Source organism: Haemaphysalis longicornis, unplaced genomic scaffold (genome assembly GCF_048455015.1).
Source record: "Haemaphysalis longicornis isolate Haplotype H1 unplaced genomic scaffold, Haemaphysalis longicornis Haplotype H1 scaffold_7, whole genome shotgun sequence".
In the NCBI taxonomy this organism is placed as follows: Eukaryota; Metazoa; Arthropoda; class Arachnida; order Ixodida; family Ixodidae; genus Haemaphysalis; species Haemaphysalis longicornis.
Genome location: NW_027526422.1, coordinates 12,986,047 through 13,130,225, shown reverse-complemented (window position 1 = coordinate 13,130,225; position 144,179 = coordinate 12,986,047). Strand labels below are relative to the sequence as shown.

General features: G+C 48.2%; 2 protein-coding genes and 1 pseudogene across 2 annotated transcripts; 2 read left to right on the top strand and 1 right to left on the bottom strand.

Annotated features, from left to right (window-relative positions):
• Window positions 1-21,466: 21,466 nt before the first annotated feature.
• Window positions 21,467-29,198, top strand: LOC144145038 (uncharacterized; annotated as a pseudogene).
• Window positions 29,199-57,200: 28,002 nt separating this feature from the next.
• On the top strand, window positions 57,201-76,003 carry Beta-phers (phenylalanine--tRNA ligase beta subunit). The gene is made up of 15 exons (XM_077676057.1): window positions 57,201-57,388; window positions 57,676-57,731; window positions 57,977-58,074; window positions 58,145-58,201; window positions 61,154-61,342; window positions 61,933-62,083; window positions 63,706-63,814; window positions 65,644-65,776; window positions 66,549-66,600; window positions 66,820-66,881; window positions 68,235-68,529; window positions 70,481-70,573; window positions 73,061-73,178; window positions 74,472-74,627; window positions 75,572-76,003. The coding sequence occupies exons 1-15, from the start codon at window positions 57,331-57,333 to the stop codon at window positions 75,721-75,723; spliced, it is 1,779 nt and encodes a 592-aa protein (XP_077532183.1). The 5' UTR covers window positions 57,201-57,330; the 3' UTR covers window positions 75,724-76,003.
• A 16,987-nt stretch (window positions 76,004-92,990) lies between these two features.
• On the bottom strand, window positions 92,991-140,547 carry LOC144144546 (metabotropic glutamate receptor 2-like). Its single transcript, XM_077676056.1, has 12 exons — window positions 140,380-140,547; window positions 123,619-123,717; window positions 114,486-114,817; window positions 112,747-112,908; window positions 107,006-107,236; window positions 101,590-101,958; window positions 100,530-100,764; window positions 100,340-100,465; window positions 99,540-99,715; window positions 98,071-98,486; window positions 96,382-96,805; window positions 92,991-95,019 (listed from the first exon to the last, which is right to left on the bottom strand). The coding sequence occupies exons 2-12, from the start codon at window positions 123,686-123,688 to the stop codon at window positions 94,783-94,785; spliced, it is 2,778 nt and encodes a 925-aa protein (XP_077532182.1). The 5' UTR covers window positions 123,689-123,717; window positions 140,380-140,547; the 3' UTR covers window positions 92,991-94,782.
• Window positions 140,548-144,179: the final 3,632 nt, after the last annotated feature.

The following is a 144,179-nucleotide window of genomic DNA, read 5'->3' as shown; positions in this document are numbered from 1 at the left end:
CATTCTCTATGCATGCACAAAAAAAGTTGCTCTTGCATTTTATGAAACTTGTTTAATTACAAAACTTAAGAAAACACATCAGTACTGCAGGGAGCTATAAAACCTGGAGTCGAAAAATAAATGTTAGCTCATCCAGTGAGTCTAAGGGCAACAAAAAAGTGCTCATTTATTGCTTTGATGACTCTGCACCGACTGTTGGGCCGACCGGAAAGCATGTAACGTTAGAGAAGGGGGTGCACTAGATAGTGTCTACATTAGTAATATAATAGATCATGAATAAGGCTGCGCCATACCATATCTATTGCGGAAGCGAAAGCCTTTGGAGAGAGAGAGAGCGAAGCTTTTATTTGGCGTATTTATGAGCACGAATGGCTTCTCAGTTCGCAATTCGAATGCCGTCTTCGCAATGTTCTTCCCTGACTTGATGGGCCAGGTGTGTGCTGGCCAGCGCTGTTTCCCACTGCTCGAGGTTGGGGTTAGTAAAAGGGGTGGCAAGTCCGGGTTCTGACTACATTTCGAGACTATGCTGGATGAAGCCTTTAAATTTTATTTAGCTGTATGGTGAAATTTTTGTAAGGCTAACGTCCGGCGGTTCACGCTGGTCCTCTCCGAGATGTTATAGGTGGCGCAGGTTCTGTAAAGCTTGCAGCAAGATATAGCAGGCTGTTTAAATTATGCACTCAGTACTTGTGGTAATCCGTCCGTGTACCGATATGTGCGCGCTTTAAAGAACACAGGCAATTGATGGTGCAATAGAGGTAGGCATCCAAACATACCATACAACCGAGTTCCTCTCGTGGTTCATAAAAATGTGTCACTTAGTGGCGAACATGTCCTCGCCCTCTCTCGGGAAGAAAAAAGAAGCCAGGGGCGTCATTAGGCAATCCACGTAACACACTGCAATCAAAAAAGGTTGCCATTCTTGGTGTCCTATGCTGAAGGAAAAAAGCAATTTCGGATGCTTGATAGAACTACTCTGTACACTCATGCGGAAGGTAGTAGGCGCGTGAAGTTGCAGCATATGAGCCGTAACTCTGAAAACAAGCGTGACAAAGCCTCAAATGCCGTGAATGCGAGAAGCCACTTACTAACTGCCACAATTTTGTCATGTCATAGCGTTGAATAGAAACAAGTATATGATGGAGCTAGCTTTTTGCTACTAAAATCCCGCAGCCAACTGGCTACTTTAGCCGCTTCCGAAAAGGGGCGGGGCGCGTTAGCTATAAATGATTCTTATTATTCTCCAAAAAAAACTACCGCTTGCCTCTCGCAGCTCGTGCTGTTTTCTGAGTCCTTTCACCCCTTCTTCGTAGCTACTACCAGCGCTCGCGGACGAAGGACAAAGAACACAAGAACAAAAAGAGTGCTATTAGTAGCCATGAACTATTACCAACTCGCCATGTTCGCCATTCTGTCACCGCCTCTTCTACCATATCTGGCGAGGCAAGAGCGGAGAAGTGGCCAAGTTTTGTGGGGTACAATAAAATTTAAAAGCGCACTGCCGCCTGTCGTTCATGCTGATCCATTTTTGGGCGAATTTATTTCCTTTTGCGACTTTATTTCTTTTAGTTTAAGCAACCCAAACGGTTCTGAAGGAATTGCCTATCTACTCAAGCGACCCTTCCAGGCCCAGTGCAAAAGAGCTCACAACAGCCGGGAAGAAAGCTTTTTGCGTGTCTGTTGAATTCGAAGCTTCGCCCTGCACGAACGCTTCACTAACAAGTCCCGTGCGAATGAAAGCGAAAATTAGGAAAATCCTCCCCGTCTATTTGCATATGCGGGCAAGTGGGCGCCTATTAATTCCTTTCCCGAGTTCCTCTCGATTTCGCCTAGCTATACCACTTGCTGCTGCGCGTTGCGTGAATATCGACTGGGTACAGAAGCACCTCTGATAAATCCTCATAGTTAGTAGCCAGCCGAGCAGATGCGATTTGCCGAGATTAAAATGGCACGTCAACACATGCTGGCCAGAGTTAAGGTGGCACCAACGAAACGTGCGACCAGAGAGGTGCGGTGAGAGGGCTTGATTTCTCAAGCCCTTTTCTCAAGCCACCGTTACACTCAGCCGCCGCCACCTTCACTCCAATCCAATATATTCCCAGTCGCGGAGGATTCGAGTATCTACAATGAAGTTTGCCGTTCAGGAAATCCAATTTGCTCCCGTTCTCGACCCAGGTGCATCGCCGGCGGGTGTTTCGATGCGCGAGCGCGATATTCCCGAAATGCCGGCTTCCGAGTCTCTTTTCATACCTCTGTGGTTTTTCGTCCTGTTGATTTTGCCACGTCTTTAAAAATAATTGTAAGAAATATGTCACCAGCTTTTTATCTGCTTTTGTTTGGTTGACTGTACGCAAGACGCCTCTCGGAGCTCGAAAACACCTGCCACGTAAAACTTGTACAGTGTTAAGAAATCCTCCAAAAGTATTTCATTATTTTTGTCTCCTTCCCCAGGCATTTGATTCTAGACTCTGGGATTCTTTCGACTCCCTAGTTATTCAAATAGCACTCACATTTTGTGCATGCCCACATACACACGTTTGCGCTCTGAGTCAGAACTTCCACGCCTGTATTATATTGTCACGTGGCCAAAGATGACGCAGTTGTCTTCAAGGAAAACAAGTTAATTGGAGCGAACCTGTGCTCCCCTAACAACTCAAAGAATACAGGCGGCGAAGCAGCAGTCAACAAAGTGACGTGCGAAGGCGAGCGCCGGCGATTCGAATGCCGTGGCGTCTGCTCTGCAGGCTTTTTATCTTTCGGCGCGAGTGTTTCTGGAACCGTCGATTTACATCCAGAACATTGTAGATCAGAGAAGATTATTCTGGGCTAGTGACGTTAAGACGAAACAGTCTGCTTATCTGAATGAGATAGCCCGTGCGGCACAAAAATAAAGAATGGAAGACGCGCTTCGTTTGGAACGCAGATAACCGAGCCTTGCGTGGCCGGGCTGTAAAAACAAGCGATAAATAAACAAACCCATGGTTCGCGGCAATATACTGCATTGTGCTTTAGAGTGCGTGCAGTATATACGGTTTATCTGGTCAGGTTAGGAATGCCTGAAGTTGCATCAATCTAAGTTTCCCCAAGTAAAAGTATCGTCACGCGAGGGAAAAGAAATGCCTTTTGTTTTATCCTACAGGAGAGGCGGGAATAAGGGGACTTGCGCATTCCACAAGACTTACGTCGGCCCAAGAAGTTTGCTCGGAGCATCACGCGCTAACTAACGATTTCGCGAGTTAAAAAGGGTAATCTGGTTGCACAAAGTTGGCCGGTAAAAATTACATCTGGTTCATTCGCTAACAGTGTGTGAACAGGAGTGAATTTGAGATCAGCCTAGCACAAGGCCGCACATTATTTGTACGAGCAGTTGAAGTCTCATATCGACCTATTCGTTGAGTGAACGGTTTGCCAAGGAACACGCACGCACAAAGCATAACAAGAAACATTAAAAAAAAACTATCTTGAATACGTTTCATTTTACCGGCGGAGATGTTTAAGCTTGAGCTTGGCCCGGTGGTGTTAGAAAAAAAATTACCATGAAGAAAAACTGCGTTACCTGTAAAGGGTGCACGACGGTAGATGGGGTATTGTAACAGCGAAGCCGGCTTTCGCGCCTGCTCGAGTGTAAGCCCAAGGAGTGTATACGTATGCGCATGGCTCTTTACACTCTCCGCTTATTCAGCTCATAGCCGAGCTATCTAACATCTCGATGAACATGAGAGCTACTTTTGTTTTACTTTTGAACAGGTTTGTCTGGGTTCGTGCATGCGTGTGCAAGCAGGCAAGAACAAATTATTGCAATCACCTGCAACCTTCTAGTCCAGAAGTAAGATGAAAGAATGCTGCCTGTTAGTTCATGCAACGCACAGTGCCACCATATGCCGACGGCGCCTGCTCAAGCTTCACGGATTCACCTTAACCCATCTTTATACAGCCAATCTGCATTTGGGAGTAAATTGTGTGTTTTTACGGATTCCCCAATATATTGCAGGGCCATTTATTATTCAATAGGTTTTTGTTGACGACTATTTCTCGTACTTGGTGTGTGACGTGGTGAGACTAACTTCCGCGACTCGCTGACAGCCACAAAAACAACTACAGATTAGAACAGGCTAACGAATTGTTCATGGGATATAAAATAACGTTATTTTGTGGGTATAAAGCGACTGACAAGTGGCTACAACTAAAAAATGCAAGGGAAACCAACATGAGTTGAAGAAGTGAGTCGGAAATTATAGCCTCCTTCAGAGCACGGTAACATTTGAAATTTAAAAGGAAAAGGATGAGGATATCTCGTCGTCTCGCTCAAGTGGCTCCAGTCGGCCGATTCTGGTCAGTTTCGCGCACCGAATTAAAAACAAAATTCACGGCTACGCTGTACTGGCGCGAAGTTTCAGGCTGCTTTCTGATGCACGTCACTGGGCCTTCGGCACACACATCGAATACTGTGACGGAGCAAGGCGGCAATTTGTTGTCTGCCACCTAAAGCATGGCTTTCCATTTATGGCAGCAGCGTTCCGGTTTAACAAAATTGCAGTGAGTTATGAGCGTCCCTATCTCTCGAATCTCTCGATTAAGTATGATTCCCACCTCGCGGTTTCTTTAAAGGCGCCCATGACTCCAGACAAAGGGAGAAAGGGAGAAAGGCGGCGAAAATAACCAACTGCGTGCCATTCTCGTGCCTTTGCTCGCTTCATTTGCATCTCTGTGAAGCTGTCGTTGAGCGAACTCAGGGGTCTTCGCAAGGAATAACGCAATGTGTGCACGTGCAGCCGTCATGGTTCGCGAGCGCTCTATTTCTCGGCGTCGCTGGGCGCTGTCAGTTTGCCGCCCTGTGCCGTCAAAAACGGCGCGCCCATTATGGCTGAGAGCTTGCGGGCGGGAGGGCTCTCCTCGCGGCTCGCTGACCGGCCTGTATTGAAAGAGTTTGCAGACTCGAGCTCAGCCAAGCGTTCTCCATCGGCTTCGTTTTCCGCGTCTGGAATGCCAGTTTTTCATTTTATTTTAAAAGACGATAGTCTTTCTTGGGCTACTTCAACCCAGAAATTTTGCAACGGGAAAACTTGGGCGAGTTGGTGATGCATGTTGAACCACAGCGCAAACGACGAGACAAAGGACGATAGCAAGAGGACACACGAAGCGCTGACTTACAACTGGATTTTATTTTCTCCAACGGTGCCAAATATAAACGAAATTGAAGAAAACAAAACATGAAAAACACATGAAATAAACACATGAAAAAATCGGCATGATAAGGCATAGAACCAACCACAGAGTTAACCGTTATCACGTGCCGATAACGGTTAACAGTGTGATTGGTTCTATGCCTTGTCATGCCGGTTTTTTCGTGTGTTTATTTCATGTGTTTTTCATGTTTTGTTTTCTTCAATTTCGTTTATATTTGGCACCGTTGGAGAAAATAAAATCCAGTTGTAAGTCAGCGCTTCGTGTGTCCTCTTGCTATCGTCCTTTGTCTCGTCGCTTGCGCTGTGGTTCAACATTCAACCAGAAATTGCGGTCCGTCTGTCCGTCTGTCCGTCTGTCCGTCTGTCCGTCTGTCCGTCCGTCTGTCCGTCCGTCCGTCTGTCCATCCGTCCGCCCGTCTGTCTGTCTGTCTGTCTGTCCGTCTGTCTGTCTGTCTGTCTGTCTGTCTGTCTGTCTGTCTGTCCGTCTGTCCGTCGGTCCGTCTGTCCATCTGTCTGCCCGTCTGCCCGTCTGTCCGTCTGTCCGTCTGTCCGCCTGTCTGTCTGTCCGTCTGCCTGTCCGTCTGCCTGTCCGTCTGTCTGTCCGTCTGTCTGTCTGCCTGTCCGTCTGCCTGTCCGTCTGCCTGTCTGTCTGTCTGTCTGTCTGTCTGTCTGTCTGTCTGTCTGTCTGTCTGTCTGTCTGTCTGTCTGTCTGTGACTCGATTCAGCCACCCGGCCAAAGTGAAACGAAGTCTACGCGAAAGTCTTATACACTCACAGCGAAATCTAAACGTCTAAGTCCGGTTTATATGTTCATACTTGTCAACATTATTAAACAAGAACAAGACATCACGCAAGTATAAGACAGGAAATTAATACACAAGGGATACTTACAGCGTTACTGTATAAAAATTGACAGATGCTTGGTTTTTGCTGAATGAAATACTACATATACTGCAGAAAAAAAAAACACACTGTCGCCTGCTGTCGCCCGCGACATTATAGCTTCTGGCGACATTTTAAGAACTCAAGCGGCAACAGTTCCGAAAGGTTCCACTAGATAGGTTCCACGTTCTGCTTGGAACGCACGTAGACTAGGGCAACGCGGTTCTATAAACGTTGAAGTAGTGCACCTCGATATACGCGCGTCTCCGCCGTACTGCAGCGCTGGCATCGAGGCACCCGACTTGGAGCACTGGAACGCGGTAAATTTAAATTGACTTGGGCAAACATCTTGCGTGTTATCTTGGAAGGAACGAGACGGGAGAGTGACAGCATGGGAGGTGAGCGGGAATGAGAAGGGATGCATTTACTTCGCAAATGTCGACAAAAGATGTCCACATTTGCCAAGAAAGGAGCAGATACGCGGCCAATTTTTTTTCTCTCTCTCTTTTCGTTTCTAGGCTACACTCAAATAAACTCTCCCAGTACAACCATCCTGGTCTTGTTTAAGAATTTAAGAGTACTCCTTTTTTTTTCGTTTCTTAGGCTGCTACAACCACAAAAGTAAAACAAAAAGCCGCCTGTGGATTAGATAATAAAAATGGGGGAAAATAATAACAGGAGCAACACGAGCGGCCATTGTGTGCCCGGGCAACTAGTGGCAGACGCGTACGTTTACTTCGAAGTACGCTTATCTCGTTTTAGTGGCCTGGAAATTGGGGAGCCTTGAAAATCGGTACGGCCGTGCGGGCCGCAGTTGAGTGGACGGTGTGAAGCGTATGCGCATGAAGTTTGTGCGTGGGAGCGTCGGAGATAGCTCGTGGTACGACTGCTTGGGCTCCGCCGTTTCAACGCAGCACGGCTGACTGCCAGCACCAAGTGATCGACTCGCGAAAACACGGGTCTTTGCTTCTTGACCCCGTCACGGGCACAATAAAAGTTACTACTACTACTTCTACTACTCCGTGGCCCCCATGGAGACTGTGTGGGATCCTTCGGTGGATGTTGATCCATCAGTAACCTCCCGCATAAGTTTGCATGGTATATTTTTTCGGCTGCTCCTCAACCTTTCTTGGCAGCCGTATTACCGTAATTACCCGATTCTAACGCACCCCCGATTCTAACGCGCACCCTATTTTCCTTGCAAAAAAAAAAACGAAAAAACTTGCACTTCCGATTGTAACGCGCACGGAACATTGTGAGCAAGAAAAACGAATGCGAGATAAACGGGCGATTTATTTCTCGAAGTAATCTCACCCATCTCCCTCCTCGTCGCTCTCCGCTGACCACAACATCACGTCCTTGGTGCCGTCAAGCGCGTTCGCGATGCCACACTTCATAACGAACGTTCAACCAACCATGATAGATGGGATCGTGGCCCACGCCTCGCACGCCCATCCTGCGAACTTCTCCAGAGGCGCACGCTTCACCCGATCACTCGTTTTGAACGCGCGAGAGCCGCTGCTACCATTGCTGTTATCAAGTGCGCAAGTGGAACGATTTGCCGATTTGTGTGAACGCCGATAGAAAAGACTGGGCGTCTATGCTTCCCGCGTCCGAAAAATCGTTGCTAAAAGCTTTGGCGCCATGTTGAGATGGCGATGGGCGAGACGAAATTTCCGTTGTTTCGGCAGTTTCGGTTTCGTATCCGATTCTAACGCGCATGCGATTTTTCGACCTATTTTTCCGGAAAAAAGGTGCGCGTTAGAATCGGGTAATTACGGTATGCCTGTGCCACACGGCTGTTTCAAAGGCCTTCTGAAGGCCGTTGAACCAATTGTCTATCAAGTGCCCCATTGTAAATACATATGGCGCAGTTGTGAGGGAGAGTCCAATTGTCAATTAAAAGTTACCGCTCAGCACAGGTATTAATTTTCTTTGTGCCATTTGCGTGACCGTATAAGTTCGTCTTCTCGAAGGAAACCGAAGGCAATGGCTTTTCCACAAATGAACTGCGTAGGGAAGCAACACTTCCCGTCTCCTCTAGAAAAAATGCCTTTCGGAATTCTTTTATTTAGATCTTTTTCGAGGCGGGTGCCCCGACATCAGTACTTAAAGCTCGCCTGAATAAAGTTTACTCCCCCTCCTCGCCAGCGAGACAGGACAAATTCGCTTCAAAAGCCTATTACAGTCATTTGGTAATGCATTGAGGGGTTACAAGCGAGGGAACATTATCGGTGAAACAAGCCAGTCGGCTCGCACGCATAATTAATGAATGACAGAGGCGTGAAGATAAAAGACATTACGTAGTCAGAGGAATGAAAGCCAGCAGGTTTCGCTCTTGTCGTGGCGGAACGATTAATCACTGGGTGCGGGATCTGTAACGCGCTAGCCAAAAGCCCGCTCCATGTTCCTCTTATCTCGGAAGCACGGCGTAGAAGGTACGCGCCAATGCATTTTGCGTGACTGTGGGCAAAGGCATTGTTGCTGTATTAATGTTGTCTGAAGTCAACGATAGGCATTGTATAAAAAACGTGAATGAACATACACAGCTACACTTCCCGGGCCTCCACGCAGCGCAGCGATTGTCTCCTGTTTCGATCCCAATCGTTGCGACGATCGCTGCATTGGTGAACTGATCATGATTGAGAACATGGGCTGAAAATTTGAAAACAGTTCAATGCCGCAATATACTGCTCGTATGTCCGCCCCGGAAGCTACCAAACATTGCCCATATCGCGAATAGTGAAAAGAAGGTGCTAGTGTAAGCCTTGATAAGAAATGTGATGTGAACCAGCGAAAAGGCATTACGGGGACACCTAAGCCTCCTCTTTACATGTCGGAATGCTTGAGCATCACTTCTCGTTGAGTTGTGAAAGCATATGTTTGGGTGGGTATGTTGACCTCGCCGTCAACAAAAATATGTGAATGGTTTTTGTTTTTGTTTTTTGCTTTTGTTATTCTAGGTTGTGATAGAATGTTCAGATATGATCTGATAGTACGGTTTAACGCGTCGACGCAACGCAGGCGATGTGGAGGGCTCCGGATTAATTTTTAGCACCTGGGGGCCTTTAACGTGCGCCAAAATCTTGTACACACGGGCGTTTTTGCTTCTCGCCTCCATCAGAAAAGCGGCCGCCACGGCCGGGAATCGAACACGCGACCTCGTGCTCAGCAGCGCAACGCCCTAGCCACTGAGCCACCGCAGCTGGTGATAGATTGTTCAGCTGTGGTGTACTAGAACAGAGGAGCAAATGAGGAGGCAGACAAGTCTTCACTTCCTGTTGACCGGGTAAACGGGAATAGTGCTTAGGCCTCCGCCATCATACCTCCGCCGCCAAAAAAGTTTTGTTCCATTCTCGTTGTTAAATTCAGAGACAAGTCAACAGCGAGCAAGGTGGCGCATCATTTCCTTGTCAACGAAGCAGAAAAATGTAGACGCCCTTCACCCCCCCCCCCCCCCCCCCCTCTCTCTCTCTCTCTCTCTCCTCTCTCTCTCTCTCTCTCTCTCTCTCTCTCTCTCTCTCTCTCTCTCTCTCTCTCTCTCTCTCTCTCTCTCTCTCTCTCTCTCTCTCTCTCTCTCTCTCTCTCTCTCTCTCTCCTCTCTCCCCCCCCCCCTTCCCCACAGTGCGAAGTCGTTGTGGATCCGTTTGCCTGGTGGTAGGAAGTTCCCGCCGAGATTTTTTGCCTGCAACGTGAAAAATAAACTTGGACATACAAATAAAATGTGACAATTACGAGGAAAACGGAGCATTGTCGTAGAATAAAGATTTGCCCTGAATCGGAGCATGAAACCAGAAAAATGCTCAACAACATTGCCTGTCCATGCCACTTGCTTCTGTCCGAAACGGAAAACCACATTTTTTGGCTTGAGCCGCTACAAGCATGGTTCTCACAGCAACAATATTCTTCAGCTGTATTGGGTTACTACACGAGTGTGCCTGGAGAAATTAAAACAAAAAAATGCTTTTTATTTTCTGTGCGCACCAAGCTACATTAATTCTAACCAAGAAAGCTAGATTAGCTCTTAGAATTGTCAACTAATTGATCAGCATTCTTACGCCGATTCTATGTTTCACCAGCCACACGTTTCCTTAATGGCATTGAAGGAACACGTCAACGCGGACAGCGTCCTTTCATTCGTTTTTTTTTTTTTTTCAGAAAACAAAAATGACTGACGGTTACTGTACTGCCCAATGCAAAATTTGTGCGCACCACAAACTGCAGTCTTCTCGCTCACGGCGCATAGCTGCAGCGTCTCAAGAAGTTATCGCGTGATCAGTGAACGCACGGCGGCGCGCGCTGCTCTGCCTTTATCTCGCAGCACGTCACCGCCGCCGAGCACGTTATTGTCAATCGTGTTTCAGCCTCCCGCGCAAATGTCACGTGGTTCGGATGAGCCACGCAACGAAGAGCATGTCTCACTGCCTCCCCCACACACATTCGCCAAACATCGCCGACGACGGGCAAACATCGCCGAACATCACCAACATCACCAAACATCGCCGAACATCACCAAACATCGCCAAACATCGCCGACTGCCCTCCCACTCACAGTTTCGCCAGACTTTCCTTCACCGTTTTCTTTCTGTCTTCGCTCGCTCGGTTACGACGCCGACGCCGACGCCAAACCACAGCAGCTGCCGCCAAAGTGCTGCACACTAAAATTTGCCGCGTATCTGCTTGCTTCGCTGCAAAGGTCGTCGAAAGACGATGGTACAGACAGACAGACAGACAGACAGACAGACCAAAATTTGTCTCGCGTTTGCTTTACATGTGTTCACGCCTAGACTTGGCACTGCATGATTACTGGCATGGTCGCTGAAGAGTGGGAAACCGACGATTCGCGCGTCGCTCCCTTGGTGTGCGTCGTGTTGTCTCCTGGTGCACCTCGCCTCACGGTCCTTCGCTAGCCGCTCGGCACGTTACACGGACGTTTCCTGAGCACGCGTGAAATGACGGACTTCGGCACGCCGGCGTTTCGCCACCGCAATGTCCTCATCGTTTTTTTTTTGTTTTTTTTTTTGGGGGGGGGGTCAATTTTCATCGGCGATGGAGGAGGAGAGGGAAAAAGCCGTGCGAGCAGCTTGACAAGCCCTATCCCCCCTCCTGGCTACAGCGATTGGCATAGCACTGACAACAACAACAATAATAAAAAAATAAAACTAAACCAACTTTTCAATATGCAGTATACAAAATAACAAAAAAAATAGCAGTTAATATATTATACATAGTCATGCAAACAAAAGTCATGGGCACATGGAACAATAATAAGCACAAGAAATAAACAGTATACATAGCAATATTAATTTGACGTAGTGGTAAATCGTACCATGGCAACGTAATACAACTTCTATATACGCGCTAATTATCCATAAAGAAATACGAACGTATCGGATGTACAATGCAATAAAATTCTCACTCATACAAAGTAATGTAGGTCAGCATCCGAACAATAGCGTAGGAAAAAGACAACAATAGGTTAACAATAGGTCAAGACGCATCTCGCGATACAGGTGGCGGCAGCTGGCAGTGTTCCTGGAAAGCACACAGATGTGCGCACCCAGGGCCACTGCCAGATGGCGCCATGGTGGTGCATTTTTGCAGTGGCGGTATTTTTCATTTTCCGTCACGAAAATCAAGCACCTATGCATTTTTAATAAAGGAACACTGCAAATATCACCTATGTACTAATTTTCTGCCTCAGATATGCGTTATATTTTGTTTTTGTTCGATAATGTTGGTAAGTAAGAACATTGCCGCAAGATTTAGATGTTTAGAAATGGCTTTGCGTATATAAACGGCTCGCTCACCATCTACGTTAACTTTGGTCGGGGGGCTGAATCGAAGGACAGACAGACAGACAGACAGAAATTTCCGCGTCCAAGTCATCATCGTCATCACCAGCTATCTACACCCTTTGCAGGGCAAAGGCCTCTCCCATTTAATCTCCAATTATCCCGTTCCTGTGCTAACTGCGACCAATTTATCACAGCAAACTTCTTGATCTCATCTGCCCATATAACCTTCTGCCGTCCTCTGCCACGCTTGCCTTCTCTAGGCATCCACTTTGTTACCCTTAATGACCACCGGTTATCTCACCTTCGTATTACGTGCCCTGCCCACATCCATTTCTTCTTCTTAATTTCTACTATATCCCCCCCCCCCCCCCCCGTCTCCTTCCCGTCTTCAGCACTACTGATTGCGCAAAGCGGGAGTGGAGCTTGGAAAAAGAAGCCGCTGTTGAACGAAGGTAATCAACGGTCGGGTAACACAATTGCATTTTCAACGCCTCCTTGCGTGGTTGTAGTTTAAGCCGTATATGCCGAGAAATTAAGAAAAAAAAAGATAACAGGAACAAAGAGTACCAAAGCCACGTACTTTAGTAATCTAGCTCACGATCGCCCTCTTAGGTGCCGAAGGTTTGCAGCGCAGAACTGGCCGGCAGCTGTTCATCCATGCACCGGCAAAAAGGAGCAGTAGAAGCAGAAGAAAAGCCCGATGATAAAATGGGGCGCTCAGCAGGAGACCAGCCAGACGTGAATATCCGAATAAAAATGAAACAGGCGGTGATTCGTGGCAGCGCAAAAAGAGCTGTTATGATGCTGGTGCTGGTGCTGTTTCTTGCGCGTCAGCGGGACTCGGGGAGCGATGAAAATGGGTGCGGCTCAGTGCCCCTGCCTCGCATGTAGGCCACATGAGGCCTAACGTAACGCGTACGACCATTCTAAAGTTGGCCCTATAACAACATAGCTTCGAAAGGCTCGCAGTAGAACAGGTAATAAGAGCGTGCCATTCCTAAATTCAGGCTTTATAGATCGGATATTTTGGGTTAGAACCTAAGCGATTAACTTACCGGAGTAGTTCCACCAGCCGGTCTGTAATAATACTGGGCGTCTCAGCACCTATAGTGAAAACTGCCTAACCGACTAGCATTTCTGAGAATAGCACAACTCCGCACACTATACGCCTTCACTCCGTAGACCCCATCAAAGTAATGTCTACAGTGACTGCGTCCTATATTCACAACATCCGAACAGCGGTTCTACGAGAATGAACCGTTTGAACTAGAAGCACTTAATGCGAAGCAACACACCCAATCATTTTTTCCTGCATTTGTACATTCGTGTAAGTTGCAGAGGTAAAACAATCTTTCTTGTGTAAAAAAACATGGTGTTGAAGTTTGACTTGAGGAAAGGCGTTGTTCGGTAATAGCGGCTGCCGTTCGCACCCGCCTCACGCTTTTCCCAGCTCACTAAGACCCCCCCCCCCCCCAAAAAAAAAAAAAAAAAATCCACAACGACAAGAACCCTACCCAGGGATTTATACACCCCCCTCCGCCTCAACATCCCCCAACACTTCCCTAGGAGAACTTCGACACCCCCCAAAATCGAAATTCTGGATAGACCCCTGCAGCTCACACCGCGAGTCGCGACTGGTTGCGTTGAGTTACGTGAAATGACGGGAGGTTTCTGGAACAATAATTACAGCGTAGCTTATGTTGCGACCAGGATACGCGCCCTAAATTATGTTCGATCATTTCGCGTGTGCTACGCCGGAGTCCACGTAGTAACGCCTTGCTGAACGGTACTATAGGTTCATGCGAGAGCTCATACACAATCTGGTTTAAAGCTAAATTCACTTCAGGAAACAGGTCTCGTGGAAAAATGAACTCTCGGTTAAGTGCGAATATCTTAATGCGTAGATAATAGACGAATTTAAATACCTGTCACCGTCTTTATTTGTATGATTACTTTAAACAGCCTATGATGACCTCTATGCGCATACGAAATGTGCAGGGCGGTTGGTGCCAGCCAAATATTGGCCCGTGTCTCTTCAATGAGAAACTCACACATTCAACTACATGCCAGCAAATGTTGCCTGCGTTGGACCTCAGTTATTTGCTGCTTATACTTTTCTACCTGCCCGTTGGGAAACTACACGTAAATATGCGGCGAATCCCTGCACTCGAAACCAGTCCTTTCTGCATAGAAATGTGACGTCCTCATATTGGCATGATTTTCAGGAAGATTTTAATTTTAGATACACCAAAGTAATCCGAAAACACCTTTTGCATTTCGTTTTTATTACCTATAAACCTATACTCAAACAGCCTGGTTGCACAAAGAACCCATTTTCTCTCCTATTGGATAGCTTCTTCTATACTTGCATTAAAGAAGGATGTGTTTGCTCGTGCAAAAATAGAGAATTTAGAAGTTACAAAAACCATAGGAGACCTACCCCCCCAGCCTATAGAAAGTAAAAGATACGGTGCCCTGTTTAATTTTCTCCCATTCATGGCGACTTCTTCCCCTAATAGAGAACCCACGCCAAGGACGGAACGGCCTTCTCTGCCTCACGTCTGCGCAGACGGTCGTGGGGACTTTGTCTCGTATGGCTCGCGGGACCACAGCGCCTTATGCGAGCTTTCGAGCACAGCTTCATTTCCGTCTGCGGCTTGTTTGAGAAAACAAAGATTGCGCTGCCGTTATAGCTGCTCCAGTGACGCACGCTTCTTTTTGAGAGGCCGAAATCTAAATACCGTGACATGTAAGATGAAATAATGCAGCTGGCTTTGTTAGCTCATCGTTACGAGCTTCTATATCAAAGAATGTGTCGGTATCAAAAAAAGATGAGACGTTCTTTAAGACGAGAAATGTGAGTTCCATCAGTGGTTGCTATTGTTAGCGCTCGGGAACGTGCAGTGAATTTCGGCTCTTCAAACACGTAGCCAGAAGTATTATCATTCGAAAGTTAACGTTTAGGAAGAAAGTATGCTTTTTTATTGTAGATAACAGGGAAAAATTGGAGATATCTTAAGCATGCAGGATGAGGTGGGCTATTTAAAGAACAAAAATTACGGGTTGAATAAAAATCTTCGCCAGTTTCTTTTTCTATAGTTTCGCTTGATTGTGAAGGCTTCCAAAGCACAATGAGAGATAGAAATGCCGTAGATAATGACCCTGCTTAATCAAGCATTCTATAGAAAGACCAAGAAAGAAAAGAAATGTCTCGAGAGCGCTCAAAATTGCCTCTGCCGCAGTATCAGTGGGCGACAGCGGGTGACCTTATTTTCCCATCTATGCTACCGCATGTACGCAGGTTGAAGGGCACCCAAAAAGATTGAAATGCTCAAAACATCGGTAATAAAGAGTAAATTACAAGATACGCAAATAAGTAACAAACAGCGGCCGTAGGCTTCCTTGCAAACCCTGCAGGCTAGCAGCAGATTTCCGTTGCCTCGTAGCAACTCTACACCGTGGGTTGGTCGTCACGAGAGGATGCACGATTTTAAAAGGCGTTCCGGCGTTCCAACTGTTGCAATGTTATTTGAAGGGGCTAAGTAGCAATGTTAAAACTGCCATGCGCGCCTCATCGCCCCGGTGTTGTTTAAGAGCCCCTTCCCTCAATTTTCCCCCTGCTGGTTCATCTTAAAACCGTTTTTTGCAATGCGTGGCCGTCTCGTTTATCTGTCTTGGTTTCATATAGTGTTGCCCCTGATATTGCTTGCAGTAGACAAAAAAAGCAATGCGTTGATTTTCTAAGCACAAGTCCTCTTTACAGGCAGCTCTTGGACTTTTTTGCTGCAACTGGCCTATACGGCATTGTGTGGTGCTTGAAGCCGCTTGCCTCTCGCCACTTTGTTTTTATTTTTTTTTAATTACTTTGATGCCCTGGGGCAAAATGGCGCAATAAAAAAAAAGTCTTGTTTTACCGAAGCTGAGTGGCGAGAGCACAATAGAGTATTTTTTTAAAGACGACCTTTCTTTGGCATCGCTTTTTTGGATTAGACATTCAGGCGGACACAAGGAACACCGGCCTGATTAAAAAACTCAAGACAACCACAGAACAAGTCACTCAGATGCTACGCAGGGTGGCCAACAGACAGAGAGGACTGAAAGAGCAAGACACCACCAGATTGGTCCAGGCCTTCATACTCTCACGCATTACTTACACTGCACCGTACGTAATTCTGACCAAGAGTGAAGAGGAACAAATCGACGTCATCATACGCAAAGCCTACAAATAGGCACTAGGAATCCCCATCAGCGCTTCGACAGCTCTACTGCTAAAGTTAGGCCTCCACAACACCACATCCGAACTAATTGAAGGTCACCTCTCAAGCCACAAATTAAGGCTTGAACTGGCACCCGCTGGCAGAAAGCTCATGGGGGAACTTAAGTGGACCCCCCAGGGTCAGCTACAACCCAGAACTCTTGTGTCAAATACGAGGCAGTGCATACAAATCAGGCCAATCCCTCGGAACATGCATCCCAAACATCACGAAGGAAGACGACAGGCCAGGGCCAAAGCCCTAGATAAGACTTATGGCAGTGATGAGGGAACAGTGTATACAGACGCAGCAAGCTGCAAACAGAAGAGAGCAACCTCACCAGCGCAACCATTCCAAAAGCATCGTGTCAAGAGGCGGAAGAAGTGCACCCATAGCGCTGGCTATTACTCAAACCAAGGCAACTACAATCATCTCTGACTCACAGCAGGCTTGCAGAAGATACATTGCGGGAATGGTGACTCCAACAGCGCACCGCCTCCTGAGCGCAAACCCCCCAAACCGGAAGGTCATGATAGTATGGGCCCCGGCACACTCCTCTTTCGCGGGCAACGATTTCGCCCACGAGACGGCCTGCGCACTCGCCAACCAGGCCACGGAAGGAGATCCTGACCCCACCCCCGTTGTTTCCTATCGAGACATTACCCAGCACTACAGGCTCGAACGAAGGATCTATTCACCGCCACACCCCCAGTTAAGTAAACACCAAGGATCCACGCTTCGACTGCTACAAACCAACACGTTCCCTCATCCGGTTCGACTTCATAAGCAATACCCTAACCAGCATTCACCGCATTGCAAGTTCTGCGGAAAAACAGGCTCCCTGTATCGCATAATTTGGGAATGCAGTCAAAACCCAGACTTGCCACCCCCTTTTTCTAGCCCAAACCTCGAGCAGTGGGAGACTGCGTTGTCCAGCGCACACCTCGCCGACCAGGTCGATGGACACGGCAACCGCAATGAGGAGGCGGACCGGGCAGCGCACGCGCTCACCAGCCGCGGCGCTCCTGAGAGTCCAAGCCCCCGATTTGCGACGCAAGTGCCCGAAGAAACGGAGCCACTCACTGCATATAGAGACATTCTCGAGTGGTACCGCATCAATCGCCGAACTTTCCCACCACCACACCCTAACCTAACTAGACAAGAAGCAGTGATTTATAGACAATTACAGACTTGTTCATTAATGACTCCAGTGGTAGCCAAACACATCTGCCCAGAGGTGTATGTTAGTGATATGTGTACACTATGCAACAGAGAGAGAGCCACCCTGGCCCATATCCTATGGGATTGTGAAAATCACCCGCAGGAAGCCAGAAACACTACAATTCCGCCAAGATTCATGGACGCCATGAAGAATGGAAACTACGAAGACCAACTCCAGGCTGTCCAGCTGGCAATGGCTGGCCTCGAACGCCAACGGCCTGCAAGCGCCGCCTCCACGGAGGTTGTGTGAGCAGGCCTGGCTGGGGCTCAGCTATTGCGACGTACTAGCCGCGTCTTCACAGCAGGCTCTAATAAAGGTTGTTTCTCTCTCTCTCTCTCGCCGACCAGGTCATGCTGACGGAGAGGGCTGAACGTGCGAAGACAGCGTTTGGACTTCTGGACTGAGAAGCCACTCCCACGCATAAATACGCTAAATAAAATTTGCTCTCTCTCTCTCTCTCTCTCTCTCTCTCTCTCTCTCTTTCTCTCTCTCTTTCTTTGGCTACTTAAACCCAGAAATTTTGGTCTGTCTGTATGTATGTCTGTGTGTCTGTGACTCGATTCAGCCACCCGGCCAAAGTAAAACAACGCCTGCACAATAGTCTTATATAGTCACAGCTAAATCTACCCGTCTAGGTCCGGTGTAATGTTCATACTTCTCAAAATTTTTGAAGAAGAACAAGACATTACGCAAATATAAGACAACAAATTAATACAGAAATGACATTTGCAGTGTTCTTTTATAAAAAATCATACATGTTTGATTTTCGCGAAATTAAATACTTTATCAACTGCAGAAAAAAAAATTCACTCCGCCGTCGCCTGCTGTCGCCCGCGCCACTATAGCTTCTGGCGCCATTTTAAGAAATCAACCGGCAACAGTTACGAAAGGTCCCACTAGGTAGGTAACGCACGTGGAGTAGGGAAACGCGGTTCTATAAACGTTCAAGTAGGGTGCCTCGATTCACGCGCGTCTTCGCCGTACGGCAGCGTTGGCATCGAGACACCTGGCCTGGAGCAGTGGAACGCGGTAAATTTAAAATGATTTAAGGAAACCTTTGGCGTCTATACCTTGGGAGGAGCGCGACGCAAGGTGGAACAACATGAGAGGTAAGCGGGAAAGCGAAGGGATGCATTTACTTGGGAAAAGTGGATGAAGACTATCGTCTTTTGTCGACATTTGCAGCGAAAGGAGCAGATACGCGGCCATATTTTTCTCCCGGAACATAACTATTCATTCCGGTGCTTCAAACCTAGTTTTATTTTATTACGCAAGTACGCCCTTTGGCATAACATAAATGTATTGTAGCAGTCCCATCTCCACAATGAAGTCTAGGAGGGGCCGGTATTGGAGACCATGCGTCCAGCGGCGAAGATCAGGTGGTCGTCCTGGGTGGTACCCAGGAACGCTCATGTGACGAACTCGTGCTGCCTGGAGGCCCGAGCATGTCCCCAGGAAGTGGTCCAGGGTCGCTTCAGTGACAGGGGCTTTACAGAAGGGGCATGTTTCTGGAGGAACTTGACCCCGGCGAGACCTTTATAGCAGGGGTCAAAGCTGCGCCCACGCGGCGGGTTAAACCGCCAGGAAGGTCCGACCCACGCGGAGGGAGAAGGGCACGCGTGGAGTGCCGGAGAGACTCCTTGTGAATGATGAGGGTGTCACTCTGCGACAACTGGAGCTGGGGTAGCGGCCTAGCCACCCTCTGGGGATGACAGGCCACGTCAGCGTCAGTGTGGGCAGGTGTCGAACGTCGATTCCACAGAACTCGCACGGGGCACGGAAATGAGTTCACAATGCGCTGCACATCGCAGGTAGAGTCGAGCGACTTGGCGACGCATCGGAGTTCCCGGACTGCCTTTGTGGAGTCTGTGTACAGCTGAAGGCACGACGCCGGTTTATGTGTGGGCGAGGCTCTAATGAAGATAACCCATCCCGGATGGCGAGAAGTTCAGCCATGATTTAAGGAAGAGGTGCCTCGGTGACGTATGAGCAGGTCTGCTGCACTTCTGGATGAGTGGGGCACACAAGGCTGGTGTGTAGGAGATTTTGGGCCATTCCTGCGTGGACGTACACTTGCATTGCATCGGCTGTGCCATCCGACTCCGAGGGAAAAGGGTTGGGCTGCAGGGACTGATTATGAAAACGGCACATCCGGGTCAGTGGCCGGTTGTCTATGGATTGGCTTCGGCTCCTAGGGGGGAGGTCAGGGGATTTTTGTAATATAACAGGTTACTTGGAATCGAACTAGTGAGTCAATGCCGCAGCAACGGGAACTGTTTGAATTTTTAGGCGACGTGCCCTCCTCCGCTGTTCAACAAGCTCGTCAAGGGTGTTCAGCTGGCTCTCCGCTTGTAGCCTTGGAATAGGGGTCAGACGAGGCAGGCCTGTGATAACTCGCATAGCCTCTCGGTTTACAATTCCCAGTAGGTCCCAGTCCCTTCGTGTGGGCTGCTGAAACTGAGCTTGGTATATCAGCCGGGGTTGCAAGACAGATCGAACTAGGATGCGTGTCTTTTGGGAGATCCGTCGGAAGAGATGAAGCGCCTTGGAGGCTTTACCACGCACGCAGCGGATCCACGGAGCCGCGGACCCAGAGGCGTCTAGTTCAACTCCAAGCGCTCGCATTGACGATGTGGGATTGAGGGCATGACCATTTAAGGCCAAGGTGAGTGGCGCCTGGGAAAGACGACGTCGGCCCCACCTATTTGTGATCGACATGAAGGTCGTCTTTGCAGACGAAAGTGTCAAGCCGATCTTCGCACACCAATGCTCCGTTTTGACTAGGGCCGCCAGAAGGCCTGCCTTCTGTCTGTTCAAATCTGCATGTACTGACCAGACTGTAATTTCATCGGCGTAGATGAGAAAGAAAATGTCCGGAATGGTAGCTAACTGCCACGCGAAAGGAAGGAGTGCCACATTAAACGACACTGGGGCCAACACAGAGCCCTGAAGTACTCCCCGCTCTAAGGTGAAATGCCCTGCCCTTTCCTTGCCGATTCGTATAGAAAAGGTACGACTGTCGAGGAAAGACCACACCAAGTTGCAGACCATTACTGGGACTTTCAGCTGAGGTAAGATGGTAAGGATCGCTGAGTGACTGACATGGTCATAAGCCTTTAGGACATCCATGGTTAGGAGCTTTCGTATGCTGCGAGCCCTGCCACCGAAAAGTACCATGTTCGAAAAATGTTCCAGGCCATCTTCTGTACCGAGGTGTTGGCGGAAGCCTATCTGAGCTGGATGATACCACAGGTAGCACTCAAGCCACCAGGACATGCGAGTAGCGAGCATACGCTCCAGCAGCTTGCAGATAGTGCACATCAATGCAATCGGCCTAAGGTTACTCATGCGTTCCACTGGCTTGCCTGGTTTTTGTATCGGCACCACCTCCGCATGTTTCGAGGAAGCTGGGAGCTCCCCTGAGGCCCAGATGGCGTTGAGTGAGTCAAGCATCCACTGAAGAGCTTCATGGCTGATATCGTCTGGTCCAGGAGCTGTGCGCAACTTTGCCTGGTCGATGGCGGCCGCAAATTCCGCCATTGTAAAGGGCCCTTTTATGCCACCAATGTTCAGGAGGGAGGTAAAGGTGGCCGATGAATTGTGGTGGAGCCTGGTCGAACGCCGGGAAGAATGATTTGGCTAACTCTGGGGAAAATTGATTTGGCGTTTTCCCGGAGGCAACACACGCACTAGTGGCAGGGTCCGGTGGTCGTGCACCAGCTTCCATGCTGCGGAATGTCCGCCAGATGGAAGATGTCGTTGAGGACGGTCCAATGGATGCACACCAATCTAACCACCTTTGTCTAGAAAGGCGCTTCTCGTGGCGGCGGGCAGCGGCTGTGGCACGATTTAAAGAAGCTCGCAATTCTGGAGATCCTGGATCCCGGTTCACAGCCCGTTCACCTCGATGACGAGCTGTCCATAATCTAGCCCATAAGCTGCCCATAAACGTAGTTGCATTGCTGCGTGTATTATTTACGATGACGGTGATGACAACGGCGACGACGGTGGGGGTGTTATGATGATGACAATGACGCCGACGGTGGGGGTGGTATGATGACGATGGTGGTTGCGGTTATGGTATGATGATGATGATGATGATGATGATGGGTGGTGACGGTGGTAATGGTGCTGGTGACAATGGTTGTGGTGACGGGGGTGATGATGGAAGTGATGGTGGTGGTGGTGGTGGTGGCCGCGTTGGTGGCCCTATATACAGTATTCTGCAGTGCATGAAGCCACCTTCATCCCATCACTTTTCCGTGTTCAGTTTCTGTCATTATATACCTAAATGTCAACTTAAACAGTTAGCTTCCATTTCCTTCATGCCCTGTTATAAAATGCCGCAATAAAAAAATGCGGGGAGCTATATAAAAGTGGTGTATAATGGTTTTAAACAATTTGCCCCAATCGTAACCCCTCTTCTCTCTTTTTTTCATGAATGAGAGTGCGCATTGAGTATATTTCGTCACTTCGAGGCTACCGGCGCGCAAAAAAAGAAACTGTGTGGCTGGTGTTACTTAACAAGCCTATCCCGTTTGAGTTCATTGCATGTGAGCAGTCTTAAGTTTGTGTGTATGTGAGTGTTTTTCTTCATCATAGCGCGTACTTCGATTTCAAAAAGCAAAATTAGATAAGCAAAAAAAGGATTCTCTTTAACGAGAAAACCGCGAATCGCTTCTAGTACAAAATTACCCCTTGTTATGGGGGAAGTTCAGAGGTAGTATTAACCTAAAGATAATCTAAAAAGTCTGCATTGCCGCCTTTTCTCACGTCCCATCCCGCTGTTTTTGATGTACTGCGTTATTTCTGCGACCTTCCCCTTCAAATTATCAACGCGAAGGCCGGCCTATTTTTTTCCCCTGGAAACATTAATCGATACTTGACTGTTCTCATACCACGAAGTAACTCACGTTTTCTCACTCACTCATACCACGAAGTAACTCATGTTTTCTCACGTTTTCTCACTCAGCCATGGTAACTCACGTTACCACGGCTGTAAGCTTTTAGGTAACCGGTATTCTAGTAACCAAGTTTGATCAGAGCGGAATAAAACCCTAGCCAACAGTTCGCGTCACTGCAACCTAGCTAACCATGTCCTTACACGCTCAGCTTTCATTTACTCGGCCACCCCGAAGAGCTACGAAAGAGGTAGAAAAAGAAATCTTACTGATCCAGGAATTTAAAAAACACAGCTCAGAAAGAAGCGGCTAGTAGTTACCACAAAAAAGCTCGTTGCCTCTTAGACCACATCCCCCATTGAAACTTCACGCTGAAGCCTCGTTAACACCGGAAATTGGCTCCAGCAGGACTCGTTGCCATGATTAGTTGTTCCGTATCATGTTTTTGCTGCACAACACGCCTGTCTTGCGGCGGAGAATAACATTTTCGTTTGCTTCGTACTTTTTCTCAACAGCGACTACCACGTGTAACTTAAATTGCGCTTGAGGAAGCGCTGAGCTCTTTCTATGGGCGGTGGCTGCTCTAGAAAACTCCGCTGTGCCCTGCTGCACAGAGCTCTTAAGTCATTGCGCAAACAAGCCATGCGAAATAGAATTTGCGCCTCAGCCTCTTCCTATAAACACACGCCCTGCCAACCTTTCTAAATGGGCATAAGTGAACCAGCACAAACGAACAAACTCGGAAAGGCCATCTTAACGCCCGAACTGAAAAAATAATGAGTAAGCCAGGCGCTCCGTCAAACCATGGCGTGTTCACGGTTCGAAGGCGCGTAACAACGTACTTTCTGAAAGGACGAAGCTGAAGGGGCTAACGAAGCGAGAATTTTTAACAATAACAAACCAGACAAGAAGAGGAACACAAGTAGTGGGAAACAATGTTCTTCCCAAAAACACGGAGCGCTCTCGCGAACACGACTAGACGCAAGTTGCCTAGCAAACTATAGCCCTTTGAAGTGCGCCGCTTATGACTGCAAATTTCAAAAACGCTGCAGCCTCACTCGGAATGCCCTTATTGCAAAGAAAGCAGAACGCTGGATATCAGTAGGGTAAGCACAAAACTGGGGCTTTCTAAGGGAGGAGGAGCGAAGATACCGCACGCGAGTTTAAACAAAACTGCAAATTTGATCAAGTTGGAAGACGAGTTTTACGATGTCATGTGCCAGAAGATCCGGATGTCTAGATACTTTATTTTTGCTTACCAGCTTATAAGGGCGTGTATAAAGCAATAAAAAGAGTAATATTTTTATTTCTCGTTCTTTGCTCGTTCTTTATTCGGCAACAGATCTGTTAAAGATGTTTGGGGAACAAACAAAAAGCCTCAGGGGATCGGGCTTGACAACAGCCTGTGCCCTACGTCGGATGTTTGTTTATCGGTATTTGTTTATTAGTACTTGTTTTTGGTATTTGTATTGGTGTTTATTGATTTGTTTATTGGTATTGCAACGGTATTTTGGATATTAGCAAGGTTTTTTATCTGAATTACAAAAACACGATGCCCGAAAAAAGTTTTTGGCTGCTACGCACCAAACTTACACCTGCGCTACGAGGCGCGAAAGGGCGGCGAAAACCTACGGGTTAAGATCAGCAGCCGTAGTCGGAAATCGAACACGCCTCCCTGAACAGCATAGTTCAATGTCTTAGCCACTGAACGCCAGGATGGGTAGAAAAAAACCTTGGTTGATTTCTCTGTCATAGGAATCGGTAAAACACGAAAGTGAAATGTGCAGCAAAATGTGAAGCTGAGCGTGATTTGCGGGTTGGCGGCTGTCTTGTGGCGGTGCTTGGCGAGCGGCGACCTGCTGTCGGGTCGCTTCGGCAAAGGCGTACTGACTTCATTTCAGCGACGGAAATGACGTAGGTGAAATCTTTGTGTATCCGGGAATAAAACACTTTCTTGTTAAAAACCTTTACTTCTTTAATGGAGCGAATATCAAGTAACTCTTAGAGATCACGGGACACGTGCAGGGTATTTGTCTACAAGTTTTAGGTCTACCTCTCCGTCTCATTTTCTTCTTGTTTTCCTGTTTTGCTCTTTCACGCTTCAAGATTCTATCACTACCACTTTTCGTGAGGATTTAAACCTTAATTTTAGATGAAACTCGGTTAATTCATTTTGGCATAATTGTCACCGAAATCATTGGCATTTCTGGGCTTGCTATTGCTGTATGCTATTGCTATTAGCTATTCATATTTGACTTTCAAGTCGCTATTTTACTTTTAGAACAAGGAGAGGGGATAAAAGGGATGAATGGTGGATGGGAAGGGTGAGGGAAGTGAATGTACGTAGTTCACCAACGCAAATGTGTGACAGAGCCGGAAGATTGCCAGTAATACTCCCTAGCAGGGTGGCGAGTTGGGCGAGTTGATGTACTTGCATCTTGTGGAACAGCGCGAACTAACAGGCACAGCGCTTGTCCTGTTCACTTCTTTCTTATTTGTGTCCTTGTTAGGTCGCGCTGTTCCCCAAGATGCAAATACTCCCTAGCCCTGGCGATTTAAAATTAGTCCGGCCTACTTGTTCGTTCGTTCGTTTGTTGGTCCAGCCGCTTTCCCGCTGCACAGCGCCAATTTTTCCTTCAAACCGAAAATCGTGGATGGAGTGGAAAGGTGGTGAAAGGGACTCAAGGATGGAGGGGGAAGTGCATTTTGTTCGTCGACGCAAATCTGCCACACTACCACAGGATTTCCAAACGTCCTACATCGACCATCAGTGGATATGAAGTTTTTACTGTTTTTTTTTTTCTGTGCTCAAGGCACGTAAGTTTAGGCGTACCTGCCCTATTTGATGTCTTGACGACCCCTCTCGTTGCCAGGTGGATTATCCGGCACGATACCCAAGATACTGACAGGCATGTCGGTTTCGTTTAGGATATTTCGCTAAATCTGGTATAGTGGAAGCCTGTCCACTGAGAAGTCCCTGTACTCGGGACTTCTCGGCACCCTCGAAGACTCGGCACCCTCATTGGCCAGGGGCCTCGCAAGTGTAGCTACGTCACGACTGAAGCGGACGCGAATTGGACATTTCGGAAACGGACGCAACTCCTTTACGGTGACATCCACAGGGATATCCATTCAATAAAAGGTCTAGCGACCCGCTTCTGTTTAATACGGTATGTAGTGGACAGGGGGGGCCAGCGATTCCACTCTCGCTCCTTCGCTGCTTTATCTGCGTCTAGAACAAAACTTCAGCGATAAAAACAACAGATAAAACCGCCTGGGGCGATGGTCGAATTAACAAGGTGGTGGGCAATGCAGGGCACGGCGTTGTCCGCCGCTGGACCATGCCCGAGCAGACTTCCTGGCGTTGTATCAGCGGTCTTTGCTGCGTCCGCATGCTCTGAAACATTGAGGCTTGGAAGCTTCCAATGGCGGTGCCACCATTGTGCGGTCTCACTCTGTGTCGCGATTCCCGGCTTGCGTATTGACATATTCGCTAGAAGCGAGAGTATTTTGTTCGAATAGTTTCGAATCGAACAGAATACTTTGCTATCGCTAATGCAGAAATTGAGGTTTACGATGTCTGGAGTGAGCTGAATTGAGGGTAAGATAAAAAATAGGCAGAGCTAAAAGCTTCGTAAAAACCTTTTTATGACACGAAGCAACCGCAACAACAAGCAAAATGAGAAACGTTTTAGCTCAACTAATTCTTTTAAGGTAGGCTCTACACAAAGCTACAAGGATTGAGTATTAGTGGAGGTGTACAACCACTACTATCCTTACAATTACTATTATATTATAGTTTTGCGATAACGATCTTATTAAATATTGTTCTTTCCTTCCTATTTCGTGCTGCTGAGTTCAAAAGCACGGATTCGAACCCGGCCGCGTCGGCTGCTCTTCTGATTGAGGCGAAAAGCGAAAACGCCCGTGTGTAGAGGTTCCGGCGCACGTTAAGGATCCCCAGGTGGTCAAAATAAATCAGGAGCCCTCCGCCACGACGTGCATCACAGCCTGGGTGTAGCTTCGGCGCGTAAAATCCTACAATCACTCAATATTTCATTATATCACTGTTACAGTACTTATTTTGTTCCATAACTATTGCTATTGCTAATCTGACATACAATAGTTCTGGCACTTTCCCTGGGCAGCACAAAAAGGGGCCAGGATTTTAAAAACTTACGAGCACTCCCTCAAATAATACCTAACAGACATGGTGCCAGGATTCATCCTTTGCAACCCTTTGCGCGTGGGCCCAAGCCTTAGCACTGAAAATGCACGAGTCTTGCAATGTATTAAATGCAGAGCATTTCAGTAACTCACGATGTCACCCGCGTTGACGTCCGTAGTCCGCACCGTCGTTGTCCCTACTATATAAAAAAAAATACTATCCGGCGCCCGGTTTCGATCACTTGACCCTGCGGGTGGAACGCAATGTACATGTGCTCTACCCACTGGGCCACAAAGCCGACACGGAATGGGACACTACGAACGCGCCTTATATCGTTGACTCATTCAAATTACTGCTGACGAGCGCTCTCTCGTCAGAAGTTGCCACAAGTGCAACAACATTAGCGTAACGCAAACTACTTAACGTCGTGCGCCCCCGGGAATGCTCTGCATTTGATCGTGCCCCTCGCGAGGGGGATGTTTCACTGCGTCTTCTTTCGGTCGCGGGACCCGTGGCGCCATCTGGCGGAGGCGCGGCACAACTCGTAGCACTTTGAAAAGATGCGGCGCCAGCCAGCTGTTAGAGAGTGTTAAACCTGAGCCATTTTTTTTTAATACATTCGTCGCAAATGTTCACACGCGGCGCTCGCTCGCACGTTGCGCGAGTACGTCAGGATGGTACAACGCGAAATTCTGCCTAATATTTTGTTCCTGTCTTTCCAGGCGTAACATTTGAGGCCTAAACATTTGAATACGGAATCTGTCGAGGAAATGCGAGGAAATGTCGTAATTTGAATGCGGGTTTTGGTAAAAGCTTGAACTCGCAGGACAAAGCGTTCAGACCACTGCGTAACAAACGTCTCCAACATTCGCCGCGGTTACAGCAGCTCCGTATCAAGATGGAAGCTCTTGCATGACGTCGGGTGTCCTTGATGCAAAAGGAGGTATTACTTCAAAATTACTACGGAGGTCACCCATCATTTCATGGGAAAGCTTAACCCGGAGCCCTCCACTACGGCGCGCCTGATCACCTGTGTAGCGACGGCGAGTTAAACCCCACAATTACACAATTTCATAAGAAAACGCAGATCTCTGAAGCAGTTCACAGGCTTTATCCTCTCCGACCTTGTTTAATGTAGCGATGATCGGGCTTCCAGGGCGGCTGGACGAAATAACAAACCTGAATTACACCATATTTGCGGACGACTTGTCGCTGTGGGTGAACAGGGGTAGCGACGGCGAAATTGAAAGTACACTTCAGAAGGCCATAGATACAATAGAAAAATATCTTGAGCCGATCGGGTTGAAATGCTCGGCAGAAAAATCAGAGGCTCTTTTTCTACCATCTCCAAAGAGGAAAAGGAACAGTCCCCCTTCCAAGGGCTACGGCATTGCTTTACGAGTGAATGGAAATGCCATTCCGACCGTATACACACTATTAGAGTCTTGGGGCTGCGCATACAAACAAATGGCAAAAACACTGAAACTATCAGGAGACTTGAAGCGAGTACCAGCCAGACGTGCCGGTTACTTAAGCGCATTTCTAACAAGCATGTGGGGATGAGGGAGGCCAATCTCTTGAGATTGGTTCAGGCTTTCGTCATAAGTCGTGTAGTATTCGTTGCACCCTATCTCAAACTTTGTAAAACAGAGAAAGATAAAATTGAAATCATACTCAGGAAAGGGATCAAAACCGCACTAGGTCTTCCTCCGAACACCCCGACGGTAAAGCTTCTAAGACTAGGTGTATCAAACACTCTGGATGAGCTTGTAGAAGCCGCCACGGTGTCTCAGCATCAAAGACTTTTGAGAAGTAAAACTGGAAGGAACATCATGGAGTGCCTGGGATTCGAACCGTCTCAGTGTTCCAAGCAGACTGATATCGTACCTAGACCAACTAGGAATAGACTCATGATTATACCGCTGCCTAAAAACATGCACCCGGTATTTCACAAAGGCAGGCGAAAAATTAGGGTTAACGCCTTGCAGGCCAAATTTGAAGGGAGGTCTGATGTGCTATACACGGACGCTGCCGAATACGACAATAACAAAACCGCACACACAGCGGTAGTAGTTCGTGAGAGTGGAGACCCGGTCTCGTGCTGCACCGTCAAAAACACAAATGCAACCGAGGCAGAAGAAGTTGCTTGCTCTAGCAATAGCACAAACCGGTACAAGGGTGGTTGTTAGTGACTCCAAGGCAGCCATTAGGAATCATGATATGGGCAGGGTCTCTGCTGCAGCCGCCAAAATTCTCAGAGAAGGTCAAGTATCAGCAGATCAAATTTCACTGATATGGTTCCCGGCCCACCAGGGTCTGCGGGGGAACGAGAAGGCGCATGCGGCCGCCCGAAGCCTCACTTACCGGTCGATCGCAGCTGACTCACCGCCTCCACGCGAGGAACCCCTTCCTTCACGTGACGAACTAACGACATTCCAAGAAATAATTTCTCATTATAAGCTCGGTCGCAAGATCTATCCAGCGGCGGATAAACAGCTCAGCAAAAAAAAAGGAAGTTATGTGGAGGAAATTGCAAACCGGGGTGTTTCCGAACCCTCAGCTATACAGCAAATGGCATCCGGAAGTCTTTACTTCTAAGTGCACTCACTGCAATAACATTGCGGACCTAGCCCACATGGTCTGGACATGCCCTTTCTATAACGACCCGAACAGAAATGTGGAATCCTGGGAGATCTTATTACTCAACCATAAAGCAGAAGAGCAACGCAAAGTCATCGGTCTGGCCCTGACCGCCGCCGAATCCCAAGGGATTCCGGCCGACGGTTAGGGGGTGAATGGGTGTCTAGGCTAATGCCCTCTCCCTCGTCATTTTAGACGGGTGCAAATAAAAGTTAATTCTCTCTCTATCTCTCTCTCGAAGGTGCTGACAGGGTGTGCTTGTGGGTGACTACATTATCAGTGCGCGTTAGCCCAAAGCGAAGTGATAAGACCGCTCACCCTAGACCACCTTTTTCATCTTCCAGCTGCGTAACCAGCAAATGAATCTGCCGGATCACTGGCCGGGATAGTACAAGGAATCCATCGTACTAGCGAACATTAAGACAGGGACAAAGCTAAAGAGGATGCGAACCACACGCTGGGAGACGAACCACATGCGTTTTTATGATAACCCTTTTAAATAACATGTACTTCTTGGCGTTTTCTTTATTCTGTGGCATAAACTGAGTTGAAATCTAGCGTGTGGTTCGTCTCCTCTTTAGCCTTGTCCCTGTCTTAATGTTCGCTAGTACGACGAATTCCTTAGTCAGTAACCAACTATCCCAACATAGCTCTTTAGTTCACCTTTCCCCGTTCCATTCGGGTGCGTTAAGGAAATGCCTGAAACCACTGCTGAAGACAGCCGGCGTGTTCAGGCGGTGTTCAAAACTCCAAGTACAATATGGCTTGGGTTCAGTATTTTGTTGTTATTTATTTACTTCAGAGTGCCCTTGTCAGTTTTTTTTTTTTTGAACGCATACTTTCGGGTTTATGTAGGTGATACAAAAACGAGTTTCCCGCTTTTTCTTTTTCGACCAACATACATTCTAGTTTCAGCATTGTTGTCAACATAAAAGGACGCAAAATGACACGTATAAAATATGGCACTTCTGTTATAAAACTGCTACTGCATAAAGCTGTAACTGGAATCAAGAAACACGCACACACCTGCCAGTAAGGTATTGAGTGCACGCATCAACCGGACGTTTCACTTCGAATCAAGTCACCAATACTTTAACATGAATATACTATAACACGCATGGAAGCACTCACTCACTCACTCACTCAGACAAACACACACACGCGCACGCACACACGCACACGCACACACGCACGCACACAGACAGACAGACACACGCACGCACGCTCAGACACACAGGCATGTTCGTTTTTGTTTTTTTTTCACCCTACAGCTGTGCTGTAAACGGAGAAAATGGGCCTCCGTTCGATCTTTCATGGCCCTGAACATCCAGTGGCCCCATTTTTCGGGGGATTCCCACAAGCCGCCTCTCCCGTATGTGCCGTCTCCCCCGTACCTGCCCCCACCCTTCCAATCCATCCACACTTCAAATCTCTCTCTCTCTCTCCCTCTCTCTCTCTCTCTCTCTCTCTCGGCAGCGTCGGGAGATTGATTAGCTAGGCAGATGACTGCAGAGCACAACTGGGGGAAGTAGCCAAAGAATGTTAGTGGCATTAAAACCGCCTTGTCATGAGTCCTGACTTCCAAAAACACCGCATGACAAACAGGACAAGAAGAATAAAAACTTTATTTTATAAAATATGGGGGAGGGGGGTAATGTCACAGGACTGCCTCCCAATGACAAATTGGATTAGCGGAAAGCTTGGCCACCTTTGGGAGCGCTTGAGAGGCTTCCGCTACTTTAGTCGCTTCACAACTCGCTAGCTGTCGCCACTCTCCAGCAGTGGTTCCGCTGTTTCGTTTCGCGTAGGCTAGATAGCACTACCAGTGAAGCAAACACAGTTTGACTCGACGGCTCGACTTTTGAATGTGAAAATGTAAAGTGGGTGCAACACAGAACCACGAGAGTGCTAACACAGTAAAAAAGACACAAACAGGGGAACAGGTATTAGGTTGGCGCTGCATAAAAGATGTATATTTCGCACTGACATGAAACCAAACACTTTTTTACTAGAGAGATATATCGCCAGAATGGTAAAAAAAAAATAATTAACGGAAAATAACATTATGAAACAAGCGAAGACGTGATTGATCAGTGAAGCTGGTAATGTGGTGAGCGCTATGGCGCAATGGGGTTAGCAGAAGTGTTTTGAGGTTTCATGTCACTACGCTGCAGTGGTAAGGTGCTGTCGTGCGAGATCGGGGAGGCACTGCTGTGTAACACCGCATCGCGTCCAGACCATAAAGCCGGTCGTGGTCCAGACAGACCGAGCAGTCTTCGTTAACAGTATTCGTTCGAATGGCCCCTCACATTGGGTGTGAGCTACAGCGAGGCTGTTGTCACATCGACGAACGTCGTCAGGCGTCGGACGTCGTCCGCTTGGCTGAAGCGGGAAATGCGGCGGTGCCCAGCGCTCTCACATAGCGTTAATATGCAAAGCGCGTCAGCCTAAACAACAATCACCAGGCGCTATAAATCGAACATGACCTTCCTAGCGCTGCCCAAGGACGTCACTCTCGTGCCACTGTGTTCATGCCTGTGATTTTTTTTTTCTTTTTTCCGGCGGTTGAATCTCGCACTTCTGTATGCTCTATGCCAGTGCCAGCATTGCTGCTGGGCGCGACCATGTTTTACGAAGAAAGCGCCGCCAATAGATGTGCAAAAACAAAAGCAAGAGCTAAAACAAATTCCATGCGACTTCACTCAAGGTGGATGACCAGCGGAGCTGTTTGTGGGTTATTGGTGCCACAAACCACTCCGTTCAAACCACTCCGTCGCGTCGGGTAACATTCAGGGGTATTGTAGCGATACCGACGTCTTGCGTTTTCTGCCTCGCGGCATTGGGAGTCCCAATCCGATGGACATCGCGCGTACGCTTGGCTTCCGCGGCCCGATCATCATCGGTGGTCTCCTTGCGCCGCGTTCGCACCCATTTTCGGCTATAGTTTCTTAATGGTAGGCTTCATTGCGAAGCCCACAATGTGGAAAAGCCCTCTTACAAATACCAAACTTGCACCCATCCCCTTACTGTAAACTCCACTTCAAAACACAAATGTGTTGCTGGGAAGACATTTTAAAGGGGTCATGCAGACAAAACACACGTTTGATTCATTAGAGAGAGTGCTTCGTTATAATCATACTGACACCACATCTGACGTAAACTTTGCTCAAATAAGCTATATAATTACGACAAAAGGGAATGGCCCTGCGACTCACTAGCTCATTTCCCACACTAGAACATATGACGTCATATGCAGAGCCGTACGATTGGCTGGTGCCGGAAAAATCAAACGTAAGTTGTTAGGCAGGGCTTGTAAGCTTACATAACGAGCTATTTCCGTTTAAGTGTAAGGTATATTTATTTTATACCAGTAAGAATGGTGGGGTAAACAAAGGAAGCTACGAAAGTACAGTCTTTGTCAAAATTTTGTGGGCCAAGCCAGAAACGCGCAGGCTGAAAAAAATTCAATGTACAAGCTTACGTCCCGAGCGAGGCGGGAACTTTTTATGAAGAAAAGGTAGAGAAAACACCTTTCTTTCTTACTGCATTAAAATATTTTTCTTACATGTAAGGGTAAAGCCGATTCTTTGAATTCTTTGTGGTCGAGAAGGCTTAGTATTGGCCCACAAAATTTTGACAAAGGGTGTACATGTAAGCATAGAAGTACCAGTGCGTACTGCGTGCATTATGCTTGTGATAGCTGCACAGCAGTGCGGCACTTTGGGGTTTTCTCACATAACAGTGGCGATTGGCGTAAACGGCATTGTCTTACGGGACCCTGCTTGTCGAATACAGCCTTTGTTTCACGAAACGATTACTACCTACCGTAACAAAAAACAATCGTCATCATCATCGTCAACCTACTTAGGTCCACTCAACGTTTTTAGATTAGGTCAGTTGGCAAAGAGCGCGGCCTTCCAAGCACCGCGGCGCGGGCCGGTGCTGTCGCCGACCAGGCGGTGGCGCTGCGGTAGCGTTGAGATCGGTCTCGGCGCGTCGTCTGCTACTCCTTGCTTGGAAAGGCGCCGGCGGCGCCGGTGAACGACCACCGCACACCGTTAATGTTCTTCTTTGACATGCGAAATAAAAATTCGCTCTACTCTAACGCTTAAGTGACTGAGGGTTTGCAATTTTACCGACATTATAACGAGAAACAAGCTGTACTTAAGGAGAAAAAAAAAAAAAAGACAAGGCAAACACTGCACAGTCCGCTTGTCCTCGGCTGCTTCCCGTTCCATTTATTTATTTTTTCATTTATTTTTCCCCAGTACGGGATCCCTTATAGCTCAATAATGTTTAAAGCATACCCGAACACGTCTTACACTTCTGAAACTGCGGGAAAGCCTACAATAGTCAGCCGTCTACTTGGAATCAAGAAAAGACGCCTCGACATTTTTATTTATGCTGTGGAAGCAAATGCAGTAGGTACGTTTTCACAAGAACATATTTACAACCCCAACAAAACTGATCAAGTGAGCCGATTCAAGAACATATTTACAACCCCAACAAAACTGATCAAGTGAGCCGATTGGAAACCAAGTGCTGACGTGCGCGCTCACGTGCACGCGCTCAGCAAATTCTTGGTATTTTAACTGCGGACACGAAAAATTATGATTTGTTAAACAGCTTCGCTGTTAACAAAGAAAACTGAACCAATTATTAAACCAATGTTTTTTTTTTATTTCCCTGACAGGTATAAATGTGGTTTCTTAAAAGAAATAAACGTTTTTTCTCGGATGAGAATGTTTGTCGTACTGCTATTCTTTTTTGTTGGTTCGTAAATCTGATGGACTATCTGTTAGGGTCACAGACACTTTCATTTATCTTCTTGTAGTCCTGATATGCCGATATTTTAAAGCGTTAGCTTTCACTTATCTTCTTGTGGCCCTGCTTATGCCGATTTTTTAAAGCGTTTAGCCTGGTAGTTTTTCCGCTGAGCCATCGCTTATGCTGTCTTCTGCGTTGATTTTTCCTGCTCGTTTCTTTTTGCAATCTACAGATAGGCAACACTTCTCAGTTTCGACTAGTCAGATTAATTTATTTATAAGAGGTTTAACGCGCCGACGCTTCACAGGTGATGAGGCGTGCCGTAGTGGAAGGTTCCGGATTAATTTTGACCACGTAGGGGATCTTTAACATGCGCTGAAATCTCGAACGCACGGGTGTTTTCGCTTTCCGCCTCTATCAGAATAGCGGCCGCCGTGGCCGGGAATCGAACCCGAGTCCTTGCGCCCAGCAGCACGGCGCCTTAGCCACCGCGCCGGGTAAGGATCTGATCTGACAGCACCGTGAATATGTTGTGCCACACACACTGCATGCCCTTTCACGGCAGTTGTTGCGGATGAAACGTCTGGAAACAGGTAACATTTGTTCCAAGGGCTGATCTTTAAGGCAACAATGTAGCGAATAAATGTTGCTACATTCTCCTGCCTTGACAGCCGAGGGTGAATATTCCCATTTTTATCGCTGTAGCTACACGGCGGTACAAGTAAACCTCTTTAATTAACTTCATCCGACAAGTTTTGCCCGACTACTGCACCCTTCTCAATCAGCACAATTGCACCCAGAATGTTCGAGCTTGTAGAAGATAACCTGGCTAGACGAAGCCTTCACATTCTACGATTGAAATGTCGGACATTTGCTGAATTCCTGCATAACTGCGAACCACAACTCATGCAGTTCCCAACGTACGTGCTGACATCGGCGCTTTCTACACCACTCGCGCCACTTACGCCAGTTTCCTCGCGCAAAAGCCCATCATTTTGGCAGGACGCAACATAGGTGGGAACAACTGTCATCCATTTGGATGGTTTTCGGCATGACTTTGACGTCTTTGGTGGCGAAAGATGCTCAGGTATGTCAGGGAAAATACGGGGCGCCGCGCGGTCTCTCAGAGTCCACCTGCCTTACGGTATCGATCCTTACAGTTTGACCGTTCACGACGTGTTCGTAACAGTTGACGACGTCTGAAGGCTCACAATGAATGTCACAATCGTATGTTTATGGCGTAACCTTGAAGTTTTTCCGCGGAATCGCGATTTCCCACGCCTTCAATCCGTCAGGACCCTTGGGCGCTTTGAAGAAATGCCGCTGCACGGACTTGGCCGCTTCCGAAGCATACCACGAACGGCAGCCTGGCGCGCAGGACGTCAACAAACCGCACCGACACTTCAGAGATCCACTAAAATATGTATGCACGATGACAGCACAGAGCTAATACGTTAATACAGACGTGACGAGCAGGCGAGCGCCAACAGCACAGCGAAAACACATGGCCGGGGCGAGCCTCGCTCCTCAAACTAGATCTCAACGCAACGCCAGCGCCACCTGTCGGAATGGCGACAAAATGGTACCGCCTCTCGAGGCGCAATTTGCAAACTGACCTAATCTAAAAACGTTGGGTCCACTGCAGGACGAAGGCCTCTCCCATTAACCTCCAACCGCTCCTGTCCTTCGCTGCTCGAATCCAAAGTTTACCCGCCTAATTCTTTTTTATTTCGTCCCTCCATCGGATTAATGACCTCCCTCTTCTTCTAGACCCATCTCTTGGTATCACCCTAATTGTCCACCTGTTGTCGGTTCGTCTCACCACATGGCCAGCCCAAATCCATTTCTTTTCAAGTTCGTTTCAAGCCATGTCCATTTCAAGCCAAGTTCATTTCAAGCCAGGTGCAAATACGGCCAAAAACAAAGCAAGGGCTGAAAACGGTGCGGGGCGGCGTGGTGGCGCCACCTAGGAAAAATGACGGTAAACAAGGCTCTGCAGTCCGCTGCTGACCGAAAAATGCACTTAAATTTCGCTTAAGACCCTTCCTTGTTACGTCAAGGCAGACGTCACGAAACACGTGAATTCGCGGGAGAATCAAAATTTTAAGTTAAATTGCTCAATTTCTTAGTGAATGACGCATCACTTGCTGCCGGACAAGCGCTGGAGGACTATAAAATACCAAATCTTTCGAATAAAACAAATTTTTGTTTTCTCTGCATGACCCCTTTAAGGGATAATACACGCCATCTTATTCAAGGTATGAAGCGCCGGAAGCGCACAGGGGGCCGAATTGAGAAGGGGAGTTGACTTTCTGTACGAATATACAAAATCCTCATCTCTGCTTACCAACCCCCAGTATCACGTTTTACCTACGTCCACGACTTTGTTGTTTACTTTCTGCGTATTGCATGTTTTAAACCACAAGGCCCCTGAATGTCTTCCTCGGGTGGATTTCGATGCCTAATATCTTATTCTAGCAAAATGTCTCGAATAGTTTTTTTTTTCTTTTTTACATAACACATTTGTTTAAACGTTTCCGGCATATTTCCTTACAAAGCCCTTCAAAAACGTGAAAAACGTGCACCACCAGCCCACTTGCTTCCCGTTCAAACCCTTCGTTCTCAAACAACCTGTTCTACCTTCAAGAGGCAAAACTTAGATTTGTCGTAGAAATTTTCCTTTCTGGAATGTACTCTCGAAAGGAATTAATTCCCCGGGGTCCGTTAACGGAACTCTATCTTAACGCATATCGACTGTTTGTTCGACCGGCCCTGGTGGACGAACGTGCTTCCCATAAAAAGTGCTCGAGGCGGCCCGCGGTCCGGGCGTTGTAAATAGGAACAGAACGGAAGTCTGCTCTAAACGGCATTTCGGCTGCACCTGTGGAAAAGCACTGCTTCGTGCGTACACAGCCGCATCGGTGGCGCGGAACGACGCTGGCGAGAATTCTGCATGCCCTCAGCACCGAGCAGTTGTCATGCTCCAAAAAAAAAAAAAAAAAAAATATATATATATATATATATATATATATATATATATATATATATATATATATATATATATATATATATATATATATATATTCCGTCTACAGTTTGACATGACGTGTGTTCAGTCCTTACGGCGTTCGGAACGGAACCAGGGGGATGAAACTCTGCCGTTTTTCTGTCCCGTGACTGCAGCGATCCTAAAGTTTGGGGGCTGTACTACATGCGAGCATAAATGAACGTTGTTGTTGCATCTTATATTTAATACTAGGTTAATTATTAATTATGAAGTTTTTAATATGCAAGTAAAATTGAAAGTTGCAGTTCGAGATTGCGAAAATACGAGCGCCACCAGCAGTGGAAAACAGGAACCGCGCCTTTCGGCTTCGCACCGCTGAAAAGGGGCGTTTCTTGTCGCGCCCATAGGTACAGTCGGGGACTTAATTTTGCAGACCACGCGAGCGCGTGGCAAAAGGCACCGATGCGCGCTCTGGAGGCCCAGCGCCTGTTGTCGAGACCGGCGCGGCGCGCATGCGCGTCCTGTTTTACTCGCAGGCACGCCGATTTTCTCGCTCCCTGCAGCGGTGCTGCAATGGTCACTCAAGCAACGCATAGCGACGCCTTTGTAGCATTCCTTTCTTCCCGATGCCACATTTGGGGCCTAACGTGACGATTGCGAGGGCTTTCGCGCAAGTGCTCCTCGCGTCCTGATAAACACTTGCGCGGAATGTTTTCTTTGTTTGTTTTGTGCTTTATCGTGTGTAGACGATGAGACTAGCGGCTTGCGAACGGCGTCCCCGAATGAAGCGCGTACGAAGCACAGTCTCACGGTACCGCTCTACCGACGACTAAATGCCAGCTGTATGAATAGTGAACCTTTATTCACCTTGTTTATTTTGTAATTTGTCCACTGAACATATACTTCAGCTCGCTCTCCGCTGCCCATAAAGTAAGCGATTTGCAAGTTTGATAAAAGAAATTATTTCGGCGTTTTTGCTGCCTACTTCCTTACTTAAAAATGATAGAAATGCGTACCCATATAAATTGTCTGTTCGCTCTACCCGTCGCATTCGTAAAAATGGGTCCTCGGGTCCCATTGAATGCCGTAAAATTATTCGCTACTTTTGAGAAGCCGTTTTTCAAAGAGACATTTGCCGACTTACTAATAGGCCAAGAGGTGCTGTTAGGCGAGGAATGCATGCCTACGGGGATGAATTGCTCCAAGGCCGGAGCAATTCTTCAAGGTCGGCTTGCATTGATTGATTATGAGGTTTTAACGCGCGGATGCTACACAGACGATTAGGCGCACCGTAGTTGAAAGCTCCGGAATAAATTTGATTATCTGGGGATATGTAACATGCGCCGAAATCCCGAATACACTGAGGCTTTTTGCTTTTTGCCGCCATCTCAAAAGGGTCACCTTGCAGATGCCCAGCGGAGCGGAAAGACAAGGTCAACAACGAAACAGGAGCTGATTGTTTTTCAGTGGTTGAACATCCGTTCATTAGTGGCGTTTCTCGATGGGAACCCGAGGTGTTGTTTTGAATAATGCCGACGAGTAGAGCGAACAGAAAATTTATATGGGTACGCATTTCTATCTTTTTTAAGTAAGGAGGTAGGCAGCAAAAACACCGAAATAACTTCTTTTATCAAACTTGCAAATCGCCTACTTTATGGGCAGCGGACAGCGAGCTGAAATATATGTTCAGTGGACAAATTACCAAATAAACAAGGTGAATAAAGGTTTGCTATTCATTCAGCTGGCATTTCGTCGTCGGTAGAGCGGTACCGTGAGACTGTGCTTCGTACGCGCTTCATTCGGGGACACCGTTCGCAAGCCGCTAGTCTCATCGTCTATACACGATAAAGCACAAAGCAAACAAAGAAAACATTCCGCGCAAGTGTTTATCAGGACGCGCGGAGCACTTGCGCCAAAGCCCTCGCAATCGTCACGTCAGGCCCCAAATGTGCCATCTGGAAGAAAGGAATGCTACAAAGGCGTCGCTATGCGGTGATTGAGTAACCATTGCAGCACCGCTGCAGGAAGCGAGAAAATCGGCGTGCCTGCGAGTAAAACAGGACGCGCATGCGCGCCGCGCCGGTCTCGACAACAGGCGCTGGGCCTCCAGAGCGCGCATCGGTGGCTTTTGCCACGCGCTCGCGTGGTCTGCAAAATTAAGTCCCGGACTGTACATACGCTACGATCCACGGTGTTCCGAGGGCCGTTTTTACCACCGTAAAGTCTGTTTCATCGAAACAGACGCATGAATGGATTCGCGCCGTCATCACAGATCGTGCTGTACTGAGTGGTGTCAAAATTCTTCACGCCAGGCCGGCATAAACTTCTTTTGGATCCCGGCGGACGAAAGGTACGGTCTGCATGCTGCTTGTTTTGGTTTTCTACGCTTGCACGAGATAGCAGGATGCGGTTGCAGCAGTAGCTGTATAATTTAAGTGAACATGCACGTGCACTATCTATTTATTACATCCTGATTGTCTCCTTTGACTCTTGTCTGAAGCATGACATGCGCGGCAGAGCATCTGGTAATTAATCCAATCACAACATTAGCTACACACGTTTGTTTATACGTGCGTTATTGATTTAATGCGTTTAGATCGTGTGCTTTGCATTTAAGCGCAAGTGAATGCGCGGTATGCAGCAAAGTGTATATGAGGCAACATATACAATAACTAATGAAACAGTGTGAGCTTATCTGCACTATTTTTATTATCTTTTGATTGCCTGCGTTTAGTTTGTTTTCGTAGCATGCGTTGCTGTTATTATTATTAATATTATTGTGATTATTATAATTATTACCAATATTATTGTTATCGTTATTATTATCAGCATGTTTATGTCCACAGCTGGAGGAAGGCATCTCCCATACACTTATGGCTCAAAGGGTGGGTCCGCAGGTTCATATCGTGTTGTTAGCACTAGGTTAACTAAGTAGTGACTACATCAATTATTTTATTGCGTTTCAATTGTGTGTTCTGTGTGTTCTGCATTTTGTCGTCACGTGAATCAGCGGCACATAGCAGAATAAATTTGTAGCAATAACTATACAAAGTAAGCAATTACTTTATATGTTTATAATACAATCATAACTATAATTCCGCCACTTATAATTTATAATTTAACCTTCAGTTCCGTGCTGCAGTTTCAGCTTTAGCACAAGAACGATCGATGTATTCACAAGAACGCAGTTACAGCTATAAGCCGATAAATAATTAGACAGTGCAGGCTTAACCTTTGCTAGGAATTTATTAGAAGTTTTGACATAAGGTTTTTATAACCGGTTAAATTGCAGCGCCCGAGAAATACCTGATGAATACATATGGCGCCAAAGTATATATATATGCATGAATAATTGCTTAGCGATTCTGGTGTGGGATGGCTGCTTTTGTCTGCAGAATTGTATTTTGGATTAGGAGGAAAGGTGGGTCGTTGCCACCGAACATTATCAGCGTACAAATAGAAAAACGTATCTGCGTCTCTTAATAATAAAGGCTGTATTTAATTTAAAATTTGCCTTTACGATTGGTCACAAGTCGTCTTTGTAGGCAAAATCAATTTAAGAAAGAAAGATTCCTAATATATCAGATAACGTTTATTCCGAATACAGATGCCAGTTGAAAGCAGCCGTAAAGCTAGTATTCATGCTAACCCAAATATACACACGGGCTTGATGTTCCAGATCTCGCGTTTGGCTCCAGTGTGCGAGAAGGCAGAACCTGGCTCATTTACCACCTCGACAGATCTACAGCAGCTACCGGCTGTGTCCTGCCCATTTCACCACCAGAGACTACGAGGACCTTGGACAGAAAAGGCACTGGACAGATATGCACTGGCTGGATACCTAATTAACATGCGGCCATGTGCCATACACTTTGTTTGCGACTAAAAGGGTAAAATATCCAAGTTGTGTTTTTCCTGTATGAATGGTACATTTAGCAATAAAAATGAAAATACCTGTACTCTTTATCCTTGTCTAGATTGTGTCTACTAACAAACCAAAACAACGTCGTACTTAGAATAAGTGGTGCAAAAAGAAGTGGACGCGTCAAACTTCATCAATCAGAACAAAACAATTGCCCTTTCGATAATGTGGCGGGTTGCGCAACAGGAAAAATGTCGTGCGCTGGCCATCTGAATATCTTCCACTCGCTCAATTTACCTTCCATGTGCATCCCAATTGAATTAGGTGCTAATTTGCCCCCCCCCCCCCCGCTCGGTTTTTCAGTCCTCATCAAGATGGCGTTCCCCAGTGCATGTCTGCAACACGCCGCCATGTTTTTAGTACCGCCCCCGAACACCAGGGGTTTGTCCGGCGCTTCGATCGAATATCGCGTCCCATGCAAGGTATAGGAAGTTTCACTCCCCTGACGGAACAGTTAGCGTCGCTACAACCTCTCAAATTAAGGCTTATTAGCAATCCTATCAGGCAGCAGCGCATACGTCCTCTGGTGCCACTACGTTGCCGTCCCGGAAGCTTGCGCACCAAGAGGCAGCACCACAAAGGTTACCATGACAGCTTCGCCGCTGTATCGAAAGCTGGCGCCTATCAACACCAAGTCTAGGTGGTGTTGCGCCTATACCGCCAGTCACGAGGCTTTTAACGGCGACTAATGTCCCACTATAGTTGCGAACCAAGCATTGGGCTCACAAGCGTGTACCGTTCCGTTTGACATGATGTCCGAACTGAGGAAAAATTATGCGTAAGGCCAGTTTCTTCGCACGCATTTACTCGCCCCGCGGCTGTGCCACGGAACTCACCACTTCGACGATCCTCCGTGGGCGCGGCGAGGGCCATGATTGGGTGCTCCTAACGCATACCGGGCCACGAGATTGTCGTCACATTGCGAAGACTATACGGCACACGCAGACACACACGCGTGTGCGCAGCAAGAATGGTGCTCGCTGCAAAGAAAGGCGCAAGGAATATCCCCATTATCAACATCATTTGAGCGTTGCCGGAGCGCACAATACTCACCGACGGGAGAAGTCCGGGCACGACGCAGTACCCGCTCATAATGGCGGCGAAATAGCAAAGCTCCTGCGTTTTATCGCCAACCGCATGGCGTCCCGTGTTTGAACAAATGCTCGCTGCAAACTTGCGGCCAGCGGTTCCACTCTTCGACCACCGAATCAACGCAGCGACCGCCGAATCAACGGTGCGACGGGAAATGCCAGTCGCGGGTTTGCTCGCCGCCGGGCCATGACTGGGCAGAAATGCTGACGTTGCATCAGCAGCGTTCGCTGCGTCCGCACGCTTTGAGGCTTCGAAATCGCGGAGCCACCGTTGACCTATCTCACTCGGTGGCACGATTTTTTGCGCGCGTATGGACGTTATTAGCTGGAAGCGAAATACTCTTTTGTTTCAATAGTTTCGAATCGAACAGGATATTTTGATATCGCCAATACAAAAACTGAGATTTGCAGTGGCAGGAGTGAGCTTCAGCAACTGGTACGAGAAAAAAAATAGGCAGAGCTAAGAGCCTCGTAAAACTTTTTTCATGGCACAAAGCAACCACAGCAGCGAGCAAAATGAGAAAATAAAATCAACGAACCTTATGGTTTTGGGGTATACGTTCTACACTCACTACGAAAATTGAGTATTACTGGAGGTGTAAAACTCCTATTATTCTTACAGTTACTATTACAACGTATTTTGTGATAGCCTTCCTAATAAAGGTTGTTCCTACGGTTCCTACTAAATTTGTGCTGCTGAGTGCAAAACACCGGTTCGATCCCGGCCGTCAAAACGCCCGTGTGTAGCGATTTCAGCGTACGCTAAAGATACCCAGGAGCCGAAATCTCTAAAACGACGGGGCGTCGCTTTGAAACGACGGGGTAGCGCCATGCAAATGCATGTGTTCTGGGGTTGGGGCCGTCGCTTTGAGGAAGCTGTGCACTCAGTGTGAGCTGCAGAAAAGCACTGTGGCAAGGGCGCGAAGCGACAAGTGAAGCGATGGGGGGCAATGGGCGTCGCTTCGCGCCCTTGCCACAGTGCTTTTCTGCGGCTCATGCTGAGTGCACAGCTTCCTCAAAGCGACGGCCCCAACCCCAGAACACATGCACACTCTTAGCAAAAAAGCTCGTAAAGGGGTAGTAACGGCTGTATTTACTAACTCCTTACGGAGTTTACTAACCCCCGGAACGGTAGGTAGTTCCTGCCACTAAGTGTGGAACAGACCATGCACTTAGTAACTGCTGCTGGTTTGATACTAACATTCACTGAAGTAACAAATTCTATGAATTATTGAACATAATAATTACAGCTCTTTTTCCACACCAAATCCGATTAAAAAGTTTTTGCAAATCCACATGCTGTCTTGTATATGCTCACATTAAAATACATAATTCTAAAATTATCGCTACAATATTTGATTTTCATGACAAGAACACTGACTCTCTCAGGGGACTTTCCGCTGCTAGCTATAAAAGCAAGAAGATCAGATGTATTTCTAAGGTAACTAAGTAATACTCGCTCTCCTCGCGCGTCCCGCTGGTTGTCTTGCTCAATTCAGTTGTTGATTGTCCACGTGTGATATGTGCGTGATGAATGTGTCTGTCGCGCTTCGCACTCAGCAGATCGACATTGTTACGCGTAGCTTTTTACTAGATCATGCATGACCAGTTAGTAAAAACAACTAAGTACCTAGCAGTGGCGTAGCCAGGGTGGGGGAAGAGAAGGGAAGGGGGGGGGGGGCGTGCTGAGCACGCCCCCCCCCCCCCCTTCCCCAAAATTTTTCCGGCCGTCGCCGTGCTGCCTGTATGCCTGGTACGCCGCCTGTGAACAAAGCTGCATACTCTTCGAAAGTGCCACTAATGGCACTGTCCACGAAATGCTACGAAAATGCCACGAAAGTGCATGTCTGCCCTTCGCATGGGTGTTTACACAAAACCACGGCCGGGCTCGACTCTTTTTTCCGCGCTGCGGAAAGGGAGTCGGGTCCGGCCGTGACAAAACGAATCGCCTGAGGGGTGCGAACCGCTGAGGGATAATTTCGGAGGGGTGCAGCCCCAAAAGCTACGGCGCCTTCGGGTAAGCTCAGCGCAAGGGACGCCAAAGGCATGCGTTGGATCCCTTTGTGCGAGGCATGCGGCAAGACAGGGAATAAATGGCCGGCTGAGTCGTTCTCAGCAAAGGAGATTGACTCGGCCGGGGAAGCAAGGAGTGGTCCGCATTAACTCGCGGCGGAAAAAAAGAGGGAACGCCGGCCATTGATGGTTGAAGACTGGTACAATGCAGGCCCGAAAGGGAAAAGATGATCTTTGTATGTCAAGCAGAACGACGTGCAAGCGGCGGTGGCTGACCACGGCCGCTCCATCTCATAGAAAGGGGGAGATCAAGCGGCCGTGGGCACACATTCAATACTCCTGCAAGGTAACTTAAGAATGCGATGGGTGAAACGTTCAGTTTAGCTGGATGAATGCCGTGCGCGGGCAGAGGGCCTTTGCGAATGAGACACACACCAAGGTACGCCCCTCTTCCTCGTGTCAGCCCTTCATTCTTCCTTTTTCACGTTTCTGTCGAGCCCGGGAGAGTTTTGGTGGAGTGGGCTCAGATTGCGCGCACTGAGTGTTGTCCCCTTCCGACGGCGATGTTGCGACCGTCAATTTCACCCCCGCGATTGGGCAGCAGCGGGTCGACATAAAGGGCGCGCTGCGGCTCCCGGAGCCAGTCCCAGACTTTGCGGTCACCAGCCCTGCCACAGGCAGACGGCGTCGCGACAGTAACAACGATCAGATGGCCATATTCGACCTCTATCACAACTAAAGCCCCTCCGTTGCGTCCACGACCGCTTTTCCCTGGACGGCGGCTGCCCAAAGCAGTATATATTCAGGGGCCGGAGTCACAACGGCGATATCAAATTGTAAGTCATTTTATTCCAGTGACTAATCCTTACATGATCACTGATGTCTTTTGACGATGGAGGTTGCATTGTACGTTAAGTTGTGCGGTGCAGATCAATTATGCATTCCTTGATATCTAAATATTCACTTCCTAATATTTACACGATACCACAGTACCTTGTGTCTGAGAGCTAAAAAATGTCTATCTCGTTTATTTCGAATGCAGTATTAGCGTTTTAATTGGTTGTTGAAAGCGCCCACGGTGGAGCAGATAGGTGACTTTTAATGAGGGAAAACGTAAATTCAACTCCTATAAACGCCCAAATATTTTATTATGCACGACGTTGGAGATGATTACTCAGAGTGTATCGGGACAGCGTTAGTATCAGTACATGAAGAGTGAAAAATATATTTGTTCTGGCTGCAGTTTTAATAGTTTGCTTTTACTGGGACGAAACTCCATGTAAGGTAGCCGCTGTCGCATGGTGTGCCCTTTATCGGGACTTTTGTTACCGCGTTTCAAATCGATGCGTGCATCCACTGCTTCACCCAATTTTAAAACCATAGCAGCGTGCACAGCGCAAGTGAAGGACATTCGTACTGGTGGCGAAGAAACGAACGTGCCTTTCTGGTAGAATTTTCCTTTAACTCTTTCTGGCCTTCTTTAAAGTTCTGTGGGCACCGGAGTTTCGTTCTTTCAATGCTCAATCGGTCGCGCATGACAACAGAATTTCCTAATTAAATGAACGGGCCACATAAAACAGGCCCTCTCAAGAGCACCAGCACACCTCCGCCCGCCTCCTCCCCTCTACGCCCCCCCCCCCCCCCCCCCCACACACACACACACAACACATACGGGTGCGCGCTGATGTGATGCTTCCTGGATCCACAACTGCTGCGTATACATTCTAAAATGTTGAATGAAGGAGGACATTTTGAGCAATCGTCAGCATTTCTTAAGTAACCGAAAAAAATTACACCATCTTCCCGTGGGGAACCCTGATGAGGATGCGAAGCATCGGGGCGGTTCCGTGTGGTTCCATTGTGTTGCCGTTATGTTGAGTGATCTGGTTTTTACTAGCGCCAGAGGGAATTCCGCGTCCGGGTCCACACCGGTGTCAAAGGCACGCAAGTGCTGTTGTGTTACGGTGAGTAGGCGGTGGTTCTCGAGGCGCCGAAACTCATCCATCATGTTCTTGTCGATGTTGTCTCTGTGGTAGAATCGGTAGTCTCCGTCAGCTTTGGTGAGGTAAAGGTTGTTGACATTGGTGCACCGGCTAAGAGCAATGTTGATGATGATGATGATGATGTCCTCAAATTTTTTGGCACGTACCCACAAGGGGGGATTGGCCAGGGCTAAACCGGTTAAAAACGTGGGGACTTCAAAATACTTCCGGAAAGAGGCTGTAAAAGGAAACTTAGTTGTGAATGAAACCCGAATTACCCATTAATCAGCACCGCTTAGCAATTCAAACGACCTGAGGCAGAAAGAAAATTTTGAATGCAATTATATATATATCCCTTCTTGCAAACCCCAGCTTTGATGCGCCAATAGATAATATAAGTGTTATCGATAAAGCCAACCCCAACCGCTCAATCGGCTCCTTCAAAAACAGTTGTCTAGCTGTTGAGAAACGGCGACAGTCGAGGAAAAAATGTTCGATTGTTTCGGGGACCTGGCACCGCACACATAGTTCTGTAGGTGAAAGTTCTGATCTGAACAGATAGAAATTAAGCCTTGGAACCCTGCAGCGCAGCTCGGTGAAGGTCACCTCGCATTGCCGAGAGCCACAAAAATGAACATTCCACCCGTACTTTAAATGTTGGAACTCTTCAAATGATAAGAGTGAATCGGAACGGGTGGCGTCTAAATGCCAATATCGTCTTAGTCTCGCAGATGCAAATAGAGCCAGATTAGGAATTCCGAATTGAATGGGAGCTGTGACGGCGAGATTAGCTAATTGATCCGCTTGCTCGTTGCCCCTGATGTCCGTATGGCCAGGGACCCAAGACAAGCGTTTCCCTTCACGTGCCTGGGAACAAAAAATAATAGTGTGCGGTACAATGGAGAGTCCGAAGAGGAAGTTAACGCCGATATAACTGCCATCGAATCAGATAATATGATGATTTTTGATACATGCTGCGGTACGTTGCATAGAGCGAGAGCTATTGCTAAAAATTCGGCCATAAAAATGGGTGTGTAGTCCGGGATTCGCAGCGAATAACTCCAGTCTAAAGATTGTGAAAAAATACCAATTCTAGCTTTCTCGCCATTTTGAGATGCATCAGTATAAATCACAGACGAAGCAGGATACTTGGATAAATATTCATTTAAAAAAGCGGCTAATAGCGAGCGTGGTAGAAGTTTTGCAGCGGAAGGGAAGGGGTTTTGAAAGTAAAACTCAGTTTCTCGCTCGATTTGGATACCGGAATAACCTCATATAACCTAACAGAAATACAATCCAGGCATGATTGAACGAATAGAACTTGGGGGGAGATACGTTTAGGCCACGGAGATGTAAAAAATATACTCGGCTCACAAATAAATACAGGCTTGGCAGCCCCATAGGGGGTTTCGTACATGCGGAGGTAAGTTTGCACCGTCAGCAAGAGAAAACGGACCCTAAGTTCAGGAACGCGTGCCTCTAAGTACAGAACTCGGTTCGAAACGAACCGGGGAAGGCCAAGACAAAAATCGAAGCAATGTTGTTGTTGTTGTTGTTGTTGCGCCTTTAGGTATGGCACATACCCAATCAGGGGATCGGCCAATCAACAGAGGATGGTTAAAATGAATGGAATTCTTATCTAATCACGAGACGTTTAGGAAAGATAATTTAGACTGGTTGGAAAATTTTTTGAGAAAAAAGGGAAAAAAAATCCTGAAAAATCAAAGCGAGGGTGACCAATCGCAATCATGAAGAGAATCGTTTTGAATTTTCAATGTAGCGCAGGAGGGCAGAGCATACATCCCGGCGGCAGAACAATGTACACGCCCTCCTCTTCGCAGCTTTGTCTTTTCGTTCTTCTTCTTCGGCGGTTCCCCTACGGGAAGATGACGACGGTGGTTGAACGCGAACTTATCTCGTGATGGATTCTTTGGTTGGCCAATCCCTAGGGGCATCCTGCCACAATCAGCATCAGAGGCGCTGCGGACGGGGCTGGTTGAGCTGCAAGGCGCGTGGCGCTTCCCGCCACAGCTTTCCCACGGGAAATTCGGCATCCCGCTCTAAAGTTTTCAGTTCGTCGTTTCCGTTGACGTTCAGCTTCGCGTGCCTTCGTTGTATCAGTAGCTTCTTGACGTAGTTTGAATGAGTCAAGGACATAAGGCGCGTTCGTAGCACTTGCTCCTGTCCCGGATTTGTAGCGTAGTGGGAAGAGCACCACGTACCTCCCGTTGCGGCCAGAGAGTCGTGGGATCGAAACCGGGCGCCGCTAACTATTTCTCTTTTTTATAGTGTAGTATCACGGAGCTGGGGGTGTAAGGAGGAGAGTTGCGCATGCGCAGTGAGCGTGTGGACGGCGCCGCCATCAACGACGGAGGACCGGGCGAGCCTAAGAAATGCTCCGCATTTAATAACCGATGAATTATCATGGTAAACAACTTTGCAATTTTTAGCCAATCTGTAGCCTGAAACCATGCTTTAGTTTGAACATCACGGTCGCTGTCAACTAAGGAAATAGTTTAACTGTGTCATTACTGTCCGCTTCATGCTAAAGCATGGTAGTCTTTGGTCTTTCTGTATGCGGGGCCATGCCAATACGCATGTTTTCTTGGTGCACTCCGGGAAACAAAATGCTGATTGTTTCGGGCATCGCACCATGCCCGAGGGTCATGCTGGCTCTGCACAGCTGCCCAATCCTCCGTTTTCTGGTGGACCAAGGAGATTTCAAACATAATTTCCATTTCCCGCGTCTGCAACGAAAACTACAAAATTTCTGTGCGCCCTATACATTCCAGAGCCGCCCATGCTCATGAACTGCAAATACTTTTTTATCGTTTAGCTTTAAAACCGGCAGTGTGTACTCGGCTAAAAAATGGCAGCGCACGCGTCAGCTAAAAAAGTATGTCCTTTCATTAAAGCTTGTAACCAAAATGGTAGGACCGCATTATAACTCTTTCCTCAGATCTGGTCCTTTCCCGAAACTCATCACCCTTTTCTGTATCATATAGACTCTTACCTGAGAATGAGGCTACCAGAGCGAATCCCACGTCGACTTGAGACGCTCTACCATCGGTTGCGCCTCAACGCAGTTCTTAAGAACTCCTACCGGCATCACCTCGGTCAAACCACAAACCCTTATTGTGATAACTGTCGTTTGCCAGTGTCCGGCGTACAACCAGGAAAAGAACCACCTCCTCGCCAAGAAGAGCGAGTGCCTCATTGAAAGCTCTTCTTGGACCATGGTCATCTCCATAATCCCAGCGAAAAGCGTTAGATGCACTGTTTGATGATTTACACAACATCGGCATCGCAGAGACAATGTAGAACTATACATTATCATCCTGTGAGACCACCTGGACTTTTACGTGATCCACGGAACACTCCATGTTACCTTATTTTTTACCTCTTCCTTTTTCCCCTCCTTCGCCCAGTTTCCCTTAGGTCCTTTATTCCCCTCACCCCATCCCCGCAGAGCAGCATGTTGGCGAAAACATGCCTGCAGACCTCTCTGCTTTATTCTAATAAACAGCGCTCTCTCTCTCTTTCTCTCTCTCTCTGCTCTGATATGCCTCGACGACATAGCAGACTAAACGCCCGAGATACAAATTATTTAGTGCTGACCGGCGCGACGGAACACCTGACAGCGAGTGTTACCGATACTGCGGCGCTCCCTGCTGCATTTCAAAGTTCCCGGGCCAAACCTGGCCTTCTAGCTAGGGTGAAATTCGTAAATACAACCTGTTTATGCGTCGGAACTGAAGGAAGAAAAATTATTAGAGCAAGGAAGGGGGAAATTGGTTGTCAGCCTACTGTTGGGAAGGGTGAAGTGGGTAACTACGTCAAGGAAGCTCGCAACTAGGACAGGATATTAAACAAAAGGCAAAGGCTGCTGCACCCCGGGGATCCTTTCCCCCGGGGTGCTCCAGCCTCGCCCGATCGGGGCTGGCTGGAGCGCCCCACGGAAGTGACGTCACCTGTTTTTGTTATTATTTTTTGGATTTGGTCGTCGTTGTTGATCGCCGAAACTAGTACAAAGTACCATGCCGGCCGTGCAAAGCGGCCGTGCCGGCACTCATGTTTAGGTCGGCTGTGCTTTTCATTGTTTACGATGAAAAGCACGCGCTTTTTGTACGAGCCGTAAGCGCAGGCTGATAACTCTCCTCCTTGGTACATCGGCTGTCCTTCGGTACGTGTTGTATTATCTACGGTGCACCTGCGGGCAAGGCAAAACCACTCCGAGTGGAGGATTCAGAGGATTGTGTTGCAGGTTTAAATTCGCCGGCTTTTGTAACCGCACTTCTTTCTTTCTTTTTATTTTGGAAGGTGTGTGCGCACCCCATCACGCCATCAGGTTTGATCTGCTGTGGCTCAATAGGGAAGAATGGGTCTGTGTCCTCAAACGTGGGCACTGGCTGAAGACTCTGCCGGCAAAGGTCTAAATAGTGTTGCATGAAGGCTGCTTGCGCTCCCATTTAGATCATAGAATCTGTGGCTTTTGTGGGGAGAAGAATAGGCCGAAGGAATACCTTTGAAGGTCCTCATTTGACAAGAGTTCTCTTAAGTCTAGATTACTGGTGCCCAGTGCACTTGATCTTCCACTCTGGTGCACTGTAGTACGCGCCGCTGAACACCAGCGTTTTTGTCCGTATAGTTTTGGCGCAGCAGCCTGAAATGTTTTGAAACCTCACCATATTTTCTGTGCATAAAAAGACCAGCAGGTGCCTTATTTTGGGGAGTGAAATCAGCACAGCTGGGACAAAAGAGGCCTGAATTATATTAGATGTGACAAAAAGATGTTTGGAGTAAACGCGTGTTAATATGCCTCTTTTCGTCGTGCCTACAACTCTGTATATTTGGTCATGTTGTACCAACTTTTCCGAGCTTCCAAAGTTACAAGGTACACTGCAGTGCTACGTACTGATCACAATTAAAGTGTCAAAAAATTTGGCTTCTGGAACAAGCCCAACTTTGCCACCCTTGTTAGTGATGGCCTGGAAAGAATCACGCCGAAGCAGGAAGCACCGACCAATCCAGGAGATACACTGTACTTCATTTCACCAACTTCACACACCGTTGTAAAAATTGTGTTGGTAACTAATAAACAGCGAGAGCACAGCGCTGTACCACACGCTGGTAAGGGCAGCAAATGTAGCGCCAATATAGTCTCCCACATAAACTGTGCCCACAGCTCCTGTCAACACCAAATTGATAAAAGCGTTGTTGCACATAATTTGTATACAAACGCCATGTAAGTAGTGCGCATGTTGCTTCTGGTCATAGCAGCAGCTGTCCAACAGCCTTCCACTGCAAAGAACCGGCCAACCATGTGACGTTTGTTGTCCAAAAAGAAAGAAGCATACAGGCCTTCGTTTTCTGACAAGCAGACTGGATGCTCATCACGCTGAAGTTCCCCAGCAGTCAGAGCTGTGTGTGCGCATCCGTTCACGCGTATACGTGCTTCCACGTGCACCTGCAGCTGGCAGCACGTGGCAGCAAGGTTCCATTCTGCCAAGGTGCCGGTATAGCGCCGTAGTGAGAGGATTTGGCTGCTGCTCTGGCGAAATGAGTTCAAGTACACCAGTCCATACAGCGGTGGCCCCGCCGAGGCCACGTATATGTACTGTCAGTTTTCGCGTTTGATGTTACACCTTCGTCTTTAAAACTGGCGAAACTTGCACCAAGTGACGCAAGGCGAGCTGGAGGATTTCTTTTTAGATCCTCCTGAAGCACTGAATGACACACCACCACGTATTGCGAAATTTGTTTATTTACGTGTTCCGTCGTCGCTTCTCACTGTGGCAGTAGTAGTCATCGTCATATAAGGTCCCTAAAATTATCGTCATATCCATCTTCCGCATGCATGACTGGCTGACCCGGATTGCTTTGTCCGCATGCGTCGGCACGCGGTAGAACCGGCTTCGCGAGCTGGGCGTCTGCGAGGTGTCTTGTGCTCATCCTTGTGGCGCAGACGTACGTGACTGTTTTCCTGGTATTTTTCCGAGCACCACGGGCAAGCCAGGTTGATGCCGCACGCTCATCGCAAAACGCGTGCACACGTGCGGGGTAAACGGCGGGAGTAACTATGACATGATGTTTTCTTGATTGATTGATTGTAGGGTTTAACGCGCCGACGCAACGCAGGCGATGAGGCGCGCCGTAGTGGAGGGCTCCGGATTAATTTTGACCACCTGGGGATCTTTAACGTGCGCCGAAATCTCGTACACACGGGCGTTTTTGCTTTTCGCCTCCATCAGAAAAGCGGCCGCCGCGGCCGGGAATCGAACCCGCGACCTCGTGCTCAGCAGCGCAACGCCTTAGCCACGACATGATGTTTTCTGATGACGCCGCACACTTTACGGCCAGCAACGTATGGCGGCTGGTCGTAATTACTATTAATTTTATAATGGGCACAATAGCAGTACTGCCGTAAAAAAGAACTGCAGCTAAATTATAAATCCTAATTGTTGTATGCTAGTGACATGTTGCAAGAAAATCAGAAATGTAATAGTTATATCCCTTCGCTCACCAGCCGTACAAGTTGTACCTGCCCCATGAACATTCAAATGCTGATTAGTCTCAGGGCCAACACATGAGCCATACATGCTCAACTGTTCCCAAAAGGACTAAGCAGACACACAACCTCCAAGAAAACACATCCGGCATTGGGAAGAAACATTCAAAATTGGCTCACTTTATTTGACCAACAACCAGTACATTTTGCTTTTATAGCCCACAAAAGACCATCGCCAGCACTGCATTATGGCTGAAGAACTTTTCTGCAGTTGGCTTTGGCAACAAGCAAATGCACCATTATGAACTGGAAACACATATGACAAGCCACAGCTTTTACCAGCCCATTGGTTGCACTGGGTGTCAAGAGATAAAAAGGAAGAACCAGCAAAAATGCTTTAATGTATTTAATGTATGCACAATGATCAAACATTAATTCAGAGTGTAGAAAAACATCCCTTCCAGCATGTTCGGCTGATCAACCCATTTGTGACAGCCTTATCGAAGTGAAGGCAAGAACGAGTCCGTGGCAGGATTTCGATGTGGGCTTTAAGAACTGTAGGCTGTCTGCAGTCATAATTACTATTGTGTGCCAAACACCCTAGTACACTGAGTGCAGTGAACTTCAGCAATGAAAGTAGTCACAAGAAATTTTTACCGTATGGTGACCGTTGCGAATCCTAGTAAACCGTTACAAGCACCTGGCATGCTGGCAAGAGAGAGGTAGAGATAGTAAAAGATTTTTGAAAGGAGAAGAGGCCAGCCTGAGAAACTGAACTTGGGCCTGCTACTTAAATGCCACTGGGGCAAGGAAGGTACTGAATACTGAGGGTATGAGAAATGACAGTGAAATCAACCAATGAACTTTGTACACTTAAAGCATGTATGGGGCGCAGAAACAGACTAATCACTGCATAATTCGCATAACTTATTTACCGACCATAAAAAAAAAGTTCCCCAGTTTGTGAAATTTCACCACATAGACCCAAGAGTCCTGACAGGACAAGCAGCGATTTGACAGCTCGATCTTCTTCTTCGTGTCAGCCCACGTGCCAAAAATCTTTCGTTCAGACAGAGGGTAAGCATTCAAGCGTAGTAAGGCTGCTTCAAGGTCTTTTCACCCACTAGTATACCTTGGTCAAAAACTATGCAAATGATCAATTGTCCCTGTACAGCCTTACACAGAAGGCAGTCTGGGCTGTCCTCGCGTCCGATTATGTGCAGATACTTTCAGGTCAATGCTACTTTAAGCCGCAGCCTGTGTAACAAGGTTTCATTGACTTCTGTGAAGTTGAGGGGCATGAGCGAGCCAGAACCTTTGCTCGGAATCAGTCCTGGGGAGCTGTTCCTGTCAATTCTGTGGGTCAGACCAATGCAAGCAGCAGCTTGTGCACGGGCTCTGTAGAGTATTGCATTGCTATCTTGTCTTATGATGTGTGTAGCCAAAACAGTGTATATCCTTTAGCTGGCACAAGGCAGCATTTCCTTCACAGAAAATTAGTTCTATAATTGTAATTACACTAGCTAGTTTCTAATAATTTTTTCAAACAAAGAGCACGACTACAAAGTGTAACAAAGGGAAGGGACAGCAACGACTTCCAGCTAGTGCCTTGTCTGAAACGTACGACCCATATAAATACCATGCGCTTTATAACATCAACATAGCAAAAACAGAACGATGCCATGCTGCAACTTTTCTGCTACGACCCCCATGAGCACTGCCAGCTTTCATGTCCGCAACCTCGTTAAACTCGGTTTCCCCTTGAGAACATGATTTTAGTGCTAAAGATGACAGACACACTTTACTGGTGCTTGCATCTATCAATAAAACACCAGCAAACGTCCGTTAATTTGAAATGATACGGGGTAAACTTGGAAGCTGGCACAACTAGGTGGGATGGGAGTGGCAACAAAAATCTGTGCACAATACAGCCCTGTTGTGGCATTTTTCAGCACGGCGACAGTTGTCATACCGCCCTTGTTAACCTATATTCGAATCTCCTGATACTATGGAGAGACTTGTTGCATTGGTGGCACACTGGAATTACCACTGTGTTGAACCATGGAGCCTGCCAGTTGCCATTCGAGTATGCGAGTCTGCCGATGGAAACTTTTTCTGGCGACTGTTGCACTGCCCTGCAGTGCTTCATGAATTATTTCCTGCTGGCACAGCCATTCCATTCCACGCAGACAAACAAAATGCGCACAGGCCGCATGCAACAGGCATGTGTTTGTGTTGTTGTGTGGGAAGCAGGTTTGCCAACGGGTACCAGTCGGCTGCGGAGTAGCACCCAATGTATGCTTAGATGCAGATATACCTAGCGGGTCCACCTTGGTTCATTCCACAGAGGCAAAAGCAACGCTTTCTCATGTTTCTCTGATGGTGCTTTTCAATGGCCTCAACTTTGCATTGCATTAAACAACGAGACAGAGAAATATTTTATGGATTTGCGAGCAGAAGGATGTTAGGGCTTCCACCCCGTGAGAGCCGTTCTTAGTCCAAATGCACTGAAACCCACAAGCGCCGTCAAAGTCGCCCACCCCGGACTTTCACTACTGCCTTCACCATCGCTACAGTTACATCTAAATTTTTTTAATTATTAGTAACGATTAATTATTAACAGTGACTCTACATGGCTAGTCAGTGAGTGGAAGTGGTTTGGTTTGTTGGGTAAAAATCAGAACAGACTGCTTTCACTATATGTTGTGAAGTGGGCGTGACAGTGACCCTGGCTCGTCAGTGAGCAGAAGTGGTTTTGCCGGTTGGGTAAAAATCAAGCATGACTGCGTTGAGGGACAGACGAAGAGTGTGGAGCACGTCAGACATACTTTTAGCCTGTGCGATCAGTGTACGTGCTTTGTGCCATTGAGAAATTTAGCAGGTATATCCCGTGTATTGTTTTTTACAAGTTTGTCCGACATAAGCGTTAAATCATTCATTCCTTTTAAAAGCAACACGAAGCCAGCAGGTGAGAAAGAAAAAGGTATGCTAGTAATACTAAAGGAAATTCAGGCTATTAGCAATGGTTCAGAACGACATGCAAACAATCTTTGCTAGCATGCACAGTAGCTGACGAAATACTGCAGGGTAACAGTAGCACATGCACACGTGATTACAAAGAGGGTTATGGCATGTACAGGTAAGTGTGTAAATTTGATTTAGTGCTAATATGCTGCGTGCACACGTAAATAAAAATACCCTGCAAAAAAGATGAACAAGGCAACTGAGGTTAGAGCAAATAGAAACAACAACTACGCAGGGTCACCTAGATGGTATGCTTAGAATGTAGATATAACAGTTCAACACAGCACGTAGCATCTGTTATTGCTGAAGCCACTGACGCATCACCTAGCCTGTCATAAATGGGCACGATCACGTACGTTTGGCGACATCGTAAATTTTGGAGCACACGAACACAATATACACGGAAAATGCCACAGTAACCCACGACAGATATCCGGCGCATTTTTTGGCCACGCTTGTAACGACAGGGATCACGGCAAGTTGAAGCGAACGAACGAAAACTCGCTGTCACTGCGACGCACCATTGCTAGCTGATGGGGCTCTAGATTATTCACGTATACACTCCTGCAGCGACACGAATCTGGACACTTGCAAGTCGAGTACGGAGCAGTATCAAAGTATTTGCCTCGCGTTGTGATACCGACACAACACCGTGTATAACAATGACTGTGATGATAGCATCGATGACTGCGGCGCCAGCAGCTTCACACAAACAAACCTCTGGAAAACTATGACGCACCACACACATCGGTCACGTTTTGAAGGCAACACGGTGCTTCGTACTTCACTGCACATTTTGGGGCAACATTTGGTTCTGATACGTACGTATTTGATATGACAACATTGCGCTCTGCGCAAGCGCTGACCAGCACTTCGCGTTGCTGCCACGAATAGTCATCGGACTGTGAATTACACCTCATATGAAACGAAAACACAGCGCAGCACCGCACCACTCGTGAGCGACTCCGCACAACGCCGACGCTCGTACATTCTTGCTTGCCTCGGCACCGCGCGAAGCTGGAATATTTGAAACAGGCCAACAGAACAAATTCGGAACAGACGTACCACGGAACAGACAAGCCCGTACTAGAGTGAACTCTACCCGTACGTAGGCCAGTACGGGGCCAAAATTCGCTCTTCGATGGAATTCGGCCTCTTCTCCATGCCGCTCGTCCGTAGGTCATTCGTAAAACCCGTGGTAAATCTATAAAAAGTGCTTTGTTTACTCAACTTCTACGCGAGTGTCACATAACAAACTCGAGTTTCGCAGAGAAAAATATAATGCAAACATCTACAAAGCATGTCTATGACGTCACGGTGACTAGGTGATGTCATATTAAAAGACAATAAACTCAGGCAAAAAATAAATCTTGATACTGTAATATTAGTGTGTCACTGCCGAAAATATATGCAACACTATTGAAGTAATTGCAATTAAATGCAGTTACGCAATTTTTTTGTTGACGAACGTCACTTCCGTGGGGCGCAGCAGCCAACTTCGGGGGGAATCGGCTCGGAAGCCCCGGGTTGCAGCAGACGCAGCCTAAACAAAAAACAACCCAGCAAAGAAGCTCAATCCGGAAAACTATGCACTAGCCATACGCTTCCAATCCGATTCACAAATCACTGAAAGACACGACTACAGCGCCAGTTCGTGCTCTGGTGACATTAAAACATTTTTTGGTTTGTAAATTACAAGTTGTAAATTATTTTTTTAAACAAAATAAAGTTGTGTAGAGCAACATCTACCCTTCAGTTTTTACTTGATTCAAACAAAAAAAAGCTTCATGCCTACAAGTCGAATCCCTAGCACTATGTTCGAGCCAGTGGCAGGCAATCCGACATGTTGTCATAAGTCGTCGGCCACATCTGCAGCAGCGCGTGCTGCTTCTTTAAGTTGTTTCGGCTCGCGTGGTGTTCGTGAAGTGCGCTCTTTTACAAATACGCTGGCAAGGAAAGCAACACAATGCCAACAGTGAACGTAAAAGCATCTCTGCTGTTCGAAGTACTGGGGAGAACATACAGTGAGTGACATCGTCGGCTCTGATTTGTTGTAACACAAGCTGCCGGTTGTGACAGACTCGTTGTACTGGTTTGCGTCATACTTTTAAACGCTGCGAAATTAGCGATCGGTGTAAATATTTATTTACTTAGGAACAAAACAAGCCAACCCAAAATGCTTACTAGCTGAGCTGTTGTTACGTGCTTCATTCATTCGGCACCTTAGATTGTTTACGTTTGCATTCCCTTATGTCTGCGTACTTTTGATCGTAACTACTGAGAAACTTATTTCCTTCACTGCGGCATGCAGCCGAAGATGAGTTCGCGGACCTGTGTTTCGAGTACGGCTTGGAGCTGGACGAGGTGGTACGTAGCATCATGCATTTTTGCTCATGACAAATCGATTATATTTCGTGCTCAATCACACATGAAGACCGCTATTCTTGTGTAAACAGAACTTACTTGAGTTTGCTGGGTTTTTTTTTCTGCCTGTGTGTAACTTGATCTCTCATTTCGTTTATGTAAGGGAAAGTTCCGAAAAGAACAGTCTATGTCGTTTTATTGCTTGCCAGTAATGTGTGTGTGTGATTGTGTCCGGTATGTGCTTGCAGACCAGCGAAAAACAGATGCTTTCGAAAGAGCAAGGCAGTCAGAAAGCCGAGGGCGCATCTGAAGAAGTTATCTTTCGGGTTGACATCCCTGCAAACCGGTGAGTTTTCCCATTACCGCTCAGTCTTTTCCATCACTTACATGTGTTCTTTCTTTTGTTTCTCTTGAAGGTACGACCTACTGTGCCTTGAAGGGCTCGCGAGGGCGCTGCTCATTTTCAAGGGCAAGTAAGTACATGCACTGTTCTTTTGTATACAATGCGTCTTCAATGGTTTTTTTCTTCAGACTGCAAATGGTTCTGTGCAGCATTAGTACGTAATAACCTTCAAAAAATCTGTCCTGCCAGCAAGAAATGTATGGTCTGACAAGCATTAGCATTCTCTCGTCTGCTGTAAAAATTTTTGTTTCTTACTTAGGTAACAGAACAAAATTTTCTTCCTCTGTATTATAGTCATTGCAGGCTGACTTTTTAAGCCCTCAGTGCCCAATTGTGCAAAAACCGCAACGTTCTTGTCCTGTACAGAAAATGGCCACTGTTGTAATGAGTGAAAAACATTTAAATTCTAATCGGAATCGAACCAAGCTCTCCAGCAGGGGAGCCAAGTGCGTTACCACCTAAATCATGCCAGTGCTGAACAACTGTTATCCTAGCGTGTGCAGTTGTATAATTCACCATGGCACTTCTCTTAAAAACTGCCTTTCAGTTACTTTTTATTTCACCAAAATGAAAATGTCACGAACCTTGGGGAAGGCTGCCGTTTGGGAGAGTCGTCGAGCAGAAGGCGTTCAATCTGCTGTGTACATCTTCCTTATGTTGGGGTTTGTGAGGTGAATCCAACAGACTTCCTGGCTGCCTAGTCGCCTGCTGGAGCGGTCTTCAGTTTCAGTTCATTTCTTTTCATCACATAGATGAGGGTAGGCCCGTGAAAAAAGCGAATTGGGGTCACTTGAGGAGACCCGAGACCCCCTTTTACATGGCAGGCGGCGAGATTTTGAACACAAACTTTGGTACATCACATACAGTATTAAAGACACACACACACACGCAAAAAGAAACACTTTAGGAGAGAAAAAAAAAGTAGAAGTATTATTAAACATCAACATGCCTTCATTGAAACTTAGACATATTTAGAGGTGCGCTACATAAACGTACATTGTATAAAGAAAGGACACATGTCATAGCTCTGAGAAGAAAAAATACATTAAAAAAACAATAATAAAGTTCATCGGAGCCAGCGTACAGCTTTCACTTTCCAAATTTTACTCGAAAGGAAAAAAAAAGGGGAAAAAAAAGAAGAAAAACAATTGCAACCTACAGCAGGGCTTGGAGAGTCGCATGGATACTACTGTGTTTTATGCTAATTTTGTTCTCAAGTAGTTTATTACGTGTGTCAGGGACAGTATAACAAAGCATTTGCCGACCAAAACCGGTTCTACAAAAAGGAGTGTACCAGTAATCTTGGTTCCGAGTTTTATAAACTGAAATAGTTCTTTAAGGGGGGACACTGGTCTTAAAACAGTTTCTTTTAATTTTCAAGCAACCTTTGTGAAACTTGTCAGTCTTGCTGCTTTTCTCCCACTGATTTCAGATATGCCATTATTTTCTAGGTAGGTCAATTAGTTCCCAAGATAATTAGCACTAATTAGCCATTTTTAGTCAAGCAATAGACAAAACAGTGTTGGTCATAAAACTGTAATCTTTATATTTTCCAATACTATGAACCCTGGTGATTGCAATAACCGAAGCAGTTTTTTTGATGCATCGCTTGGAACTAATTTTACAGCTCGTTAAACTTTGGTGTTTGAAATGGACACTCAAAATGGCTCCTTGCCACTGGTGCTACCAAAGTTTAATGAGCTTTAAAATTAGTTCCAAGTGATGCATCAAAAAACTGCTTCGATTATTGCACTCACCAGGGTTCATAGTATTGGAAAATATAAAGATTACAGTTTTATGACCAACACTGTTTCGTCTATTGCTTGACTAAAAATGGCTAATTAGTGCTAATTATCTTGGGAACTAATTGACCTACTGAGAAAATAATGGCATATCTGAAATCAGTGGGAGAAAAGCAGCAAGACTGACAAGTTTCACAAAGTTCACTAGAAAATTAAAAGAGGCTGTTTTAAGACCAGTGTCCCCCCTTAAGACTCAAAAAGCTTTCATTTTTATTATATACAGCTCATGTTGCGCTTTTGTATCTGGCTATTGTAGGTACGGGCGGTGATAAAAAGCAACGGTATCTCCCTCCTTCACAAATTTTTTCACTGCACTCGTGCACCCATGCAACGCATGCGGAACAAATTAAAACTGAAATAGGGGTACTTACATGCTCTGGTCTAGCTCAAAAAGAAACGTTCAACAGTTTTCCCGCTGTTTAGCAATATTAATGAAAAAATTATTTGCCAGAGAACGTGTACCCTCGTGGTGGCAAGCAAGGCTGGACAAAAGATATAAAACGTGCATACTTGTGGACTCATTAGCCCTCCACCAAGGGGCATGACTACAGTACGGTACGACAACTTTATTGATAGTGCCTGCAGACGGCTTGTCGCCCTGGTCTTGTTAGGGTACTTCGCCGCGACGCAGCCTTGACGTCGTCTCGGTTGGTGTCGCCTCTACTTTGGCCGCGGCCCCGCTACTTCCTCGGGTCGACCACGCCTGCCCCTGGTCTGGAGCGGCAGTCTTCCCTCGGTGCGCTCGGCCGCACTCGAAAGGCAGCGACCCAGCAAACCCGAGGGGCATGACTGCAACAAAAAAGGGGGGGGGGGGGGGGGGGGGTGCTCAGAGTGGGAGGAAAAAAAGGGGTAGGACCACTTCACGAGGCCATAAGTAGCGTCACTGCAACAATTCACGGACTATTCGATATCAAGATACGGTAGTCGTGCTGTGAGTGGAGATGTTTCGATTTCTCTATGATACTTGGGACCAATGCTCATAAACTCAGCAGAAATGTGGGGAATCTGCACACTGCCACCCTTAAAGCACCCGTTGATCCTTTGAACTAGCAGAGCCAGTGCTCTCCTGTGTGCCACCCATGGCCATGCACTAATGTCCACTCTCCTGATCCGCTCTCCTGTATCACCCCCCCCCCACCCCCGCCCCCCCAAGAAGTCGGTCTAGATCCGCCACTGTTTATAAAGAAGTTATTTTACAAGACAACACGCTGTATGTGCAGGATTGAGCCTCCACGGTATCGAGCCCTGCAGCCCGCCGCTGATGGACTCCACACGCTTCGCGTCGATTCGAGCACGGCGTCAGTGCGGCCGTTTGCGGTGGCGGCCATCTTGCGCGATGTGACTTTCACCCAGGACCGGTACAACAGCTTCATTGACCTTCAGGACAAGCTGCACCAGAACATTGGCAGGTGAGTAGTACATTGCAAGGGTATTTTGCCTCTTTGTCGCAAGCACTGTTATATGGCGCTCTCCAGAAGTGGTGGCTATGAAGTGCAATGCATCAGGAGCATACAACGAAATAGCCATATCCCCCCCCCCATGATCACGAAGAAACATTGGGGCACTGGGAGCTGTGCTGGGCAAGAGGGCAGGGGTAACGTAAAAGTGGTATTGTCTGGTTGCAACTGGTCTCGTCTTACTTTCTTGGCTTGACCGTGAGGTCACAGGACCGACACATGGGGTGGGGAACATCAGTGTTTCTGTAGCTACAGTGGCCAGTCACGTTACCAGGGCTGAGTATTGGTCATCTCCTTATATTGTTACTAAGCCACACTTCACGATGTTCAGCCAGAACTGAATCCTGATTGATCCCGTCGGTGGGGTGGGGAAGTCAGTGTGGTTGGTGGTTGTTAGGAGGGCAGAACTGAGGCAGAAGGGACTGCTCACACTGTAGGTTTGATAGTGCTGTGTTGTCCGGTTCCCTTTCCCCCCTAATTGCAAGTGCTTTGAGTGGTGTTTGATGCACATTTATGTACTCCCCTCGTTTTTCTTTTCACAGGCGGCGTGCCCTTGTGTCCATAGGCACCCACGACCTGGACACTGTGCAGGGCCCCTTTGTGTACAGTGCGCGAGACCCCAAGGAGATCCGCTTTGTGCCTCTCAACGACACGGTCGAGCGCTCAGCCCACGAACTCATGGACCTGTACTCGGTGCGTTTCTGCCCCTCTTTCTCCCAGGGTGTAAGGCAAACAAGCAACAAATGATCCGCACATGCATTGCAATGCATCATTGAGGCTTGCTCCTTGTTAATTGGAGGTTCAGAAAGACGAATGGGGGCCTCACCCTACTTCTCGTGAGAGGCAATAGGGAGGGTTCTTTTTTTTCCCCTTTCTGCAATGGATACACTACAGCAAGACAGGGCCAATGCGTATGATGCTACACAAGCCCTGCAAGTTTAGGTAAAAATAAACGATGGCCACAGTGGCAGGTCATCCCAAGCTTTAGGTTGGTGAGAAGCAGAGCACGGAGCAGGAATCTCAATTGCATGTGGCACAGGAGGCAGTGGTAGAGAAGTAAAGCAGCATGGCACCCCATTGTCCTGGCTGGAGGCACGCATGATGATCGTTCACCTTGTAAGGGACAGTAATGTGTCATCTGGGGGAATGAAGAGTGCTTATTCGACTGCTTATTTGCACTTCTCACTTGCTGTTTACTTTGTGGATTGATTTTCGCTGCCTCTAGGAGGCAGTTGCCTTCAAGCTTCTCAGTGTAGTAGCTTCCTTGCAGTGGATTCTTTTTCTTTGTACATAAGGGACAAGTAAAACTTAATTGAATCAAATTGACCCCTCCCCTCAAGAGGAATGGTGGCATGTGCATTTTAGAAAGAAGTGCATGGGTTTGCTATGAGCTTCTAGGGCTTGAAGAAAGGAATTCTCTCTGGTGGAGTTTGTATGACTACAACGAGCCACATACCAAGCTTCTGGCATCGAGCTTTTGCAGGCAAAAGCCATGAAGCTTGCAAGTGAAGCTTGCACTGCCCTCCAACTTCAAAAAGCGAGAGGCTTGACCTTTCTGAAAAGTACCCTGCAACACTCTTTGTGCAGTGCAAGTAAACCTTCGCGACGTTTAGATTACACTGCCAGGAATACCTGAGCCAAATATTACACGTGCACGTGACGCGGTTAGCGAGCAAATTGCTGTGAAAGGCGCAGAAAAACCAACCGCGCTGTCTTCAACTTTCCTCGTTATGCACCCCCTAGCATGGCCTAAACGACTTCATTTTGGCCATGGCTGTCCTAGTGGCTGTCGCTGGTCAACTTCGCGACTTATTTCTCATTTCCTTTGACGATCTGCTGTCGTCAACGCTGTGTACCAACCTCTTCTATGCCTGAACCTGTATGCATAGTTTTGCTGTTTCTTTTGTGTTTTGAATGCGCGCGGAGTTTGAGTGATAAACTCAATACTCCCCTTTCAACGAGACCACTCGACAACAAACGTTTATTGCTTCGAAAACGCCCTACCACCCTGAGCGTGCACTTGCGAGCAGGCAGCCATGCCTGCTTTTTTGTGGCACCGGACCGACCGGAATTAGACCCCTCCACGTTGTCGAGAAAAGAGAGAAACTCCCCAGTTGTCCGCGGTCGAGTTGAGAGGGAACAATTATGCGAGATTTCTCATCGCGCGTAGTTTTGGTAATAGTGAACGGATTTTCATAATTCTTGAGGGAGGAGATTGCTGGGACAATAGACTTTCCCCCCAAAATACATTCCGAGTAGTCGAAGGTAAGTGTTGCAGGGTCCCTTTAAATGAGTGCCGCTGGGTTCCTTTGCAGAAGGACAGCCACCTAAGGCATTACCTCCACATCATCAAGGACAAGCCCGTGTACCCAGTCATTGAAGATGCCAATGGCACTGTGCTTTCTCTGCCCCCCATCATCAATGGTGAGGACGTTAGCACGAGAGGAATTTCCACCCTTCTTTTGAAGGCACCACAGTTCCTTTCACGTGTGGTCTCTCGTAAATAACATCACGTGCCTACAGTGCCAGCAAGAAAGTTAAAAGTTTAGAGTAATCTATGAACTTCTCCCAGGCTCCATGGCATGGGAATAAGGTGACAGACCACTATCGTTGCTGCAACTCTTCATCCTGTGTTTTTCACTAAAATTGCATTTTTACAGCTCAGTGCTTTTTGAAGCATCGCGATTCGCTCCCGAAATTTATGTCCATGTGTTGCAGAGACTAGCATGGAAAGAGCAAATACAGAGGTATAGCGTAAATTTTGCAGAGTTGGCCTTTGCATTTTAGGCAATCCCCCCTCTGCCTGACGTAGTTACTAAGCCCTTGGAAGTATGCAATATTTTGTTTTTCCTTTTGCACACCAAGTAATGATTTGTTTGAATCAAATTGAATCACATGAAAGCAAGTGCTATATTTTGGCAAATATATTGGGTAATGGTGGCCAATATTATAACTAAAATAGACAATTTCACATTTTAGAGTCATGAACTGGAACGAAAAAATCACGTCCAAGCTAAGAGCTTTGTAAAACCATTTGCCGACCGCTTTTTCGGACTCCGAAAACTCGAACTTGCTGGATATTTCGGACTTTCCCAAAAAGACCGCCAGTTGTCCCATAGAAGTTATGACTAACGGACTTTTCGAACTGCTCTTTTATTCCGACTATTTTTCGTTTCCCTTCAGGTCTGAAAAATCAGTTGGCTACTGTAAACCTTTAGCTCAGGGGTTGGTTTGGAGGCAGCTTCCATCTCTGAACTTAATTAAAAGCTCCCCCCTGGCACCTCAACTTCTTCAGTGATGGCAGCAACATTTCCTGTCAACCAAAATATCGGTGAGGTCAAGCTGCCCAATCTTTTGAACAAAGCAAGGTTGCATGTTGGCTTCATGGTCCCATCAATACCTCACAGGTACCTTAGAGGCATACTCATATACTTAAAGAATGTGCTATAAGGGCTTAGACATTGTTCCAGCGAGCATCCAATTACTTTGAGAGAATGAGAAACTGAGTGTGTAGGATTTTTTTATTGTACGTTTATTTACTTTTGATGTACTGGCAGTTGTGTACTTGCAGTGTATCTGATGCACCAAGGGGTGCACACCTCAAAATTCTGTTAAAGCGAAAGCTTTCTCGGTGGGACCGATGGCGTTCTGTCAAAAAACTAATGTGTTTCCCCATAGACCGGTGGGGGGCCCAAAAAGCTCTGATAAGATCTCTGGACCCATGGCGCTTGTGTGAAACCGCGCTTTCATTTTGTCACAATGGTTACTTGAAAATTGTGAAAAAGGAATGGTTGTAGGCATGACCATACACGCATCGATCATGAAGAAGGAGTACAGTAGTGTAACTTTATCTCATAAACCATGTATTGGTATACATTTAGATTAGTCGTAGATGTGTTTAGCAAGTGCGCAAAAAATCATCGCATGGATTTCTTTTTCGTTTGCAATTTTGGTCTTTTTGGATGCACTTTTAGCTTTCGCACTTCTCTCAGATTTCTTTGGCAACGGATGGTAAATTTTTTGTGAAAGTTAACTCTTCCTTTTTGTAACACGCCGCAGTGGCTCAGTGGCCAAGGCGTCATGCTGCTGAGCCCTAGGATGCGGGTTCGATTCCAGGTCAGAGTGGCCGCTATTCTGATCGCTTTCAGCAAAGGTGATTGCCTTCACAATGGGGGTTGTGATTTCGTAATGGAGGAATGTGCCAGACTGTGGGTAACTTTCTTAGCGACGACCCCTTCTTCTTCCTTTTGCAGGCAACCACTCAAAAATCACACTGTCCACGCGCAACGTCTTCATTGAGGTGACAGCCACGGACCTTCACAAGGCCAAAGTGGTTCTTGACACCCTGGTCACCATGTTCAGCAAGTACTGCAAGGAGCCCTACACGTGAGCACCCTCCCAGTTTTGCAGTGGCCGCTTTTGACACTGCCCATGTACCGCCGTGTTTGTTTGTTCATGGCTTGCAGAAATACCGAACCACCAAAATTTTCTTAGATTTCAATTGAGTGAGTGCGAGTTTTCCCAAAAACACATTTTACCGTTTCAAGGCTTTTTTTTTTTTTCCGGACTATTAAATTATAGGTGTTTAAGTTCTACTCACAAAGAGTACAAACTGCGCTCTTCTGGAACTTCTCTTATCTCAACTCAACATGCTCTGGCATAGACCTAGAAGGGTGGCACTTTAGTGAGGAAGAGAATTTCTGTGGCAGTCCTTTTCATTGAGCTTGCCACCCACGATACAAATGCAAGCCTTCCTGATCGTCTTGCCGTTTGTCTGGCATCGGACCTCTTCCCTCCCGCGCTTTCTCTTACTTTCCTGCAATCAGCATGGCAGATCCATCGTGTGAAAGCCCCAACCCGAGGTGCAGGCTGTGCACCGAAATTTGAAAAATTGGGATGTTGAGTGGCTGAGCCGCTTTTTATTCTTTTCTTACTAAAAATTTTAGTGCTTTCTTCGTATGGTAAAACTGCACTGTAGACTGAGTCAAGTAAAAAACAGTATCTGTGAAGTATTTGAAGTTTTCAGTTGTTGCACAGCTCTGCTCTGCTAACTGCAGTTGGTTCGAAAAATTGTTGTGTATGTTTTTTCACTTTGTCACAATGCCTGTGTGGCTTTTGTGGTGCCTCATCTTATTCATCTGCGTTTGTCTTCGCACAGGGCCGAGAAAGTCAAGGTGGTCATGCCCGATGGAACAGCAGCACTGTACCCTGTGAGTGTCCATTTAGTTTTGGGATGCTGCGTCACTGAGGCTGCATTGGTGGTCAGCACCTTGCATTCCCTGCGTACTTGGTCGCATGCAAGCCATTGTGAATCTGAGGCTGAACTAGCTGGCTGGCATACTTTCCGCATGTTGCCCTTGCCCTGTGTAGACCGGTCCCTCTGTGCTCATTTCGCTTCTTGGAACTAACCTGTCCCATGTTCCGTGCAGGAGCTCAAGTATTGGCAGCTGGACGTGGCCTCTAAGGACATCAATGAGTTGCTTGGACTGAGGTGAGTTTGAGGGGCTGTTGTGCCCAGCACTGGTAACAGGCCTTTGCAATTAGCAGCAAGAGGACCTCTGTGGGACTTGTGAAAAATGGCTTTGTTTGCATGAGTACAGCTGACACTGGAGGGGCTTGGTGGCTGATAATCATTGCCAATATTAGTTACGTTGCCATGTCAGCAGTACGTTACTTATTCTGAGGAACACAGGCACAATTAAAGTGCTCATATTTGGAAGAAGGCTACAGATGCAGCAGTGCTGTGGGCTGAGGAAGTATGCGTTGGGATAATATGGGAAAGACTTGCAGTTATTGCTCGGAGAGACATTTTCGTGAAAAACAAATGTTTGGAGGTTAAAATGACCCGTGGCCTCTCCTTTTTCAGTTCGGGACATGTTTAGGGTGTACGATAACTGGCATAGAAAGACACAAACAGTAGGGAGGCTAGGAGGAGAGCCAACCACAGGAAAAGCATGCAGACCACAGGGCAGGCTGTTCCGAATTCCGTGCAGGGGTCTTTTCTTCAGCAGTACAAAAACAATGTGTGTTGGTGGTGGCTGTAAGGTATTTTCCTGATTTCTCATGAGAACCCTGGTCAAAATGAGTTAGCAGTGCAGTGATTCCCCCTCTTCCTTCTCCAGCCTTTTTTTCTGTGTTCATCCACAAGAAGTTATGCCCATGTGTGTTTTTCTTTTTTTATGTTTTCAACCACACTTACCATCTAAATTTTGTCGAAATGAAAGTGAAGCTTTATATATATATATATATTTGGTTTCGTTCCACGCCACTTATCCCTCCCCAATGTCAGAGCTGTCGCAAATTCTAAAGCTGCGGTATTTCCCAGTATTCTTGTAGATATGGCAACAAGATCCTCTCTTTTGATTCTGATTCTGTGCTTGGCTGAAACTCGAGGTAACTTGCTGGGTAAAGCTGTGTGTAGACATGTCGAGCCCCCTTGTCGCCAACAGCTCAGGTGCTGGTAGAGCAATGTGTAACTGTCCCGTGTAGGCACTAAACATGGGACAACACCAAGGGTGGTGTCCCATGGAAAGACACAGCTGAGTGGGTAAAAAATTTTGCCTTGTGAACTTGCCTTGTGAAATTTGAAGTGTGAACTGCCGACGAGGAGAACAGAAAGCAAACAATGACACGAGGTGCTTCGTGTCGTCGTATTTCCCTTCTTCTTGTCGGTAGTTCTGCTTTCAAGAAGCAAAGTGGGACAATACTTCTGGGATACGTGAGGCTGATGTTGAGAGTTGCTATTCCAACGACCCTAAATGTTGACGGCAGATCCACGTGTGTGAGGAAGTCTTGCTGTAGTCCTCATCATGCCTCGCCGTCCCTTCCCCCATCTCCAACGCAGCCAGAGTGAGGCGGAGCTGTGTAGCCTGCTGGGCCGCATGGGCCTCAAGGCGGCAGGGGCGGAGGAAGGAACAGGCGGCCAGCTGCGAGTGGAGGTGCCCCCAACACGCCACGACGTCCTCCACGCGGCCGACGTGTACGAGGACGTGGCCGTCTCGTACGGCTACGACAACCTGCCCCGGGCAATGCCGCCCACCTGCACCCCGGGGCAGCAGCTGCCCATCAACAAGCTCACCGAGCAGCTGCGCTTCGAGATGGCCCACGCGGGCTTCACCGAGGCACTCACCTTTGCCCTGGTGAGCCAAAGGGGCCACGCTGGCGTCTTCCTCATTTGACAGTCACTGCTGCTGCAAAGGGTTGGTGGGTAGTGAGAGTGCGGTGCTTTGGCCACCACGATTGTGGCTATTCTGGAGGCAGGCAGAAACAGGAATGCAAGAGTTGACGCATGCTGCAGCAGTCCTCAACGGTGGGTGTGTAGAGTGTTGTGATACGTGCTCAAAAGGATGTGCCTGGGTGGACTGTGGTGTGGAGGATTCATCTGTTGACCTCGGGCAGACGTCCCGCAGAAAATTGTGGTTTGGCTGCTTGTATAGAGGTGGGCTGTGATGTAGATGCAACAGGGCTGAAGTAGTTACAATACTCCATTCCCTCCTATCGTCTTCCAGCAATCTTTTTTGTCAGCTTTGTTGTATGGGGTTAACAGAAACTGCTGATGTAACAATGAAAATTGTTACGGTACAGGGGAGAGTCCCTAAGCTCAAAAACTATTGAGGTTTGTGAGCTGCAGAGGAAGCTATATTTCTAACTGCCTAGCGACCCCCGCTTCATTTCTCACCTGGGCAGCACTGTTTGCTTGTCGCTCACTAAGTGGAACTGCTGGGGCATAGCAGAAACTTAATCGCATCGTTTGCAGTTGCATGGTCGCCAGCATTTGCAGGTGTAGTCTACCAGTCCATTTCTGCATAAGATGTTGTCGTGCTTGAAAAGCTGTCAACAGGGTAAATGAGTTAATTAAATGTGTAGGCAAAATAAAGCAACCGAAGTTTGCTGTGAAAGCTTCGCTGCATCGTGTATGGAAAAACGTATTAAGCATACCTTGCCAATATGGAAGGCAAAGGTTCAAGGACAGGAATATTGAAGGGGCAGTCTGCATTATTGGTGACACTTGGTTCGTGGAATGATTATCACTACTTAAAGCAGTGCACTCCAAATATTGGCTTTGTAAAGGCACGCAAACATTGAGGCCAAGCTCCTAGACAGAAAGGGAATTACAGTCTAATAAAAGCAACGTTGAAGGATAGTCTTAGTGCACTCAGTACAGTGTTCGTCAAGCATTGTTTTGTGTGCTGCTTTGACTAAAGGTATGATGTGAGCGGGCTGAGTCCAGTATGATTCTTTTATGATCAGCTTTGAGTTGGCGCTGTGATGCTAAATACAGCTATTCTTAGAGCGAAAGCTTTCTTAGTGGGGCTGATGGAATCCTGTCAAAAATCTAATGCATTTCCCTATAGACAGCTCGGTCGACCGAAAAGCTGTGATAAGATCTCTGGACACATAGCACGTGTGTGAAACCATTCTTCCATTGTGTCAAAACAGGTACGTGAAAATTGCAAAAAAAGGAATGGTTCTAGACAAGAAAATACACGCACCTATCATGAACAGAAGGAGTACATTAGAGTACCTTTATCTCATAAGCCACGTATCGGTATAATTTGGATCATTTGTAGATGCGATTACTATGTGCACGAAAAATCCTCGTGTGGGATCATTCTTAACTTCCTATTTGGGTCTTTGAAGATTTTACAATCAATTTGTCAATCAATTTGTTTCATTTTTGTCCATTTGTGAGACTAAAGCATGTAAACTTGTTTAATGCTTGTATTTGTAAACCTTTTGCCCGTATTTACCATACTTGTAGTAGCAGTTGTGGCTGTGTAAGTGTTGTTTTGATCATTGTTCTCGCGTACTCTTGAATAATTCCTGAAATTGTTCATGCCGGCTATGTGCGTTTGTTTGTGATCGGCGCCCGTCATTGCCGCGGGTGGCCAAGGAACCCTCAAGCAGTCGCAGAACGGCTTTTACCCTGGTCACCTTCCACTTTGGTGAAGACAAATAAATAAACAAATAAAAAGAATTGGGCGCACTTCCAACTTTGGACGCACTTTTGACACAGTTTTGATCTGAGAAAGCTTCCGCGCTTCTCTCAGCTTTCCTTAGGAAGAGATGGTGAATGTTTCTCTTCTGCAGTGCTCAGAGCAGGACATTGCAGAGAAGATCCGCAAACCTGAGGGCAGCAAGGTTGCTGTGCACATCTCTAACCCAAAGACGCTGGAATTTCAGGTTTGTGGACATTTGAGTATGTGGTCCTGTTTTAGTGCTCCGGAAGGTAGTTGCAACACAGCTGCAACGTTTACTTTAATTCCAAAGCAATTCTCTGGCAGGTGCTGCAAAATTATGGTTCTCACCACATGCAGAGTCTGAGCAAGTGCATTGTGAAGTCTACATTGTAGTAGCTGCACCGACCGGTGAAATGTTCTTTCAGTGCTTTCAATGCCGAAGCTGTGTTGGGGTAAAATGTATAGTTATTGTGTGATATTCATGCTTGAAGCGCGGACAGGCGATACACAAGAAGAGGACAACACGAGCACTTTCTAGCAACTGTTTATTCAATACAAAAACGCACACACATTTATACTCGATTGTTCATTCACAACACATGCGCAAAGAGCATGAAGATAACTTTTGTTATCATGCATTACCATCCCCCATGACCCTGAATAGTTGCATCCAAAAATCAAACTTCATTTTGCTGTAGTGTTACCGATGGCTGGGCGTCACACGCGCTCCTGCTTTCCGTATCTTGTAAGCTTCAACGATGAGGCGGCACATCTCATCTTTGTGCGCATATTCTGCCGTCGCACTCCTACAAGCTGGTTGGCACCCTTTGCAGGCTTTGCAGTGTAGTGCAAGATTCGAGTTCGGCGTTCCTTTCGTGGAATTCTCATGCTCGCGCAGTCTCACATTTAAAAGCAGCAACCGGTTTGGCCGATGTAACGCTTTCCGCAGTCCAACGGAATGTTGTACACAACACCTTTCTTGCACTCTACATACAGGTCCCGGTGCTTGACGATGCATTCTTCAGAATCTTCGCACTCTCCAGCTATTCTCCTAGCAACGCTTCCGCAGATTCTGCCAAGCTTGTTCCAAGCCATAAACACGTCGACGCAATAGTCCGCAGCGACCTTTTTTAGGCGATGCGAAATGTGTATGTAGGGCACCACCGCCATCTTCCTTGTACCCTCCTGCTCCTCCCTGCAGGGCAGCCCCTTTCTCGATCGCTTCAATTGCCCCAACAGTCGCTCTGAAATCGAACCAAGCAAAGTCGTAGGAAAAGCCGAGATATGAAAAGCCGTTGCTGAGTTTCGCTTCTAACCATTCAAAGTTGGTGAAACAAGGCTTAGCCATGTTGTGCCTACAGGCATCAATTAACAAGTCGTGTGTGCACATGATGCATGCAAGTTTCGAAGTGCAAGTCCGGAGGCTGACACAAGCGGGTTTTCCGACCCTCGGCTTATTATTTAAAGGTGTACTGACACAAAATTTTCGTGCTACGTTTTTTCGCTGCTATAGGTGCCTACCAGCCCACCAGTCATAGAACGGCACATTAGACGGTCGAGCGCAGCGTAAACATTCATTTACGGCGTCGCTTATTCGTGTCAGTTTCGGTTACAACAAAACGAACACCGAGCCGCCATGACAGGAAGTATCACGTTACGTCACCATTCATGCCGTACCGCTGCCGCTCTGGACGCGCACACGCGCCCGCCCAGACCAGCCAAGGTCTTCACCGTCCCCACACGCCTGGGCAGTAGGACGTCAGTCCCTAAAACATGACGTGTACACACGCCGGAACAGCGCGCCAACCACAGCCACCGCGTTGGCTTCGTCACGGGAGCCCCGACGTCGGCAGTTTGGGACAAGCATCAGATGATGTCGTGTCGGCCCGCTCCGGGCTTTCTCATGTGGGCGGAGATTAAAATGGGTTTAAAATATGTTACGCAGAACGGTTGCTGTTGAAACTTGCTGGGAGGAATCTCCTGATAAAAAGAAAGCATTTTACGTAGTTATCTCAGCTTTAAAATTTCATGTCAGTACTCCTTTAAGTGCTGTCTTTAATCATTCTGAAATAGCTAAAGGGGTAAGAAAGTTTTTGTAAAAATGGCTTGCCATTTGTGCACCCGAGAATATGTGGGGCCGTTATGTGACACACGGTGTCATACTTAGCAGTTTCATGTGAGAATTGTTGGGTGAAGTGGGCTGTAAAAGCTGTTACTTTGTCTTCTACTACGGTATTCACACAATTCTAATGCGCGCCTTTCTTTTGCTAAAAGCAGCTGACAAATTTGTGTGCGCATTGCAATTGGGCGCAAAACTAAAATCTGCTTCAAAGCATCCAATGGCATTGCCATGGGCACTAACTCCTTCCAAAATCCAGCTCAATCCAGTCCAAGACAATCCGTCAGAATCTTGGGAGTAAATTTTGGTATATGCATCCCTCAGTGGGCAAAACTTAGTCGGATGTTGCAAATCTTTATTTTTAAAATATTTTTGAGATTTCCATGAGTAAACATCTGTGCGTTACAGTCGGGGGCGCGTAAGAATCGTGCAAATACAGTACTCTTTGACCAGTCTCCCCACTATTTTTTATAATGAAAACACAAACTCGGAACAGGTGCGCATCATGCCCATTTTTCATGGTGGGAGCCCTGATGTTTTTACCATCCACGCATTGCTGCGACTTGACTCAAACTTGCCTCTGTTCTTCAGGTGGCCCGCACTACGTTACTACCAGGCCTCCTAAAGACTCTCAATGCTAACAAGAAGATGCCCCTGCCTTTGAAGCTGTTTGAGATCTCAGATGTTGTCTTCAAGGATGACAAGGATGGTATGCTTGCCTGCTCTGTTCTTGCTGGGCTCCCTGGCCTGTAATTGAAAGTGGGCTGCGAGCTTGCTTGGTTGGGCCGGGGATAATGATGAGGGAACATGCCATGTTGTGCAACTAGTGTGTACTGAGGGCTTGCTGTTTGCCCTTCTCTCGGGTCGACATGTCTTTGTTGGCAACACATGACTGTACTAAGTTCATTGTTTCTTCATCAAACCTTCTCACATCACGTTTTACTGTACGGCTTTCATTTAGTGATTTTGACTACGTATACAGCATGGTTGGTGTGGTTAAAGCCCAGAGCTGTCATTATTCATTATTCCACCAACGTTGGATCGTCTTGGGCTCCACGGCTTTGTCTCTAGTTGGCTTGATGCGTAACTTGCTATTACTTGCTCTTGACAGCTGCATTCTCATATTGAATAATACAATCAGCTGCTTTCAACAAGATTGCCTGTTCAGTTTCCACATACAGTAGCCGTATCTACTAAACATGGAAATACAGAAAAAGAACTGCATGAGGAAATTGCTCTATTGTGAAAAGGCACTTTATGGGCTGTATCACTTCATACCCATCAGCTAGTGGAAGTGTACGGTGTGCAGTGTACCATAACTTTGGTTATGTATTTATGTTTTGCCATAAATCTGGCCCAAACTACCTGTGAACAATGTGGAAGTGTATAAACTGTGTCATCAGTGGTAGTAATTTGGAAAGGTGTTGCTTTTAATATACTTAAACCTCATGCTCGATATTATGGAAGGCATGTAGGTGTGCTAGTGGACCACAAAAAAACTATGCAGCACAGAAAGCACGGATTAAAATTCCGTCGAAACCCCCCTAACCCCAGGTTACTGGCCAAGGGATGCTAGGCATTAAAATAAAATAATAATAATAAGCACTGTGGTCTCTTCTTTCTTTCTTTCTTTCTTTCTTTATTTATTTTTAGCCCCCCCCCTTCCCCATTTTGCCTCTGCATTGTTTTTCATTTCAAATCGAAAGCAAGCTTTCCAAGCCTGAAAATATGCAGAAGCACATGGCTGTTTGCTTAGAATTGTTCATAGTTCACATTTCGTTGGTGTCCTTTCTCACCCATGCTAATGCTGCCTTCTGCGGCCCCGTGTTATTGCAGCCTGGTGCACTTCAACACTGCAGAGTATTGGCTTGCACTCGCGACCTCTGGGCTGCATGCTGTGCCCAGGGTCCAGGAGAGCTGCGATTGCAGCCCAAGGGGCTCAGACACGCGTTTTCGTTTTCCCCCTTGCCTGTTCTCCCTCCCCTTCTCGTTGCCCTGGCAGAGATCGGAGCGGTGAACCAGCGCCACCTGTGTGCCCTGTACTGCGGCAAGACGACCGGCTTTGAGATCGTGCACGGCCTGCTCGACCGCTTCATGCAGCTGCTCAGCGTCTCCTTCGGGGACGGCCCCGACCAGTACCACCTGCGACCGGCCGACGGTCAGTCCCCCCTGTCGTTCAGTTTGCAAAGCATAATATAAGAGCGGGATGGCATGGCTGCTTGTTACCGTTACGTGCAAGTTTTGTTGGTTTTTGTCTCTTTTGAAAGCACTTTGGGTAAATGGGGTCAGCCATTTTGTGGCTGCAGAGCCTATTGCCTATTCCTCGTAAACTTTTGTGGAGAACAGGTGGTCAATTATCACTAAAGAAATACAGCCAAGCATGCTCGTAACAATCCCACCTGCAGTGAGCTCCTCGCTACTACAGATGAAGGCAAAATGACTGTCACAGCATGTTTTTGAGCACGACGAGTGCACTCAATATGAACTTCGGTTACTAATCAATACATATTAATGGCGATTCTGCAGAAGTCGTCTTTGCCCTGCGTACGAAGACAGTTTAGAGTAAGGTTCTTGTGTATCAGTGGGGTTTCTTTGTCCTCGTCTTGTTTTCTTAGTTGCATACAGTGTGCATGAGCCTTCTGTGCTGAACAAATCTCAGGACACAAATGAGTGGCGTGAAAGAATTACTTGCAGTCAGTGCAAGCCACAAACATTGTATAAAGAGCCAGTGGTTCAGCATATCATACTCGTACCATGCAGCAGAGCCACAAGCATGTGAAGTTAGTCCCAGATGGGGTAGGTTTGGAGGGGCCATTTACTGCATGTTTCCAAGGCAAAAGTGCAGTGCAAAATGGAGCACGAAGTCGTACAGAGGGCCTTGTTTGTTCCAATTCCTACCAGTGCATTTCGTTCAGGCAAGACACGTAGTTACCTTCATCATGCCAAGTTAGTTCTTGTCCATGCTAGATGCTTTTTGTGTTTCCTGCGTAATGACGTTTTGCTATGCATGTTGAGCAGCTGCGAAAAATGCTTATCAAAGTGCGCAATTTGTGTTTGTCGCTGAACCATTTGGCCTAATCATTGTGACAATTTGCCTTGCAGATGCTACCTTCTTCCCAGGCCGGTGTGCCGAGATTGTCGTGCGAGGCAAGCCCTTGGGCACGATTGGCGTGCTCCATCCTGAAGTCATAGCCGCCTTTGACCTCACGCTGCCTTGTTCTGTCGTGGAGATCAACATCGAGCCATTCGTTTAGCTGCATTTCTCGTGACGGCTGATTGACTTTTCGCTCTATGATGTGCGCACAATTAAGAATTCGCGCTTACTTAGTCCGGGGGATGGTGCTCTGCTGCTCTCATCCTGGACACTGCTTCGGTTCGACCACAACCGTGCGAGAGGGACATGGCCTCCATTTTTCACAAGGTCACTCGCTCATTCACCTCTTGGACAGAACAGCTGCACTCGGAGTAGGTGGGTTGTAAGGGACACTTAAATTAAAGAGAATGTGATGCACAATAAAGAAACTGAAGCTTGCAGTGGCTTACAGCATGTTTCTCTTTGCGGGGCTGCTGCGTTGGTTAGACAGCGTACACGGCCATTTACTCCATTGACTGCACGTTCAGAAGCAGATGTGGTGCACATGTCTGGCTGAAAAGGCATCCGCTGCGCCCCATCTTCCAGGTTTGTCACACAGAAGGGCATATGCTGAACATGTGAAATGTAAACGCTGTTATGTGAACCAGTAGACACACATATCTCAATTTTTTTACAGTTCTGCCAAATATTACATGCCTCAGTTGCAATAATTAAGCACAATTTTTTTATTTAAGTACGGTATATATGTGAATGCAATATTACTTGACTTCCATGAGCTGTAATCCTGGTTTTGCACATTCTGCTTCATACTTTTTTAAGCGCGTTGGATTTGTTGATGCACACTGACTCACAATGTTTATTTATTTGCCATTTGTACATCGCATGGCCGACGATACAAGCTGCATAGAAGCAGCTTGACAAGCCCGTCAGCCCTGTATGCTTCCTGCTAGTGCATACTGCTTTTGTATGTGTTGCATGTCTCCATTGTATTTTAGGTCTTACAGTAGCAAATTCAGCAATATTCCCGTAACACTGGGATTCTTCCATTTATGGTCTCGGACTCACCGCAAATAGTCTGCAGATAGTTTGAAGGTTAATGTATACATGGAAGGTTATTAGTATACATTGAAAATGAATGCAGAATCGCTGTTCAAGAAGCCCACAGTGAGTCCGAGACTCGTAACTAAAGAGCCCAAGTGTGGAATGGCACCTCCTCTATTTTCGCGTGCCTTTCAAATGAGGCGCAACTCCATTTACTTCCAATCCCTTTCCTGGCATGTTGCATGCTCTCTGTAAGCCACTGGCCTTAACCCAGGAGTTAAACTCAAAAAGAGAAGATCATGTTGTGACCCGCATCAGGTGGATCGGTCGCCAACGCCAATGATCGAGGCGATGATTTGATGAAACGATGGCTAGTGGTCAACGGCACGTGGCAAACAATGAGCTACTCCAAGCTAACGCAAAATGTACAATATGTACACTTTATTTACACTTCATATTTACCACTCTCAATGCTCATGACCACATAACAGAGCTTGGGCAAGGCCCGCGGCGAGCCCTGCTCGCCACGCTCTCCTATCTCCTCTCCTTCCAAAATCAAACTCCTCAGTTTTACCCCTAAAACCCTGCCCACAAAAGGGACGTCAATTTGAGAGTGAGGATGGCTCATTGATTAAACCACACTAGGCCACTGATTGGCCACCGTGACAAACAAAGCTAGGTCGGTTCAAAATACTCACATGACCTGCCTCTCTCACACTCGTACAGAAGCCTGGAGGTGTTCGGCAAAACACAAATGTAACAAGTGAAAATCAACCCACCAAACCTAGTGCCGGCCATCAATTGCCAGTTGGCTCGCCTTAATGTATTGTCCATACCATGCACGCTTACAATTGTGCTCCGCGCAGCCAAAATTCCTTTGCTTTGAAAACACGTCAAGCGCCTAACAAAGCCTGGTCTCCTATCCATTGACGCATCCCAGTCAACTAGTCGCCAGGGCCAGACGTGAAGTGAATGGAAACGTTGCCCAGTAGCTTTGAGCACGGTAACCGTCGTAGACAGAACGTCTGGTGCGCTCTTTCTACTTTCGACCCCTTGACTGACTTCCAGCTCCCGACCGGTTTGGCCATTCTCGTGGCGGTAACTGCTGTCGTTAAAATATCAATTGTCCCTCTCTGCCGGATTCCCAAATGAACTAAGGGAAATCCTACTTCAAAAGCCAACATCGCTTTTAACTATTTTGGGGTGACCCCAACGCATTTGTATAACTCCTCTCTGGGCACGCTCGTCGTGAACACAGCGCGACAAACAAAAAAGAAGCTACCACGGTTTCTCCTTGCACCCCTTGCGCCCAAGTCCGCTTGGCCAGTGTAAAAACAAACACAATACAGGTAAACATGCTATACCTAACGAACAATATCTAGTTGCTGGGTGATTTTAGTTAAGTGAGGTGCCCGACCTTAACACCATGCTTTTGGCGCATGAGTGTGACAGCAATCAAGGCAACATCGTGCACAAGCAACGTGGCAAAACATTTTTCGCAGACACGCAGCACTTTGAAGCATCTGATATTCACACACCTGCCACCTGTACTGCCACCAGTGCTGCCTGTAGCTCTTGAAAACTCCCATAATGCATTGCACATTGTCATGTCGGGCCACATTTTCTTGTAAGTGGCCCGTCTGGTGTCAAGCTGCAGGGCACCAACACTGGAAAGTTGACAAGTGGTACCCTGATTGGGTGCAACCTTGCCACATGGTTTCTGCACCTACAGCATTGACAAAGTGGCCCAGCAGATGCCTGCCACAGCTGATAACGAATCCTTTAGAGTGATGCTGCAGTGGCATCGGCTCAGTGAGTAGGTGCTTAGCATCGTGGTTCCCCAAGTGAAGGAGCTATGAAGCCTTGAAAATTATCGTTGTGCCCAACACTTCATTATAATTTTTTGTAAGTCTTTAAATGTTTTCAGTGCGTAGTCAACAAGAGCAGGGGTTTATCCAGAATTCGGGTTGTTGCGAGGGGGGCGGGGTGGTGTCGAAATTCTCCTGAAAGGGGTGTATAAATCCCTGGGTGGTGTAATCGCGGTTGTGGAATCTTTTCTTTTTTTTTTTTTTTTTGGGGGGGGGGTATAAATTTCTGAACAAGCGCACCCAGTACTTTGAATAGGAGGTCCGGAGCCCTCCACTACGGCGTGCCTCATCGCTTGTGCAGCATCGGCGCGTTAAACCTCACAATCAATTGAGCTACGAGGTGCGCCGTAGTGGAGGATTATCTCTATGAGTGGAGGGGTGTGGACTATTTTCGACCACTTGGGGATCTTTAATGGACGCCTAAATCTCGGCACAAGGGTGTTTTCGCTTTTCGCCCCCATCGAAGAGCAGCCACAACAGCCGGTATCGAACCCACGTCCTTGGGCACAGCAGCACAGCGCCACTGAGCCACCGCTGCGGGTCTCCGGTTTATGCAAGACTATTTAGCAAAAATAATTATACCAGAGTCCGTCAATTGACGGACTCTGATTATACTTATAATTATAGTTTTAATTTTTCGAACCAAGTGCAATTTCATAACAAATACTGTATCGCTTTTTATGCATATTATGTAGAGATATAATTTATTAGGTGCATTGAAGAAGCTTCTAGAAGCCTCTTGGTGCATCTATAGTGTTTGTAGGTGTAGGGCCTGTGCTTGTTCGACAGCAATTTTGAGCTCGCGGACGTAGAATTTAAGCTTTTGAGGAGAATGGTACAGTATTCCTTGAAATATGGCAATGTACAGGTCGAAAAGGCGGTGTAAACGCAAATACTTGGGAAGAAACTACCACATGAATTTGTGAGGAACTGGCATAAAGCACATCGGCGCAACTGTTTCCGTGAATGCCGCAAAACTAGACAATGTGGAACAGGGCTGGGATGTCAGCAAAATTTACCCCTCAAAAAGAGGGTCGCGGAAATCAAAATCATCCTTTCCTTTTCATTTCTCCCCTTCTGGCTGGGTCCTGTCCAGAATGCAAGATGCACTTCGCCATAACTGGACATATGTCTTTCGGATAACTCTATATGCGCAGTCTTTGCAATTTTTTTAACCAAGCCAAACACACCTTCCGCTGGTTGTAACTTCCTGTGCCCTGTTCCTGTCGTGTGTCCTGTTCCTGGGCGCTGTACATGAAGGATGGCAAAATACCAACTATTATAGACGCCAGTCTTGTGTCGATATAAACACCTGCTGTGGTTTTTTCCTTTACGTATATACGGTTACCTGCAGTTCGTGTGGCTTCGAATCTACCTTTCATTCTTCAAAAAAGACTAGAGCACATTGAGAAACGATTCCCGCCTTGTCCATTTTTATGCGAAAACTTGGCAAATGGCACAACACGGTGCTGTCACAATCTGCGAAGGCATATATATGAACACATGCCGCTACCTCCTTGGCATTCTGCATATTAGAAAACTAACACCTTCATAGCTTCCTTAGCTGGGCGAATGGTTGCCACAATATCTATCGCCAATGCTGTCATCGTGTCGAGAATAACGAGCGCAAAGCGTCAGTGAACAGGGCGTTGCACAAGCGCGGACGTTCGTCACCAAAAGGTTGCGTGTCATTGTTTTGACCGATATTGGCAAAGGCATGGACAAAGCACGAAAGAATCTTCGCCTCTTACAGGCTAATGTGCTCCCACACCTAACCAAAGCCAAACCCAAGTTCTATACTGCTTCTGCGAGGAGACGGGTACACTAAAGCCCTCCGTACTGCTCTAAACGTGGCCATGGACGCGATGGACGGGCAGGGTACACTCTTTATCACTCGCGTAGCCAACCCCCCGCTGCAGCCAATATAATATTTGGCGGCAGGACATGGGAAATGAACCATGGAAGATGCGAGTGATGTATTCACTCTATGTACACGATGCCGGCCATGAGGAAGTCCGCACAGCTTACTCTACTTCTCCGGAAGTGGGACCGCAGCTGCAATCTTCGTCTTCCTGTCACACATTCCCTTCGTCGAAAGCAACCGTCAGGTATATATAGGCCGTAGTAAGTGTACAGATGAGGGTACGATGCGCGATGAAAGGAAAAGTGGAGAAGTCCTCGCCGCCACAGATGAGGATGATGGTCGCGGTGAGCACTGGCCCCGGAACAGCTAGCTAAGTCCACCGACGGAGTGAATCAACATCCGAAGGCCTATAGAGACGCGCCGGATATCCCACTCCGACTCTGGAGATCCCAGCTGATTCTTCTTCGCGTTCTTCTCCGGAGGTTGGGCCCACGTGCTCCCTTGTTCTTCCAGTAACAATATATCCCATCCCTTGAGCAGTGGAACCAAGTGCTGTCCAGCTCCGACCTCGAATTCCAGCTTCGGCTGGGGAAGAGAGCCATTGCGGCGTGCAAGTCTCGAGGCGTCCTGTACCAAAGACCCCACCCCTCAGTATTGGTGATAATAAACGTCTTTATCTCTCTCACGGGGCTTACCTTTAAAGCGTGCTCCACCGCAAGCGCGCGTATGCTGCAGCGAAAATAGAAAAAGAGAGTTACCAGGAAGGGAAACTGCTGGAGCAGTGGCTGTTGTATGATGGTTATAAGAAGTTATGAGAATTTATGCTTGAGGATGAAGCTGAAATGCCGAGTAATAGCATCAGTACTAGTATGTCAATTCTGTTCCTCTTTTTAGTTCCCAAGACATTACAACTGCAGTCTCCGAGTTCTGCGAACGTTATGATGTCTCGGGAGCATAAGCTGTTGGTCCACCAAAAAAATTTCCCAAATGATACTATTGCAGTGCTTCAGGACGCTCTCAGGCGATCTTGAAATTAGCACCCAAGAATTTTCTGCGCCGTTTTAGTATGGCAGTTTAGTGGTTTCCACGCGTTTTGCAACGTCATTGTGAACACTTAACCTGTTTTTTTTTTTCGAACTCCTCGATGCTTCTACCTTCAAATTTTGCGCGGAGATAGCATTTTTATAGCCTAGTTATAGCATTTCTATAGGGACCGGGCAGCTGGACGGGTGGCGCCACCACTCGGCGCTCCCCTCGTAAGTGGAATGAGCCGGTGCATTGGACTACACAGCCCCCCGTTGTTTTTGTCGTGTTTGCTTCGGTGCTTTGTATGTTTTAGTGGCGTTGTGAGCAGACAGATGGAAGTCTAAACAGATGTGTTGGGTTCTTAGATGCAGTAATGACTACGTAAACTTGTCGGACGCGTCTAAAGTTGGGTATCGGCTGCAATGGCATGAGCGCTTTTTGCAGCGATCTGCGCTTGGCTCCACCCGTTCTGAGTACGAACAAAACTACTGTTGTTAGTATTATTTTCTTCTTAAATGCACTAACGGCTACGCAAGCTTATTGATGCTTGTAAGGTTGGGGAAGGGCTACATTGACACGAGCGCTCTTTTCAGCGCTCTGCGCTTGGCTCCGCGCGATCTTAGTAGGAATAAAACTGTTAGCAATATTATTATTCATTTCTACCTCTTTAAATTATCTTCACTGGTTTCAATGACTACGGTTTCTACGCCAGCCTTAGCGCTGGGATACCTCGATACGTGTGCTTTAAATAGAAAGGCACCTGCATACGAGATGGATTACCGTGTCGCCGTAGAAATGTTGCCATAGTTTACACTTTCTGTAACCGTGAGCTTTGTACCTTCGGTTTTGGTGAGCGACACTGTGACAGCATGGGAGCCTGAAAGCCGAAGTGGAAAACCCACGTTTCTGGTGGTCATTTTATCAAGAGCCAAAGTTATTCACCAACTCAACAGCCCAATTAAGCTAAAAACCATCCCTCCTCCCCTTACCGTTTTACCCCCTGCGTAGAATAAAGGCTGGCACCGATAGTTAAAATGTGGCAGTGTTAACCTCAGCCGGTGTTTTTTAATGCTTAAGTATTCTTTACAGAGTACCTAAAAAATCGTGTAATGCCTGGTGAAGACACCAAAAACGCGCGATTAGTTGCCTCAAATACGGGTGCATGAGCCCGAGTCCTCCACCACAGACACATTTCCGACACGCTGGAAAAAGTTTAGATTTGGAGAGGGGTGCACTGAAGTTCAAAATTAAACAGCAAAATCATCTAGCCCTCCGTGTAATGACTACGATGGTTGAACGCAAAGCTTGCTACGTGCGAAATCGAATGAAAAATGGTCAAAGTCTAAGACGCTGCGATCAAAAGACCAAACTGCGTGCTGGTCAAATTCGAAGCTCAACTAGTCAAAGTTTAACTCCAGAAGACAACCAAGGAAACCCACACGAGAAAGCGTTGCGATAAAGCATCGTCTTCGTTAGACAGAGGAGTGCATGATTTTTCAAGCGTAGGTGGCAGCTTGTGAACCGACCGCAGCATTCAGTTGTGAAGCTGAGACAGGTTTCGGGCGCCCTCCTGTCTCTCGTCCTTCAGCTATGCACGCAGGAATTGGTTTTTGAAAAACAATTTACCGACTAGCCAGCACTCATTGCAATTCTTGTAAAGCAATGCTTCTCCACGACAAGCAATAACGTTCTATTATCATGCGGTATTTATTCTATCAACGATTCCCATTTCTGTGAAATTAAACACGTTTCAGCCGTAGGTAATGAAGGTACGGAAGCGTCATCCGTCACAATTTCTGTTTTGAGGTAAATCTTCGAAGACACCCTCCAACTTTGTCTTTCGCTTGTGCACGACGTCGGCGCCGTTTCGTCATCAACTGCCAAAGGCCTTCGCCGCAGCATTCCTCGATCGGTTGCACACACCGGCTTTGTGGGAACATTTAGCGGGAATATACTCCTCGATTCGCGAAACTGCATGCAGGCATGAAAGAACTGCATGAAGCAACAAACTTTCACTTCCAGCTTGACTTCCAGCTTGGCGCATTGAGCGTCGTCTGCTATTTGTAAATACTGAGTATGGGCGTAAATAACACACATGGCATGCCTTGTAAACGTCACATCCACACTCAAGATTTACCGATCTGAAAAATGCACGTGGGGTTACGTTCGCTTTGCAAGCCGCACCGCAGAAAAACGACAGAAAGCCATGCACAACTACGCTGCGCTGACCGCCACCGGCATTCCACTGACGAGCGGTTCGCCACGGGCGGCGCTGTCGGCTGAAACGACGGTGGTGCCATACAACGGCCGCCCGGTCCCTATAGAGTGGTTATTTTAACTCCAATACTGGCGACGCAACTATACCTCATTATTTCGCAGTTACATAATATGCACTTTTGGTCTGTACGGGGCCGCATGTGACGCTGCATGTTGGCCTCTCTCTCTCTCTCTCTCTCTCTCTCTCTCTCTCTCTCTCTCTCTCTCTCTCTCCGCGGACTAGCAGAAAAGACGATAAGGACACCTACTCGTATTGCCGTCAAACCAGAACCTCGCTGTTGCATTGCGATTGTTTTATGACGTAAGTCCGATTTTCTTCGCCCAGGAGTGGATTTCTAAAAAAAGAACATGGACAAAGTAGACGAGGACCAGCGTTTGTCCTCGGCTTCTTTGTTTTGTGTTCTTTTTTTGGTGCCCTGAAGCTACAAATATGGAATAGCGACAAGCCCAAACTCAGGCCCCCTCTTCGAGTGGATTGCGTCGTCGGCACCTATAGGTTACATTCACTGGCGTGGCGCGCATGCCGGCAACCATGTGTGTCGTCTTAGAAATGGGGACGCGCGGCCACCATCATGGCGCACACACATCAGGCCGTCCCACCGAGATCAAAAGCATTACCTTGTGGAAAAACATGGGTTTATTCTTTCACTCTAAGCGACGCACCACAAGAGTTCCTCTCCGCGACGGAATGTGCCCTCAGCTCTCATGTGGCTCCGCTGCGCGTATTCGATTACGTAGCCAGCGAGTATTGCGTAGCGTTGTTTTCGCCGTCGGGCGCTCTCTGCGGCCCGTTGTCTACGCAGGCAGTCGCCCTGGATTTGGATGTCGCCATGCTGGCGTGGGCCGTCGAGTGCCAGCTCCCGCTCCCCAGTACCCGTCTGTCGGCCACACTCCATTCCAGCGAACTCCGAAGTGGAACCACCGCAGACTTCGCTCTTCGTCACAGCAAGCTCGCTCGCCTCCACGCTTCACCGTTCCCTTCGAGGCTTCTCGTTTCCCGGACGCAGCATGACGCCAGCCAGCAGTGTTCGGGGCGTGCTGTGTGAGACGGGATCAGATCAACCACAGTGGAACTACTCTTGTCTACTCGTTCCTCGCCTTTCTAATCTTTACTTTTCTCTATTCTATCCTAGCATCACCTCAAAGTGTCGCTGATATTATTCAAATCTGTTGACGCCACGGCCGAAACGGCGGATGCGAAGTGCTCGAGGACAAGTAAAGCGCTACCACATAATCTGAGTGCAATTAATAATATATCTGTTTACACCACTGCCGAGAATCGGGTTGAAACGCGGAAGACGATGCACGCTGGTGTTTTTTTTTCTGCGAGATGCGGGCACAAAGCGCATGCGCAGTGGCCACGGTCATGGCGGTTTTCAGTGTTGCCAAGCGAAGAAATCGCCCGCTAAACTTTTCAGTTAATACCACCTATTCGTTTTAGCTGTGGTATACCAGCAGGATATGCTGGCGCATGTCAAATTGCAGTGGTGTTCTTGAGATGGGCTACAAACTGTTCCGCGTGTCGTGATGTCCAGAGCTTTGCAAACGCTGGACGATCTTAATCAGGTAACAAACAACGACAAAGCTCGAGCGTTCTTGTGCCACCACCTAGGAGATCTTTTCTGCTGGTTTCGTTTACAGCAGCATTAAATGCTTCCGCCCCGGACATATGAAGCCTTCATGCCCATGCACTGCTGCAGAAGTGGCGGATACGACGACATCGCAGTTCACTTGTGAACTTTGCAAGACAAACGATCATCAGATTACCTCTCCACTGTGCCCCACCAAGCGGAAGGCTACAGAGCAGATGCGACAACGCCAGACCCAACAACTCGCTACTTCACGTCACCAACAGAATGTCACCACAATTGAAGTATCAAATCGTTACGCAGCGCTGTCGACCGACATTACAGAAGAACAATCGTATGAAATTGAGGAACCTGACCCACAATTCAAACCGACTTACAGTGAAGTCACTCGTAGTAAGAGTCGCCCTTCACGCACCCATATGGACGCGACCCTGACCGAAGAGGCTGAAACACTGGACGCGTTAGATCAACGCCTGGCAACACTGGAAGCTGAAATTCAGCGCATCCGGAGAAGACGTGCCATACTGTCTCAGCGACACAACCAGCAGCGCTTACCAACTCCACCTGCCCCACATTCGTCTTTCACGACTTCACCTGCCACACCACCGTCTTTCCCGGTGCACACGAGGGAGACGCCGATGACATCACAGCAGCTCCTGATGTTCGTGTCGAAGCAGCTACAGCATTTGGCTTCGGTGCTCGCGGCTCATCTCTCGCGATGACTAGCACCGCAGGGCCTACACATCTGTCTTGTGTTCTCCAGTGGAACTGTTGGGGCTTAACGGGTAAGCTCGGTGAACTGAAATACCACATGCGCATTGGCCAACTATCTGCATGGGCCCTCCAGCTACAAGAAACAAACTGCGCTCCGCAAATATCGGAGTTCAGTGTACATACGTCGCCAAGCATTCGGGACCGCCGGGGTGTGCGTCCGGACATCCCCCCTGGCAAAGCAATTGTATACGTACGTTCCCACTTGCCACAAGCCCAGGTCCCTCTTCCCGCGTGGTGCACCGCTTGGCAAGAGGTGGTAGCTGTGCGAGTTCGCCTATCCCACTCATAGGTGATTCTCGTATCTTATTACGCTCGACCGAGCAGTGGTCATGCCAGTCGAATTCGGTTAGGCTGACTTTCACATCTCCGCCACAGCTTCCCAGGAGTCCCGATTCTGGTGTGTGGAGACTTTAATGCTCCGCATGGATCCTGGGGCTACCCGAGGAACAGCTCTAGAGGTCAGCTGGTTGAAGACGCATTTAGGGGGGCGAACTTTCAACTCCTAAATGATGTTCTCAGCTCCACTCGTCGGCAAACACACCCTCGCGCACCGTCTTACTCTCCGGACCTCACTTGGTGGCTTGGGCACGGTGCGCCCTCATGGCACTTGGAGCTCGACTGATGGGCGATTGATCACCATCCCATTTATATTAGGATTGCTGCAGGACCGGTGCCGCGACTTCGTCGACGCTGCCGGTTCATCGATTGGGATGAGTTCAGATCACAGCTCTCCCCACTTGAACAAGAGACTGATGACCCGATTTCTATCCTACAAAGCGCACTGCACGCATCAACGCACATCTCTTGGGTAGATGAAGCCCTACCTACGCCTGACCTTCATCTGCTCCGATTGTGGGCCGCCCGCCGTCGCGCGGAACTCACTGCGGCCCGCCAACCGTCATCTCCTGAGAGTGCCAAGATCCACCTTAATCACTTGACAGCCCAAGCGCGAAGACATGAACGACGCCTTCCAGGGCTCGCTGGATGGAGTGGTGTGCTTTACTCGGTCCCTCAACAAACACAGCCTCGATATGGCGCACGTTTCAGGCAATGGAACGAGGCCGCAAGCCGCAGAACACCGTGGACAATGCTTACCTTGCATCGGGTCTCTCCTTGTAAGAATTTGCGGAGGAGGCAATGAAGGCTTTTTTCCCCAATTATGACACGCCTCCTCCGTCCTTTGGGGGACCTTCACCCCTTCCCCCTGAGGCAGGCCGACCCCTTACCATGGAAGAGGCAGCTGGTCTTGTTTCCCCCTTCACCATGGCGGAACTGTTGGCAGCTATCGACTCAGCAGGAACACATAAGGCACCGGGCCTCGATGGCATAGATTACGAAGTGTACAAGAACTGCACAGAAAAGTATCTTCAGGTCATACTGACCACTATAAACGAAGCTTGGGCCTCTGGATGCGTACCCACTTTCTGGAAGCACGCAGAAATCATAGGCGTCCTGAAAGCAGGAAAACCACCGCATAGGCTCAGCAATCTACGGCTGATTGCTCTGACGTGTACATTATGCAAGCTGGCTGAGCGTATGCTAGCATCAAGGCTCACATGGTGGCTTGAGGGCACGGGTTGGTACCATCCCTCTCAGATCGGCTTTCGGCCCCACATCGGCGCAGAGGACGGCCTTGAAGCTTTCTCTACTTCCGTACTCATAGGAGGACGCACTTGTCGTATTCGTTCTATTCTTGCCTTAGATGTGAAGAAAGCGTACGACAATGTGAGCCATCAAGCAATCTTACAGATACTGCTCTGGCTTGGGTGCCCGGCTCCTGTGGTGTCCTTTATAGAGTCGTTTTTAACACACCGCACATTTTCAATTAGAGTTTCAGGACAGGCGGTTGGCTCCTTTTCAACATGCCGCGGGGTACCACAAGGCTCGGTCCTGGTACCCCTACTGTTCAACCTTGCCCTTCTCCCGCTCGCTTGGACAGTAAGGGCATTGAAAGGTCTAAAATGCCTCATCTATGTGGATGATATGACGCTCTGGTCGACACTTCCAGGCATTGCGGATCAAGAACACGCTCTTCAGAGTACTTTAAATACGGTTGACATGTGGTGCAAACGCGTGGGACTCATGCTATCCCGAGATAAGAACGTGTTACTTATCGTCGGCAATCGAAGGGCTCGACAAAAACTGCAAAACCGACCCATTTTACTAAATCTTAAAGGCGAGCCAGTGACGGAAGTTACTTGTCACCGCATTCTTGGCCTGGACGTTGCGGCTTCCGGCTCAGCTACGCCATGGCTCCGGGAAGCTCGCCGGCGCGCCCTTCAACTGCTACATCTAGTTCGCCGGATTTCCATGAAATCGGGAGGAGCTCGCACAGAGATGGCTCGGCTTCTTGTACGTGCAATCCTGCAGCCACGTATCACGTACCAGACTCAGTTTCAGCACATGTCAAGGGCGGAACGGGATCGTCTAGAGGCCATCAATAGAGAAGCCATGAGGACTATTACCTGCCTTCCTCGCTTAACGCGTATCTCTACACTACAGGAAGAAGCTGGCCTTAACACGATAGATGAGTTGGTTCACCAGCGGCGACAGGCACGATCTCTTAAAGCGCAGGTGTATAAATCTGTGGCTGCTTTAAGGTGGTATATGGGCCTCCAAACTAACACGCCGCCAGATCCCTCTCCAGAACCCCCTCCTTGGACCCGAATATTACTTACTGACTGCAAGCCTCTGGGTCGGTCAAGACATTGCGCCGCAACTCTCATCCAGTGCTGGCCAAGATATGGTTTACGTCGACGCCAGTATTTCAGGAAGCCTTATTACCACAGCCGTCGTAAACCCAGCCATGCAGTTTTGTCAAACCTGCCATTACTACGCCCCTCAGAGGCCCCCGTCAACACTTGCTGAGCTCAAAGCGATTTTCGACGCCTTGACGGCTATAGAGCTGCTGGCCAGACCACTCACAACCTGTCAACATCTTTACAGATTCAATGAAAGCAGTCCGAGACCTCCGGAAAGTACTTCATCAAGTGCCCATGTCCCAAACCATCCACGTGAAGGCTGCGGCCCTTAGTTTCAAAGTGAAGATTACTTGGGCCCAGAGGACGTCGACCTCTGGACAGCAACAGGCGGATGCGGTGACTCGTATACCTCCAACAACGCATCCACTGCCCTTATTTCCAGTTGACGCAATGTCAAAGTTGGCCATCGACAAAGAAGACCTTCGGCGCTCCACACGCGCACTTATTCCACCGTGTGGATCAAACCTCCCTGGTGGGCTCACCCGCCGTGAGGAGGTGGCGCTTCGAAGGATTCGCGTCGGGGCTGCTCTTGCACCAGCTGTCACCCACACCTGGCCCCCGGATCGACGGGCTCCGTTTGGCCGGACATGTCCATTTTGCACCACGTCGGCATCGACCGCAGACATTCACCATCTTCTGTGGACTTGCCGTGACCTCCAACGTTCCCGGCAGCAAGTACTACATAGTGTGGGGCTCAACCCAGGCCGGCCTCCCGACTACAGACGCTGGCTCTTTAGGCCGTATCACCGGAGCCTTTTAGACTTTCTTAGTGAAAACTTCCTGTTTACGTACATTTAAACACACTCGCCTGCACCGTTTTATGCTGCAGAGCAAACTTTCGCAATTAAAAAAAAAAAAATATATATATATATATATATATATATATATATATATATATATATATATATATATATATATATATATATATATATATATATATATATATATATATATATATATATATATATATATAGCTTTAACACTTTAAGGCTTTAAGGCGTACAACAAGGTAGCCAGCTGCCTTGAACAAGTGTGCATTGGCGCTTGGTTTGGACACTTTGTTGTACACCTTCAGCAAACGCCTACATACGTAGTGCTCACCGCGTGAGGTTTGACCTGCTGCAAACCTTTACCGTGCTGTCTGACTTGTATTGCCGTTATCTAGACTGATTCGCTACCCAGTCTGAAATAAGAGCATCCCTTACCCCTTATCACCATAAAATATCGTCAGTACGAAGTGATCGCGCAGAAGCATGCATGATCCTTAGAAGCCTAAACTGCGTACTGCAAAATGGTTATTTACCCGCCGTGGTGGCTTAGTTGCTAAGGCGTTGTGCTGCTGGGCCCAAGGACGTGGATTTGATCCCGGCCACGGTGGCTGCTTTGCATATGGAAGCGAAAAGTGAAAACGCCCGTGTGTCGAGATATCGGTGCATGTTAAAGATCCCCAAGTGGTCGAAATTAATCCGGAGTGCTCCACTGCAGCTCGCCTCATAGCCCAGGTGCAGTGCGTTAAATCCCATAATGAATCAATCAATCTAAATGGTGATTTAACGTGCACAACATCATAACGTTGCACCACCCGTATTGTACGAGCGTGCTTGATGGCCATTCGCTACGTCCTAAGGTCGCACTAGATGCAGGCTTGATGGAGATACGTGCTCCGAGGGTTCATCACCCACTCTGTCTAAGTAGCCCGGTGCTAATTGTTTATAAGAACACTCTCGCAATCGCTAGCACCGACCGTTGAAGAAATTGCAAGGAAATAGCAAGGGTACTGAATGGAAGAGAACCACATAGCGTCTGTCTATGGGAAACGCACGCTTGTTCTATTTGTCACGACTAGCCCTTCTCTGCTGCAGTGCAACGCTGGTGCGAAATTATTGCAGCTAATGAGTGATGCCCCTGTCAAGAGTGCATTACCGCAAGACGACCATTACAGAAGTGAAGGATTGCTGGGTGGCGCAAGTCCATGCTGTGGCATTGCCCCTGTAGAGCGTGCACCACGGCATGCTAACCCTTAGTGCGGTGAAGCACCTCGCCAAGGCGGGCTCACGCGGCTGCGGTCCAGAGCGGCGGCGGTAGTTTACACCACCAGCTCTGTAAGGGGGAACGGCATTTTCTAATGTGGTTCTAAGGGTAACGCTTGTTCCTTTGATAGATATGCATGTCTTACTTCCCCTGACGTTTGCGGCACGCAGTCACACCAGTTTGACTTGGCCACATGTTCGCATCGCGTTCCGCCTTTTCTACGGAGTTTGCTACAGTTAGCTTTGATGCTTCGTCACTCAGTGTAACGTAATTCACTCTCTGGCGGTAGCTTTTGCGGTGTAAAGCTCTAACGTTTTATATAATTTACCCTTTCCACGTACCTACATGCGTGAGCTCTCCGCCCGTGAAATCAGGGAGATGCAGTCGGAGGACGCCGTGCCGGGTGAGGGAGGACGCCGTGCCGGGTGAGGAGGGTGCATTGATCGGGTAAAAAGGAACGCGTGCCGCGGAAGGAGGGGAGAAGGAGATTACACACGCCGCTAAAAAAGGCCAGAGTGGACGAGCCTCAAAATTGAAACAGGAATAGAAGCACAGCAACAAGCCTCTCCCGCCCTGCCGGCAGAACCTCACGTGAATTATTGAACAATACATTCAAGGCCACAGTGGGCACGTGGACAGCGGGTTGCCGATCACGTGAACACCTCCGTCGGGGCCCACCGCTGCAAGCACGGGGCTGAGCTTTTCAAGACCGGCAAGAGACGCGGGCTAGGCGTGCCCAGGAAGCTTTCACCCAACCAGCGTTGATGAACTGAAACGTCACTATAATTTTTTAAAGCGAAGCTTTACTACTTTTCGTCCTTTCGTCCAGCAATTTCGCTGTGGATGCGCAAGATGACCTTTTGGCCGGAGACACACCCCCGGCGACTCACTCCTGGAAACGCATCACGTGATTCGCCGGGCCCGCTGTCGGCACTGCGCACAAGGCATCGTTTTCGGTCGTTCTGCGGTGAACAAGGCAGCCGACCACCCCCGAAGCCTCCCATGTATGCGGCGCTGGGTCGACTCGGGCAACGTGACTTGTCTCGCACCCGGCGAAAAGGAACGGTGCGTGCGTTCGCCATAAACGAACGCCGCGTTCGCCCGGCCTCCTTGTGTGAGAGTTGCACGGAACCAAACGGCTTTGAGCCGTGGTCGGCAATACAGCTAAATCAAAGGTTAACCAAGCGAAACCAACACTGAACCAGAATAAGCCAAGCTTTTGCTTTGCATATCCAAGATTAGTTTAGCTAAGCCGCAGCCATTTTTAGGGGCGAAGCTCCTTAAGGCGTGGGTCTGTCCATCCTCGACGTATGTATGTAGCCACCTCTAGTTTAGTTCTTGGATTGTTTACTAGATGGCGTGGCTACCTCTAGTTTAGTTCTTGGATTGTTTACTAGATGGCGGTACTTGTATATGATGAAAAGATGCGCTTGTATTGTTTACTAGATGGCGTGGCTACCTCTAGTTTAGTTCTTGGATTGTTTACTAGATGGCGGGGAGCGTTGTAATAAAATTCGTTCGCTGTTGGCGCGCGCTCGGAGTCGCCCGATGGATAAGGCTGCAGAACGGCGAGCGCGCAAAGCGGCCTCCGCCAAGATCCTGCCGTACGAGAGCGGGAGGCCGAAGCGTGTCGTCTGGCTGCGCGACGCCGCCGCCAAGATCCCAGCGTTCGAGAACGAGAGGCCCAAGCGTCACGGCAACGGCGCGAGGACCCTGCCGTACGCGAAGCGGCACGGCTGTGGCGCGAAGAGGATCTCCAAAACGTCAAAGAACGGGAAGCGGCGACAAAGCGCGCGTATCGGCAGGCAGACCCCGTTGCAGTGAGAGCTCGTGAGGCGTCTGCAAAACGCATCAGGCGAGCTCAGCCCCAAGGTGCCGACGCGCGGTTTAAGCGAGACTTTCTAGACGTTACGTTCGGACACAGATGTAGTGGGCGAACTTTCACTGAAGAGTCACGGTTTTACCGATGATTTCCACTCAGGAGCTTCGCCCACTCATCATCATTCACCCTGTGGATATGCTGTGAATTTTTTAATCTTTTGGTGGGTCACCTGAAGGCGACCTCTCCCTTCTGAATAAATGCATTCGTCCGTTCCTCTTTTGCTGGAGATACCTCATTCTATAACCATGGGTATGGGTTGAGAGAGGCATGCAGGGAGGTAAAGTCTGCATAACGCGGAAAGAAGACTCCACAATTGAGTAAGTATCATGTTTAATGTAATTTGCACACAAAGCAAGACTGTCAGCACTCCGTTGCAATCAGCACTCATCAGGTGGATGCAAAATTTTCTTACAGACAAACATGACGTCGTGGCTGTGTTTACTGTATCTTGCTCAAAACCTCGGGGCCTGTGCCCGGAGGTCATGTAATGTTTGGCGGGAAGCTTGAAAAATGTGGCGCAAACAAAAAATAAAATAAGCAAGCTACAGACGGGCGCTGTGCCACACTGTCCTGGCGGCTATCTTTCAAATACCGCTGCATTCGGCTTAGTACGCATAAACCGGCTAGGCTTGGTGTGCGTGAACTTGGAAAGTAAGCAAAGCGGGCGTGGATAAAGTCCGCCTCCCTACTCCGTAGTTATGCTGTCCTGGCGCATATAATATCAGGCGAGTTTGTGCGTGTTGCAAGAGGGAAGACAGCGCTAAAAGGAGACACGTTAAGGGAAGAGAGCTGGGCGCATAGCCGTTAATATTTAGGGATGTGTTCTAAATGAGCTGAGTTCTTTTCTTCTTTCAGCTGTTTTCGACGGGGCTAATGATACCAGAAGAGTATTTAACTTCCATACTGCGGTAGATAAGCTGGCTGGGTGCATGCGTACTTCTGGCTGGAACCATTCTGGGGTGTCTTGAGCGGCGATCAATGGCAGCGAATGGAGGAAGGATTTTTTTTTTAATTTTCTTCTTAGAAGCACGTGGTAGGAGAAAAAAAACAGGGCACTGAAACGAAGGACGAAAGAAGACGTGACACACATGAGTTCTTCCGTCCCACGTGCCAGCTGCGCCATTAATTATTTCCAACCAACACACCCAAATGGCCGCTTCACAGGGGAAAAAAATCCTGCAGAAATTCAGAGAATTATCTACTAATGCGTAGCATTCTTATGCCTCTTGTCTTGAGTGTGAGTTTTCGCAGTAAACTTTTGTGGTTTTTCTAAATTCTGTCGACCATTTATCTCCCTTTATAACGATTCTATTGGAACATTGGCGAAATCTGCATTATTGTGGAAATGCAGAGCGTTACACGGTTCGCCATTTTACATAAATATTTTATATTTTTCTTATTTTTTTATTTTTCAGAATTTTGTTTAACCAATTATCTCCATTTACGCCACTATATCGTGTACATGTGTAACTTTCGCGAAATCTGCATTGTTGTGGAAATGGCATGCGGTATACGTTTCGCCATTTTCCGAATTTTTAAAATATTTGTCTTATTTCCTGGTTTTTCAAAATTTCGTGCGACCAGTTATCTCCATTTACGCTATGATAACGATTACATTCGCGAAATATGAATTATTGCGGAAATGCCATGTTTTCACATTTTCCGTATTTTTTATTTTTCGTATTTTCTAGTTTTTTCAAAATTTCGTGCAACCAGTTATCTCCATGTACACTACTATAGTGATTACAGGCGTAACTACCGCGATATCTGCATTTTTGTTGAAATGCAGGGCGTTACACAGTCCTGGCTGGGTGGGGGGGTGTGCTCGGCCAAGAATGCTATGCATTAAAATGCCCGCAAATTCCTCCTTTCTTTTTGGTTAGCTTCCCTTGGCGACATGACAGCAGGCTGAACAAAGTCGTGCAACATCCGCGCTGAAATGCATGGGGTCGCAATCAGGTGCAGCAGACTCAACGAAAGGAAGATCGGAACTTCTCCAGGATCTCTCCCAAGCGTTTTGACCCGCGCGCGTCAGGTCACCTTGCGCTGCTTAGCTTCTCTACTGGCGGCTCGCGCACTCCTAGTTGGCGGCGCAGTGAAGGGGATCAGAGCGTCTTGCTCTGCCCTCGAAGCGGCTTGGCGGCGGTAGCGGCGGTAGTGGCGGCAGCGGCGGCAGCCTCGGCGACGGCCATGTTGTCGAGGTTGTCTGCCTTGGCGGCGAGGTTGTTGAGCGCCAGCGGCGGGTGCATGATGCAACCGACAGCGGGGCAGCGACCTCCGTGGTGATGGCTCATCACGCCCTCGCGGGTGTTCTTGGCCGGCTTGCATAATGCGATGTACACCTGCGCCACGGAGGGTCCCGATTTGAACGGTGAAACGGTGACTGTAGTGATTAATGCATTTTCCTAACGTGGGTAACACAATTTGTAATTTTAAAACTGGGCAAATTGCACCTTGATACGACAAACATTTAAAGACTTCCCGTTGTATTTCCTTCTATATATGTCACTGTCTCTCTGAAAGTCGTCGTTCGGCTGCCCGTGAAAATCACGTTTGTTAGACGGTATTTCTGCATTCATTTGCATTAGTATGATAATCACCACGTAAGAATAAAGGCGCACAAAAAACGCAGAACAAAGGGCACAAACAAGCGCTTGTTTGTGCTATTCCTTTCCGTTTCCGTTCTTTGCGTGCTTTTATTCTTCCGCGATGTACCAACCAGCCAAACTTTGATTGATTATCCGGTTTAACGCACCGATGCTACTCAAGCAATGAGGTTGCACCGTAGTGGAGGGCTCCGGATTAATTTTAACCACCTGGGGGTCTTTAATGTGCGCAGAAATCTTGAAAACAGCCCAACTTTCGGTATTGCTTCAGTTCTAAACACAGATTTTCTTTATCAAGGCGGACTCTCGGGCAATTTGGTACTCCACTGTAAACATCTGAAGGGCAAAATTTTGACGAAAGACGAGGGAGTATGTTTGTCCCTGTCGCCCTCCTTCGCCCTTTGTCAAAATTTGACTCTTCCCACGTTTACCGATTTCCCTCCAGCTTTCCAAACGAACTCGCTCTACAAATGGCACCGATAACGTCTGAAGTGGGGCTAGTTGGTTCATTCCGACAATACACACAGCGTCTGTGCTTTCCTTCACTCCTAGTCCTCGTTTTTCTTTTTACCGTCGAAGCTGTTTAGCAAATCGTTAGTTTAGTGTCCGCAGTTAAATATATCAAGAAGATGCCGAGTGCGCGCGAGCACGTGCCTCTCGGCGACCGCCCGGCAGTTATGAACCCAAGAAAACGCCGAGCGGTCGTGTGTGCGTGCCTCGTGGTGATGGCCCAGCCTCCACGGTGCACGTTTGTCAAGCCAAGCATACCCACATTGTCCAAGATCAAAAAAAAAAAAAACTTCTGCGTTCGCCGTAATCGTGGCAACATTTTCTCGGAACGAGAAAGACACGTCAAAACGTATGCCCCTCTGAGGTGCTGTCCAATGATGATCACTTCCAAAAAAATGAAGGAAGCTCACACTTATAGTAACAATGATTGAGTAAAGGTCGTTGCGGCAGCGAAGAAGCAGCAAATCGTCTGCAATCGTCGTGATGGTCGTCAAGGTTGCGTACACCTTCATTTTTTTTTTTTTTGTTCTTTTGCTCTGCGCGTGTACATGTTCAGGAATAGCGAAAAAGCGCGCTCAGATGGCGCACCTTGGGCGCGAAGAGGCAGGCGGTCTGCACGGCGCCGGACAGGCTGAGCAGGAAGCTGAGCGCGAGCGTGCGGATGGTGGGCGAGCCGGAGAGCAGGAAGAGCGGCAGGAAGGCGAGCCAGATGACGCACGTGGTGTAGTTGGCGAAGGCCAGGTGGCGCGCCTCGTTGAAGCCCTCGGGGCACTTGCGCGTCTTGAAGGCGTACACGGTGCACACGCCGATCAGCAGCGACGGGTACACGAGCCCCAGCAGGTACGAGGCGCGGTCCGAGCCCTGGCACACGAGCACGTTGCGCGCCCGGCTCGGGTACACGTGCGACACCGAGGGCGGCTCGAGCAGCAGCCAGCCCGTGGCCAGCGCCGCCTGCACGCTCACCAGCAGCCCCGCCAGCAGCAGCTGCGAGCGGGGGCTCGTGTAGCGAAGCCTGCACATGTAGGACGCGTGAACTTCCGTTTTATACGTACTACTTGAACAGAAGACCGTCCGACTTATTGGGCTCTTTTCGCGAGCCTAAGCTGGTCGTCAGTGTCCCAGATGCACAGCATGCTCTGTCCCAGTGCTCAATGGGAGGTTAAATGAGAGGTTCTAATCACACCAACACATGACGTGATGGGTGGTACCCGGAGCCTCGCTGAAGTGGCATTGCGAGGAGTAGGATGAGGTTAATGGAGGCTAAAGTGACCTCTCCTGCGGTTGGCATTGCTTAGAGCTCAGGCGATGTAGCAGGGAACGGAAGGGGAAAGGAGGATTAAATAACAGAGACAGTCAAATCACCGCAGATAACCGCGCTACGCCAATTGGTTAATTTTAGGGCTGCCGTCCCCGCGTCAGACGGGTTGGTCCAAGCATGAGATCTCCTGCAGTGTTTATCAACGTGATGCGGGAGCAAAACTGTCCCTGGCGAGGAGCGGACAACCCAAATTCTAAACTTCTTGTTATCGTATTTGCGGGCCAGACAGGGAAAAACAACAATCATTTAAATTGAACATGGAGAAGGCTGAGCGCCTGGCAGTAAAAATGTGGAATGTACTGCGGTGCTGGTTCATCATCATCAGCCTATCCATGCCCACTGCAGGGCAAAGGCCTCTCCCATAGGTCTCCAATTATTCCGGTCCTGTGCTAACTGCGCCCAATTTATTCCCGCAAACTTCTTGATCTCTGCCCATCTAACTTTCGGCCGCCCCCTGACACGCTTGCCTTTTCTAGGGATCCACTCTGTTACCCTTAATGACCAATGGTTATCTTACCTTTCCAAAACATGCCCTGCCCACACCCATTTCTTCTTCCTAATTTCTACTAATATGTCCTTAACACCCGTTTGTTCCCTGACCCACTCCGCTCTCTTCTTGTCCCTTAATGTTACACCTATCATCTTCTGTTCCACTGCTCACTGAGTCGTCCTCAATTTATGTTGAACCCTTTCAGTGAGCCCCCAAGTTTCTGCCCCGTACGTGAGTTCAGGTAAGATGCAGCTGTCATTCACTTTCTTCTTCAGGGACAATGGTAGGCTGCCATTCATTATCTGAGAATGCCTGCCGAATGCACTCCACCCCATTCTTATCCTTCTGCCTCATGATTGGGATCCGGGATCACAACTTGGCCTAGGTTGTGCGGGTTTTTAGCCACTGAATTGGGCCTGGCGGAACCCCGCCTTGACGGTTCCCGTAAAGAACGAACACGGGAGAGTACCTGCGGCGTCCGCCTCCGAATATGCGCGCCGTGCGGATGGTCTTGCAGAGCAGCGCGGCGTAGCAGATGGCGTAGCAGAGGCCCAGGAAGAAGCGCGTGAGCGCGCAGCTCCAGGCCGACGGCTTGGCCACGATGATGGGCGTGAGTGCGTACGACATGAGCAGCCCCCCGAGCAGCAGGCTGCTCAGCTCGCGGCCCGAGGCCTTCACCACGGGCGTGTCGGCGTACGAGCGGAACACGAGCGCCACGAAGGCCACGGCCGCCGCGCCCAGCGCCGCCACGGCCAGCGCCGCCACGGCCCACGGGTCGCCGTAGCTGAGGAACTCCTCGGGCAGCGGCAGGCAGCGCGCCTTGGACTCCGGGTCCGGGACGGTGCCCAGCGGGCAGTCGCGGCAGTTGAACTCGTCCGCCAGGTACTGCGCATGCGCGGGAATCGTTTCACGCATGCATTCATCTTGGCGACTCTGAACTGGAAACCCTCATTGTGAATCGAAAACTTCGCCCACACGCTTCCACCGCTTTTGTTTAAAAGCGAAGCTTTAGAGTCCTCACTGACGCCGTTGTACGTTAGTACGCCCTGCAGGAAAGCTAACTTTCTCTGACTATGATGATGAATGATCGCGGATGAAGTGAAAGAAAGAAACACTTTCCGTGGCCGGATTCGAACCTGGGTCCCCTCGCGTTATGAAACCGGCATCTACCTGATTGCTCCATTTCGATATGGTTGAAGCGAACGTCAAGCAGCGGGTACCGCTTCGCGCCGTGCACCTCATACCCATGGAAACTTTAGACCTATGAAGTGCACACGTGAGAGTTGCTGTGGGTATACTATGGAAAAGTGGTGCGCACCTGGCAGTATGGGATTGGCCAACCAACGAATCCATCACGAGAAAGCTTCGCATTCAATCCTGGCAGTATGGGATTGGCCAACCAACGAATCCATCACGAGAAAGCTTCGCATTCAATCATCGTCATCGTTAGACATAGGGGTGCATGATTTCTTTGTCGTAAAATTCCGGTGACGATGAAAACGATAAGCAGATTGGTACAACGTTTATAGTTCTAAAGGCCGGGTTCAGACTGCTGCCGCAACTGTCTTAATCACTTTAACGAATGACGTCATTTCTCGTCTCAGCCAACCGAACTGCGTGACACGCCGTTTTTCTTACGTCCATAAATCACGATATGGCTTTTGCGTCGGTAGTTTGAACATAGCCTAAACGTTGGATTGGTGCCCTTACGTCTCGCCTGTTTTTTCCCCTGGCTTCTGGGGACAACACGCGTTATCTCTCGGCTTGTCAATCACTGAGAAAAAAAGCGCTCGCATGAAATGCGGATGGTCTTGAAATGGTGATTCATAGTAAACAATGTATGTAAAAACTTCTAAGGGCTTAAAAGTAAAATTGCGTTGACTGTGCATCCCATTGTGACTACGTGAGCAGCGCTGCAGGAGGGTACGCGGGGCGCACCTGGTACTGGGAGCAGTTGCTGCAGAGCCAGCAGCAGGTGTCCCCCTCGAGCTGCAGCTTGGCCTGCCCCCGGCCGCACGGGGCGCTGCAGAAGGAGCTCGGGAAGCGAGGCTCGTCCGCCTTGAAGCGCAGTGTCTCCCTGTCCAGGTCCAGCTTGGCCTCGCCGTCGTCGCCCACTGCGTCGCCACAATATTAGAGAGTCTTGCAGGCCGTCTGTTCCGTCCTGTACGGAGTTACCGTGTTTACAGGGCCCGACTGCGCCTGCGCGCGCGGAAGGGCCAGGAGGAAGGGCAAGGAGGCTCACCCGGCCCCACCGTAGCGAATGCACGGACATGGCGAAGGCCGACCCGCGGAACTAATCCCCCTACCGCGACCCATGCCCAAGTGCCCAGACGGGTCCCGGTCAACACGGTAACCACGTACAACACGGAACATACGGAGTGCTAAAACTCCGTAATAACGGCTGTGTGCTGCTGAGCCATCTCTCTCTCTCTCTCTCTCTCTCTCTCTCTCTCTCTCTCTCTCTCTCTCTCTCTCTCTCTCTCTCTCTCTCTCTCTCTCTCTCTCTCTCTCTCTCTCTCTCTCTCTCTCTCTCTCTCTCTCTCTCTCTCTCTCTCTCTCTCTCCGCGCTCAGATGGAAGATCGCGGAAAGAGGCAAAGCACGTGCACATCGGAGGCTCGAGCCTCCAGTTTGCGAAGGAGAGGAACGAGATGCTCACGCATTGGTGAAGACCGACAAATGGATCTTCAAGTAACTATTTTAAGCTTCGACCCGCAGCGGTGCGAAGTGGCGCACTCACGCGAGTAGCTGCCCACATGTCGCCAGGCGTAGCCGCTGTCGTTGTCCAGGCGCTGGAAGTTGAGGATGCTGTAGCGGGGCGGCGCGTCGCCGCTCGGCAGGAACCGGAACGTCTTGCCTCCCTCGTCTGCAGCGCCCAAACGAGGACCATGGTGTGCTAACGCTCAGGCCATGCGGTGGAGCCAGTTTACCTTTGAAGGAGACCTTTTCAAGGTATCGCTTGAGCGCGTCCCCCTGCATCTCCTTCGCCATGGCGTTGCACAGCCCCTGGTGTTGGTGACCGCAGTGGTCTCGCTGCATGTCGTGCAGAGCGTGCGCGAACGCGTACGCCGCGTCGCGCACGAACTGCAGGCCGCGGTAGCCCGCGCTGAGCCGCCGGCCGCTGCTGGGACACCAGAGCCGGAACTGGACGTTGAACGGAGTCTCCTGCAAAGCGGCGCACAGTGCGGCCGTTGACAAAAAGGCGCGCGATTTGAATGGAGATGGGGAGACTCAAGGCGTCGCCTATAACTCTTTTAAAAACCAACAGCGAGAAGGAGGAATAACTTTATTGAGAATTAGTGTGTTAACAGTGCTCTCTTCTTAAGAAGGGGAGGTCTTCTATTCCAGGGCCCCTGTAGCACAGGCTGCAGTCGCTTATCTTTCGGGTCCGAGCTGAGCAGGGAGGAGGTTGATGCGAAAAATGAAGTTGAGCTTTACGTTTTTATTACGCGGCAAATATTTGCTGCCCTAAGCTGCATTAGCAGGTTAACTTTTTTTATCCATTCAAACCATAGCTTTATTCTGAAGCGTAAAAGAAGCAACAAGTTACACAACAGGTTTGAGCGGTACTAATGAAACGATGGGATGAATGCAATGATGTCTGGACAGTCAAGGCATTTTAGATGAAACAAGGCTGTTTTAAGCTGTTAGTAAATACTCCGCCGCAGCATAAAGATTTCTCCCTTTAGCGCGCCACCCTGAAATCGTTCGCATACGTGAACGATAATCTTGTGCGTGAGTTTTAGCAATCGTACTGAACTGCAAACACTACGTTGCCAGCACAAGCGTCTGAAGCATTTGGGAGACGGAGACAACGCGTGAACTAAATTTAAATAAAGGGGACAAGGGGGAGTCAAGGTGCGGTAGGGCAATGACTAATGGGGCGTAGCCATTTATAATGATGGCGAAAATTCCAACGCGCCCAGCTGTCAAGACAAACTCGATGCTAGGTTCATCTCAAAGCACGCGTGTTCTTCCCACTAGGCGCACCTGGAAGTCGGGCAGGCGGCACTGGAACTTCTCCTCCCAGTACTCGGGGAACCACGGGTTGAGCGCGTTGTTGTCCGGCGTGAGCTGCGAGAAGTGGCGCTCGAAGCCCCGCAGCGGCCGCACCATGGGCGAGACGGTGATGGCGCCCTCGACCACCTCCTCGTGGCCCTGGGCGACGCTCTCGAGGCCGCTCCAGGCGTCCGAGCCGATCCACACGAAGCGCGCGCGCCTGCGCCACGCGGCGCGCATGATGCTGCGCGCGGCGCCCTTGTCGGTGAACACCACCACGACCCGGGCGCTGCTGCGGTGCGTCAGGCTGCGGATCAGCGCGTCGTAGTCCGCCTCCACGAAGTGGTCCACGGCAATGCTCTGCGTGCGAGACCCGAGAGGTTGCGCAACCGGATCGGCCGTGTGAACTGCCGCGAGGACGCACAGGAAGCTTTGCGTGACAAGAGTGTCGTACAGCTCATACAGATACCCTGCGTAAGAGTTCTACAGCTGCCAAAACCGCACTCTGTGGCTGACGCTGAGTACGAAAAACTCCGCGCGTTACGTCGTAGAGCAGAACGACGGGCCCGAAAAAGGGTGTCATCAAAAGGCATACGGGCTTCCACGCGTGTACAGAAGCAGATTCAAATACACCTAAAAAATTGGCTATACGGGAGTGGGAGAATTCTGCTCCAAACTGGACCCTCCAAAGCCTCTTTCCCGAATATGGAGCCTGATCCGAACGCTTCGTATACAGCCGACACAGCGGCGTCCCTTTAAGTAAATTAAAAAGAGCGCAAAGGACGAGGACTCTTTTTAATTTTCTTGAAGCGATGAACCAACTCGCCCAACAATCCATTTTATTAAGTCCTTTAAGTCTATAGCCCTCAATCGGCGTGTTTGTGTTGTAAATGTAGCAGAAGAATTTTGCGCCAAAATTACTACAGCACCAACAACCGCTTCACCCCTTGATCCACGAGCATTGACGCTTCATAATGTAAAGCTTCTAGCACAAAGAACTGTACGCGGTGCTTAGGTCGGCTGACCGAGATTCGGCTCCTGGCCCTGACGGCGTTACATACGCAGCATTAACTCACCTTGGCGACAAGGCCAAAACATTTCTACTTGCCATTTTCAATCGTTCCTGGGAGTCCGGTCGCTCAGAGGCCAGCTGTAAATTGGGTCTCGTAGTACCTGTTCTGAAACCCGGAAAGGTATACACAGACATTAACTCTTACCGACCGATCAATTATTGAGTTGTGTCGGTAAGCTCATGGAGGAGATGGTCCACCTACGCCTAAATTGGGACCTGACTAAGAGACACATATATCTGGGCTTCCGAGATGTCTGGGTTTCCGAAAAGGCAGGAGCAGCATCGACAATTTCCTGGCTGTCGGGAGCCAAAGCCTTGCGTCGCATCACTACTGCGGTGTTCACCGATGTTAAAGCAGCGTTTGATTCTGTGTTGCATGAAGCAATCCAGATAGCCTTAAAATCCATACAATACAGCCTAATGTGTGTATGGCTCTGCAATTATCTATCCGGAAAGTCACTGTACATGTCCACGAATGATGGTGACACATCTCTTCACACTATGCATTGAGGTGTCCCCCAGGGAGGAATTTTAAGCCCAACGCTATTCAACATTTTCCTAATTGGAATCGAGAAGTGTTTGCCGCCATCCGTTCTGACGTCCCTTAATGCTGATGACATATGCATTTGGTGCTAAGGAAGCAACCGGGGGATCTTGCAAGCAAGGCTTCAAAGGGCCATTAACTCAATGGCAACCTTTCTAGCAGCACGTGGCCTCGAAATATCGGCTGAGAAGTTAGCCGCGATAGCCTTCACCAGGCGTGATCTCTCCCGGTATCTCCTTAAACTCGGAGTCGTTCCTATATCATACGTTGATAGTCACAAATTTATAAGAGTGACCTTTGACAAGAACATAACGTGGTCGCCACATGTATGGCAACTCAGGCACAAGCTCGAGTCGTATGCATCGATCTTCTGCATGGCTTCCAGTAGCGCGGGTTGATGCTCGGTCACGTTTCTCATCACGCTCTACACCACACTCTGCGAGGGATTGCTTTGATACAGCCTGCCTGCCTTCGAGCCTCTCACAAAAACCAACTCACGGCTTCTAGAAGGCTTACAAGCCAAAGTGCTTCGTGTGTGCCTTGGGGTCCCTAAAAATACGTCAGCCCTTGTGACCCTCAGGGAGAGTGGGCGACTCTCTGTAACTGCTCTCTGCCAGCAAGAACTCCTTCGTGCACGTCTGCGGTTCGTGACTAGGACTATCGAACACCCACTGGCTTGTGACTCGGAAGCCGGGGTACGTGCTATATTACCACCAGTATACCAGAGCGTACCTGCCACCATGGCCATTTTTCTCCTGGAAAATTGCTCTAACCATTCCCGACATCCAGAGCAAAGCTAAGTTGCCTCTGCCTGCTCTGAAATTTTTCGCATTGGAGCAGTAGTTCCAGGTGGCTTGATAGTCGATACCATCAGGTGTGGGAGTGCCAAAAGACACCGGACCTGCAACCAATCTCCAACCCCTCCATACAACAGTGGACGGCGCGGTTGACCAGCAATTACCCTACGTTCCAGCTTGACCTGGTGCAAAGGACCCGCGCAGCCAGCCGCAGCCAGGGGATCCCGGTCTAGGGATCCCCTCCGCCAGGCGGGTGCCCTCACAACTGCACCTGTTGTTGTTAATAAATATTTGATTCATTCATCCATTCACATTGGAGCACATTATCACTACCTAGCAAAATTATACTCTCATTTTCATGGATGGTTTAGTGATGGATGCATCATCTGCCATATGGGAATATGGATACCATCGACCCGCACAAAAATTACCGCAAAACTTGGTCACAAAAATTCGTCTATAGTCACTGAACTGCCGGCCCTGCGTTCTGCCTTGCAACACATTTTAACTGCTCCAGTTCTAGCATGGTAAATCTTGACCGGCTATCGAGTGGCCCTCCAGCACCTGGTGGTGTTGCCACAAGAACACCTTGCTCAAGAAATTAATGGCCTGCACACACGGGCCTTAAATAACCACCATGTTGTTGTTCTGTAGTGGCTTCAATCTTGCTGCGCTGTGGCTAGCAACGACGAAGCCAACAGGGCTGCTGTTTCTCCGAATTGCAGCTCTGCAACTACTGCAATGCCTTTCACAATTGTTCCTCTTCCCCACGTGTAGGAAAACAAACTAGGCCACAGCCTTGTTGACATTCCTGCCTTTCCTTTACCTTTATTTCTTCCTTCCTTCACAAGGTGCGACGGAGTGGCTCTTGTTTCATCGGTTGCCACGAGCTCTCAGCGTTTGCTGTGGACTAACCCCAATATGACCTACGTGCGGTTGCAGACAATGGACTCAAACTGCCGATTTCTGATGTCAAGCGGTCTGCGCAAGCGCGATGAAGCTGTCCCGCATCGAATCAAGCTCAATGTGACCTACATTAAGCATTCCTCACCCCGTGCCCGACCTGTGCAGTTGGCGAGGACCTGAAGGTCATTCCCTACGCATGTCCTCGCTGCGAACTTGAGCGCACGGCCACTAAGATTTCTCTGGGCCTTCCCGTATCCGCCTAGATCTCTTCGGACGATGTTCTTGGGCCGTGGCTTACAACCAGAATGGCATGTCGCGCAACAAAGGTGCCCTTAACATTCCTGCGGAACAGTGGACTAGACAGTGAGCTATAGGACTGTACGGACAAACGACTCTTTCGCTTGATTATATGTGTGCTTTTTCGTGTGTGTCCATGTGTTTGAGCAGTCACGTGTAAGTGAGAGCTCTTTTCATATATTTTCATCTCGCCTTCACCCCCATTTGGTGTAGCACGTCGGACGGCTAGCCTGGCTGACCTCGCCTTCCCTCGTCTGACCTCTCTCTCTCTCTCTCTCTCTCTCTCTCTCTCTCTCTCTCTCTCTCTCTCTCTCTCTCTCTCTCTCTCTCTCTCTCTCTCTCTCTTCTCTCTCTCTCTCTCTCTCTCTCTCTCTCTCTCTCTCTCTCTCTCTCTCTCTCTCTCTCTCTCTCAGCTTCATCCATCGCTGTAAAGGTGTTTTGCTGTGGTATGGAGAACTGTAAGTATCAGAGGGGACAACTACAGCGCACGTGCAGAACGAACACCAGTAAGGTAAGGGAGATGACAGGGGAAGGACAGGCTGGAGGCATACTTCAGTGTGCCACGAAGGCACCGAAAGACTAAGTACTTTAGTAATCCGAAAGACAGCGTCCGTCGGTGTCGTACTTAATTCTTACAAAGCTTCCATGAGTTCTGGTGGATATAGGAAGAGACAGCTGTAAGACGCAGAAGCAAGTGGGAACGCAAAAGGAATTGTTGTTGAACAGCAGATTTTCTGGAGTGGATATAATGATGTTCAAACTTCGCAGAACCAAGCGACCAGCCAGTCCCACGTTAGGCGTAGTTTTGTGGAACCCGCCGTGAGCTAGGGAGCTTACATCCATGAGCTATGGGATTTAACTCGTTGAGCGAGAGCACCGCGTCGAAATGGCCGCCGAGAGTTACGCGGGTGTGGACTGAGAAGAGGCATCTGCGAAGGCTCGAGTTTCAGCACGTAGCATTCCCCTCTTGTACCAGGCGCACCAAGGAGGCAGCATGCATGCGCAATGCGCGGGAAAGTAGATACGTGTTTGCCTCCCACACCGTATCGTTTTGGGTGGACAGACAGGCATGCACAATCTTACACAAGCAGGGAAAACTAAATGTTTAAACATAACTTCCACAATAACTCCTTCCACTGTTAAATTTGTGGAAGTCTCATTTGGAAGCTGATGCCAATGGCCAGAAGTTCTGCGGTCACATCATGAATGGTTTAAAAATACTGAGATACCTAGTTAACACTTTCTTGCTGGTTGATACCTGTAGATATTACTGTTGCGGCTCGTGTTCGTTGGCCGTTTCTCGTCAGCTAGTAAGCAAGGAATTGTTCCTCCGACTGGACTTTCCAACTGTCCACTTTTCGGAAAATGTTTAGTATCATTCACTTTTATTAAAGCTTTTAAAGGGACAGGTTGCGATGCTTAAGAGCAATACCCGGAAAGGTGTATTCTCTTTATTTATTTTTTTATCTTGTGAGTCTTCCCACAAATGTACTAAATGTACTAATGTTCACTGCACGTTGCCCTTTGCGGTTAGCCACTTTTATTTACGCGGAATTGGGGCTACTAATGACAATGCAATTCGCACTGCCACGTGAGAAGAGGAGGCTTAATTGTCCCGGCATGATTAATCGACCTACTGCGGAGGCTGACACTAAAGAACGCCGTTCGATTACGGTACGTGGCATTTGCGCGATGTCACCTTCACGGATATGCGTCGTCGTTGATCTTGCAAACTGTACCGCAATGCTCCCGGCACCATCCCCCGTTTCATGAAGCGGTGTGCAGGCGTACCTGTGGGTTGGAGAGGCATATGCGGTAGCGGGCGGCCAGTTCCTGGAGCTTGTCGTATCCCTTGTTGCCGTAGTCGGTGTCCGAGTAGACGACCGACACGTATGTCCAGCGGAAAGCGCGCAGGAGTTCCAGGATGGCGTGCGCCTGGTTCACGTCCGACGGCACCGTACGGAAGAAGTAGCCGAAGCGGTGCTTGTTGCTCAGCGTAGGGCTCGTCGACTGGTAGCTCACCTGCGCGGCAGCCCCCGGACGCGCGCACACCAGTCAGGATTGTGCGGAGTAACTTGTTTACTCATACTGCGTGTAACAGCTTTGCTGTTCGAGCAGGAGGGGGTTACATCAAGTTGGGCCTTGCTTGCTTGCTTGTTTGCTTGTTTGTTTGTTTGTTTGTTTGTTTGTTTGTTTGTTTGTTTGTTTGTTTGTTTGTTTGTTTGCTGATTTGCTTGTTTGGTTGCTTGCTTGTTTGCTTGCTTGCTTGTTTGCTTTGTTATTTGTTTGTTTGTTTCTCTGCTTGTTTGTTTGTATGTGTGTTTGCTTGCTTGCCTGTCTGTTCGTTCTTTCGTTCGTTCGTTTGTTTGTTTGTTTGTTTGTTTGTTTGTTTGTTCGTTTCTGTGTTTGCTTGCTTGCTTGTTTGTTCCTTTGTTTCTTTGTCTGCTTGCTTGCTGGTTTGTTTGTTCGTTCATTGTTTGTTTGTTCGTTTGTTCGTTTGTTTGTTTGTTTGTTTGTTTGTTTGTTTGTTTGTTTGTTTGTTTGTTTGTTTGTTTGTTTGTTTGTTCAGTTCCGCTATCTTGGGTGCGTTTAGTGCACGTTTTTGGCTTTTTTGCACGTCTTTGTCGTTATGCAGTCAAGTTGAGCTAAATGTTGAATCTGGCGAACGTGCACGAGATTTGCAGAGAAGCCAACCTTCGCGTAGCTGCTTGTTCATCGCACACGTCACCAGGTCAGGCAATACTACTAATAAAAGAGAGAAGGGGGAGAGTTAAATTTCGCCTCTCCATCTTCTTGGCGAACCGATGGAGGCGAAATAGTGATGTTCTTTTGATGGGCGAGCCGAGAGGACGATCTCGACTCGCTCCGATGACCGACGACCGATGCTTGGAGCGGGTGAGGGATGAGGACTGCCTTCCTTGCTGGATATTAGGTTTATTTACATTATTTACAAAGACTCCAACTTTACATCAGGTCAGAGTGACGGTTACATTGTCACTCTGACAGCAGCAGCCTGTTCGGCCGAGATCTATACTGAACTAGATCCCCTCTCGACCGACCCTCGACAAAACCCAACACTCCGGTTTTGATAGCAAAAACCCCGCCTCCAAAAAGGGGGCGTTCAAGAAAGAGAGAAAAACCTTTCAAAACAATTATTACAAACCATTGATTGGCCACAGTAACCAGCCAATCACACACCTGTCCTCACCTGCGGTCACGTGACCTAACCCTCTCTCTTATGCACTCAAAGTGCGTTTCCTACGCACGCTGTTACACCCGGCCAGAAAATACAGGACATCTGCGGCCTTAAGTGAACCATCCATTACGTTAAGCGGGCGGCATCTGCACAAACAACAGTCAAGCCGAGGACCCGGAGCGGTCCTCGCGCGGCTGACCTCCCTCCGCGCGGCGCCTCCCGCGACGCCCCCATTGTCCCGCGACGCGCTGGACAATGAGGGTTGCTAATTCCCTCCCAGACTAAAGGGGCGCCGCCGGCCACCCGAACAGACCACGGGGAGAGACGCTGCCAGCCGAGGCGACCATCGTCGAGGCGAACGACCCGTCGACGAAGAGCGCCCGCCGCCGGAGTCGAAGATTTTCCAAACTTACACCGCGCGCGCTTTCAACACTAAGAGATACGATCATCTGGCCGCCCGTCAGCTTGTTATGCCGAATGACCCTGCCACCCTCGACGCGACAGAGGCACTCAGGCTAATCGCCCCCATCCTTTGACACACAAAAGGACGGGCACAACAGCTCTCCGCGGCTCCGAACTTGGCGTCCGTGCGGCTACATGAAAGGGACACGGGAAAGTGGCTACCAGCGGAGGCGACGCCAATACATGGGCCACCGGCGGCCTTCATTAATTACATGCGGAGCCCGAACTTAACACCTCCGCACTAAGAATGTTGTCCGTACACTAGCTGTACGTACAACATTAACTCTCCTGCAGGTTATGTCTTACTGCAGTGCCAGAACTAAAAAAAAACACACTCCAGCCGTTACGGAAGTACAATACAACGCGGGTACAATACAGTACAACAACAAAAAAAATTAACCCGCTACACACCAACCCAAACAGCACAACGCGCCGGCCAACTGCACCAAAAACGGATACCACACGGCATACTCAGTGCCTTTGCCCAGCCATGGCTTGCACAACATCAAACAATAAACGAAGACGCTCAACTACAGGGCCCGTGAGAACAAACTCGTGGCACCCTCTACCATCAAAGGCAACCAACCCCACGAAGGGTATAAATGTTACAACTTGACAACTGGATGAATGACACCATCCATCCTTAACCGTTCAGCGCATGTAGGAACATTCTTTCACTCTAATGAAAGAAAAAAAACAACACCCGAACAAAACCCAAACGCTCAAAATGAGGCTACTCCTGTACCAATAACAAAACGTTTAAAGAATGTTCAGCGTTTCTTCACGCACTCGCGGACGCCGGTTCTTTCGGAATGCGACACAGATTGTTCGTTCCGGTTGCGGTTCACCCGCTGTCCACATGCGATGTACTGAAAGTTCACTTTTCAGTACTTCAGACACCAGTTCGCACACAAGCGCCACAAGTGGGCCCTACCTGCACATTCCATGGCCCACCATGACCACATGCCAACGAGCGCAAATAAAGAAAGGCACTCGCCATTGTACCCAGAGGTAAACTCCCTACCGTGCTGTAACAGCGGTTCTAGTCCTCAAGAAGACAGTTAAACCCGCCAAGCTGCGCTACTCGTAAATCACACGCCTTACGACAGCTGAACACAACCAACACATGCACAAAAAAAACTAACAACAAGGGGGAGAACTACAGTACAGGGACAATTAAGAATAACGCTCGTCGGAGCGAACCCTACACATAAAACAAACAGCAGAAAAAAAAACGCAAAACGCTAACCACTAAGTGTGCGGCAAACAACACTGAACCGTCCCTGTCTCGCACTGCACACTATTCAGCGCTAACGCCCCTTTCCGCGGCGGCACACACCGATCGTCGCACGGAAGCTGATTCCGTGTTGTGCGCCACCAGCTGATCCTACACGAACCCTGGTTCGGCTCGCGGTGTCCTGTGCTCCCGGGAGAGAAGGAACACCCTACTCGGCGGTAGCGCGTACGACGATGTCGCACCTGCGCCGCCACACCTGCCCCCGCGTTCCGCGTTCTTGGGCCCGTCTGAATTGCCCTACGCGCAAGACGCCGCGGGCCGCCTGCACTTTCATGCTTTGTGCACGGAAGCTCAACAATTGGGCGCGCCGTTCCGCTGCCCTTGCATGCCCCTTGTGCTGCCTCGGCGACAGACGGCTGCTCATTGTCCGCCTCTACAGAAAGAAGTTCGGCAGCTAAGACATCTGCCGCGCGAGATTCCTCGATCTCATCGGTAGCAGTGGGAATGCTACGGTGTCGCTCAACAACTGGGGTGGCTTCGGCCACCTCCACTACATTCCCACTCTCCTCATCCTGTGGCGCTCGAAGCGCCCACGAGGGAACAAACACTGTAAAAACATTGGTATCGTCTTCGAGTCTACCAATCCTGCGAAGCTTCGCTTTTTCGTAAGCGATCTCCGCTCTTCCTTGCGCTAATTGAGCACTGAGCTCCTCACCCGTCCACACGGACGGGCTACCCGCGCCCCTGCTACCCGCTAGCCTTGCTTTTTCCAAAGCGTGCTGGGCATTTTTGAGAGCTAATTCAGCTCTCAACTCCTCGATCTCGAGCACAATGGCACTAACCTTCCGGTCGGTGCCGCGACATCCCGTTAGCATAGTGGCCATGGTGAACCCGGAGAAAACAAATCAGGGCCCACCTGTGCCCGCTCCGGGTTCGGCCGGGTCGCAGTGTCGCTGGTGCAGCAGCTCGTGGACCCGATGCGCCGCTCTCGCCGCTGGGATGGGGCCGTGCTCCCTGGGCCAGAGCCCACGAGGCCTCCCGCTGAGGTGTCGCCCCGTTGAACCGCGGCATACGCCGCCCTGGGCCGAAGCCCCCGAGGCCTCCCGCTGAGGTGTCGCCCCGTTGAACCGCGGCTTACGCCGCCCTGGGCCAGAGCCCACGAGGCCTCCCGCTGAGGTGTCGCCCCGTTGAACCGCGGCTTACGCCGCCCTGGGCCGAAGCCCACGAGGCCTCCCGCTGAGGTGTCGCCCCGTTGCCGTTGAATCGCGGCTGCTGCCGCACTGAGCCGGAACTCACGAGGCCTCCCGCTGAGGTGTCGCCCCGTCGATGCTTGGAGTCTGGCTCGTCGTTGGTCGGAGCCGAACCTTGCGTTGAAGGAGTCTCTCCGCAATGCCCCACCAGCTCCAGCCCATGGTCGTGGTCATCCTGTCGACTGCGCCAGTTAAATTTCGCCTCTCCATCTTCTTGGCGAACCGATGGAGGCGAAATAGTGATGTTCTTTTGATGGGCGAGCCGAGAGGACGATCTCGACTCGCTCCGATGACCGACGACCGATGCTTGGAGCGGGTGAGGGATGAGGACTGCCTTCCTTGCTGGATATTAGGTTTATTTACATTATTTACAACGACTCCAACTTTACATCAGGTCAGAGTGACGGTTACATTGTCACTCTGACAGCAGCAGCCTGTTCGGCCGAGATCTATACTGAACTAGATCCCCTCTCGACCGACCCTCGACAAAACCCAACACTCCGGTTTTGATAGCAAAAACCCCGCCTCCAAAAAGGGGGCGTTCAAGAAAGAGAGAAAAACCTTTCAAAACAATTATTACAAACCATTGATTGGCCACAGTAACCAGCCAATCACACACCTGTCCTCACCTGCGGTCACGTGACCTAACCCTCTCTCTTATGCACTCAAAGTGCGTTTCCTACGCACGCTGTTACACCCGGCCAGAAAATACAGGACATCTGCGGCCTTAAGTGAACCATCCATTACGTTAAGCGGGCGGCATCTGCACAAACAACAGTCAAGCCGAGGACCCGGAGCGGTCCTCGCGCGGCTGACCTCCCTCCGCGCGGCGCCTCCCGCGACGCCCCCATTGTCCCGCGACGCGCTGGACAATGAGGGTTGCTAATTCCCTCCCAGACTAAAGGGGCGCCGCCGGCCACCCGAACAGACCACGGGGAGAGACGCTGCCAGCCGAGGCGACCATCGTCGAGGCGAACGACCCGTCGACGAAGAGCGCCCGCCGCCGGAGTCGAAGATTTTCCAAACTTACACCGCGCGCGCTTTCAACACTAAGAGATACGATCATCTGGCCGCCCGTCAGCTTGTTATGCCGAATGACCCTGCCACCCTCGACGCGACAGAGGCACTCAGGCTAATCGCCCCCATCCTTTGACACACAAAAGGACGGGCACAACAGCTCTCCGCGGCTCCGAACTTGGCGTCCGTGCGGCTACATGAAAGGGACACGGGAAAGTGGCTACCAGCGGAGGCGACGCCAATACATGGGCCACCGGCGGCCTTCATTAATTACATGCGGAGCCCGAACTTAACAGGGAGGTAAAATAAAACTGAAGGGGAGAGGGAAATAATAACGGTAGTACGGGCCTCAGCGGTTGCGTCGCTTTACCTGCGGCACTCTGAAGAGGCGGAGCAGGTTTGCGAGCTGGATGGAGACGGCGCTGGACTGGCCTCCGATGACGCCGACGACGCGGTCGAAGGCCCCGTGCCGGTACGCAGGTGACGAGCCGTCCGCGCACGCGAAGCCCACGCTGCTGCGGGCGATGAAGCCCTGCGCGTGACCCAGCATTGTTGTCCATGCACCGAACGCCTTCCGAGATCAACAACGGTCTTTAGGAAGAATTTGCGTGGCAGGTGCGTTACGCCGGGACGGGGGTGATATGCAGCCAGCACAATTGCGTACTTAGAAAACATGTAGAGGAATAGCATCGAAGCAGCCGTCCAAGCGATATCACCAACACTGCGAGGGATATGTGCATTACGACGTTTTAGGGGCGTTTGGGGCCGTTTCACGGATGCATTAGGGACGTTTGCCGGGGATATGTGCATTATGGGTGACCAGGGCGATATGCAACCAGCTCAGGCTACCTAGAAAATACATAAAGCCACACACTGACCGATCATTGTGGAGCTGCTTTACCATTTCCATGCGCCATGCGTTACCATTACTTGGTGAACAAATCATGCAGCTTGTATGTAGACGCGCTCAGCCTCTGCTTTGTTTCCTTCGCACTCCACCCGGTGTCGGCCTAGTGCCAATGCGCAAGCGTTTAGTTCCCTTTGCAATGCAGCTGATATTCGTTCAGTAGAGCTTGTCAGCTCCTAAATGTTTAGCTTGCCTAATATTGCAGCAGTTTTTGTCCAGTCTTCTAGAGTTACCCGCTTTATTTTGGACGCAAAAGGTTCGTAAACTGCGCTTGAGGTTACTGACGCAAAATGTTATCAGCAAATTCTTGCATGGGATCAACCTAGGGTGTAATCAACGACAGGTATGTTCGGCGTTCAATGTCTCCTTCTCCCCTGTCAACCCCTATCGCTTCCAGGTTTAGTTTCGTGGTCGATGCCCTTACGGCAATTTAGGCTTCCTTGGGGCCATCTTGCTCTGTTTTCAATACTTCATCTATTAATATTTTTTTAACTTTACTCTGCTACTCCTGCTCCAACATTTCACCGTTTAGGTAAATCCGATGTTGCATAAACATCCCTAAAAACTGGCGAAGCTGCGCCATCTTGAAATTGTTTGTTCATCTGGCACAATGTGAACCCCTTTAACGTGTTTTATGATTAATGGGTAATGCTACATTGCAAGGATACACACGGTATTGACGTAACATTCATTTACCTGCCCATATGTAAACGCGACCACCACCATCGGGATTGCGACCAGCCACCACGCACTGTATGCAGCCGAAGCGGATGAGAGGAGGAGGAAAGCGAACGGAAAGGCTGAGAGATTAGCCATGGTGTAGAGCCCGGTTTGCTGCTCGGAATGACACGTTGAATGTACTGATTCCTTACATGTGTTGGCAGGGAAACAACTATAGGAGGGGTGTTCAGGGGATAAAAGAGAAGGAAGGCGAAAAGGGGAGATGAGGGTGGGTACTCGCGTCTCTTTTTGGGCACACTAGCCGTTCGTGTAAGTTTGCGACGCTCAGAAAATGTAGAAGGGCTTTTATGAAGACGATGGTAGGGGTCGATGTCCTTAGATGGTCTCTGCTGTGAACGGTTGATTGCCTAATAGGCTTAGCTGCTGGCGAGCACGCGTCTTTCCGATGAGTATTGGGGAAAATGGCAAAGCCCATACTCTACTGTCTCTTCCGTGGTAAAGGGAGTAGCAGAGCAGAGCACCTTGACGAAGTCCAGGGACTGCTCGAGCGCGTACTCGGTGGAGTCGCACGAGTCGAGCGCGAGCACGCCCAGCGAGATGCCCGGCAGGAGCGTGGAGTCGTTGTTGATCTTGTGCAGCGTGAAGAGCAGCGCCTCGAGCTGCTCTACGCCTTCGTCCTGGATGCGGCCGCACTCGTACGTGGCGTTGCGTTCGTGCACCGGAAACAGCGCGCCCAGCAGGATGTCGCCGCTGAAGTTGGTCATGCGCTGGATGGGCCAGCCGGCCGGCACCCGCGCGTGCACCGCCTCCGCCACGGACACACACGCCAGCAGCAGCAGGGACGCCGCCGCCACTGCGTACGCCGAGATTTCGCGTCGCCGGCCTGAGCTCGACTTCAAACTAACACGTATCCACACCGTACCCTTCTTCATGCCATTTATCCGACAGACTATCCAGCCACCTGCCATATACTGCCCAGCGCTCGGTACCCTATACCATCAGGTGTGGAAGTGCCAAAAGACACCGGACCTGCACCCAATCCCCAACCCCTCCATACAACAGTGGACGGCGCGGTTGACCATCAAGGACCCTATACGTTCCAGCTTGACCTGGTGCAAAGGGCCCGCGCAGCCAGCTGCAGCCACAGGATCCCGGACTATGGATCCCCTCCACCGGGCGGGTGCCCTAACAACTGCACCTGTTGCTGTTAATAAAGATTTCTTTCATTCATTCATTCTCTGCATTTCCGCGAGAAGGACGGACGCACCTTTCGTGGCGTAATCATTGCATAAAAGAAAGAAGCCGTCATCAGCACTGAGGAAACTGGACTCTCGGCGGCCATTTCCGGAGGAGAAGATTCTGTGTACTGGCCTTCTCTGTCATCCGCTAAGAAGGCGATGAAGGAACTCTTACGCTTTCTACGGGCGACGAACTTAAAACACCAGACTATAGACTGCAAGCCTGCAGTGTCAATCACTGAACTTTAACGTTTAGTGCTACAGCGCTGGGCATACGTGTCTGCTCCAACTTTTCTTCATTCTTTCCTTTCTCTTTTTTGCCTGGCTTTTTCCCCTTCCCACGTGCAAGATAGCAAACTATATGCTCTAGCCAGGTTAACTTTCCTGCCTTCCTTCTACATCCTTCCTTCCTTCCTTCTCGTTTCTGAGGATTCGTCCTAGTTGGTCGGACAGTGGCGCTGGGAGATAAAATAACACCGTGCCGGACAAGGATCTCCAAGACCTTTTGCCAAAGGGCCTGACACACGTCCGTTACCGGGGGCGTTTTAAGGGTGCACTACAGTTTGCAACCCCAGAAAATGTTCACAATTTGAATGATAGGGATATTGGTCTAAGCCTTTAGGCCGTGTCCTTCATACAAGCACTATGTGCTTTAAAAACCCGTTAAGACGGCCTCCCAAGCCCGCTTTCTTCCGCGTCTAATCGCAGACCGCCAATAATGGCATCATCACCGGCATTGGCCTACGGCGAATGACGAAAGCCTGGCCCATTGACTAACAACTTCTCCTATATGCTGCAAATTCGTCACTATCATTATAAGCAGTAGCAGCATGCCTGTGCGCACTGCAGAACGTAGGCCTATCCCGTATTCTTCCAATCGAACACTTTTTTTATACCCAGTAAGAATGCGCCTACTGTTCCCTTGTCAGTCGAAAACCCAGCGTAAATAGTCCACACGAGCAGCAGCAGTCAGACCCATTGTCACACAGTGCAGCAGAACCCAAGCCTAACCACCCAAACACCCATTACCTATCCCTCGGAGGAGTGGGAGACGCTGCTGTGCGGCCTCCGTCGCCCATACCAGCTCCTGCTGGCCGAAAGCGTGGCTGTAGTCAATGCGGTGCAAGGATGCCCGTGAAGAGGGCACAAGAATCATCATCATCATCACCAGCCTGTCTACGCCCACTGCAGGGCAAAGGCCTCTCCCATTATTCTCCAATTACCTCGGTCCTGTGCCAACTGTGACCAATTTATCCCCGCAAACTTCTTGATCTCATCTGCCCATCTAACTTTCTGCCGCCCCCTACAGCGCTTGCCTTCTCTGGGGATCCACTCTGTTACCCTTAATGACCAGCGGTTATCTTGCCTTCGCATTACATGCCCTGCCCACGTCCATTTCTTCTTCTTAATTTCTACTAATATGTCTTTAACACCAGTTTGCTCCCTGATCCACTCCGCTCTCTTCTTGTCCCTTAATGTTACACCTATCATTTTCCGCTCCATTGCCCGCTGAGTCGTTCTCAATTTAAGTTGAACCCTCTTAGTGAGCCTCCAAGTTTCTGCCCCGTAGGTGAGTACCGGTAAGATGCAGCTGTCATACACTTTCTTCTTCAACGATAATGGTAGGCTGCTATTCATTATCTGAGAATGTCTGCCATATGCGCCCCACCCCATTCTGATCCTTCTAATTATCTCTGCCTCATGGTTGGGATCTGGGGTCACAACTTGGCCTAAGTATATATATTCGCTTACCACTTCCACTGCCTCGCCATCTATCTCAAACTGCTGTGCTGTCCCGAGGTTATTGATTATTACTTTAGTTTTCTGCATATTAATTTTGAGGCCCGCGGTTCTACTCTGTTCGCCCAGTGCGGAAAGCATGGTTTGCAATTCGTCCCCCGAGTTGCTTAGCAAGGCAACGTCATCAGCAAATCTGAGGTTACTGAGGTATTCTCCATTAACCCTTACTCCCACCTGTTCCCAATCCAACGTTCTGAATACTTCTTGTAAGCATGCTGTGAATAACATTGGAGAGATTGTGTCTCCTTGTCTGACACCCTTCCTTATCGGTATTTTACTGCTCTCCCTATGGAGGATGATGGTAGCTGTAGACCCATTATAGATATCCTCTAGTATTCTTACATAATGCTCATCTACCCCCTGGTTCCGTAATGCCTGAATGACTGCTAGGGTTTCGACCGAGTCAAATGCTTTCTCATAATCTATGAAGGCTATATATAGGGGTTGAGTATACTCAGCGCACTTCTCTATCACCTGATTGATCGTGTGAATATGGTCCATTGTTGAATAACCTTTACGGAACCCTGCTTGTTCTTTAGGTTGACTGAAATCTAAGGTTGCGGAGATTCGGTTAGCGATTACCTTGGTAAATACCTTGTAGACGACTGACAGTAAGCTGATCGGCCTGTAATTTTTCAAGTCCTTCATGTCGCCTTTCTTATGGATTAGGATGATGTTCGCGTTCTTCCAAGATTCCGGTACCATTGCAGTCATTAGGCATTGCGTATACAGGTTTGCTAGTTTTTCAAGTACAATTTCTCCGCCATCCTTCAAGAGGTCTGCTGTTATCTGATCCTCACCAGGTGCTTTGCCCCCTTTCATTTCTTTCAAAGCCTTCCTTACTTCTTCAGTCGTTACTGGTGGGATGTCTATCTCCTCTGAACTACTGTCTCGTTCGGCATTATCCTGTATGTCCCGGCTGCTGTACAATCCCTATAGAACTCCTCGGCCACCGTGACTATTTTATCCCTATTTGTAATGCCATTGCCTTGCTTATCCTTAAGTGCATACATCTGATTTTTCCCCACGCCAAGACGTCTCTTTACTGCTTTCAGGCTACCTCCGTTCTTTACAGCGTATTCGATCCTCTCCATATTATACTTCCGTATGTCAGCTGTCTTGCGCTTATTGATTAACTTCGAGAGCTCTGCTAGTTCTATTCTGTCAGCTGCGGTAGAGATTGAGAATCTCTACCGCATGAGAATCTCTACCGCACAAGAATATCATTGCACTATGTAAAGAAGCTCTCTCTCTCTCTCTCTCTCTCTCTCTCTCTCTATATATATATATATATATATATATATATATATATATATATATATATATATATATATATATATATATATATATATATATATATATATATATATATATATATATATATATATATATATATATATATAGCGAATCTGAATGGGAAATGAGGGGCTTGTTGAGTTAAGACAGAAAAGAAGGGTTGGCAGTCAAGAAAACCTCGGAAAGCAAAGGGGAGGATGCGGTAGGTCATTGAAACAGATAAATAATTTGGAAAGAAAGAAAGTGGAGAAAAAATGGCCGCCGGGTGGGATCCGAACCCACGACCTCTAGAATACCGGTCTGGTGCGATGACCACTACGCTACCGGTGGGGCTATTATATAATATATATTTTTTCCTCCCTCCCCCTGTCTTGCGATATGACGTTAGTACCCGGGCGTACTACATTATACTGTGTGATAAAAAGAGGGGGTGTGAGTCGTGCCTAATGAGCAAAGACACACTTGTCTAAACGGGTAAAAGGTCGGATTTCCTTGTGACCCTCACCCCTTTCCCTTTATCGGGTATTGCGTCCATGTCTCCAGCGCTTTGCCGCCATTACTTTAGCGACGCTGTCGCCGCCTCGGCGCCAAGCGGAGAAACAGTAATGAAGGGCAAGCGAGGGGCAGACGTCTGCAAGTGTCCGAACTCGTGCGCGCATCGCGGCCCCGTGATCGTCCGCTCGAGTTGCCGCAGCGGCCGCCATGCCCGACGGAGCGCACATCTAGATTGCTCTCGGCGGCCGCGTAAACAAGCAAGCAACTGGGCAAGCAAGGCTCCGGTGGCGCTCTCCTCTCCAGGCGGCGGATTGCGTGCCGCGGCGATTGCGCCACGCTGGTAGTTGGACGACGGATCGGTGTTTCCACTGCGAGGTCCGAAGCGTGGGGTTTCCCGGAAGCGGAAACGCGCGCCGCGGCTTCTTCCCCGATTCCCGAGGGTGGAGCGTGCGCTAACGGACACGGTCCGGGCCGCAGTGGGCACGGAGACCCCACGAGTACGTTGATCATTTTGGACCGACTTCGGATGGGGCGTAGGGGGGGCGGGATCAGGGGCTTTGCGGGCTGTTGACGTAGGAGCTTAGGCACATGAGCAGTCGGGAAAGCCCCGATTTCTTCTTACTGCACCTTTTGTGGCTTCTTCTAAGTGCTCGAGCTAGGGATAAGTTCTGCCTTGTGACGTACACACTTGCTGCTAATGCCAATAGAGCCTCCTTTCATTTAGAAGTTTATGTCGCACCTTACGGCCCTACGACGAATATTTCGAGTTCAGCTGTCTTTAACGAATGTCGAACATTTCACATACCCGTAAACGACGTATCATTATAAAAAAAATCAAAGGCGATATAAGTTCCTACTTACTGCGTTGATTGTGCTACTTTTACACTTTTTTTTCGTCAGTTTTTACTAAAGAAGGCTATTCCAACGCTCCCCTTTTCGATGACTTTGACTGCCCATATACGCAACCGGTTTCTATTACTGTCGAAGGTAGTGCAGCTCAATAAGCAACCAAAAACTATTTACGTCCCCAGGAGTAGACAATACAAACTCAAAACTCCTAAAAAACACGATATCAATGTCAAGTATCATCTTATATCACATATTCACGCAGTCATTATCCTCTGGTCAGTTTTTAGGAGCTGTAAAATAGCTAAAATCGTGTCAATACAAAAGTCTAGAAATAAAAACTCACCCGACAACTACCGTCCCATTTCGCTAACGTGCATATGCTGCAAGATGCTAGAACACATTATCGCTTCTAACGGTTACTGTCGTCTCGAGGCAAATAAATTCTTCTGTGCGAACAAGCAAGGCTTTAGGAAAGGTTCTTCTTGTGATACGCAGCTGTTACAGCGAAACTGTTAGCTTCTCGTTGGTCGGAAAATTGCGTGTCGTAAACAAAAGACCCAGGCAGGATCCAGAAGTTCTCTCCCTAGACGCCGAGCGCATGCGTCAAGCTAGGCAGGATCCAGCATTTGCCGTCAGGGAAGCCCAGCGCAACCTTTCTTTGTAATCAGGCATACAACATAGAGTTCAGTATTCGTTTAAAATAATGTTGTTGCACTTGTGGCAACTGCTGACGAGAGAGCGCTCGTCAGCAGCAATTTGAATGAGTCAACAATATAAGGCGCGTTAGTAGCATCCCGTTCTGTATCGGCTTTGTGGCGCAGTGGGTAGAGCACCATGTACATTGCGTTCCGCCCGCAGGGTCGAGGGATCGAAACTTGGCACCGGATAGTATTTTCTTTTTTATATAGTAGGGACAACGACGGTGCGGACGACGGACGTCAACGCGGATGACATCGTGGGTTACTGAAACGCTCTGCGTTTAAAAAAACAAGCATCGAAACTGCACAATTATAAGGTGCCTGTTAGCGGTGGGACCTCTCTATGTGTTCCTGTTAAAGTCTGTTTTCAGCTGCTTGCGAAAAGAGGGGTTGTCATTCGAGGGCCAGCGCATGCGTCATGCTCTGCCGCCAGAGAAGCCGAGCGCAAGTGACAAACCCACCGAGATGACTACGAACATTTTATAACTACTCACATCAGCATGCGTAGGGGTTCACAAAAGCTTCGCTGGACATCCACTTTTGAGGGCGGGATGGCGGCCTTTTTCTTTTTAATTTACCACAGACTTACACAATAATATGGACAGTAACTCGCAAACTGACTGCCTCTTTTCTTAATTTTTTAGAGCGTTTGATAGTGTAGCCCACTGGTGTTCAATCTCTGAATTATCCGCCCTCCGACTAGATTATTTAACCTTATCTTCCTTTTCATGCGTGAACAGTTCACAGTAGTTAATGATTATACTTCACCACTTCCCCCCATCCGGGTGCGCCTCAAGGCAGCGTTCTCGGTCCCTTACTTCTTCTAATATTTATCATTGACTTGCCTGACGATTGCGTAATTTACCGGCTAATAATGACCCTAGGGACAACGTAACCCTTCAAAAGAACCTAAACGTTATCTGCGATTTGTGCTATACGTGGCACTGCGTCTTTGAACTTAACCAAATGCCAAACAATTTCCTTCAGCCGAAAATGCGTTAACTTCCAGAACAACCATTTAGTTGTTGAGGCATTGACAAATAAATATCCAGGCGCGCTCTTAACGGCAAACCTTTCATGGTTTCCCCACATTAATGTCATACGCGCTAAAACTTAACGATCATTAGAACACTTAAGTCGAAAGTTGTATACTTCTCCGTCTAACATTCGTCAACTACCCTATAAAACTTCTGTATTACCACAGCTAGAGTCCGGTTCTTCCGTTTGATCCCCCTGCCAAAAGTAATTAACGTGACAAAATAGAATCTGTGCGAAATCGGGCTGCACGGTTTATATCCAGACGATATGACTTCAGCTCAAGCATAACAAAAATAAAACACGATCTTTCCCTACAACCATTGCATCTGCGCGCGTAAATCGTTTTCTATACACTTTTCCCAGATACGTTCATAGCACCAGACAGCCCCCATTTCCTACTAAAGGCTCTGTCTCCATATCGTGCAGTTTATACAACCAACGTAGCTTCGCACGCATCTACGGCCCCACAAACGCATTTAATTCATCCGCCCTCCCACGTACTATTTGCTTGTGGAACGATCTTCCTGATGCTAATCCCTCACCTGAGGGACACTCGCTAGGACTGAGCCTCGTCAGAAATAAAGTTATTCTCTCTCTCTCTCTCTCCTGATGCTATCGCGTAGCTGACTAATCCGGAAATATTCCGTCAGTTAGTTAGTTTTGTTTTTGTTTGTTTGTTTGTTTGTCAGTTAGTTACTTAGTTAGTTTAGTTAGTTAATTAGTTAAAAAGTTAGTTAGCTAGCTGGTTAGTTAGTTAATTAATTGATTAGTCAGTTAAAATGTTAGTTAGCTGGTTAGTTAGTTAGTTAGTTAGTTAAAAGTTAGTTAGCTAGCTGGTTAGTTAGTTAATTGATTAGTCAGTTAAAATGTTAGTTAGCTGGTTGGTTAGTTAGTTAGTTAGTTAGTTAGTTAGTTAAAAGTTAGTTATCTGGCTGGTTAGATAGTTAATTAATTTATTAGTCAGTTAAAATCTTAGTTAGCTGGTTAGTTAGTTAGTTAGTTAAAAAGTTAGCTAGCTGGTTAGTTAGTTAATTAATTGATTAGTCAGTTAAATTGTTAGTTAGCTGGTTAGTTAGTTAAAAAGTTAGCTAGCTGGTTAGTTAGTTAATTTATTAGTCAGTTAAAATGTTAGTTAGCTGGTTAGTTAGTTAGTTAGTTAAAAGTTAGTTAGCTAGCTGGTTAGTTAGTTAATTAATTGATTAGTCAGTTAAATGTTAGTTAGCTGGTTGGTTAGTTAGTTAGTTAGTTAGTTAAAAAGTTAGTTAGCTAGCTGGTTAGTTAGTTAAATAATTGATTAGTCAGTTAAAATGTTAGTTAGCTGGTTAGTTAGTTAGTTCGTTAAAAGTTAGTTAGCTAGCTGGTTAGTTAGTTAATTATTTGATTAGTCAGTTAAAATGTTAGTTAGCTGGTTAGTTAGTTAGTTAGTTAAAAAGTTAGTTAGCTAGCTGATTAGTTAGTTGATTAATTGATTAGTCAGTTAAAAAGTTAGTTAGCTGGTTAGTTAGTTAGTTAGTTAGTTAGTTAGTTAGCGCCTTTTATTCTAATATACAGGTGCAAGTGGCATGATGCCCCAAAGCCACCTTTTTTTCGCGTTTTCGCATTGTGTTTTGCTTGATGCTCTTAATTCTTACATAAATTCTCTTGCCACGGTCGTTGTGGTGACGTTATTTTTTGCACTGTTCATTTTGCTTGACTTGTTGATGAATACATATCATTTGACTAGTTATTGCATAACTATAGTTCGTTATTTTGTCATAATTTTCTCTACAAGCCCACCTTACCCAATGCCCTGCAAGGTACTTCGAATAAATAAATAAATAAATAAATAAATAAATAAATAAATAAATAAATAGCAAGGCTTGTTAGTAGAGAATGTAGGTGAAAGTGCTCATAACATGGCTAGTACAGCAAAAAAATTCGGCAGTGACATTGCTTTTTTTTAACTTGAAGCAGTCAGCCATATAAATGATTAACGCTAGTATTTTAATAAACATAAAATATATTTATGTCGTGTGTCCAATGAAGCATGGGACAACAATAAATTCATGACTAAACAATTTTCCTGTTCCATACCAAGAAGGTATCGCTTACGTAACACTTGGTAATGCGTACACGCTATCAGCGGGTACATTTGGTTATCCGGTGTCTGATTACGTTTCGTGGACTCTAAACACTGCGACTTGAGCCACGCTGTATGCACAAACAATTCTTCCTGTCTGTAGCATCGTTCTAGAGCTCACCAGCTGTGAGGAGAAGAGTCCGTGCAGCCGCAGCGGGATACTCCGTGGCACGACGTGGACATCGCCGCATGTCCTTCCAGTCCTACGAGGCTCGCAGGCCTGCGGCAACCCACGAGACACCAGACATCCGCTCGTTATTTTTCCCGACTTTTAATATTTCGCACGTCTTACAAATCAACAGTCCTTCTGAGTTCTTCGTGGATAAACTCGACGACAGACACCCCTGTCCCACCCTGTCCTCAGCGCCTTACTCCATCTGCCCAATACCACCTTCTGTGGGACTGCCCCCACAAACCTACACAGCCGCACAATGACATTCGAGTCGTTGACTGTTGCGGCAAGCCCGCAAGAGCAACGAGAACCGGCGGCCCGCATCATCAGGGCTCTCAGACGCTTCCTGGGCCGAGGCGGCTGATTCATCCCCACCATCTATATATATATATATATATATATATATATATATATATATATATATATATATATTGCCCATTTATCTTCCCGCTGACTACTTTTACACCATTTGCGGAGCGTGCAGGACTCACTCTTGTTTTTGATCTTGTGTTTGCTTGTGTGCCTCTTGTTACGTGTTTTCGTGCTGCCTTTTCGTCCGTGTTCTTTCCCCTTCCCTCACCTTCCACCTTTCTAGCCAATCGGAATGCCTCGATTCGCCACCAGGTGGCCGATTCATGTTGACGTGCGGTGCATGGGCTCCCGTTTAATCCCGCCCAATCTTCGGCTAAATCTGCCATCCGGTGGATTTTCTGGCACCGCTCGATTCCTCTCGATGAACGCCATCTAACAAGCCTACACTGAAGTCGGTGAGTGGACCCCGTGAAATTTTACGACGAGTTGAAATTCTGAAGCGAGGATTGCCACGCCAAGTATAGAATCCACGAGCGGCCATAGCAGCCACCGGCACGTGCACCGGAGCCCGCCGTGGCCGATCGCCACGTGCCCGCTCCCCCGCCTCCCATCACCCCTGAGGAACGCTATCGCGCTGCAGCGATGGAGGTCGTCGTAGACGGCGAAGAGATCCCCCCCGAGGAACTCGCAAGCGAGGAATGGGCCGAAATTCGGCGCAAGCAACGAGCCTTGACCCTAAAGAGGACCGCAACCTCCGGAAATGCCAGCACGTCGCCCGAAGTGGTCTCATCGAATACCCGCAAAAGCCGGCCGCTGCGTCGTCGAGGTGTGCACCGATGGAGCGCTTGCCGGAGACCGACATCAAAATTGTCCTACGACCACGAGGAGGGCTCGATGTACGGTCGGTGGCGCCGGCAACTATCGCCAATGCCATTTCTAAATCGGCACCAGTCCCCCTGAGTCCAGAAGATCAAGTTCGGGTGCACCAAAACTCCAACTACATTCTGATCAGTACCCCCGACCATCAGCGAGCGCGCAATTTCGCAAACATCAAATCCCTTGTTCTCAACAACAAGCAGTATGAAATCTCTACGCACGTCTCAGCCCCCGCCAACACGGTGCTGGGAATTATTTTCAAAATTCCCGAAGACGATACTCCCGAAGAAATAACTCGGAACGTGGTCGACTTCAACCCAGACCTGCCCATCTTATCGGTCAAACGACTGGGAAGCACAGACGCCGCTCAAATCTTATTCGACGGATACAAGGTTCCGTTTTGGATCCGGTACGGCTACACCACGTACCGCTGCACACCATTCCGGCACAAAACAGAAGCTTGCACGCAGTGCTGGCAGCGAGGACACAGGCCTGACGTCAGCCCGAACCCAACGACCAGGTGCCCCAAGTGCGGCATCACCAACCCCAGTGAGGGACACCCGTGCAAGCCTAAGTGCATTGTGTGCGAGGGAGCCCACCTCACGGGGTCCGCAGAGTGCCCGCAGCGCTTCAAGCCACGTCGCCCCCTGCCGCCGCCAGAAACAACGAAGGACCGGAACGAAAAAGAAGACGCCCCGCTGAACGCTCGAAGCCAGCAAGATTGGCCCGCCCTTCCGGGCCGCGAACCCCCCAGGACGCAGACCCCGGAAAGAGGAAGAGCCCCGTCGAGATCGCTGTCCAAACACAAGGCAAGATCTCCATCGGCCGGCCGCTCCAAACCCAACTCCAAGAGGTGGGCCAACGTTCTGTCGACGGCCGAAAACGAGAAGTCGGTAAGCTTCGATGGCGGGGCCTCCCACCCCAGTCCCTCTTCCCAGCCCCCTCTAAACTTCCATAAACAGCTAATAGATGAGCTAGCCAACATAAGAGCAGAAATGGCAGCTCTTAGGAAAGAAAATAATGACCTCAAACAGGAACTCCTCAGGGTCCGCCGCCAAAACGCAGCAATCTCCCAACCGAATTCCACCGATCAAGAACCTGCCTCCCCCGCACCCAAAAAACGAGCGATTGCGGCAGCCTCCGTACAAATCCCCAATCCGGTAGAAGAGTCCCCGCAGCAGCAGGAACTTGACCGTAAAATAATCGCTCTTGGGAGAAGTAACGCTGAACTGCACGAGCACATTACCACCATGCAGAATAGTATAGAATCATTCCGATCCGAAGTGAACTTGTACAGATCGGAACTACACAGCTTCATGCAAGATATAATGAACAGGCTCGGTATAGCTCCCAATCTCATGCCTCAACCCGAAGCACACAATGGCTCGCAGTAACAATAAAAATTACAACCCCATTAAGGTCTGGCAGTGGAATTGCCGAGGGTACAAACGCAAAAAGCATAATTTACACATGTATCTGCAAAGCCTAGACTCCCCCCCAGAAATTATAGCCCTACGGGAGACAAACGCCATTGTCAAATTGCCGGGTTACAGGGCATTTCAAAGTGCGACGGACCTGAAAACGGCGGTCCTCGTAGAGAGGCATATACCAGCCTACAGGAGTCAATTTGACAGCGTTGTCATCCCCCACGACTTAATTACGGTCCTCCCAAGCAAAAGGCGAGCGGAAAGACTTTATATTCTAAACGTATATAGCACCCCTAAATCTAAGACAGACCGCTTCAACCACCTATTCTCGCTCACGAGGAAGGAGGTGGGCCCACATGCACTGCTCATAGTTGGAGATTTTAATGCTCCTCACACGGCCTGGGGATACCCAACCTGTGAGCCAAAGGGACGAGACCTCTGGGAACGAATACAGACACACCATTTTACGTTAGGGAATGGCATTCACACCCCTACACGAATCGGAAACAGCGCACAACGCGACACCACCCCGGATCTCACTCTCTCACTGCACACAAACAGGGTAACATGGGGAGTCACCGAAGAAACACTAGGCAGCGACCACCTCATAATCGAGATAGTGACTATAACCAAACACAAAATCACTCAAACGCTCAGACAAAAAACTATGACTGACTGGGATGAATTTAGAACGGTCCGAGAATGCAACGGCAACCATGCGGATGAGTGCGCAAGCCCGGAATACATTGGGGACATAAACGAATGGACACAACAGCTACTTGCAGACATAAAAGCAGTCACGAAGGACCTCGATCCGCTTATTCCTTCCGATATCGTAGACTCCCGTCTCAATCACCTTTGGGAGGCGTACCGAGGAATCCAAAAACGATGGCGCAGAAATAAAAGCAATCGCAAATTGCGGCTAAAACTGTCCCGTCTGCAGACGGAGATTGAAGCGCACGCGGTCACTCTCTCGCACTCCCAATGGGACCAGATCTGCGACCAGATGCAAGGAAACTTTGGAATGAAGAAGACATGGCAGATAATTAGACACCTCCTCGAACCTGATCAGAACAAGACAGAACAGAGAAACCGCATAACCAAAATCATCCACACATACTCAGGCTCTGACGATGAACTTATAGCAGAAATAAAAGACATGTACCTCCCCATAGGACCCAAGATCGAACTACCCTCGTACATGGGTCACCCAAACAGCGAGATGGACAGGGACATAACTGAAGCCGAGGTACGATTGGCGATTCGCAAACTTAGGTCCAATTCGGCCCCAGGTCCTGACCACATTTCGAACCGGGCGTTACGAAACTTGGACGATTCCTCAATCACCGCAATCACTGCTTTTCTCAACACATGCTGGAGAACGGGGCGAATTCCGGAATCGTGGAAGCATGCCAAGGTTATTCTAATCCCCAAGCCAAATAAACCACTTACAATCGAACACCTCCGCCCCATTTCCCTCACGTCGTGCTTAGCAAAACTCATGGAACACGTAATCCTAGCCCGGCTCACAACACACATGAACGACACGGAACAATTCCCCCACACGATGATTGGCTTCAGGCCTGGTCTTTCAACTCAAGATATACTCATACAGCTATCAGAACAAATTATCAAACCATCCACCGGCCTAGACACATCGGTGATACTGGCCCTGGACCTGACAAAAGCATTTGACAACGTCTCGCACGAGGCCATAATGTCGGGTCTGGGATCGATCAATCCGGGTGAGAGAACCTACAATTACATCAGGGACTTTTTGTCAAACCGGACAGCCGCCATACATCTAGACAGCCTTGTCTCAGATACATTCCCGCTAGGCAGTCGTGGCACTCCGCAAGGAGCCGTACTGTCACCATTACTCTTTAACCTTGCAATCATAGACATGCCGAAGAAATTAGCACGGATCCCCCACCTGTACCACAGCCTCTACGCAGACGATATTACCCTCTGGATGAACCAGGGGAGTGATGGGAACATTGAAGAAACACTGCAAAGAGGCATAGAGGTAGTGGTGGAGGAGGCCAGGAGAGCGGGTTTGGCCTGCTCTCCGGCAAAGTCTGAGCTACTTGTTATTCCCCCGAACCAGAAAAAATGGCTTCACTCCAGCATCAAACTCCATATTGAAGGTAGAGAGATCCCGGAGGTCCCGGCCGTCAAAGTCCTAGGGCTGCACATACAATCCACTAGACTAAATCACAAATTTATCCAAACAATAGAACGGCACATAAACCAAACCATTGGTTTGCTCAAAAGGGTCACCAATAGGAACTCAGGTTTGACCGAGCAGAACAGGGTTCGCCTAATCCAAGCCTTCGTCGTGAGCAGAATACTTTACTCGATTCCATACCTTAAACTAACAGCTGCCGAAACCAACAAAATTGATGCCCTCATTAGACGCGCCTACAAGGCAGCATTACGTCTTCCCCCCGGCACGTCCACTGCCAAACTGGAAGGGTTAGGCCTTCACAGCAAGGCCAGCGAACTAGTTGAAGCCCACCTAATGGGACAGTACGAACGCCTCGCTCGCACACCCACAGGGAGATACATACTCAGCAAACTAGGAATAGGATATCACACACTATATCAGGACGCGAAAACAGTTCCCCCTAGTATTCACTCTCATATTGTAGCCAAACCGCTTCCCCGCAACATGCACCCCACGTACCACTCCGAGCGCAGGAAACAACGAGCCCGCGCCCTGCACAAGAAGTATAAAAATGATCCGCAAGTCGTGTACGTCGACGCGGCAGAGTACAGACACAAGGAGGCTTTCACCGCAATCGCCGTACAAAATTACCCCAACACCAGCATTCTCGATTCTATAACAGTCCGGACGCCCATCCCAGAACCGGCGGAAGAGGCAGCAATAGCGCTCGCCCTTTCACTCACCCCCACACCCGCAACGATCATTACCGATTCTAAAACTGCTCTCCAAAATTTTGCCGCTGGTCGTATATCCCCAACGGCGCTCAAAATTTTGCTCAGGAACCCCCCGCAATACCCAGTACAACTGATCTGGACCCCCGCGCATTCTGGGCTCGAGGGAAACGAGGCGGCCCATGACCTAGCCCGAGGATTTACTATCCGGGCAGGGCCGAACCCGTATCCTTACCACGGAGCCCGGTCCGCGCGGAACCGTCTGATCGGTTTTCACGATATTACCAGTGGTAATTACCACCTACTACCTCCTCTCCCGCCGGATCTATCCTCGGGCGGACAAATCCCTGACCTTAGAGCAAAGCCACGTCTGGCGCCAACTCCAGACTGGAGTCTTTCCCAATCCGGCCACCATGACCCATGTCCACCCCAGCCTCTATCCCACCTCGGCGTGCCCTTTATGTGGCGCCCATGCCAACCTGGCCCACATTATGTGGGCATGCCCCCAGGACCCCTTTCCCGAAATACCCTCTGAGGAGAGGTGGGAGGCCTCGCTTCGCAGCCCCGACCCGGACCTACAGGTCCGCCTGGTCAAGAGGGCGGAAGAGGTCGCCAGAAGGCGCCAGCCTATGGCCACCACGGGACCCCCAACCTAAGCCAAGGAGAAGACGTCCAGGACGGGGCGGGCCTTCGGCCCGTTACCTGCCACCATTCGGACTTCGATTCTCCTCGAGACACTTCCTCAAAATAAAGTTTATCTCTCTCTCTCTCTCTCGGAATGCCTCACTTGCTCAAACTGTTTGAAACACCCCTCACCCGCGACCTCTCCTGCAGGGATGAGGGAAGTAACCCTCCCTCACAGAAGTTTCTGTATAAAGATGCAATGTGAGAAATTAAAATACAGCCCTGAAGAAAGAGTTTCTAACTCCGAAACTGTTGGCAACAAAAACGGGAAACGTGTCAGTCGACTTCTTTCACTATTTTTATACTGGCCCATCGAACCTCATGATCTCTCTCTCTCTCTCTCTCTCTCTCTCTCTCTATATATATATATATATATATATATATATATATATATATATATATATATATATATATATATATATATATATATATATATATATATATATATATATATATATATATATCTGTCTGTCTACATCTGTCTCAACATTGTTTATCTCTAAGTGCAGAATATTTTGCGAAAATAATCCTACCTAGCAATGTTTTGGGTCATCTTTTGCCACAGCCAAGAAACGAAGCGGAGGGAAAGGACAGTACGCGCAGGCGCAGTCTACCCGCTGTCGTTGAGGGGGAGGACAAGTTATTTCTTCAGCGTTATGGCGTCTTCAGCATTGGGTTCAGAGTTGCTTCGTTTTTCAGCAATATATCCCTTGGTGAACAGAGATTTTAGTCACGATCTGTGGAGGATGGATAGCCTGATTTACGAATATGTGGATTATTGTATACTTGGTGATGTTAAAAAGTGACAACTGTACACAAGCCAGCAGGGATGATGTGGCAAGTACTCAAAGGGTATGGACGCGGGCTGTGTGTTAATAATGTCCAGTTGCCGAGTGACGATGAACTGCAATTTCTTGACTTGCAACTATGGTACAGCGGTAACTGCGTTTGCTGGTGAAAAAAAAGCCAGAAACTGGGATAGAGTTGCCTGGTCCTCAAAAAAGAAAAAGTAGCCGGGAAATTGCCGAAAGTAGCCTGAAAAGTCGTCACCTTCAAGTCAGACTTTGGTTAGAACCAGAGAAATCGCCATTTTCGGCAAGGCACTGCTAGTTGTCTTTCTATAATGCCAAAAAAAAGCCTGAAAATTTGTAAACCAGAAGCTTATATCCGAAATCTTATTCTGACAAAATCTCCAGTTGAAATCAATAGTTGCTATGGAAAGGGAAGCAACAGTTCTTGATTACATTCTATGGAAAAAGCGAAAAATGTATTATTTTCCGTAAAATGTTACGAAACAAATACGAAACGAATGTCGCGCATCAGTAGATTGGTAATTCGTGAAATGACTGTTTTTTTTATGTATTGAATGGCTAGGAACTACAGAATTATTGAATCACCACGGTGTCACAAATAGCATAAACTCCAAATTCACGCAAAAGAAATCAATAGAAAAACGCAATTTAACACTGAGAGCTCAGTTGTAGATATTTCCGTCTAATCTTTCCCATGTATACTTGAAATTAGGACCTCATCCATCGCTCTGCAGTGAATATCTGTCTTTTCCTCAATAAATATGTTGATGATGACTTCCACCACTTTTGTGGATGAGTTTTGAGCGACGCTGCCTTTTGGGCCTTCTTTTAGCCGCTTCCTTATCACCGCTTTTTGTCCCAAAAGCCTATTTTTATTGGCTTTCAAAGGCAAAAAGCAAATCATAAAATTGGCTTGCACATAGGATCTCTAATCACAGTATATTAGCTTTATGGGGTCTCTTAGGCACCACGTAAGGCTGGCCCAGTCTAAGTTGAAAACTAGGCCACTCTTCTTCAGCGTAAGATCTCGGAAGGGGCCAAAAATACATTAAAGGAGCACTAACACCAATTTTCGGCGTTAATATTATTGCACAGTTCGCTTCCTTCACTCAACAGAATACCCTGGCTGAAATATGAGCGGCCTGCGACGCGAAGAACATAATTCAATTGGATCTCATTTATCGCGCCGACGGAGCAGCGCGCGGAGCGGCACTCATCAAATTGACATAAGCGTGACATCACCCCGTAAAGCCAAAAGAAGTGACGCGACAGCGCTCGTCAAAAACTCGTGACGTCACTTCACGCGCGCGGCCCCATGAGCGGCGAGCGGGCGCAGCACCCTCTCAAGCGGGCGCCGGTGACGTCCGCACAAAGCGGTGAGGTCAGGCCGGGATTCTGTCATATGCGCCGTTCGGGATGAAAGCGCGGGAATTTGAAACAAACGATTTTCAGGACATTCAATGTAATTAACTATCGCGCGCTGAAGTATTTGAAGTGCTGTTTCAGGTTCGCCAGACCATTAAGCATCAATAAAAGTAATAAAAGTGTAACATAAAATTTTCGTGTCAGTGCTCCTTCAAGTCCCCAGCGCTCATATCAGCCGGAAAGCAGCACAGTAGCCGCACTAAAATTTACTTTCGGTTGCCACGAGCCTCAAAAATGGGTCAAATTTTTTTTTCAACGCATATGTTTATCGCAAAAAAACATTCAGCCGCGTATTTAAAATAAAGAAAACACTGCAAATACCATTTTTGTATTAATGTCTGGCTCAAATAGGCCTAATGTTTTCTTTTTGCTGAAAAATGTTGACAAGCATGGAAAGTGTTTCCAGATTTAGTCGTGTAGAAATGTTGTGTATACATAAACCTGTCGTTCAAGTATTATTTTAACTTGTACAGACAAACAGACAGACAGACAGACAGACAGACAGACAGACAGACAAACAGGTATACTTACTACTTTTTAGCCAGTTTTTGTTACACCGGTAGGAAAAATAAAATGCAAAATAAGCATGGTTTAAACTAGCTAGACGCGAATACTTGGCGGCGGTGTATCAGGTCGAGATACACTCTGTGCACGGCACCAGGGGAGCAACGTGAAGCGGGGGGAAAAGGAGAATCGCTCATGCACAGACAGACAGACAGACAGACAGACAGACGGACGGACGGACGGACGGACGGACGGACGGACGGACGGACGGACGGATGGACAGACAGACAGACAGACAGACAGACAGACGGACGGACGGACGGACGGACGGACGGACGGACGGACGGACAGACAGACAGACAGACAGACAGACAGACAGACAGACAGACAGACAGACGGACGGACGGACGGACGGACGGACAGACAAACAACAGACAGACAGACGGGCAGACGGGCAGACAGACAGGCACGATCCTGGACCTCGCGGCAGTGTTCCAAGTTCAACAGCAACAAAAGGGTCCAGTACATGACGCGAGCAGTGGAACGCAGGATTAACGAACCTCCTCTGTGTTTATTGTGGGAGGATCGAAAGAGAAGGGAAGAGCATGAAAGCGGGGCGGGGGACAGAAGAGGGGCATTTACGTGGCAGAAGACTATATAGCCTTTGGGCGACACTCGCAGCGAAGTCAGCAGATACGCGGCCAACTTTTTTGTGTGTGGGTAGGCTTCACTGTGAAACACTTCATGTGAAAAAGCCATCTTACAGACACCAAGCTATCATCAATCTTACTAAAGTTGGCTTCACTTCTAAATGCAAATAGATTGCTGGAAAGACATTTTCTCAGAGCAAATATACGTCATTTTATAACAATGTATGAAGCACCGGAGGCGAGAAGGTGGCCGAAGAGACGGGGCGTGCTGAAATGAGGAGAGGAACGGCTTTTCTCGGCCTAAGCGCGCAAATAAATAACGGGGGAGTTAGCCCATAACAGCTCCGCTGTAAAAATAAAAATAAAGACCCCATAGCCTTCATATCTCTAAATAACAACTTACGTTGCCCCTGCAAACATGTTCTTCAAGCAATGCGTATGTTTTTAGTGGTGACGCCGGCTTTAAAGGGGTCCGGTGCATAGTAGTCAATTAAGCCCTCCACACCGTGGTTGGGTCTTCGTGATGTTATCTTTCCCACATTGAACAAAAAACTAATTTACAAGCATCTGAAATTTTGTAGAGTCTGCTTTTTCACAATGCAGTGGTGTTGTGCTGTAAAAATGTTTTTTTCCAAAGGCGTGGTGTATAACAGCGAAGCCCAAACAGGCTTGGCGAGTAAAATATTTGGGAGTAAATGTTTTGGAGAAATGCTACGATTAATTAACCTACGTTAAGAGACCTCGACACGAAAAGCGTGAACACAGCTAAGAACGACTAAGGGTGCTAAGAAGTACTGTTCGGTGCACGATGAAATGTGCAAGTAACAGTGAGGAAGCAAAGAATGCCAAGATAACCAAAAAGAAGCCAGACAGAAGCGAATAAACGGAGGGGAATCATGGAATCGAAAACGTCAATAGAAATGTAAACGTCATAAAAATTTGATAAAGGTCGGTAATTTGAACCGCAAGACGAAGCCGTCTCAATTGGAAATAATGAAAGTTTGAACCAACGAAAGTGACGAAGAACAACAGCACACTGCGACAGGAAGCCGTAGGACATGCGAACAAGTATTTTTTTTTGTCCTTGAAGGCGATAGCCAGCACTCTTCGCTGTAACGAGTGAGTGGCGGAAGGCCTTCTCGGCGCCTTCTTCAGAACTGAAGAAGAGACGGGGGACATTCAATGCGGCTATGACTTCCACGGCGCGTGGCTGCACTGGTGCTTGGTCCTCGCAGCAGACGGCCTGAGGTTCTGCGCCTCTGGCCTGAAAAATGATGTCCTCGTCAGAGCGAACCACACACCACTACCTTGGCGTCCACATCGACGCCGTCCAGAAAGAAGGTAGGCAGGAGTGTGAATATATATGAAGAAAGAAAGCCCTCTTCCTGACTTCCTGAAACGTTAGTATGAAATTTCATTTGTTAAATGCTCTTCACGTGTATATATATATATATATATATATATATATATATATATATATATATATATATATATATATATATATATATATATATATATATACAGTGTAGCCCATTTATAACGAACCCACTTACAGCGATATAGCGGTTATAACGAAGTGATCTTGATTTCCCGTCCCAATTATAGCGGTCTTATAATAGTCCAGATATAGCGAAAAAGCGGTTTTAGCGAAGAAATTTCAGATTCCCGCTTACTTCGTTATAACCGGGCTACACTGTATATATATATATATATATATATATATATATATATATATATATATATATATATATATATAGTCAGCAGTCTACAACGCCAAAGGAGGCATAGGGGTGTGGTTAGGCTCTTTTCTTTTTCACTACGGTTAATGAAGTAAACATTTTTTTTAATATACAGAAGAAAGAAAGAAAGAAAAACCCGCGCCCAGAGTGGGGACCGAACCCACGCCTTTCGATTACATGTCGAATGCCTTACCAATTCGGCTATCTGGGCGACTGTGTTCTCCTTCACTTTCTGGGCTATTTATATTTACTAGAAGTGTATCTGACGCTTGAGGGTGGTAGCCAGCGCCACTCTGACTACACGGGGAGAAGGGGACCTTCTTTTCAACCCCCGGGGCGTGACTCGAACGTCTACAGCCTGTCATGAGCGGGTTACTGGCGGGAAGCCCTCTTATGCTACCTAGGCATCGAGGCTGCCAGAACCGAGACCCTCGCTAGGCTTTCGCAGAATAATATAGTAAGGAAATGAGGGGCTCGTTGAGGAAATACAGATAGGTCAGCAGTCTACAACGCCAAAGGAGGCATAGGGGTGTGGTTAGGCTCTTTTCTTTTTCACTACAGTTAATTAAGTAAACATTTTTTTTATTATACAGAAGAAAGAAAGAAAGAAAAACACGCGCCCAGAGTGGGGACCGAACCCACGCCTTTCGATTACATGTCGAATGCCTTACCAATTCGGCTATCTAGGCGACTGTGTTCTCCTTCACTTTCTGGGCTATTTATATTTACTAGAAGTGTATCTGACGCTTGAGGGTGGTAGCCAGCGCCACTCTGACTACACGGGGAGAAGGGGACCTTCTTTTCAACCACCGGGGCGTGACTCGAACGTCTACAGCCTGTCATGAGCGGGTTACTGGCGGGAAGCCCTCTTATGCTACCTAGGCATCAAGGCTGCCTAGTGAAAAAGAAAAGAGCCTAACCACACCCCTATGCCTCCTTTGGCGTTGTAGACTGCTGACCTATCTTTCTGTATTTCCTCAACGAGCCCCTCATTTCCTTACTATATTATTCTGCGAAAGCCTAGCGAGGGTCTCGGTTCTGGCAGCCTTGATGCCTAGGTAGCATAAGAGGGCTTCCCGCCAGTAACCCGCTCATTACAGGCTGTAGACGTTCGAGTCACGCCCCGGGGGTTGAAAAGAAGGTCCCCTTCTCCCCGTGTAGTCAGAGTGACGCTGGCTACCACCCTCAAGCGTCAGATACACTTCTAGTAAATATACCTAAATAGCCCAGAAAGTGAAGGAGCACACAGTCGCCCAGATAGCCGAATTGGTAAGGCATTCGACATGTAATCGAAAGGCGTGGGTTCGGTGCCCACTCTGGGCGCGTGTTTTTCTTTCTTTCTTTCTTCTGTATAATTAAAAAAATGTTTACTTAATTAACCGTAGTGAAAAAGAAAAGAGCCTAACCACACCCCTATGCCACCTTCGGCGTTGTAGACTGCTGACCTATCTTTCTGTATTTCCTCAACGAGCCCCTCATTTCCTTACTATATATATATATATATATATATATATATATATATATATATATATATATATATATATATATATCTGTTGCCTGCATCAACGAGCCCCTCATTTCCTTACTATATATATATATATATATATATATATATATATATATATATATATATATATATATATATATATATATATATATATATATATATATATATATTCCTGCAAAAAAAATGCAATCTGACCTCATTCGGCACTATAAAACACCGTTAAAACGCCAAACAGCACTGGCAATCAGGACTGCAACTTTGATATGTGTCCTTACGGAATCCCTCGTCCCGTACGTCTCTGTTCTACAAAATATATATATATATATATATATATATATATATATATATATATATATATATATATATATATATATATATATATATATATATATATATATATATATATATATCTGTTGCCTGCATGAATGGGTATGTTGGGAAGAGGAGGGGGCAGGTGTTTATTTACAAAAGGTCGAAGGATATACGCCAGCGGGCCTCGTTTTTCTTCATTTCCGCCTTCGTCGACGCCTCAATATTGCAACGCGACATTTCGCAAATACGCAAGGCAAATTTTATTTATATGCGTGTGTTTTACAGGTTAAGCAAATATGTGCGGGAATCTGAGGCGCGAGTATTTTCGTGATTTGAGTTTCAAGGCCGATATACTTGCTACTTTTTAGCCGGATTTTGTTACTCCGGTGGGCAAAAAAATGCAAAATTATCATGGTTTAAACTACTAAGACGCGAATACTACGGCGGCGGTGTATCAAATCAAGATACGATGTGTGCACGGCTCCAGGGGAGCAACACGAAATGGGGGAAAAGGCGAATCGCTCCCTCACTTCCACCTGGTGCATGGTTCCGGCACTGTTAGGACAGCATGTACGAAAACGAAAAAACAAGAATGAACATTAAATGATAGTAGAGAGTGCGATGAGAGGGCGCTCCCGGAAATGTATATTGGAATGCTGGTATTGATTGCAGTTGCTAGGTTTTATCCATGATAACATGTTGCTGTCACATTTTTGTTAGTTTCATTGTTTTTGCAAAGCCGTCGGCCTTGTGAGTAAAATAAATCAGCAAATAAATTAATACCCAAATAAACGCTGCGCGCATATTTACACCGAAGAACTGTTCGTTAAACCTTCTAACGATGCGGTTCAAGATTTTTTTTTCCAGGAATAAAGCTTGCATGCTGTTGTGACATGGTGCGTTCCAGTTTCAGTGTCTCACTTAAACTACAGGGTAAGGGAAAAAAAGGGAAAAAAATTTATGCTCCCTACAAAAACAAAAACAACCTAATAAGAGACTCCTCCACCGTGGTTGGTGGAAGAAGGCTTGGCAGTACTCATCTCGAAGGCCTCTGAAAGTAAGGGGACAATCGCCCCCGATGGCTCCCACCCATTAGTTTTGCAACTGGTCCAGAAATAAGAGGTTGATCGTATACGATGGCGCAAACATTAAACATTGTTTTGATGAGTTCCGGTTGTGCTCTACTAACGTGTGCGATGGCTTACGGCGTTTTCGTGCATGGGCGACATGAAGGCGCTTATATGGTTCTCGCCGCGTCGTTTCGGCCAAAGAAATGTTGCTTTAGGAACGTGTCGTTTCTATGTTGGCTTTCTCTAAGTTGCTTATGGTTATGTAGGGTTCGGGCTCTTCTCGAAAGAAAAAAAAATGATAGAAGTTCGCTGAAGTTACGTTTGAAAATCTAAAAAGGCTACTTAAGCCCGGAATACCTCGAAGATGATTTGTTTTCTGTGGTGCGTTCGTTACACTTTGGCGCCGTGAATCGTCCCAGAATCGTCCTGCGCTCCCGACATTCTCTGCACTGCTATCGTGCACTGCCCGCGTTGTCGAATTCACTCGCGCAAATAACAAAGCCAAAATGTTGTTATTATACTCTCACTTCTTCCACATACGCATCTGCTTCACTGGTTTTCCTCACATGAAGTTCATCATTACGCTGTTACGCTGACGTTACGCTGAAGTTCATGTTACGAGAGATTTCAGATACAAACATGCGACGCATGTTGCACGTTCTTTGTTTGGCATGAAAACACATTATTTATATAGCAATTGCAGTAAACTTTCGTTACGGGCACTCCATGTTCGTTCTGACGCCGCCAACATACCTACGCTAGCTGTCTGTTAAAGAAAATCTTCTGAGGGGTATTAATTCGGCATTTTCAATTGTAAATTGTTTCTACTTAAACACGATCGCAGATTAGAAGCACAAACACTGAAAGAGTAGTGGTTTCAAAAGAAATACTGGGTATTGATATAATAACTGGGGTGTTAAATCTCCCGCTGGGTATGCGCCATTCATCATAATCATCATGAAAGCACCCCTGTCATTAAAGTTATCGTCCCCGCGAAGGGCAGCCATGGCCCAGGTCTGCCTTGCGTCGTTCTTCCGCTATATTTTTTGGTGCGCTTACTGGAAGTAATGAAAAGCCGACGAACTCTAACCAACGGAGGATTGCTACACCTTGTACCCAGGCCTGAATCTGAGGTGTTCCGTCTCAGCGAAGTTGGGATAGCCGAGAAACCTTGGCGTGTCACGTCTGCCCCATGCGAGGAGGCAGCAAGGCCCGGTGGAGAACCATCCGAACCGTACAATGAGCTGACAAGAAGCAGGAAAACGGTCTCGTCAGGAGTGGAAAAACAAACGGAAGGCAAGCACAAAGCCGGCATGAGAACACCACTAGACTTCCTGCGCAACAGCTACCGTTTCACCAAAATATTAGGACTTGCAAGACATCGACTTCGCCACAATAACTGCAAGGCTAAAGGACTACAACCTTCGGAGGCAGCTGGACCCACAGTTTGGTTGTCGTCCGCATTACATTGGCGGCCCTTGGCTGTCGTGATATCTGCACGGCGGCGCAAGCACCGGTGGAGACGTAAGAGGGGATAGCATTCCCTGACCGCGTCGCAAGGATTGACCTTATGGACAGAAAAAACAATGTTGGGATTACGGATTTATTGTACACCCATCGATTATCTCGGGGGCGGGAGGATGTTAAATCTCCCGCTGGGTATTCGGCATTCATCATAATCATCATGAAAGTACCCCTGTCATTAAAGTGATCGTCCCCGCGAAGGGCAGCCATGGCCCAGGTCTGCCTTGCGTCGTTCTTCCGCTATATGGGGAAAGTCGGTAAGCCAAAGCGTAAACAAAATTTCCCTTACAAAAACCTGGAAATGGAATTTGCAGATAAGTGAAAGAATGTACGCCTCTTTTTTAATTAAGTGAATAAATACCAACGGTAAGCTCTAAACTATAAAATATAGCCTAACTGGCTACAAAAACGCGCTCATTCTGGTATCAGAACGTATACTAGAACAAAGGTGTCCAGTTTCGGTTTACATCATACATGCAAAAGCCCATGGTGTGACACATGCGCTCAAACCTCGTGAGCATACGGGCAAGGCAGTCAGTCACTTCTCATTTCCGCGGCCATCGGTCAGCACTTGTAATAGACCGAGCGACGCAGCTTTATCCCCCAGCAAGAGCGAAGAAAAGGCCCAACATCGAAAGACGTGCCTGCTACTCGTTCAACTCTTCGAAGCCACGTAGGCAGTAATAGAAGTTGAGCAGCTAGTTAGCCGAAGTAAATGGGCCTCGCCGTGTGGTGCGGCATTCAGCGGATAACTTCACTCGGGTCACATAGTCAGACAGTGGGTTCACGCTCAAGATAAGGACAGAGCTGACATTGGACGCAGCACAGAGCAACACCCTCGTCCATAAGGTCAGCCTGCAGCAGTTGGCTCTCTGCGCGCTTCTTGCCTCAGTGCTGCGTCTTAGTATACGCCGCGTTCCCTTCGCATATATCTCTGGCCGGTCCAAAGACTCAAACAGTTCCAACTCGCCTCGCCGAAGAAGGGGTTCTTCAGGGAGCTGCACGGGACTCTGGACGGGCAGTGCACGAGGCGCGCCAACCACGGCGCTGGTCCCCGGAGGATCCAGGCGCAGTCTCCTGCTTCTTGGGTGTCCGGCTGCGACAGTGGCGACCGGAGGTTTCAGCTTCAGGGCCGCTCACGGGACCGTGCTCGCCGAAGGGGCGCTCGGGTCGCGCGACGCGCGTGCAGCCGGCTCCGCCTCCCCAAGAAAGAAGCCACTTGATCGAAGCAGCAGCCGCTCATTGCGCCTGATATACGCGCCGGACACGCCGCCGGCCACTCGCGCGACACGCCGAGTCCCTCTCGGAACGTGCGCCGTCCGCTGGCGCGAAAGATCACGCCGTGGCGCTTTAACTGAACGACCGCCACTTGTGGTAACCCGGCCGCTAGGCACAGTTTGTGAGACATAGATCGAGTACGTGGGAGCAAGCTGGCTACCGGAGGATTATGTCACGTGTGCTTCTACCTTTATGCGACTGTAACTTATACCTTTATTCCCGCGCCGCTCAGCATAGAACTCAACATTGACTCTGCACTAACGGCGCTTTGCTAGGTTGCGTGCTTGTCCCATTTTACAGCGAAGCTGTATATGGCACGGATTTTGGGTCTTTCGTGTCCGTGGACTTTTCCGTGGACTTTGTTCGGCACCCGCACCGCGAGTGCCGAACAAAGGAGAATGATAGTACAGTGGAGCAGAAAGAGAGCTCCGAAAAGGGTACACGCGATTGCAATACGCTCCACGCGTGTGTCGAATTACGCATGCAACACTATCATAGTTGTCGTTTCAATAATAAAAAAAAAACTCCTCGAGGCACTTAATTCTGCTTACTTGCTCTGAAAGCGAAAGCCAAGCGATACTTATCAAAGACTTCTTTATTGCTACATCGTGTTTTCGTATCTTCTTCACTTTCGTTCTGCGTCCATCTACCGCCTACGGACGCAGCCTGCTACCCCTTAAGAGCAGCTTAGGCAACCACCGCAGTTTTAAATAACACAGGTGTAGCGTCTCAATCCCCGGACACAGCCCCCTTCCCCCCCTCCCCCCAATCCGAGGAAGTGGCGATAACACTTCTGCTTAGCCAAAGCGACGTCAAAATTACCCTAATAGACTCGCAGCAGCCCTGCTGCAACTTTACAAATGATCGATTGCGCGTCACAACACTTTGCATAATCAATCATAGACCACCGATCAGAAACCACAATCAGTATCCAACAATTGCACTATTTCTAGTTCATCCGCCTCACCGGTTGTTGTGGGTTCGGCGCAATACGCTCCCCGCTCACAATGCAGCGGGCAGGGCTTGTCACCCTATACGTCTATTCCTTGGTTGCTGCCAATGTTAACAACCGGTCCATCAGAAAACTTTCTCCAACGGAAGGACGCTCTGCGTCGCGCAACACGTGCCCTCATGCCCCCGTGTGGAACGGACCTCCCCAGTAGACTTGCTCGCTGGGAAGAGGTTTTGCTGCGCAGACTTCGCGTTGGAGTGGCGCTTTCACCTGCTGTGGCCCGGGCGTGGCCACCACGCTATACCATATCCGGTCCGTTCGATGACACCTGCCCCTCCTGCACAGCTCCTGCCGAACAAGCTGATGCGGACCGTCTAATATGGGCGTGTCCTTCACTGGACTCAGCCAGAAGGCGGCACCTGAAACACCTGAGAGGCACAGGCCTCCACCCTGGAAGATCCCCCGACCTCCAGCGGTGGCTCTAGGGACCCCACCACCGCTGGCGTTCTTCTTGTGAAGGATGGCGAGCATATTGTACTAGTAAAACTGGCAAACCTGTACACGCAATGCCTAATGACCGCGAGTGTACCGGAATCTATAAAAGAACGCGAACATCATACTAATCCATAAGAAAGGTGACATGAAGGACATGAAAAATTACAGGCCGACCAGCTTACTGTCAGTGTGTATGTGTGTGCGCGTGTGCGTGTGTGCGTGTGTGTGCGTGCATTTGTCCTCCATAGCGCCTTTTTTGAGTGACTTGCTATTGGCGAAGTTGGACTGGGCGTTGGAGGAATGGCTGAGCGAATTTTCCGACGTAAGGACTTTTTGTTACGTGGATGGTTATCTCTTTTTTTTTTTTTGCGTTGTGATTCGCAAATGTTCCACCCGCAGGTCGCGCAGGTACTAAAAACTTTCCGAAAATGCCTCAAGCCGCTTGTGGTTACTCACAAGATGCCGGACAAGGACAATATTCGGTTCCTAGACCTGAGGATTCGCTTCTCTGAGAACCACACCTGCTGGTGTTACGAGTCTTGCGCGCAGAAGCCAATCATTCCGTTCACGTCAGCTCATAGCTCATAGCAATTGTGCAGGCATGTTTCTCGAAACTTTGCAGAGGTGTTGCTACCACGCCTCGTGAGCCAGTCTCCTGACCCAATCGGAGCGCCTAGGGGAAGCAAGGTACCCCGCGTGGTATACCACCAGGGTACCCTTTTTCGAGGTCTTGCAGAGGTCTTGCATTAAGAAAATGGGACAACATGTTAACGTGAGTGTTGTCTTCAGCGCTCCTGATAAGTTGTCCCAGCTGGCAAGCAGAACCTGTCCAGTAAAGCCAATCCTTCCGTTCACGTCAGCTCACTGCAAACTTGTTGTTAAGTTAGAAACTGTGCAGGCCTGTTTTTCGAACGCTTTGCAGAGGTCTTGCCACCACGCCTCGTTAGTCGGTCTCCTGGCTCAGTCGGAGCGCCTAGAGGGAGCAGGGTGCTCTCGCCCATTGCTCGTCTCTTTAGCCAAGGCAATGCGAAGAAAACAGAAATACAGAAATGCAGGGGCACTGCCCGCGACATACAAGGTCAAACTACAGCGGAAACACGAGAGAGAGAGAGAGAGAGAGAGAGAGAGAGAGAGAGAGAGAGAGAGAGAGAGAGAGAGAGAGAGAGAGAGAGAGAGAGAGAGAGAGAGAGAGAGAGAGAGAGAGAGAGAGAGAGAGAGAGAGGCTGTGATCCTTTGTCTGCACTCCATGTCCCATCGCCTTAAGAAAATGGGACAACGTGCGTGAGAGTTGTCTTCAGCGCTCCTGATAAGTTGTCCCAGCTGACAAGCAGAACCTGTCCCGTAAAGCGACGTGGGTTCCAAGGCTTTCTTGCACAGCAGGTCAGTATGTGTGTGGGTTGCACTCCGCAGTTCCTCGGCACCACAGTGGTCACTAAGATTAAGCACAAAGCAAGCGCGCTTAATCAGTGAGGCAGCTCAGATAGCGCGTGAAAGGAACGACTGCGTAAGCAAACCGTAGGGTTGCGCTATGTTACCGTGAACTGCATTTTTCGCAATGTGGGGCCATGCCAATAAAGTTCTTTCACTCACTCACTCAATGTGGGGCCATGCGCGATGGTCACTGTGATTGCCAAAAAATTTGGCGCGTGTTTGGTGTCTTTGCTCTTTCTTTTTCGGCATTTTTTTTTCTGTTTGTTGTTTCCTGTTTGTTGTTTCCTGTTTTTATTGTTTCTGAAACGACAAATGCACATATATATGCAGTTATGCAGTTACGTTAATAAAGAACCAGTTCGAAGTTAGGGGCTGTCCGTGTGTATACCTTTCGTCCCCGTGTATTTTTTCTGTGCTACATTTCACCACTATGAATCACCAACTAGCCCAGTCAACAGCTTTACTAAGTTCATTTTTCTCCATGGCGTGGCACAACAGTGCGATAATCGGTAACGAATCGGTATTCGTTCAACAAGCAACAATACCGTGGGTAACGAAATACAAATATCTGGGCATATGGATAAACAAAGGTCAGACGCATCTAAAAACTCATG

Coding starts and splice junctions, on each gene's coding strand:
- Beta-phers (XM_077676057.1), top strand. CDS start 57,331: ATGCCAACAGTGAACGTAAAAGCATCTCTGCTGTTCGAAGTACTGGGG. Junction 62,084..63,705: donor AACTCATGGACCTGTACTCG/GTGCGTTTCTGC, acceptor GTTCCTTTGCAG/AAGGACAGCCACCTAAGGCA. Junction 65,777..66,548: donor TACTGCAAGGAGCCCTACAC/GTGAGCACCCTC, acceptor GTCTTCGCACAG/GGCCGAGAAAGTCAAGGTGG.
- LOC144144546 (XM_077676056.1), bottom strand. CDS start 123,688: ATGCGGCGATGTCCACGTCGTGCCACGGAGTATCCCGCTGCGGCTGCA. Junction 114,818..123,618: donor GACTCTTCTCCTCACAGCTG/GTGAGCTCTAGA, acceptor CGGCGTACGCAG/TGGCGGCGGCGTCCCTGCTG. Junction 101,959..107,005: donor TATGCCTCTCCAACCCACAG/GTACGCCTGCAC, acceptor TCTCGCACGCAG/AGCATTGCCGTGGACCACTT.